This window comes from Tasmannia lanceolata, unplaced genomic scaffold (genome assembly GCF_043159265.1).
Source record: "Tasmannia lanceolata isolate RefF3 unplaced genomic scaffold, GAP_Taslan_0.1 ptg000005l, whole genome shotgun sequence".
NCBI classification, from domain to species: Eukaryota; Viridiplantae; Streptophyta; class Magnoliopsida; order Canellales; family Winteraceae; genus Tasmannia; species Tasmannia lanceolata.
Genome location: NW_027518682.1, coordinates 4,145,018 through 4,284,930, shown reverse-complemented (window position 1 = coordinate 4,284,930; position 139,913 = coordinate 4,145,018). Strand labels below are relative to the sequence as shown.

The following is a 139,913-nucleotide window of genomic DNA, read 5'->3' as shown; positions in this document are numbered from 1 at the left end:
TATTTACAAGGGGGACCAACAAATGAACGGGGTTAGATAATCTAAATGTGGCCCAAGATCTTTTCTATGGGTATCCCTTTACACAAACGGGTTGGACGATCTGAATGGGTGAGTCCTAATCTTTTCTATGGGCATCCTTTACACATACAGTTGGGGCTCTAATAATTAATGTACATAAATTTTGGGAAACAACCACCTTTTGTTACTTGGATGGTTCTAGCTTGTCTTTTATTTTTTCAATTGGCTTGTTAGAGCTTTTTTGGAACTGTAATAACCTTTGACAGCTCTATAAATACGAAAAGACGAGATAGGTTAGCGCAAATATCAAACCATGGTTGTGCTGATATCATTTCCCCAAATTTATAATCTCTTATATCTTATTGCACAGTCAGCATTGTGCCTCTACTGATAATTTATGTTATTTTTATGTGAGGAATGATATTAGCACAACCATACTTTAATAATTGCACAAACATAGTTGTCCTTTCCTTTTTAATTGATTTATAAGAGCTTTTTGGGAATTGAGCTCTTTAAATAATTAAAGACAAGATGGGTCAGTGCAATTATCAAAGCAAAACTGTGCTGATATCATTTCCCTTTGTTTCTAATACTCAATACAAAAATCTCCAATAATTCCGGTGAAATTCATTGCGGAGGCTGCTTCAACCATGGATACTGGCTTGGTAGTTGGCAACTTGGCAACGACACCAATCGAACAAGTAGACAGAAACTCTTGCTGGCAATAGGTCACCGTATTTTCTTCTTGCCAAGCAGTATAAAGCCCGGTGCACCAGAAACGTGGGCAAGGTGAAGCAAAGGAAGTGCGTGGCTATGGTTCAAGGGTGAGGGCGATAGAAAACACCTATTTGACAATTAATACAACTTACATAAAATACAGCCACCAACGATATTGATTATTAGAGCCCCAACTTTATTTGCCTACGTAATTAAAGACATGTTGACATGATAATTCGGTGTCTCCAAGTGTTGAGAGAGGAGTAGAGCAGTGGAAGAAAGAGAGCAATTTGAGAGCACAATTAACAAGAGCATGAGAAATGGCTAAAAATCAAGAAGAGTAGATTTTATTTCAGGTAGAGTTTTTTGTTTCTTGTTTTTTCAACACTTTTCATCAATTGTAGGCACTAGTTTCCTGTTTTTTAGCCACTTCACCCTCATCTCCACTTGGAGACACCGATTTATCATGAATGGTAGCCAATCATGCTGTTAGGCCATCTCTGGCAGCCAGTGGTAGGTGACGGGTAGAGCAGTGGGAGAAGGAGAGATTTGAAAAGGCACGTCTGAGAAAAAGTAGATCCAATTTTGATTAAAATCTCTTGTTTCTTAAGTTTTTAGGCACTTCTCATTACTTGCAGGCATTAGTTACCTCATCTCCACTTGTCCTTATTTTTCATCCACTTCTCAGCATCTCCTCGCTTATGCCCCTTCCACCCATTAGTCTCCCACCACCGGACAAGACGAACTTCCCATTTCTCCTGTTTGATGGTTTTTTTTTGTGGCTGCCAAATATGCCCTTAATCTTTATAATTATTCTCTTCTTCAGCTACCCACTGTATTATAATCGCTGCTTCCCTGACTCTGAGTGGGTGCATTTAAGCCATTTCAGTTTGCTCAAAAGAACCATCAAACAGGAGAAGTGATATGTAAAGGAGTGCTGCCTTGATATTTGATCCAACAGTAGCCACATACAAAGATGAAGAAGGGGGGCTATTGTTGGATAAAATATCAACGCACCATATAAAAATTTCCTAATGTACACATTTTGTTGGATTTTTTTTTTTCAATTTCCAAACTAACAAAATTAGAAAAAGGGAAATGCCTCTTTGCTATAATGGTTTGAGAACAAACAGCCTCTATAGTTTCTAAGACCGGGCCGAAGAGAACACTCGATTCTTGGTTTTTAAGACCGGCCAGAAGAGAGCACTTCCCAACTCACCTCGAATCAGGAGACTCTTGGTTGGGTGGGGGTTGAGAGATTTGGTTCTAGACATCAGGATGTGTTAACACAGAATCAACAAATGGAAGTCGAGTTTTTGACGAGTAAATTCTTTCTCTTAGCTACAACAATAGAATAATAACAAAAGTTTCTACTGTTGTTCTACACATTTTTCTTTTTTTTCCCTAATAGAGTAACATGCAAGATTAGTTGAGAACACCTGCCACCATGTCATCAGGTCGATAGAAGCCACATCATTAGTAGAAAACACATAAGGCCACGTATGTTTGGATACCCGCAAGATTTAGATTTGGATTTATTTGATATTTTGAACTGGATCAGATCCTTAGATTTCCAAATCAGCTACAACAGTGCAAAAAATTCTGATTTTCAAATCTGTACTGCAAGACATTATTTGGAAATCAATATTTGTGGTAACTTCCTTCACCGTCGCTGCTCCTCGACGTTGCTCAGGCAGCAGCGAGATATCCCTCCCTCCTTCCCTCTCTCTCTCTTTCTCTCTCTCTTAAAACATGATCATGACAACGATTGATGTATTTTGTATCCAAATCAAAATACAAATGCATGAGGTATCCAAATGGGCCCTAAATGCAAGAAATAAAAACTGTCAAGAAGAAAGTCCTTCCCCACGTTAGCAAATTTGACCCTACACTATTCCTGTGATGTTAGCTATCCAGTATAAACCATAAGGTAAACATCAATGGGATCACAGGGTTTCTTCTTCTTTTTTTGAATGGTAACTGGTTACATTAAAAGGGAGGACCGAAAAAACCCTCCTGCGCCCCACTGGGCCGAACTTACAAACTGAAGGAAAAGAAAAAGAACGAAACAGCAATAAGCAATTAGGGGGGAAGATAATCGAAAAGTTCCAGAGACTGCTTGATCACCCCCGCTTTAGCCAACCTATCAGCGATTTCATTGGCTGATCTCCTCACATGCAGGAAGTCTACCTAGCATCCGGCCGATAAGTCCTTTATTTCGTCAAAAATACGAAGAAATCTCCAAGGAGGAGAGACCGAACCCTTGAGCCACCTTATAACGTTGACAGAGTCTCCTTCCACCATGGTGTTCGCTAACCTCTCGCTTCCTAGCATCAAGAATCCTTGATACGCAGCTCTGACTTCGGCTTCGGTAGAATCAGCGACTCCTATAGGCCCAGAAAAAGCCTTCACAACATCCCCCTCTGAATTCCTTAATACGCCTCAGATCCCTGCTGGACCGGGGTTACCCAAGCTTGATCCGTCAAAATTCAGCTTAGAAAAACCTACAGGTGGTTTGACCCATTGCTGAGAGATTCTAGGAACGGAGACATGTCTGTTGCATACCACTTTCCAACCCGCCCACAAGTCGAAAGCCGAAATAAATTTGAACATCGGCAGTGCCCTTGCCCATGAAATCGAAAAGACAACTACCTTGATATATAAGAAATAGGGAGAATTTGATCGCCCATCGAAAAGCCAATTGTTCCTTTCCGACCATAAAACCCACAGCGTAGCCATTAGTGAAATTGACCACAATACCTTGCCTTTTGACTTCCATGGAGAAAAAGCCCACCCCTCAAAAAGATCACAGGGTTTCTTCTTGGATCACAAAATCCAAAGAAACAACATGCATCTCTCCCCTAAAGCAAATTCATATCAGCTAGGGCTCTTCGTTCAAAAATATATTTAGAAGGTTTACCGGTGATAGTACAAAACCAGTGAAATCTGTGTCTTTACAATCGGGTGTCCAAAAATCTCGCCCTCCATGTTTAGTCAGTTGTTTCAATCTAAAGGCTGAATCCAACTACATCCAACTTGAACACATTTACTTGGACTAAGAAGTTTCCATCCAATCGTGCACTCTTAGAGAAAAGAAGGGTGATGGTCGCAGACTCAAAATATCAACCAAATCATTGAGAACTACATCTCATTTGAAACTAATCAGATCTTTGTCATATCGGAAATTATGACCTCACCTGACTGTCTCATAAATCCTCCAAAAAAGTAATAGAACCACAGTTTAGCACTTGTCTGTATGCACCACCGTTTCCTAGTAGAGTAGTGGGTAAGTAGTCAACTGTTAGAGTAGGGGGGTAGTAGTCTCCTGGTAAGTAGTGGGGAACCCTATGGTGTGTATGGTTGTCAAAGTTGGATTAGTAGTCTCTTAGTATTCTCCTTGGAGAGAGAGAGATCCCACAACTCTATTACCAAAAATGTACCTTTTTAGTCGTAGAGTTAAAGGGTGCCACCGAAACAGACAAGGGACTGACAGGTAGAATAGTAGGAAGGTAGTCTTCTGAGGTTTTCGCTCCTCTTTGCAACCAAACGTAGCACGACACCCTACTTTACTAGTAAATTACTAGTAGTCTTCCAAAATGTACAACCAAACTGGCCGCATGGCAGGTCACAACCAAGCAACTATAGCAGTCAGTTGACAAAACCAACAATGCAGGCAATCTTTTCTCAAGCACAACAATCGAAGACCAAACCAAACAGGCCGCATGGCAGGTCACAACCAAGCAACTATAGCAGCCGGTTGACAAAACCAACAATGAAGGCAATCCTTTCTCAAGCACAACAATCAAAGACCAACCAAAGATGGATACAGAGAATCATGGTGGGCCCACAACCCATAGGCCCAGGATTAAAACCTGACTGATAAGAGAGAGAAGGCTTTCAAAAAAAAAAATACTCCATTTGACTTTTTATAGCTCAATTGGTCGAGGCTTTGTACCTCACACAGAGGTCGTGGGTTCAACCCAAAACCTAACTGCCAAAAATAGGACCAAACACAGAAGTTCGAAAAAAATTGATGACAACAGAGTTCTGGACAAGCTTAGTCATCCTCATGATGCACAATGGGACTGTAAGATTTGAAATCTATAACCCCAGTAGAAAGTTACCAAATTACGCAAGGCAGAGAGAGAGAGAGAGAGAGAGAGAGAGAGATTAACCAAGAATAAAAACGATCTTTAACACCTAAGAACATTTGCTCACACTTGAATCTCACCAAGAGTACTTTGGTCACCAAAACAATGAACTCCTAGTAAAATTCAACAAAACTCGGCAAACGCACCATAACATTTTTTTTTAATGGAAAGTTCACATTGTAACATTGATTTGTATCAATGGCATTCAGTTGGACAATTTGAATACAAATATATACTACAGGGATGTTATTCACTATAAGCAACCAAAACATAGTCACTAGCATTTTCGATTACGCAAATAACCTAGTCTCTCACCCTAAAAAAGGAAGCATAGCCAGCATGAATGCTAAATCTGAATCTAAGAATATTATTCTTGTAGCACCTAAGCTTGAAAATTGCTAGTCCATGCTCAAACAATATCTATTTTATCAAATTAGCAAAGTCCAAATAACACGACAATGAAATGCAATTATTTGGAATGAAGCACAACAACTCAAACAAAAATTAAACTAGACCAGAATCAGTGAAAACTTCCACAACAGTACATAAAATGCTCTCTCGCAATATGGCTCGCCGTTTCATCCTAATTATGTGGACTCCCTACCACTAGCATTTTCGCGTACACAAATAACCTTGTCTCCAAATCCAGCCTCACCAAGGAAGCATATCCAAATGTACAAATATCACCCAAGCTAAATCTGAGACTAAAGATCTTATTTTTTACAGCAGCTAAACCTGAGATCACTAGCGCATGCTCGAACAATATCTATTCTATCAAATTAGCCAAGTCCAACAAACATGACAATGAATGCACAGTTAATTGAACTGAAGCACATGAACTTACATAAAATGCTCTCTCGCAATATGTCTCTTTGTTTCATCCTAATTATGTCGACTCCCGACAAAATGGGCAAAAACGGCCTCGTAAATCATAGGCATAAACTAGTGTCCAAATGTAATTCTTTGTATCCAACACATGCTGTGTGAGAAGAATTTTAACTTGTATATGTACATATGTGTGTATGTACATACACACACATATATACACACATATATTCACTTTTTCTAGATAACAAATCTGGCAACAAATGCTCATTATCTACTTTCTTAACAACAATCTGGCCATAACATATGCTCATTATCGATTTATTAAGAACCAATCTGTCCAACATACGCTCATTACGTATTTTATTAACAACCAATCTAACAAGCAAATCCTCATTATCCATACGAACCTAACCCATCCAGACGTTCAAGTTTATTGGTGCAACGAACATTAAGACCCAGCACCCATTGTCCATCAGTCTAGCCTGACCAACAAAAAGCTTTGGTCAATGAGTTGCCAATAGTCCTCATCTTATAGCACCAGCCGAGAGAACATGCTCACAGAGTACACTTGGTGGTTTAAAACTCCATTGTACACCAAAAGGCATAGAGAAAAGTTTATATCCGAATAATATAGAAATCCTACTCAATATGTTAGAATATAGTCAGTAAATTATGAAGTCACCAATTCCAAGAAATAATGGTAACTCATTGAAAACCTCTTCCATTTTGAAACAGCGCTTGCGGTCGTTAAGGGTTCATTCATTGTACTTGTATTCCGTTCAAAAGATTTTCATATGGCCAAAATAATGTCTTGTCATTCGTAGGTAGAACTTAATCCAAAATGTTCCATAAAAAGTACCCAGGAGGCCTACTATAGAAGCACTCTGTAGTATTCCATGCTTTAATATATGTCAAATTTTCATATGCAAATATGGCCATAATAACGCCTTCTGGCATTCGTAGGCAGAACTTAACCCAAAATGTTCTACTTAAACCAAAATGTTCCATACAAAGTTACCCAGAAGGCCTATAAGAAGCACTCTGAAGTACTGATTTTTCATATGCAAATATGGCCATAATAGTGTCTTCTGGCATTCGTAGGTAGAACTTAACCCAAAATGTTCCAGACAAAGTACCCAGAATGCCTATAAGAAATACTCTGAAGTATTCCATGCTTTAATATATGTCAAATGCTTTGCTTGATGCTCATAAAAAACTCAGAATGCATAAAACCTTTTTGACCAGCTGATGGAGTTGTTATAAGGATAGAAATAAATTCTCAAGTCATACATAACACACCAGGTCTTTCTTGTTCTTTAGCTCCAAAACCACTTCCTTACATCAGGACTTGGCCGTAAATCCATGACTGGGGAACTACCCTGGGCCAAAGCTTACAGTCCTTGCTCCAACTCATCCCTAGAAATACTTTCCTCATACTAACATAAGGCTGTCTATGCTTGGTAATATATGCTCTTCCCAAGCCAGTAGGCATCATACCCATAAGCTTCAAAAAATCCACAGCCTACACCAGCCTCCTCCACTGTCAAATCTGTGTCATGAAGACAAATCCATATGTAACCAAAAGCTCCATGCTCGCCAATGAGACCACAATAGAAAAGAAAAGTAGTACCTCGAGCAAAATAAGTCACCAACAACAACATACCAAGTCATAACTATCACCTAATTTCACATGCAACTGAGGACATAAACAAAGGGGATTAGAGAATACGCACCTCAATAATACGATCCAGAGCCCCCACTGCCCAAGTATCCACTACCACTCAAGCTGCGACTAGAATACAGTGAGGAATAAGAGCCACTGCCAACCTGTAAATCAAGGAGAATAAATAAATAAATTGCAAATCAAGGAGAAAAAACCAAATAAACTAAGAATGGCCAGCATGGCAGATAGGAACTGCAATTCAACGTGAATTCATAAGCATACATCAGGATCACGTGACAGGTAATCACTGCCATAGCTTGAGGAGTACATCCCACCAACATCACTGCTGCTTACAGAACCTGATCAAACCAAAAAAAAGGAAAAAAAGCGGATCACATTCAGGAAACAAAAACAAACTAGACAGGTGGCTTAAGTCATACAGGCAATCAGCTTTGCAATACCTCCATAACCCATGCTATGACGACTGCCATACAACCCATGTGTTTCCTGATCAGACAGGGAGCTTCGGCTGCTACCATATCCCCCTAAATTAGATCTCCCTAGTCTGCATGTGAAAACTTAGTGTGATAAGCAATAGGACAACGTGACGCTTCATACTAATAATAGACATTACTATTTGTAGTGCATAAAGGTCAAGAAGATCAAGCTGACCTATCCGCATAGGCATCCCCATATTGAGAAGCACTGGCAGCAACTCCATAGTCCAAACGAGCCCTGGACTGGCGAACGCTGGTATCAGCATACCGTGGAGGAACGTCATCCTTTAGAAACAGTCCACAGTTTCAAAACAAATCAGATTATTGTTCATTGTGGTATAAAAGCCAACAAATAAATGGGAAAAAAATATAAATCCGAAGTTGCACATGAACAGATACAGAAGAACAGTTACCAGTGCAGAGTATGAACGCTTAGACCCGGAGACAGAGTCATAATCACGACCACGTGCTTCAGTGTAACTTGGAGGAGGCCTTTCATACCTTCGGCCATAGCCTTCATCTGCATATGCTGTCCTGGCAGCAGTACGAGAAGCACCACGAGGAGGAACATCAGAATAGCTAGCCCCACGGGAAGGGTAGTTATCCTTGTAGGACGATCGAGCAAATCTAGAACCATAATCTGCAGCAGCTCTGCTCCTGGGAGGAAGTTCTTCACGCCTACCATAATCCCTCTTTGAACTGCTCTTGGGGTATGGAGAAACTGTTCAAATGAAATATAATTCTTCAGAATGAAATAAAACAAACACCATGAAGCATTAAATTAACACCACAGTTATCACAGAATAATTGGGCTTCGAAGAGTACTTGGTGGTCTCCTGTCATAGGACCTCTGTGGAGGAGGCAGGGGCCTAGCTCTCTCTGGCGGTGCCATTACAGGGCGTCTGTCTCTATATCCCAATGGCCTCTTGAATCCACGACCAGTCAATGGAGCTCCACGCCCCCCCATGAATCTTGTACCCCGACCAGAGAACCTATGAAATGGTGTCGCACGTCCCCATGATGACCCCCTGCCACCTCGTAAAGGTCCGCCTCGTCCAACCCTAAGATCTCCTCGAACACCATGCTTCCCTCTACCTCTCTGATGCGGTCGCGACAATCTAGCCCTAACTTTTACCTGACATGAATATTATGGTTCCCATGCACATAACAAAGATGGCATGTTGAGTAAGATAACCCCATATAAAACTCATAATTTAATCCCAAAAAGGACAATGAGACAAACTTGCAGCAAAACAGGACATACCTTGCTGTCACCTTCACCCAACTCTGCATTGTTAATGCCTTCAGCACATGCCAATGCAGCATCATGGCTATCAAAAGTGACGAATCCAAAATCTTTTCTTTTAGCCGACGGCATATTACGGGCTAGCTCAATCTTTTCAATCACTCCAAATTTCTTAAGATGATCCTTGACGTGATCCTCATCCCATGAAGAAGGCAGGCCATCCACAAATACTGTTTTAACCTGATATTAAAATGCACAGCTGCAAATTAATATCTCTCCTTAGGCATACACAAACATGGCGAAATGTATATTATGTAGATGTATGCAATTAGCATGACCATGGCATAATGTCAGGCAGAATCTAAAAGTGATGAAGCATAAATAACAGTCATTACATACTTTGTAATCCACAGATATAGTACTCATCCAGATACAAGTTAAAAGGGGGCATGCATGAGCTTTAGAACCAATGCAAAGCTAACTACCAAGAAAACGACCAATTGTTGAAAATTTTGTCAAACCAAAGTAATCTAGAGGATCTCAAATCTCAAGAACCTGTGACATGATTTCGTCGTCTGGCTCAATGAAAGAATCTGCAAAAGAAACTTTTGCTGTCCTATCAACTCCAAAGACTACATCCCTCTTCTGCAAGCGCTTGTATGCATCCATGGCTTCCGAACGGGACGCGAACTCCAAGAAAGCAAATCCACGGTTCATTCCCTCATTGTTAGAATCCTCAACCAGCGTCAAATCCTCAACATTTTCTACTCCGTAATGTTTTAACTTCTCTTTCAACTGAAAACATGTTCACATCACGCAGTCAGAACAAAAAACTCCCGATGGATGCAAAATCAATGATTATTTAAATGTTCCAGCCTGCTTACAGCTTCCTTTGTCCATGTCTTGCATATGTTACCCAGAAAAAGTGTGTCACTGTCTTGACTGGGGGAAACACCGCACTGTTTCCCATTGACCTAAAATCAAGCTTGTTAAATAATCAAACATAACATGCAGGAAAATTATTGCTGCAATTTCAAATACAAATTTGAGTTCATAAAAATAAACATATACCACTGGAGTCTTAAGCTCTGTAACAGCACGTTTGGCTTGCTCAACAGATGCAAAGCGTAAGAATGCAAAGCCCTTGTTTTTCTTAGTCAGAGGATTCATCATCAGCCTAACTTCAACAACCTCACCAACTTCACTGAATACTTTCCTGAGGTCCTCTTCAGTTGCATCTTTGTCCAAGCCTCCGACAAATACTTCAAACTCCTTGCGCTTACGGTGTTCCTTAACAACTTCATGATGCTCTTCCTCCTCAACAATATCCTCATGTCCCCCCTGGTCATTTTCATCATCCTCTTCACCCTCCTCGCCGCCATCTTCCATTTCCTGATCAACCATATCACCTTCTTCCTCTTCACCTACAACGCCCTCCTCGCCCACTTCTTCACCTTCATCTACCTCATCCTGACCACCATCATGGTCGAGTTCCTTTTCATCATAGTCCACACCAGCGTCTTCTTCAGGTTCGTATTCCGCTTCATTATCCTCCAGCTCTAACCGTTCATCTTTGTCATCTTCCTCGGCAGCTTCCTTTGGGTCGTCTTCTTCTGTCATTGAAACAAGCAAACAATCATTTGCTACCCCGTCTTCTTCAACCAGTGTTTAAAAATGCGGATGCGGCGCGGAACGCGGCCGAAGAAAATCCTAGTTGACTCAGCACGATGCGGTCAAGTACTCGGTTGACACGGTCATAATTTGAGAGTGTCAAGGGAATTTTTATTGACTCTGTAGAGAAAAATGCGGAACACGGATGCGGCACAACACGGAACAAGGCAAAGGTAAAAGGGAGTCGACTCAGGGGAGATGACTCGGACGTGGGGGGAGGGGGTTTTAAAACTATGTCTTCAACTGAAGGTACATTTACCTTGGTATCCACAACACACCCAAGATTCTATCCCAGGTCAAGGACCCAAAAATAACTAGTTCCTCTAGCTACACATAATATGGAAACCGCTTAAAACCAACATCTAGCCTGCCTAGATGATACCCAACGATACATGATACTACAGCCTAAGCCCCCCCAAAAAGCAGACCAAATATCAAGGGCAGCATCTATGTCATACCCCCACTATGCACATGAACGGGCAAAAATCAAAACCATTAGATAAGTTTTCATCAAAATTCGTCGAAATAAAATTGGGTCTTCGGAAACACAAGAAATATAATTTATACATGTGAAGCTAGACTAAAATTGAGCATTTAAAAATTGTCCTAAAAATAATAAAAAAATGTTTCTATTAATTTAAATAAAAGAACTGCTTGAATAAAGAGAAGAGTAACCAAATCATACCAAAAAATAACTTTCTCAAAATTCATACCATTTCTAATATAAAACAATCAAAACCCCACATCATAGAAAGTGAATAAAATCAATAACATGCAGTTTGGATTAATGGACATTATAAACCAGGATTTCTACGAGCTAAAACCTGGATTTTGTATGCTAAAAGCTGGATTTTACAATCCTGAAAATGTACAATGAAGGTTTTGGCTTACAAAATTTAGGCTTTAGCTTATAATAATATCCAGGTTTTACCTTTTAAAATCCAAGATTTTACAATCCAGGATTATAAAATCACTGTATCCAAACGACCTCTAAAACTCTAAAAGTATAAATAGAACCCCAAAACTAGATATGAATTTACAGAAAAAGCTCAATCTTTCTCAACGAATTCGCAAATCATCAACAAAGGCATGAATTAATCAACACCGTAAACAAAAATAAAAAAGCAAACACATACAAACACAAACAAGTACCAATATTTCAGATCCAAAAGAAACCCTAAAATCAGCAGAAGAAAAAGAAAATACCTTTCAATAAAAGTGCAACGTTAATCTCAGATTTCGATTCGGGCTCGGGATCTAGATCCAAAGGCTTCGAGGCCTCTTCTTTTACGATGACCTCCTCCACCTTTATCTCTTCCTTAATTTCAACGGTTGTGGTCGTAACCTCCTCAATCTTCACCGATTCTTCTTGCAAAACAGTTTGATTTTGCGATTTCGGGGTCGTTTTCGCAGATCTCGTAGGGGTTTTCTTCGCTCCTGGGGTTCCGCCCTTCTTTGCCGATCTAGGAGGCATAGTTGCTAGGGTTTCGATAATCAAAATCTTGAGAAAAACAGAAAGATCGAGGAAACCAAAGCGTAGATTATCCAAAGGGAGAGAAAGAACAGAGGCTGTGGAGAAGAAACCCTAGAAATCGAGGGAGAAAGGGATAGATGGAAAAGAGGAAGTTTGGGGGAAAAAAAAGGAGATTGGAAACCCTAGAGAGGAGCTGGAAGAGCGAATTATTGAAACCCTAGAGAATGCAGTAAGTAGTCTTGTATTTATATCCGAAGAGGGTGTTTGTTTCGATCTAGGGGAAAAAGTTTTCCACCGCTGGAAAATTTTCTATTTAGGAAAAATAATCATGAAAAAAAGTTTAACAAACGCGGGAAAAGAAATTTCCTAAAAATTTCCATTCATCTGAACTCTGAAGTGCGAGAGTTCAGAATTTGACGGTGGGATTTCAAGAATCCTGTATTATCACGTGCGTCTTCTTAGGCCAGGTTTTGAAATTTCGGTTCCGGTTTTGATTTCAGTTGAAAATTTTGGTGAAAATCCTCTAAAATAAAGGAAACGTATGGAGATAGGGGTGCAAGTGTGCAGCTTGGGTCGGGTAGGGTTGGGTTTGGGTTCGGTTTGACTTTTTCCAACTCGGGTTGAGTTCGGGTCATGGTCCGGTTGAGGGTTTGGCAACCGAATCGAGAAAACCCGATATTTTTATGATTTTTTCTTTAAGCTTAAAACTCGGGTTGGGTCGGGTTGAACTCATGTCGGGTCATCTCGGGTTGAGGTTGGAATAATGGGTTCCTCAGGTCAGGTCGGGTTGGCCTCAACCTAACCCAACCTGACCTGAGTTGTACCCCTATATGAAAACACATACAAATGATAGAATTGAAAGATGAAACTTCTAGAGATGCTAGAATATGCATACATACACACTTAAAAATAGGGGTGTGCAAAAATCGGTTATAACCGACCGAACCGAAGTCGGTCGGTTATTTCAGTTCGGTCAGTAGGGATTGCAGCTCGGTTTCGGTTTTAGAAACATCAGAATTTCGGTTATCGGTTTCGGTTTTGGTTTTCCTATTTAAAAATTTCGATTAAACCGAAAACCGATAGTTTTATGTATAGCACACAAAAATGTGTATGGTATATATACATAAAAACTGTGTAAGAGAGAGAGAGAGGGAGACAAAACTATGTATGGTATATATATACATAATAACTGTGTAAGAGAGAGGGAGACAAATATCATAATGATGCATGGATTGTGGGCCCCGCCGCAGTGATGAGAAAGAGTCAGTGTAATGAAGTGAAAGAAACCTCTACACTAAGGGTGTCAATTTTGGCTCGGGCTCGGAGGCTTGCTCGAGCTCGGCTCGAATCCTTAACGAGCCGAGCCGAGCCTAATTTAGGCCAGGCTCGGCTCGTTAAAGCTTGTTAAAAATTTAATATATTTAAATAAATAAATATATATATATATTATATTATATTAATTTATACATTGAAAGGGTTGTCCGTGGAGTGAAAGGGGGGGGGGGGCAAAATATGTCACTTCATTTTTGGAACCCCATTTGTTACTAGGACCACCCCCCATAGTGTAAAAAAAGTAGTCAAATTACACTAGTAGGGCTGTCCAGGGAAGATGAGGGGTGTGAACATAATATAATCCGAGCTCGGTAAGGCTCGCGAGCCTGACCGGACCGAGCCGAGCCGAGCTTTTGAGCTTAACCGGCTCGGCTCGGCTCGTTTACACCCCTACTCTACACGTTTCTCTTTTGTTTTTTCTCCCTCTCCCCTAAAAGCTATCTTTTTTTTTCTCCCTCTACACATTTCTCTTTTGCTTTCTAGGGTTTTCTACTTTTCTACTTTTATTTTCGCCCTTGAGAGTCTGAAAAGAAAAACAAGGCTTCCGTCCGACGACTCCAACTCTCCTCACGGGATCTCCGATCTCCTCCTCCTTCTCAAGCAGGATCTCCTCCAGCTCCTCTTCTCCGGCGGGATCTCCTCCTCCTTCAGAAAGTGAGTTCATTCCTTTGAACGAACAGAGCCTCCATTTGAATTTTGAAATGAGTTTATTCATTGGGCGAAATGCCTAAAAAAAGTGACAAAACGCATTTCAGTTATAACAAAAGTAACCGAAAAAACGAAACTATAATTCGGTTTCGGTTCATTTCAGTTACCAATGCATCGGTCAGCAGTTTCGGTTAGCATTTTATAGGAACCGAAATATTTCGGTTACGTTATTTTTTTTCCAATTTCGGTTCAGTTTAAACCGAATGAACAACCCTACTTAAAAACTATCATATAAGCAAGACAACAATCTATAATGGTTTAAAAACATCAAACACCTAAACATATGCAAATGACATAATTTAAAGATGAAACTTTCGAAGATGCTATAATAAGCATAAATACACACTTAGAAACATCATATAAGCAAGACAACCATCGGTTTGCAAACATCAAACACCTAATGACATGCAGTGTCTCGCATGTCTGACAATTTAATCCTCACCAAATTTTACATGTAATTCATATAAATGTTTATAAATAATGCATGTACCACATTTTGTGTGCAATTCCTATAGATATAATTATATAATACATACTAATACAATATATGAATACTACACTTACGATTTTGGTTTATCCATTTCGGTCGGTTTCGGTTTCGGTGTAGATAGAAATGGAAATATTTCGGTCATTTCGTGCCGGTTTTGGTGCAAATTTAAAGCCATGTTCTCACGGAACTTTGAAATGCATCATTAATTAGTCACAAGTTACCCCAAAATGATTGTTGAGAAAATATGCCCGGGTAAAACAATCCGATCATGCACAAAATAAATAGAAAAGATAAAAGTAATAAACAAGCCACAAGATGAACACCAAGATTTTACGTGATTCTGCCAAGCCTACTCCAAGGGCGAGAAACACGATCTTCCACCATGAGAAAAAAACAATCTACGGGGATTACAATGGATTAATCACAAACTAGCAACCCTTTCCTTGCCTCTCAACCAACGACCGTACAAGCGAGTAACCCAAGAGAAAACCCAGAGAATAACCCCCGGAAGAAATCCAAGAGGATGCCAAGAAGAAACAGACTTTCTCCTTCTCTCTTTCTCTCTTTCTCTTTCTCTTTCTTCTTTTTTCTCCTTTTCTCTATCCTTCTCCAACCTCTCTTGGGCAGCCAGCACACCCAGCCTCTCATTTTTATTTATTTTTATACCCTGTAGGTTTTTAGAAAAAAAAATAAACACTTTCTATTCTGCCCGTGGGAATAAAAAAAAATAAGGCAACTTTCCAACAATGATGATTTTGTGTCAATAAAGATTTTAAGTCCCTATTCGGGTGGCAGGGAAAACATTTCTTTAGGATTTTTTTTTCCTAACTTTTTTTTTTCTTATGTCTGCAGAACGGGGAAATGATAAATATTAGAGATATCAGTATAGGGTTTTTTTTTATACGGTGCCCGACCATCAAGTCCCGTGTGGCCGTGTGGGCGTTACCAGCCCACTTTTTAAGGGGCTGCTATTGGATCGAATATCAAGGACTGTACCGTCCACATGAGACTTGACAGTTGGGCACCATGTAAGTTCTCATCATTATAAATGGAAGGTCTCCTGTAAATTAATCGTGTCGCGGTTCAAATTACCTTTTATTGTAAGCAAACAATTGAAAACGTGAATTTTAGAAACGTTATTTCTTTTCCAAACATTCCCCCAATGCAAATAGGGTCTAAAGCTTTCGAGTATACATTAAAACAAACAGCTCAAAGTTTCCCTAAAATACATGGAACTTCAAAATTCATCACCGTGTGATCCTTTATCGCATATCTCACTCATTCCTCCATGACCCGTTTTTTTTTTTTTTTTGTCGTATCCACTGAGTGTCGAATTTTTTTTTTATTTTTAAATCTATAGGATTACGAGTTTTTCATAAAGTTGACCCTCTTCTATGAAAATCCAGAATCTTCCCGTATTTGAAAAATAGTACACCACAAGACGATCAAAACCGTCAATTTGATTAAGGGAGTCACAAGATTTTACATGGTGTAAGCTCGTATTAGAAAAATTGTACTGTACGGGCTGCACCACAGGATGATCTAAACCGTCCATTTGATGGGCCAAGTTGAAAATAGGTCGTGCCCAAAAATTAATTTATGTGGGAACATAATATGATGTACACCTCTATATATTAGAGGGCCAGGATCATCCCATGTAATGAATTTTTTGGCACAGCCTATTAACGTTGTGGCCCATCAAATGGACGGTTTGGATCATACTATGGCATGGCCTGTACAATACTTTTTGAAAAATACTGGACTATACATGTGAAAACTCTCTACTAGTTAATTATGAGATTTTATATGTTGTATGAATGTAAAGTCAAGTATTTTTAAAAAAGTTAGGGCCCAATTCATAAGATGATCCAAACTGTTCATTTGTTGTGCACGATATAAGTAGGTTGCACGACTACACCCCGTAAATCATCTCCATAGGATGATCCTAACCCTCCGATCTATAATGGGATTGCCCGCCGTAGGAACCTTTATAGATTGAATGGTTAGGATCATCCTACGGAGATCTACGTGATGCAACCTATTTATGTTGTGGCCCTATAAATGAACGGTTTGGATCATCGTATGAAGTGGGTCCCATAGTACTTTTTGAAAAATGCTTGACTTTACGTGCACGCAAAATACAAAATCTCGAATATTATTTGGATTTTCAAAGTAGAAAGTGATCCTCTGGGGGGGGGGGGGGGGGGGGTGTTGGTCTTGGAATTTATTAAATCACCAATATTCTTGGGCAATGCATAGTGGGCCCTACTACTTCAAAATTTGAGGTGTAAAATGTGGGCTCCACCTTGTGCATCGTTAGGGGGAGTTGGTGGGCCCTACCTATCAAACATTGAAATGTAGAATGGTGGGCCTCAACTTGCTATAACAACCTTCTTTGCGACTTTGCCCCCCTAGAGCTAATTCCTAGCTCCGTCCCTGCTCATCAAGATGGATATTTCTGCATTTATCTCTCCGTCCCTCTTTGCTTGCTCACTGAAACTGTAATGCAGAGAAATTATACGATGAAATATCATACAAACGCGTACTCATCAATTATAGACCTGTTCTTACAATGAAATGCATTAATATGTTATTAACTACCTTAAAGTGCTTGACATTCAACATGTTCTTGTTGTTTCTCTCCTGCTTAATAGTGACGAAATTGGGTCACTGCTAGATAGAGAGGGCCCTAAAAAGTGAGCTGTTGTTGGATCAAATATCAAGGGTGGTACCACCATAATGTTTTTGTAGGCCATTTCATCATATAAATTCTCATGTAATGCATGTGCATATGTGCTTTCTTTATTTTTCTATGGAAATCTTTTTCCAGGAGAAAGAAAATTGCGCCCGATTCAGTGGAAATTTTTACCCTGCTCGACTTTGGAATTTTCTTTCCACAATTGCTTTTATCTTAAATGGATGTTTTACAAGAAAATGAGAAATACTGGGCCCACTCTCTCAAGCAAGAAATGTTCTTTTGCCCAACACTATACCATGTAGTCAAGACTCAAGACCAGTCCCAATCAGAATGCTTGATCGTTACCCTTTCAATTCAAAAAGATCTTTTTAGGTGTTCCAAGAAAAAAATTGACATGGTCCACTAGTGAACCTGCTACTGTGTTTCTATCCCAAACTCCTCACTGGTTTACCCAAATGCCTAATCCTGTATGAAGTAAATAATTGAAAATGGGTTTTATTAGAAATTCTAAGAAAAGATCACCAAGTACTGAGCATCAATCTTAAGCTTCCCACTCTGGCAATTTTCTCAAAGTTAAGGGGAATGCTAGCTCCATGACTTTTAGTTCTTATCTGTGGCGAGTTTTCTAAACAGGCTGGTGTAATAACCAACAGAGTAAATGAGAAGGCTGAGATCATGACTTCCCAATTCTTATCTGCAAGTAACAAATCTAAAAGACAAAGAGAACACTGTTGCAAATATACCTATTGCTACTATTGATTAAGTTTGAAGACTAGCAAGTAAACAAGTAGCAAATGCAAGCCCAATCTCAAACTGCATAGCCACTTATTCCTTTGGAAGGGAAAAACGGCGAATGAATACACATTCAAAGAGGCGAGCACACGATAAAAAACCCATAAGTCAAGGGAGACAAATCTTTAATTTGAAGCAGTTACTCAAACTGCTAAGCTTCCGCTGTTTGAAACGAAGATTCAACCTCGGTGATAATGCTTTGAGCTTCATCAATCTCAGGACCTTGCTGATTTGATTCCTTTATTTCTTCCTGAAATAGAATTAAGTGTCAAGGTATGTTTCAAGAAATTACATGTTTTTAATTATCTAGTAGGGTGTACAGACCAACGTTCCTTTGAGGTCAGCAAGGGAAGCCTCCAAGCGCTTGCGGCAATCGGGAATCATCATCCTCGACTCGGCCAATACATTCTCCTGTTCAAACCATTGAGATAAAAGGTAGTAAGCACATTAAATTTAATAAGCTCTGTGTGACCAACCACCCTTTTAGGAATATTTTTTCCTTTTTTTCTTGAATGACAATGATCTATTAAAGCAAAAAATAAAAACAGGAGCCTGGGGACTGAGATGGTTAGAACAAGCCAAATAAAAAAAAAGGGGGAAATACAATAAATAAAATTAAGGAGGAAGAAAGTAAAAAAAAAAAACTCCGGGTCAGTTCTGGAAATTCTAGAAGAGCCAGATGATCTGCCTCAACATTATGCCATAAAATAGGATGAGAAAACATTTAAGGACTGAAAAATGGATAAACAAGAAAAAGATGATATGGTGCCATTTCAATAAAAGAAAAAGAAAAAAGATGATATTGTTTAAGATAGCGTAAGGAAATCAAAGTACAGAAAAAGGTGACAGGTGCAACGCTAAAAAAGAAAACCAGTATGAGAAAATTATGCCTGAGGAAACTCTATCAAAAGAAATTGTGCTAAGAAAATTGAATTATGATCAACTGGCATTGGAGTGGATAAATCGATCGATATATGGTCGATCAAAGAAAGAAAAGATTGATTGATTGGACGAAATGAGTATTGAAGATTTATTTGCCATTTCGTCCAATCTTAGGCCATGTCTGGCAGCCAAGATTTTTTTTTTTTTTCATGATAAATTAGTGTCTAAGAAAATCAGATGGTTGGGAGAAGGAGATTTGATAGGGCATGAGTGAGTTGAGGGTGAGAAGTGGCCGAAAAATCAGGAAAAAGTCGATCATATTTTGAGTGGAGTTTTTTGTTTCCTGATTTTTTAGGCTTTTCTTGCCTTCTCCTCACTCAATCCCTTTGTTATCTACACCTCTCTCACTGTTCCTCACCATTGGGTAAGCTAATATTCCAGGAAAAAAAATTCATGGTAGCCAAACACGCTCTTAGAGAAATTTACATCATTCCCAATGAAAGAACCACCAGGGTTGCCGCTGAAATTTCTCGTCCCAAATATCTTATTGGAAAAGGACGGAATCCTTAGATTCACAGATCGATGCCATGATTTCGTTGACACGCAATTATCTTTGGAAAAGGACGACTGATGTAGTACAACCTCATGTTGAGGTTGAAGATGAAGTAGATCAGCATGCCGAAGGATGCAGCATCTAAAGCTTTTTAAAACCTATGCAAGGAGAGCTAAGATGAGGATTGTTCATGACCCAGAATTGAACCAGCAATATGAGCCCAAAAAGGTAAATGCTATTGGTCACGAGACAATTTTTGCATTTTTTGGAATACGAAAGGAGTTAGGGTTCTCCTGTCTATTTACTTTCGTAGAATTTTCTTAGAGAAGAAAACTCCAAGATTGCCATTAAAAAAAATCCAAGATTGCAAAGATTTTGCAATATTTTCTTGGGTTTGATCAACGGTTGTAATCGACCTAGATTAGCTAAAATTTTCATTCTTTTGGATAGGTTATCAATTGAAGGTTAGTTTTTGAAAATTTCTGCCATAATTTAACTTCTTAGTTGATTCTAGATTGGACATATCATGTTGATATCTGCAACCAAGACCTACCCATTGACTCTTGAATTGTTGTTTATGTTATAAGTTGTATCATAACTTGGTATCAGAGCGTCAATTGTAGATTTTTGCTACATCATAAAGGCTGTTATCTTCTTTCATGGAAATGCAGAAGTGAAGATAGGCTCTTTCAATCATAGTCTATAATTCTATCTATGTCGATATTTTACAAATTATAAAAATCTGCCCTCACTTCGCCTAGATATAATTTTGTATATGTAGATATTTTACAAATTATAAAAATCTGCACTCTCTTTCAGTTTTTCCCTAGATATAATTTTGTATATGGGGATTTTTACTATATATGTGGGCCCGTCATTACTATTAAGTGAAGTACTCATTTTTCTTTTTCGAGATTCGGTTTCAAAAACCCTGTGGGGATGTTGGTTAGTTGGTGCAGGGTGGGGGTGGGGGTGGTGGACCACCTATCAACCTCAATCCTACTTAGCCTAATCTCAAAATGGAAGCACAATTGGTACTGGTTGAGGAGAGACATTGGAGGTATAGGATACGGAGTAGAGAAGGCATTAGGTGTTGGATATGAAGATGAGAAGGCGTATCATGAAAGAAAGTAAAGCTAGCACAAACCATTTTCTCAAACCATTTTCTTGGATAATAGGATTGTAACATTGATAACCTTTGTGAGTATGAGAACATCCCTAAAAGATGCATTCAACAACACATGGAACTAAATTATTTAATCCCGGAAAAAGAGAATGAACAAAACAAACACAATTGAAGACTTTAGGAGGGATAGAAAATAAGGGACCGTTAGGAAATAGTATGGAATGAGAAGACTTTTCTCAAACCATATGATGGAGCTGGCATATGATTGATCAAATAATGCGGAGGCAAAATGGTGTGAGTGGTGGGATTAGGGTTTTTGACTGGGAAATGGGTACCTAGGGTGAGAATGGAAAAGGATGTGGATTTAGGGTTTCAAAGGTAGATTTTAGGGCAAAGAAGGTAAGATCCTTGGTGTAGGATGTAATGAAGGTCCCAACAACTCTGTAGGCTTTGACGCTAAGATCCTTGATGCATGACTCCGATAGCAGTGAAGCCATGTTGCATGGATTATTTGCCCCCTTATGCTGAATCCATGTCGACACGTCTCCACATCCGAATTAGACCAGAATTCACATGGGACACACCCGAATTCTTGTCGTAGCCGTGTCCCGCACGAATCCTGTTTTTTTTGGACGAATCCGATTCATCTTGTCTCTTTTGAAATGCGAATCCTGTATATTTTCCCTTTAAACATATTTTCTTCTTAACTTTTTTAAATATGAAAGCACAACCCGTACTCTTTTAATAAAAACCCTAGCACCTCAACCCCCTTCCTCCTTCAACTCTCTTAATACAAAACTCACCTCAACCCTCTACCTTCAATTTTTTCATGAATGAATATTTTTTCATGAATGAATATATATATATAAACATTTACATATTTATATATAACTTTTCTCATATATATATATATATATATGAGGAAAAGGATTGTGAGCTTGAGCGTTGGAACCTTATGGTGAGCTTGAGCTCTCAAACCAATGAGGTCCACATTGTTAGGATGATCCAAAGCATTCACTAGAAAGGGCCTTACATAGATAGGGTGTGTACAAAAAATCAGCTCCATAGGATCATCCTAACCCATCCATTTGTGGAGGTCAAAATGGACAGACCACAAATCTGCCCATTTTTGCCCTCCATTTTTGGAGGGGTTAGGATGATTCAATGGAGCTGATTTTTGGTACACACCCTATCTATGATAGGGCCTTGCAAATGAATGGTTTGGATCCTCACAGAAATTGTGGGACCCATGTGAATGGTGCACTCAAGCGCACCATTTGGTTCCAACGCTCAAGCGCACGAACATATTCCTCTATATATATATATATATATATATATATATATATATATATTTAAATTTTAAATTTTAAATTTTGAAAATTTTATTTTATTTAAAAATTACCGAATCTGAATCCTACTTTTGGGGGTTTGCCTAATCCAACAACTCAAATCCATATCGGATCCCGACACGCGAATCCGAATCCATGCAACACTGCAGTGAAGGTAAGATATAAGGAGAACAAATAAGGAAAAATACAAGAAGATTAGATATTAGTCTTCTTTATTTGAATCCATGATTGTTTGGCTCAGATATCATATTAAGATGAAGAACAATCACCATCACCATGATTTTTTAATGTAAGAGAAGTAGGATAAGAAAGAATGAAAGGAGGAACAGAAAGAGAGGAGAAGAGAAATTTTGTGTCGGTTGATTCCTATAGCCCCACGAATTAGAGCTTTTATAATATCCACTAGACTCTAACTACAAAAGATGTCACTGGGGCCATCCAATGACAGGCCTTATCGAATTTATATAAAAACTAATACATTGACATAAAACAATTTGAGAGTTGGCCTAATCTATAATAAGTTGAACATAAATAACAGACACAGACACATACTTGTTGCTTAAGATCGTAAGGATCAGCTCCTTTCTCCTTCATGTCCGCAGTTTTTGCAGCTTCTTGCTCAACCTCTTTCTCGTAAGACCGAAGCTCTTTAAGGATGCGTTTGCAAGTACCTGTTTTGATTTTCAGATTTCTAAGGGTTGCCATGTCAACCTGCACCAATTAAATGATTTCCTCAGATACTAACCAAAATCTATAAAGCACAAAAGACAATAGAACTTTTTCTTTGAAAATATCTTTCTTGTAAACCCAGTTCATCTCTTAGACATTGGTCAGCTACTTCTATGTTACTTGCGTAAATGTTATATATCCTCAAAATGTGTACTTCATGCTACATTCGTTATTCAATGAAACTTGATTGAGAGAGGGTCTGGTACAAAGTATGACAGACATAATTGTTGCATTGATATCAAATACTCTTATAACAAGTTAATGACTTCAGGGTCAATCTTAACTTACTGTATTGGCAAGAAGTTAAGAGGAGGTTCAAGATTATCACATTTTCCTTGATATAAAGCCATACTGAAGAATGCCGAAGCAAAATGTCTCTGATCTAAGTGATTCAATGTAATATTACTCTATACACACAGAAATCATGCTACTATGCTGGATGGGTTGCAGTCTTTTTGTATAGAACTCATAAATCAAAGAAAACATGGGAGCGAAAGAAGATCACACACACAGACACAAGGTGTGTGTGTGTGTGAATGAGAAATTACTTCAAATTGTCATTCTCCCATACAACATGGCACTCAATGGCAATATGTTTCAAACAAGCATTTTTCCTCCACCAGTGGAGATCCCCAGATTCTATAAATGTGTTTGGAATATGCCAGAGTACTAACTGGGTCCTGAAATTGGGATCCAAGAAGGAAGCATTGGAATGTAAACATTGTTTAGACCCATGGTAAATCAGGCAGGATCCAATGAGGCTGTGGGAACATCGCGGCCCATTGATAGACGAACCATTTCCTGGAATTTTAAATGCTGCTGTTTGGTTTTCATTGGTTAGAATTTTCATGGAAAATTATCAATTACCAAAAATCGGTAATTTGTTAAGAAATAATTTTATATGCTTTACCATTCCAAAAAAAATGCTATTCTCTCTACATTGTAGTGAGCTTGAGACACACCTAGGAAGGATAAAAAAATTCCAAAACTGGGACACTTCACATCAAGTTTCCTGCTTCATCTAATTTGCCCACTTTCCCAACATATCCATCGGACAAGTAGTGCTTAACTCGAGGTTCAACACTCAACTTCTCCATCATTGACACAAATTCAAGGATTTCATGAAATATCCGAGATAGTTGATGATGATGATGATGTGTAGCAAGTTGTCATGGGATTGGATGTTCTTCCAATCCTTGCTTTCAACAAATAACTGAGTGTGGGTTTGATGTAAGACAACCAAACAGTGAAAATGAGAAGGGTAGAGAAAGCCAAGGATACACCATGGATCATAAATAACATAGAAAAGGTACCGAAGACAAAGAAAGAAAAAGATTATGATGCATGATGCACAGATTATGTTTATAACTCTAGCCATGACTATGACATGTGTACTAATTACTGTCATTGATGCACTAAATGCAAAGGTCTACTGGCTAGTAGTGACTAAAGGTCCTCAAAATAATTAATGGAGGCGACGTTTGTTTGGTATTGGATTGAATGCTGTGTTGTTTTCTTATGAATACTTTGTTCCTTTTATACAGTTCCTAGAAGAATGATTTTAAATGTTTGGGCCAAAATATTTCAATTTTGGCTGTTACCGAAACGAAATCTACTTGGAATCGGAAAAAAACAAGATTTTGCCCGAGTTAATGTTTCGGTTGTAACATATGAAACATGCAGCTTTTCGGATAAGAAAAATCAAAGTTTCTAAACATTGAACCGTGACAAAAATCAACTTCAGTCGCAGAAAAGAGAAGAACTACGAGATTCCTTCAAGATATTTCTAAAAAAAAAAGACAAAAAGAAAAAGAAAAACCGGTGGTAAATAATCTTACCTAGATTCTGGTCATGATTTTGTACCGAAATGTTTTTGTGATTTTACAATATTTCGGCCGAAATTTCAAACCAAAATCGAAATGTTTCCGTTTCGTTGATGACCAAAAGTCCAAAACCAAAACCAAAACCAATACTGAAATTTAAAATCTTTCCTTGACGGTTTACGGAACCATCAAGAAGAGTAACATGAAAGCTGCGTACCTATCGAGATTAAAAAGTGAAAATGTACTCAAGATTCACATGACTACTAATACAGATGAAAAGTGCACCGGATATCCAGTAACTAAAGGGAGGATGGAACCATATTGGCAAATTGGAACAAAGAGTTGATCTTGCTACATCTGGTAGAAGAGGTTCAATCATTTCATGATACAGCGATAGGGCTCTTTATGGAAGTCCATCCCTATGAACCCAGAAATCATGGCATCCCCATGAAAACATCTTAATTTCTTTGAGGAGTTCTATCAAACACTTGGTGACCATCTTTTACTCGGCCTCAATTAGCTAATCTCAAACCCAAGTTAACGAATTTGGGAGTGGATTTCTCAATGCCCTTTTGAGGTGACTTTATTTTAATCCAGAATTGCAGAAAAACCCTGAATTTCTCAATGTTCATTGAGGGGAGCATTTGCTTTTTTCCAGCTAAGAGAGAGAGAGAGAGAGAGAGAGAGAGAGATTTACCTCTGTTCTTTCTTGGGGCTCCGGAAATGTGAGAGATGTACCTCTTGGATCTCTCTTCGGTCTCCAGAAATCTGTTACAGAGAAAAGAGACCTTTATGTGAGATGACAGGAAACACTACTTTTTTAGTGAATTTACGAAACTGCGCTTGAATTATTGGAAGGGATAGTTTAGAAAACACTACCTGTGGAATCTGTTATTCTTAAAAAAAACCCACCGTACTTTTGGAATTATCAAAAAACGACCCACCTAGGCACCTATTGTTTTGGCAGATGATTTTTTCACCCCCTGTAGAATTATGCGCGCCCCTTTTAAGGTGAATTGTGGGCAGACCTTAACGCTTTTTGACGTCATATCACTATAAAAGAGGGCGGGGTGAAAAAATCATATCCCATTGTTTTTTGTGGGATTTGGTAGGGACCATCCCACAGAACGCCTGTTGCATGAGAGTGCAGCCACCTCAGATGAATTAGATGAGTACGACAAAATCTGAGCCTATGTGGCTGCACTACAATGCAACAGCCGTTCCGCGAAATGGTCCCTAGCAAATCCCGTTTTATGCTCTTACAAAGGAACAGAATGGAAACCCAAAGGGTGGTCTTTAACTAAGCTCTGTTGGGTTACATGTATTTATAAGTAGTGGTGTAAGTAGTCAACATGGAGGAATATTGTTTCCCAGGACTCAGTAGTAAGAATTCTGTTTTTGTACCATCTCTTGTTGGTCTATATTCTCTTTTTGGTCTGTAAATCCAATGCAAAGCCAGGTTGTGTAAATGGTCTCTCGTTTTCAATGTTGATCGACTCCCTATGTTCTTGGCCGAGCTAAAAATTGCTGTTGGACGCTCTGTATAAATTGTGTGTTAAGAGGAGATAAATTCATGGCATGTCTATCTTTCAGAGGTGTTGATGAGGCTTGCCAGTAAAAAGTAAAATTATTCTTTTGTTACTCTTCTAGCCATTTAACACTAAGAGGCATTTGATTCTTTGGTTATGGAGGTTACGGAAGTAACTCTTCTAGCCACAAATGCTGACACTGTCCCTAATTCAAAGATACAACCTCATGTTCATTCCTTATCAAGTCCCCATCACTCGACTCTGCGAAGAATTATCAAACTTTGCTCTTACGTATGGTTACTTAAGTTTAGCAGCTCAACATGAACCATGACAAATTTATTCACATTATACACTAGCAGCCGTTAGCTAGTAATGACTATGTGGAACCCAGTGTCCTTTCTATGGTGATGCTTTGGATTGATAATTCCCCTATGGGGCTGGTATTTGCTCCCATATCATTTTGTCATATGTGATTTTTTTATCTTTTACATATTACAAACAGATATGGGAGCATTTCAAATTATAACAGTATTTCAAATCCTGTTATACCAGTCGACTAGCCATTGCTGTACCTTAAGCTGGAATTCTTTCAGAGAACCTTTAAACAGTTTGGCTCTCTGCACTGATGATGTAATATTCATAGGTGAGGAATTTAGAATTTGTATGTTACTGGATCATGCAATCGAGTAACCATTTGCCTGACTTCGAAGTTCAATAGCTTGAACTAGTGTCCAAGATTCGCTATCAAATGCACTACTTATCTTCTTCTGTTGGGAACTGCATGTTGGGCTACTTTAAAGCCTATCTTTTCAATTCAGCCACTTTGTGATATTCTTCTTTTGGTTTAACATCTGCAGACCCTGACCATCAGCTAATGCCAATGTTTCAGAGGCTAGTGAGATTGACTTGTTTCACATGCATTGCTATACAGCTTTGTTTAAGATGGTAGAAAGTTGAGCCTGTGCTGTTGTCTCTTTGCCTCATGGAGTTCTTTTTTTTTCTTTTTTTTCTGAAATGGCATGGAGCTCTTCTATATGCATCAATTCTATTTCTGCTTTTTTTCTTCCTTAACTGTGCCTGCTCTTACCAACTCTTTTCCATATTAATGGCTCTTCTCGAGCCAATTTTGTAGCGTTAATTGCTGCTCCTCTCATCAATTTGACAGGTCTCTGAGCACCTTCTGTCATTGTTTAGTTTTTCTTACAAAAATGCCTTGCTATATATTGGGAGATCTGCTCTCTCCCATTGTTACCAAAGCCCTCTTTTCTGATCTCCTCTTTCTCAACCCATGGACATATTGTCTTGGTCATGGAAATCAGAAAGCTGCTCTTATTCTTTTTAAAACCAATGGTTGAGGACATCTAAACATTGTTGTATGCCATTGGTCAATTTATCGAATCTCATTTCATTTTTTAAAGACAAATAGAGCTTTTCGTGAATTGCAAGTTGGTTAATCAGCTGTCTTCTTTATTCACGGTGGAGTGCATGGGCAGTAGCATATCTTGTTACCTAATAAGGTGAAGGTCGATGTGGAGAAGGTGGTTCTCTTGCCTTTAAAGAGTGGTTATAGTGAGATTTTAGGGTACACTCAGTCATTTGGCTAGTGAATGGGATGATAATTGTTACCTATGATGCCCATCCTATTAGCCGGTACGCTATTTGAGGCTGTTATTCGTTCTTCTTTTTCCGATTGCCATGAATGGTTCAACTAGGGGTATTTGGTTATCAGCATTATGCTAAATGCAGTTTTCCAACATCTATAACACTGATACTAAACATGCCAAGAAGTCTATAGCAAATTGCAAAACTTACATGCAAATGATTCACCAACATTCTTATTGGATAATTTCTTCCACGAATAGATACAGGTATGTATAGGTATAGAGAGGCAGAGATTAGCAACTATCCATTGTTCTTTTCGGAGAATTCCTTCCACGAATTGATACAGGCAGTGAGGTTGGACCATCGGACAGCCAATGTGGTGTTAGAGGAACCCCTGAACTTCTTCCAATCTTCAAGGTATGCCTTTAGATCGATCAACTTTGCTTTGATTGAACGACAGCAGTTAGCATGCATGGTAATCACTTCTCTAAAGTCTCTGCTTCTATCGCAGAACCCACTAATGTAGCGGGTGTCTAAGATTCTCACTCTCAGACCCATCTGTCTCAAGACACCTTTAGATGTCATGTTTGCTAACACATCTTGTTCTTTCATTCCTATAGAGTTGTTTTTAGATGCATACCACTTGTCGAATAAAGCAATGGTCCTGTTACTTGATCTAACAAAGTAAAAGCCAGTGTTTATCGGGTTCGATATGTTGTGTGGCCTACCATTAAACCAGTCACAACTGATCTGGAGGTCATCCTCTCCTTCCTGACCCAGCCTCACAAATGGGTTCCTTAGCCACATCACATCTGTATCCTGTTACAGAAAAATGCACTGCCTTAGTATGGGTGAGGGTGTTTTGGGTTATTTAGGGAAAAAAGATAGACTATTTGTTATGGGGAGTGATTTAAGGGGACGAGTCTGGTCTGGGCCAGGGTTACTTCAGACCCTGCCAACAAACAATACTCCTACTGGACCCATGTTTGGCCCAAGTTCATTTAAATACCGCGGCTAGTATAGAGACCTGTAGAATCAGGCTTTCCACCCATATCAGTTTCTCTACTATGTGAGAAAAAAAAAACATTAAATAAGACAGACTTACATGGTTGGAATTGTCTAATTTTATGTGTGGCAATACCAGCCCCTAAAATATACTAATAACAACCCAATGGGCCTTCCTTTCAAGACTCAGGCCTGGCTCACATATTGGGTGGGGTTAAAACCCAAATCTTTGCCAGAAAACCAGTCCAAACATTTGATGGGATTTTGAAAGCCAAAATACCACTGCCTAGCCCATTGACAGCCTAGTTTAATGGTCTCTTTGGATGCCAATCAGTTTCTTATTAGCAAATAAAATTATTTGAAGTTAATATTATTTGCAAATGGGACACACTAAGGTCACTTTGGATGTCATTAACTATATTATTTCTAAAATTGTAATCATCATCATTTGCAAGTAATCATTTTTACCTTTAAAACCATTTGCACATTGTGTGCAAATAACAGTTAGGCCATGTTTGGAAGCAATGAAAGTTCTTTCCATGGAATAGTAGATTATTAACTGGTGGGAGAAGGGCAAGGAGCGCGAGAGGGGAGAGAATTGAGAAGGCATGAGTGAGAAGAGGGTTGGATGAAGCAGAAAAATAAGGAAAACATGTTTGCATGTCATGTTTTCCTTATTTTTCTGCTTCTTCCAACCCTCTTCTCACTCATGCCTTCTCAATTCTCTCCCCTCTCGCACTCTCCCTAACCCTCTGTCTTAGTAAGCTAATATTACATGAAAAAAAAATCATAGTTGCCAAACATGGTCTTAGAGGCATCCAAAGATTTATGTGCAATAAATTTTGCATTCTCCAAAATCAGTCTCTTGTTTACATTTGGCACTTCTCTAATTAGCTGTCGGAGGCTACTACAATTCCTAAAAAGCTATCAACAGCCAATCAGTAAATGATTAATAAAGTAAGGACTGCCATTATCAAAATAAGAAAACTTCAAATATCATTTCCCATCTTAAGTTATACATGTATAAATGGAATTCACACTCACCGTAAAGATGAAGTTGTAGCCACGCCTAAGAACTTCAGAAAGGAAGAGAGTTCTGCTCCACATCATTTCTATAAAGTCATGAGACATGAATATTTTCTCGCCGGAAAAGTCGACTCCGCCGGTCACGAGTTTGTAGCAGTGGAGTTGGAGGAGATTGCAACGATCAAACGATATCTGGTCGATGGCAACAAGGAGTAGGTGATTGATTAGGAACAAGGTGTCTTCGCCCAGTCGGAAACTTTGGAGGAAGAGATTTAGCATTCCATCTTCTTCTGTATAGGCTTTGTTTACTACTGCAATTATCAGGGTCTTGTTCACCATGGAAGCTCCCTCTAGTGCTGTTTCTAGCTCATCTTTGGGGACAATGGTTGCCTGAAAACCCAATGGATTTAGCATGCCAATCTTTATGTAATAATTACCAAAGAAATAGAATTTACATATTCATATGAGGAATGCTAAACTGAAAGGTGACACCATTGGATCTGTGTCAACAAAGTGCTATGGGTGCAACTTTTAAATTATAAATGATTAAATTAATAACACCAACTCCCATAGCTTAAGCTTTTGGAGTAATCGGTTGTTTGATGTGGACACAGGTTGGCCTTGGAGTATGGCCTACAATTAGTCTAGGGTAATTGTGCTTTCCTTCATTCATTTGATGCGTGTTGTGTAGTACAATGGGTGTAGCATAGTGTGTAAGGTTAAGAGGGGCTTGTTTGTGGGGGTAAAGATATCTCACCACACATATGTCGTGTGATTACAATGAAATTGCCCAACATATATTAGAAAATAATTAATTTGAAGCACATTGTCGAATCTTAGCCGGGTATACAATATATCATTAACAGATCATTGCTCCGATTGGCTAAATGAGACGAGCTTTATTGATCCTCATGGAAGTATCTCCTCCTGGTTAATCTCGCACACATGGAGGGAGGCCAATCATGCAGCGGATTTTCTCTCCAAAGCTGATTGCCCATGCAAGGGCCTTACTATCACTTGTGACGAAATCCCTCATGAACTTGCTTCCATTTTGTCTGATGATTTCTCTGGTGTATTACACTCGTTTGTAATCATCTTTCTCGTTTTTATTTGAATAAATTCTGGTCGGGGTAAGCCTAACCCCAGCTTACCCATCAAAAAAAAAAAAAAAAAACCCTCATGAAAGTAGAAATCATTCTCTCAACCTCAACTGAAAAGAGTTTCTATTTCAAACACGCACCTACCACTTCCCATAGAAATAACACCTTGTCTTATTATCTATATGTTTAAAATCTCGCAAGCCATTCCATTATTAATTTTGTTTCCATGGTATTAAATATCTTATAATTATGAATTTCTCAATAGCTATTAAATAACTAACATATAAATTTACAAACAACTACGTTGATGTGATATATTATTTTCTATCTTAATTACCATGTGAATTTAAATGTATGCAATTATTCCATGCATGGAAAATTGAACTAAAATTGCTGATTTTTGTGACAATATTGGATCGTCCACGTAACGGAAGACCAGGATCATCAAGTCACCCCAAGGAGATCCATCAAACCAATGGTATTGATGACACATGTATATATGCTACTTAGGACCTAAGGTTAATCATTAACACTTTATCTTAATAATGATTTTTGGATACCTCTATTTGGATTCAGATTTGAGATTTGGAAATATGTAAATTTGAAGTTCATTATTAGTGAATTAACTCATTTATAAATAGGGATTTATTTATTTTTGATGGGTAAGCTGGGGTTAGGCAGGACCCCAACCATATATATTAATGGAAACCAAAGATAAACATGAAGCAAGGAAAAAAACCCCTTACATAAAAGGGGGGAACAAAAAGAGGCAACAAGCCCAAACAACAACATCCAAACACAGGACAGAACCTGCAAAAACAGCCCAAAAAGAAAAAACAAAGCTCAAAGCCCCAACAAGCATGAGAGCAACAACCAAAGAGGCAGGCAAGGAGCAGAAGAAGCCACAGCTACAGCTCTCTCAGGTCTTGAAATGACCAGGTATAAGACCCTTGAACGGAGGAGGAGATTTAAGCCCAGGCAGGTTGGGGACGAAAGGCAATGCCTTCCATTTCCTTCTTGAGACTAAGTTCCAAGAATCTCCAGTGGAAGTAGAAGGAATAACTGCTGAATCCGTATTTGAACTGTCAAAAGGGGGATTAAAACTGCCATGCATCACATTTGAAATTCCAATTGAGATTCCATTGGCTTTACCATCTATAGGAATTGGGGTGCTGGCTGCTTCCTTTAATTTTTCTTGATCACAGAGCACATTGAATCTATTATAGATAGGATTCTGATTAGGGGACAGGCTTCTAGTGGTAGAGGATTGAATTCCGGGAGAAGGATTCACTAGAGAAGGATCCTCCCTCTTTTGAGTAGGCTTCACTAGAGAAGGATCCTCACCCTTTTGAACAGGTTTCCAAACCTTCTTGGGGGGCAAATGAGATGAATCAGTGCAATTCACCAAAGAGTGGGTAAAATCTTTACATCTAGGGCAAGCCTTGGGCTTCCAGTCATACAGGATTTCTTGAATGATCTCACCTGAGGATGTCTTAAGCTTAATAGAATCCGGGAGGGCCTGGTCTGCTGAGATTTATAAATAGGGATTTGCTAGACAATTTTGCAGAAAGCAACTTCCTATCCATAAGATTAAGCCCTACAAAATTCAATGGTTCAGCTTCTCTTGCGGAACCCTAAGCAGGGCTTTATAGATCAGGGGACTATGATGAATGAGCCAAACGTTTGCTCACCAGACAGACCAACATACCCAATCTTGTCCATGTGGCATATGTGTTGGGCCCATGGTTAGCAAAACATCCTAACCGACCAAATTGAATTGCTTTTGAGCACTACAATTGGAAGGTATTGACAAACAGTACGTATTCATTGGGTAGATCTGGACAGAACAGCTGGTTCGATCGTTCAATATTATGATCATGATCATTTTTCAGTTTATTCAGTAAGAATTTTTCACATGTTCATCGAATGTTAAAAGAATACATAATTTTGTACTACATACGAAGAAGGAAGAAGGTTACCTTGTTAGTTGAAACCGTATAGCGTGTAAAGGGAGCGAAAGCCTTTTGCAGTGCCGGAGCCCAGGCACAGTAATAGAGTAAACCAGAGAGCAGAAATGCAATGACAACCAACCTAATGATTCGGCTCTTCAGGTAATCTACTTTATTCATTATTCCGGCAGAATTCTGACCAGAAGATTGTCAAAAAACGGTAAAGGTTTTGTTTCCGGCGAGCCGGAGGTCTCCGGTCATTTATAGAAAGCAATTTTCCTCACATGAAATGGATCTGCCATATTGCACATATTCTGTGTGCAGCCCCATGTGATCTATGAAGTTGTAGAGCAAAAGGTGCAGATACATCACGCATTTCTCAAACTTTCAAACGCTTTCATCGCAAATAAGTGAATAACCTCATCTGTCACTTATGCTCTGTTTGGTTCTCTTATTTTGAGAGAAATAGCAGCGAATGTAATTCTAGTAATTCGCCCGAGTGTGTTTGGTTGGAAATTTAAGCAAAATGGGGTGTTTGACCCCCGTGGATTTCGGTCGCTTGTCGGTGACGTGGCAGCCTCAAAACTCGCCCGAGAAATTTCACCAATTCGAAGAAATAAGGGGAGAAATTCTCGGCAAATAATTTGGGAAATGTTATCAGCACTACTGTATTTTGATGAGGGCACTCTCACTTTATTAAAAGTACGGTGTGGCCCACGTCGTAGGATGATCCAAACCGTCCATTAGATGGACCACAGCCTAAATAGATTATACGCCAAAAGTTATTTATATAGGTTGATCCTAACCCTCCGATCTATAGAGGGTTAGGATCAACCCTCTAGCATTCAGATCAGAGGGTTAGGATCAACCTATGGAAATGAATTTTGGGGCACAACCTATTTAGGCTGTAGCCCATCTAATAGACAGTTTGGATCATCCGCGGGCCATACCGTACTTTTCATAAACGAGAGTGCCCCCATCAAAATACAAATACGGTAGTGTTGATAGCATTTTCTTTTAATTTTTCTGTAATTGTCATAAGTTTATAACTTTCATGAGTAGTTTTGTTGTTAATTGTCATATTTTGTTTGTAATTTTCCTTCTTTACTACCATTTTTCGGTCATTTTTCATTTAAAACTTACCACACCTATAGCAAGTCTAATAAACGTAATGATTACTTATTTTTTTTCTATATTTTTGCTAGCCACCTTTTTCACCCATTTACTTCTTCGAATCTTTGCATAAGGACGGGCCACAGGCCGAGCAAGTGGAATCGGCGAAGGTCGCTAGCAAATTCCTGTAAAAAGAAAAAAGGGATATGTTATCAGCACTACTGTATTTTGATGAGGGCACTCTTACTTTATTAAAAGTACGGTATGGACCGCACCATAGGATGATCCAAACCGTCCATTAGATGGGCCACAACCCATGTAGGTTGTGCCCCAAAAATCATTTCCGTAAGTTGATCCTAACCCTCCGATCTGAATGTTAGAGGGTTGATCCTAACCCTCTATGGATTGGACGGTTAGGATCAACCTATGGAAATAATTTTTGGAGCACAACCTATTTAGGTTGTGGCCCATCTAATGGACGGTTTGGATCATCCAATGGTGCGGGCCATACTATACTTTTAATAAAGTGAGAGTGCTCTCATCAAAATACAATAGTGCCAATAACATTTTCCAAAAAAAATCTCCCAAACCAACCAAACACCTTACGGGAGATTTGCTCTCAATCTCCTCTTTGACTGATTCCCTCTTGATTTACTTTAAATCTCCTTTGACTTCTGCTTTTCCAAATCCTCCCTACATCTACCGGCATCCAAACAGAGCATTACTCTTTATTGTGGAAAATATTGGTAGGATCTGCTTCAGATTTTACAAGGGGTAAGCCCTTATCTTTCATAAAGTACTGTACGGACCACCTCATAGGATGATCTAAACCGTCCAAGTGATGGAACACAACGTGAATAGGTTGTGCCCCAAAAATCATTTCCATAGGATGATCCTAGCCCTCCGATCTATAGAGGTTTCCAAAATATGCAGTTCCTCCATAGATCAGAAGGCTAGGATCATCCTATGAAAGTGATTTTTTAGGCACAACCTATTTACCTCATGGCCCATCACATGGACGGTTTGGATCATTCTATAGTGTGGTCCGTACAGTACATTTTGAAAAATATGGGACCATAAGGGCTTACACCATATAAAAATCTCACATTATTCGACATGTGTGGCTCAGCTAGTCTAATTGCATGGCCAACGTATCTTTTCACCGACAGATTATCCTAACCGTCCAATTGGATTTTACATATTAAAACATGCTCCCGGTCGATGGTAAAAGACGTCAATGGTAAAAGACAACTTTTAGGTCCCACAAGAGGCACGGGAGAATGTAAATGGAATCAAGACCGTTGATCGTGCAGAACATCATGAGGCAACCTGCCGCCACGTGGTCTTGATCCCATCTTGAATGGGCATACCATGCTTAGGGCAAAGGAATGCAAAAAATCAACGGTTTAGCTTTTTTTGGCAAAACCCTAACTAGGCTTGATGGATGAATGGTGTAGGATCATCCGAACAAGGTGTTCTCAGCTGCATTTGACCGGACCTATGGTTACCATTCAGATCAATGGATCAGATCACGTACACCAGTCCACAGTGGGCCCTAGTAAGTTTCTTTTAATTTAGGGGCGGAGCATAAGAGTGATTTTCTTAAAACCATAATCTGAGTTTTCGTATGGTGGACGGCCGATCATGCAATTGTATAGCAAAAGGGAAAGGCCCACATTATTGGGCGATCTATAAACCATTCATTTGTTAGGGAACTCTTATCTTGCGGACTTTTGCGGACTTCAACTGGATTTCAAGTCTCTCGAGGTACTGAACAGTTCTTTTTCCCCTCTAATGTCCGATTTTTAATTTCTTCTTTTAGCTCTTAGGGTTTTGATTTTACTCCATGTTTTTTGAATATTCAATGCCACTATCATGATGAGACGCCTCTTTGTGCCCTACCACATCAGCAAAAGCTTCCAATTGATTAATTCCGCTGCTTCGATTGTCGATAAGACTGGTGTAAGATTGATATTTCCTTTGCATTATAACAACTTGCCTGCAAAATTACTCATAATTTCTTCAAATACGAGTATACACTCTCCTCTTGATTATGTATGGAATGGATGTTGTAACCTAAAATGGAACCCATCTGTCCAGCATTTTTCTGGGCTCTCTTGGGCGGGTTCCACCCGTGAAACCCTGTTAAACAAGCTTGAAGTTGCTTTGAACGAACATCGAGTTGATGAAGCATGGGTAGTATTCAATGACTTTAAAAGTTTATATGGTTTTCCTAAGCAGTGCTTGGTGAGTAGATTGATCATCAAATTATGTTACTCGGCCGACTCTCATTGGCTTCGTAGAGCATATGATCTAGTACTTTTGATTCTAAGGGAAAAGTCTGATTTGCTTCACCATGATTTCCTTGCCACTCTAGCTCTCACACTAGCGAGAGCTCAGTTGAATGTTCCTGCAGCCACAGTCTTGAGATTAATGCTGGAAAAAGATAAGTTATTGCCGATAGATATATTGAGTACTGTCTTTCTTCACATGTTGAAGACACCGATTGGGACTTATCTTGCCTCTGATATCTTGGTTGAGATTTGTGAGCGGTTCTTGCATTGTAGAGCAGATCGTGATATGAAAATCCGAAAACATTCGAAGTTGGTGACTGTTAACACCACAATTTTCAACCTTGTTTTGAATGCGTGTTTGCGTTTCGGAGCTACCTTAAAGGCCCAACAAATTATAGAAGACTTGATGCCAAGGATGGGAGTTGTAGCTGACGCGAGCTCCATCGTTCTTATGGCTCTAATCCACGAGAGGAATGGACAAAGGGATGAGTTGAAGAAATTGAAAGAACATGTTGATGGAGTTTCAGTCTTATTAGATCCTCATTATCGGCTGTTCTATGACTGTTTGTTGAGTTTGCACTTCAAATTTAATGATATTCGCGCTGCTGCAGGGCTTGTGTTGGATCTGTATAGGCGTCAACGGTTGTTTAGTTGCACGGATCGGGTTGTTACAAAAGATAGGGAGTTAGAAAAGCCTTGCCTTGTTCAGATTGGATCTTGCAATTTAAAAACAGGATTGAGAATGCAAATTGAGCCTCAGCTGTTGCAAAATGATTTTGTGGTTGGAGTGGAAAGTCGACCAGAACTTGTTATTGTTGTGGATGGTAAGCTTGTCGCCGGCAATAAGGCTCTTGCAAAGCTTATCAATGGCTTTGTGAGAGATGGAAAGGTGGGTGAGTTGTCGAATCTTTTAGTTAGCATACAAAAGGAGATGGGCTTTTCAGCGGAGGTCAGTTTGAGTTCTGATGTTATTGATGCTTGCATGCAATCGGGTTGGCTGGAGACTGCCCATGATATTCTCGATGACATGGAATCAGCTACAGTTTCTGTCAGGACTTGTACATATATGTCGCTTATGAGAGCATATTGCAAAGGGAATCAGTTGAAGGAAGCCAGGGTACTCTTAAAACAAATGAGGAAGGCTGGATTGCTCATAAATGTTTCAGATGAGAATGTTATCTCCACGTTCGTTGTGGAAGATGACACGATTGATCATTTTCATACGAAAGATGGAACTACAATTAAAACATCAGGTGTGGCCAACTTTTTGATCCGAGAAATTAGAGAGGAAGAATCAATACCTTCCCTGGTTTATGAGGTCAATTCTTCAATTTACTTCTTCTGCAAGGCCAAAATGATGGAGGATGCTATAAAGGCGTTCCGAAGAATGCAAGAAATGAAGCTCCGACCCACTGTGCAGACTTTCAGCCATCTGGTAAATGGATATTCTTATTTGCAGATGTATCGTGAGATCACGATATTGTGGGGAGAAATCAGGAGAAGAATGGATGATGGAGTTTTAGCTGCAGACAGGGACTTGCTTGAGGGCTTGTTGTATAATTTTATTAGAGGTGGGTACTTTGAGAGAGTAATGGAGATTGTCAGTTATATGACAAAACACACTATGTATACTGATAAATGGAAGTACAAACGAGAGTTTCTGAAGCTCCATAAGGATCTCTACAGGAACTTAAAAGCATCAATTGCCAGAACAGAGGCTCAGAGTAAGAGGCTCGAGCATGTTCGAGCTTTTAGGAGATGGGTTGGCATATAGACTGAATGATCATAAGAAGGGTTTAAGTAACTAATCTGTGTGAATAGATACCCTCTTTCTTTCTTACATTTTGGTTGTTGCTTGGATTCCTGCAATTGTGAGATGTCAACTTGGCCATGCAGGATTATTATAGAGATTGACATAATGCGGGGTCTATTTCTTGATGAAATCACTAAACCTATGTTGAATTGGTTGCAGGTTATCTGAAGAAATTTTAAATAGTCTTTCAGTGTATGGTGTGGTTGCTTGGATTCCTGCAAATGCGGTTGGAATTATCATACATCTAATGAGATGTCAACTTGGCCATGAGGGAATGCGGGGTCTCTGTGTTGATGAAATCACTAAAACTATGTTTAATTGCTTGCCAGTTGTCTGAAGAAATTTTAAATAATCTTTCAGTGCATGGTGTGTGGGTGCTTTGAGAAAGAGTACAATACATTGAGAATCCTCAAAGTGAAGGTTACCCCCCACCCCCTCCCGCACGCCCCACCTCTCTCCTGATAGAATATTCAGCTCAGTTTGCTCTTCATTTTTTTTACTCGTGAGTAGAAGGTTCCAAGAAAGCAGATTCTTTTACAGTGATGAACAAAACCTACTTGATCAACCACAAGGAAGATCTTATCAAGGACACGAACCCACAATAGAAACCAAAGAGGTCAAGAAGGTAGAAGCAGAGTGTATATTAGAATCAGAAACCAGCATTTGATTTCACCAGTCCACTGGCCCCAGACCCTGATGAATAGCCACTTAAATATAATTTTCGGCCATCTAGAAGAACTTCAAGCAATCCAATGTCTGGAACCTGCAATAGAAAGGAGAGTATTTGAGGTATTGAATATTTTAAGGTACATTCCAGTTATTCTTCATCTGATGTAGTTTCTTGGTTGATAATATTTCAATATATGTGTTCTCTTTATAAATCCAATTCATTGTAGTTACCATCTTGCTGCTACTGTTTATTTAAATATGAATTGAACATTATTTGGTGTGGTATTGTGCATTTAAATATGAATTGAACAGTATTTACTGATAGAGCCATATAATTCTATATCACTAGCTTTGCATTTTTTGGTGCACAGCTGCTGTGTGTTAGTAGTTTCATGGTGATCCAGCAACCATGGACATGGGATTGATATGCTTCATTTCTGGCACACGTACGATAGGCACATTATTTTTCTGTTGACTTCCTTTCATTTTGTTTTATGATACATTAGTTGTTTAGACCTTTTACATTCCAGTGTCAAGTTGTTTAGAAGCCCTAGAATCTGCTACTATTGATTGACGAAATGGGATGTGCTCTGGTTTTCAGTTTAACATGCTTTGCATTTTTGATTGATGTGGTCTGTTTAGTTTTAATTCATTATTTGAGTTAATGGAATTGTGATCTGCACTGATTTTGAATGGGACTTGCTTTTGATGACTGATTTTGAATGGGACTCACTGATTTTGAAATGCTGCATTATGAAAGATCTGAATTTGTTGCTGTCATGGTGGGGATACTTCTTTTGTAGCTATCATTTAGTATCAAAGAAAGTCTTTTGTGTCATTTCAAAAAAGTAAAAAAGAAAAGGCAAAAAAGAAAGAGAGCGTTGTGTTGGTAGTCCTGCATCAGCCCAATTCTAGAATCATCTCATGAGTTTGCCGTTCAGTTACAATCTTTTTGTCCTTATGGTTTTGAATATAGTGTCTTTTAGATTCTCATGTCCTGTATGTACCTCATAACAGTATCCCACTGCTTTGCTTTATCTTTTGCTGTTGTTGTCTCTTGGGCCAACCCATCAAATATAAATCTCACTAAAAATAATAAGTTTAATAAAAAATAACACGACTTCAAACTGAGGGTCTATGACTATTTCGAAAGCGCGTGATTACCAGCTGCATTCAACTTTTGTTCTGGAATGAGTTTTTTCATTTCTTTTACCCTGTTGATGATTATTTTGGAGTGAAGTACAATATTTTTGAAATACTCAATTTCGGTTGGAATACTTGGGGTTGGAGCCAAATGAATCTGAACTTTTGTGTGTGTGTGTGTGTGTGTATTTTGGATTTTGAGAGCTTCTCTTATGCCCAAATTGGGCTGCTTCCCCCCCTGTGTGTGTGTGTGTTGTAAACGAAGATGTTTTTTATGTTGAACATATACATTTTAGTTTTTGAGAGCTGATTGTGACTTCATATTGGGTTTTTTTGTGTTGTAAACGAAGATGTTTTCTACGTTTGCCCACCATTGGATTTTTATTTCCAATTTTTGGGTTCTTTGGTTTTTCAACACTTTCCAAAATCCTAGCTTCTATGGCTACGGATTTAACCACAACAAAAATTCCCCAAAACCATTGCATTTCCGTTTAATTGATTCTATCTGGAATGTGTTCAGATGATGATGTTGAATTGACAAACGCTAATAGGCCCGAGAGAAGAGTTTTTGACTGGTTCTTCACTTCTTTGAGCTCACGTCTATCATGGAAGAGCAGCTTAAAACTGCAAATTTGCAAGATACAGAAGAGGCATATTTTTTACAAATTGACACCTTATTGTGGTGAAGCAGAGAGAATCAAGACTTGGAAAAATGGTGGGGTTCGACCAGATGACGAGATCAGAATGGCCCAGCTGCAGGGTATAAGTAGAAGGTACTGTAAATTGTTTGTCTTTTATCAACTTGAAATATGCATTCTCAAATACATGTTTCCATCTCAATTTACCATATTTTCCAGCGACTTTTTGTGATCAGCGAGAACTACCCATTTCGGTGAGTAGAAGGTTCTGGTCACCTTTCGTTTTTTTTGCTGACTTCCACAAGATCTTGCCTTCTAGAAATCTCTGTTCATGTGTATATTCAACTACCTTTTTGTGGACTTTTTGGCCACCCCTACTCTCAATTTGTGAGGCCAGAAAGCCTGTTCAGTAAAAATTGAATTCTTGAGTTATAACTCTCTCTCTCTCTCGCCTATTCAGTAAAAATTGAATTCTTGAGTTATGAGTCTCTCTCTCTCTCTCAAACCTAGCATAATCTATTTCCTAAAATATAATATTGGAAAAGTCTTTGAAAATTAGAATTTGCTTTCATGAGTAAGACATCTACGAGAAATAACAAAAAATATTCCTATTTCAGGGGTTAATTTTCAAACAGCATCACTCTCTCTGTAGTCGTCTATGATGATTGGAGTTTGACCCTCAAAGGATTGTCATCAACGGTCAAAAACTTAATCTAAAATCCAAACTCAGATTTTAGATTGATTTTCCAACTACAATCGATCATCCTTTCGCAGGTGAATTTTTTCTCTTCCATTGCATTAGTCAGGCAATGAGGCTCTAGTTGGTGTTGGAGTTAACCGGCTACAAAAATGACTATTCAACTATTTTGAAAATAAACATGTGAAGCAAGAGCATAGTCATCACAACATTATTGAAAAGATTGTGTATTCAGAAAGTTGAATTTAATATAGAATATCCATTGTATGGAGTTATTATCCAAACAACGCTCATTCATTTTTCAAGGATTTGAAATGATGCCCTTCAAACAATATAATTAGAGTTTCCTAAAAAGAGGATGTCGTCTGAGCAATGTATAACTATTTAGGCCATGTTTGGCAATCATGATTTTTTTTCCATGAAATATAAGCTTAGCCTTTGGTAACATAGGGTAGAAGAGGAAGGGACCTGCTAGGGTTGAGTGAGGAAAGGCTGAGAAAAGGCAGAAAGGGTGGCCCAGTGCACGAGGCTCCCACCATTACGGGGTCTAGAGAGGGCGAGATGTACGCAGCCTTTCCCCTGCTTTGCAGAGAGGCTGTTTCCATGACTCGAACCGTGACCACCGTGTCACAATGGAGCAGCCTTACCGTTGCGTCAAGGCTCGCCCTCTTGAGAAAAGGCAGAAAGCAAGGGGAAAAAATTCTACTCAAAATAAAATTTATTTTCCCCTGTTTTTAGCCACTTCTCACCCTCTCCTTACTCTCAAGTTTCGCCCTTCCCATCATTCATTCCCTTCTCTCAACACCTAAACTAATATTTCATGGGAAAATAAATCATCGTTGCCAAACATGGCCTTAACTGCAAATATATTTCTCTAAAATTTATTTCTGGTAAAGTGGTAAAATTGATTCACTCCTACAATTCAATTATGCGCATCCAAACCACTCCTGACAGTAAGGATTTAAGCAGAGTGCGTGTAAACATTTAACCTAGTCAATCTATGGTCTTTGATACTCTATTTGCAAGTAATTGATGAAACAATTAGGATCATCTGACTAATTAATCTTTTGCACAATTGGCCCATCAAATATTAGACTAACAGAGTGAACAAATATGATAAGGTAAGTGAAATATTCACTCCCTTTTCTTCCTTGGGTCACCCCGTTTGGTGTATTTGTGACAACTCATTTTAAACTAGAAGGGGGTAGCCCAATGAAGAAATGGGGGCGAATATATCAACTCCCTTATGATAACCAATGAAATTCAGTGGCAACATGCCTCTCTCATGCCTGTATGTAGAGTTGCAACTTGGGTCGGGGTTTCCGTAACCCTACCCTACCCGAGAAATTATCCCCCGTCAGGTCGGGTCTATATGTGAAAACCTAAGATTAAGGGTTTTTAATGTTTAGCTTCCCATAGATTATAGGTAGTGAAACCCGACCCATGACCTTACCTATATGCGTGTTTTGTATGAAGTGTATGCAATTATTTAGATTATAGGTAGTAGGGCTGCACAAAAAACCAGCCAAACCTCATAAACCAAACCAAACCCGGCCTTTTCGGTTTGGTTCGGTTCGTTTTTTCTGGGCATTGGTTCAGTCACGGTTAAGACTTTTACCGAACCGATCCCATCGGTTCGCGGTTGACGTTTTTTGAGTTTTAATCTGAAAAGGAAAAATTGCCAATAGGGGACATCAAGATACGAGAATTGCCAACGGGGACACTTTTAAAAAATTGTTAAAGAGGGTTGATAACCAACTTTTGAGAGTTTGATAACCCCATTTAGAGGGTTGATAACCCCCTTTTAGAGACTTGATAACCCCCATTTCGTCCCTCTCTAACAATTTTTCAAATGTGTGTCCCCCGTTGGCAGTTCTCGTATTTTGATGTCCCCATTGGCATTTTTTTCCATACAAAAAGGAACCGAACCGATGGAAAACTATAGACACCCCATTTCGGGGTGAAAAGATGCAAGTTGATGACTGAATTGAGTTACTTTATTTGTATTAAACTTATTTATGACTGTGTATTTGTGTTGATGACTAGATTTAGATATGTTCTAAAGTCGATGGCTGATTTGGATAGATATACTATTTTTTGGATAGATAAACTCATTTAACTACTTGATTTGGATCTTTAAAGCTAAACCAAAAACCGGATAAACCGTGAACCGAACCGAACCGGTCAAAATCGGTTCACTTCGATTCGATTATACCCCCATCAGTTCGTTCGGTTATGGTTTGGATTTTCTCCGAACCGACGGGATCGGTTTGGTTAAAAAAATCTCCCTAAACCTAACCAGACCAAACTGTGTGCAACTCTGTTTGGTTGCCGGGTTTTTTTTGTTCCTGGGAGTTATGTGGGAGAAAAAAATACCCTAGGAGATAGGTGTGAAAAAAAAAAGTTATAGAAGTATCCTGGTAAAATAAAAATCCCATGTTTGGTTGACTGGATTATGGTGGGAAAAAAAAAAACCTTTGTTTGGTTGCTTGAACTGTTGGGTAGAAAAAAAATTCTTCTCAAGCTTATTTTTGGTTCCTGAGTTTATTTTTGTTCCTGAGGTTATCTTGGGATGGGATGAAAAGGCAATCATTACAAAAGTGGGATTAAAGAATTCACCCCACAAGTAATCATTACAAGAGTGGGATTAAAATAACCTAGCGCTAAAAGACAACCAAACATGGGATGGGACCAAAATTTAACTAACTCTCCCACATAACTCCCAGGAACAAAAAAAAAAACCGGCAACCAAACAGAGCTGAATTAAAGAGATAAGCATGCTAGTAATAAATAGTTGCAAAGTGAATTAAAGAGATAAGTACGGCCACACAAATATGGGAGCTGGTTTTTTCGCCCCCTGTAGGATATTACACCCCTCCTTTTAACGTTAAAGTCTGCCCACTATTCGCGTTAAAAGGGGGGTGTATTATCCTATAGTGGGGCGAAAAAATCATCTCCCCCCAAAAATTCCATTTTAAGAAAGATTTTTCTTAAGAAAAGCTTCCGCCGGTATACGGATATAGGAAATCTCGCTGGAGCTGAGGGAAAGAGTAAGTGTAACTTTTTAAACCTTATAACTTCTCTCTCTCTCTCCTCCGTTCTCTTCGAAGCGATCGATATCGAAAACCAAAGGGAGGGGAGTTTTTCTCCCTTTATTATCTCCTCTTCCACTTATCTCCACCAAAACATTAATCTCCTTCCTTAAAACCCTAGCGTTTCATCGTTTTCTCTGAAAATCTAGGGTTTCTTACTCATTTTCTTCTCCTTTTCTCTCCAAACCCTAGTTTTCTGTCCTTTTTTTCAATTTTCCTTTCTTTGTTGCTCTTCTTCGACTGAAAGCTAGGGTTTTTTTTTTTCCCGCTATTAGCATGTTGGGGACAGGGGATTGAATTCTCTCCGGCAAATAAAGGATAAGATCGAGGAGAGAAAAAGGGGGATATGTACAGAGATCGAGGAGGAGGTGGTTCGAAACCGGAGATCGGTCCTATCGATCGAAAGCGGATCAATGATGCCCTAGACAAACACCTTGAGAAATCATCTCCTTCAACTTCCAAGGGATTAAACGGAAAAGACAAGGACAGATTTTCCGTGCCGTCAAGCTCTGCCGGCAAGCTTCCAGATCACAGGGACTCGCGCTCGAAGAATAAGTTCTCCGATGGTCAGTTTTGAAATTTCATTTGCCCTTTTTTATGCCTTTCTTGTTGTTTCTTTTTGTTGTGTGTGTGTGTGTGTTTTTTTTTTTTTTCGAGTAATTGATGAGCCTATTCGGGGTTTTTGATCTATTTGTGATAATTATTTCGACTTTATTGATTAATTGTTGCTTGAGATTTGTGATTGTGGATTTATTTGGTAGTTTTTTGCTTCAGATGTTAGGTATTTTAGATTTCAGTTTAGGGTTTCGTATTGTTTGTTCTTTTGGCTGAAAAAGGATGGACTTTGATACCTTAGAACATTGACAATGAATGGGGAATTGGTATAAATGATTGGTATTATTGTGTTTTCTTTGTCTGGAATTAATGACACATGCTTTCATAGGAATCTGGAGGGAAGGGGCATTGAATATTGTCAAACCCTAACTTTTTGCTGCTTATTTTCGTTATGCCAACAATCTTGTATTAAATTGCTTGCTAATCCTTCATACACGAGATATCATATGGAGTACAGAAATTCTATTTTAATTGCAATTTGAGTGCTTGCAGGTAGAAAATGCCATGATTGTCATTTTCATCCAGATGGGTAGCTCAAACAATCACAATCCTTATGATCAAATGTCAGTTTCCGTGTGATACCCCAAAAAATGCCTCGATAGAATTGTTACTTTTGCTCCCAGCTTGATAGATTTTAATAGATGTGGGAAATAATCAGTTTCGTGTACTATCAGGATCAGGGTTCTCTTGGTCTGAACAAAAAGTAAAAATGAAAAATAAAAATAGAAAGGTGTCAATAGGGTGCACTGAACCGGAGCGTACAATGTAGGCTTCTCAAGGATATCTTTTTTTCGAATGGTAATTCCTCAAGGATATTGTATGCTTTATATTCTACTCAAGGTTACTCTCCTAATCTGTAATCTTGTGACCCTTGATGCTTCAGATCTTAAAATGACTTTTTTTTGCTACCTTCCTTGCTTTGGCTTCATGCTGCTTCTGACAATTAAGTGGTGCATTGATCTGACATGTGAATTACCGTGGATGATCCTCCTAAAATCCTAGTGTCCCTATCATGAAATGCTAAATACTGCCCAGCCGGCATTACATCCATGAACAACCCTCTCATGGTATGCCAAATACGCCCACCAGACATTACATGCAATGATATTATTTAATTATTTGTTTTGCATGTCTTTTCTGATCAATCAATTCCCACTTGAACATAGTAATATTTTTTCTTATTCCAGTTTCATGTTTCATTGAGTTTAATAAGGGTGCTTAAATTACATTGTTTTTCCAAAGCACCTGAATAAGCATTGCTTCTTTGCTGTGGCGCTAATACAAGGGTTTCCAATTATCTTGCTTGGTTCAGTAGCATGTCCTACTATTGCTGTGATGTGGTCCTCCTTTTCCTTGAAAGAATTTGACCTTATTGTTTCTCTGCCCACATTTTCAATATATGAGTTGAGAAACTAGAAAGTTTTTTAAAGTAGGCAACGAAGATTTATTTATATTGTCATTTCTTCTTCTAGATATTTATATTTCATTTATTAATTATTTGTTTTCATGAAGTTGTGATAATTTCACTGCTGTATCCAATTCCGAAAGAGGCCATACTTTCTTTTTGTGAGATTATTCTTCTGAACTTAATATTGGTTTATAAACGTGTGCCGCAAGACTGACAAGTTAATTGTCACCACATATATGAAACTTGTTAAGTACCACTGTTTTGTGTGTTTTATGTGCATTCTTACCTCCAAAGAATGCATCACGCTCACTGATTTGCTGCTAAATTTCAATGTGCTTTAATGGCAGAAGAATCTGAAACAGACACGGAAGAATCAGATGTTAGTGGTTCCGATGGGGATGACACATCTTGGATCTCATGGTTCTGTAATCTACGAGGAAATGAGTTCTTCTGTGAAGTTGATGATGACTACATCCAAGATGATTTTAATCTTTGTGGATTAAGTAGTCAAGTTCCTTATTATGATTATGCCCTTGATTTGATTTTGGATGTTGAATCCTCCCATGGTAAGCTTTACTTCTCCTACACTTTATGGCTTTTGTTATGGATGGTTTTATGTCATTGAATCCATTATATTAGTCCAAAATGATATTTTGAAATCATGTATGATAGTTGTAATTATTTCATTGTTGTTGCATCCTATGTTACTTTTTGTCTCTTTGAAAACAAGTTCGAAATTTCTAAGAAAATATTTTCATTTTGAGAGATTGCCATAATTTGTTATGCTAGTATTGCTAGAGAATAGACCTACCTCACAAACATTTAAATAGATCTTCACAAACAATGTTTGAGAGATATAAAGCGATAGTAAATTTGATGAGAACATGATCATTGTAGTGGAAAATCCAAAGGTAAATTGGGAGAAGTCGTAACTTTTCGCTAGTCTCTCAAAAAATACAACAAAACTTTAATTATCTAGACCTGAAATGCCTTAAACCCTAATTTAATCCAAATTATTAATATAAGATCAATTTCATCAGTCGATCACCTAGAAACTAATTTCTATTTTAGGGAAACTCAAAGTAAAAGCAGGGCGGCGAAGTCGACCGGACACTCATTTTCACTTTTTCTCTAGTTTCTGTGCCGATACCCTTGATGGGTATTTTGCCATTTAAGAAAATGTTACTTTTAATTATAAAAAATAATAAAAATGACAAGGGGTGGACTGACTACGAAAAGGAGTGGAAATATCATCTATGTATAGTTATCTCTCTCTCTCTCTCTCTCTACACACACACACACACACACACACACACACACACTATACATACATACATACATATATGTACATGAAAATTACATTGAACCTAATTTTTGTTTCTATTTTAGTTGCTGGGCAACTGCCCAGCTGGCTCAGTGGAGTCTTTTCCTCGCCTACTTAATTCTAGGCATTACGGATACCTAGTTTCATAGATCCTTTGACTCGCCCTTGGAAGTACACCTTTATCCTATGTAAAGTCTATATATGCTATGTTTATAGATGTTTTACATACATTTTTTTTTCTGTAATCAAAGCATCTGACATAGAAGGACTTATTATACTGTATTCCTATTTATCTCCCGCTTGGATATGGCTTATGAGCAAGAGTACTATGACAATGTACAGGCGACATGTTTACTGAGGAACAGAATGAATTGGTTGAATCAGCAGCAGAGATGCTTTATGGTCTGATCCATGTTCGATATATATTAACCAGTAAAGGGATGTCAGCGATGGTATAATCTTTCATCAAGCTATTTCTGTTGTTGCTCTTTGTCTTGATGCATGCACAGTCATGGTTTTAAATTTCGCCCGAAATTGTCCGAAATTTCAGACTTTGGTCGGGACCGAAATCTGAAAATTTCGGATTTCAGTTTGAATTTTGGCCGGAATTTGGTCATTTGACCGGAATTGTAAAAAATTTGGTTGGAATGACTGAAATTTGAAAAAATATTTGGTTTCGGTAGAGACCGAAACCAAAATTTAAATCCATGTGCACAGTTTTGGGTTTTGGCTGAGGTGGTTAAATGGGAACTTTTGCAGCTTGACAAGTACAAGAACTATGATTTTGGTAGATGTCCGAGAGTTTACTGCTGTGGTCAACCCTGTCTTCCAGTCGGTCAATCAGATATTCCCCGATCCAGTACTGTTAAAATTTACTGCCCCAAATGTGAAGATATTTATTATCCAAGATCCAAGTACCAAGGCAGTATCCTTCCATCTTACAATTTTTTGCTAAAGTTCTTTACCGCATGCGTATTTGCAAAGGATTGTAACAATAGTTTTAGTGATGATATAGTTAATGGCTTCCAAGGAGGCCCTAAATCAGATATTCCTCTTTACTGCTTGCCTATTTTTCTAGTTCATGAGAAATGTTGTGGTTATAGCTTATCATTATAAATTGAAGATCCCTCTAAATAAAAGTTGAACTGCCGTGGTTAGAGTTACTTTTTTTTCCATGTGAAATCAAACAACGGAAAACAGGAAATTCGGGAGAAGTTTCTCTTTTCCAAACTTTTCTGAAATTTCCTGCAATCCAAACAGGGCCTTAATGTCCCATTTGCAAACAAGGAAAAACTAAAATATTATTATTTTCAAATAAGGGCAGATTTTGCTGGCATCCAAAGAGCCCCTAAATATTTGTTATGTCCTTCCTTTCTGTGCATTAATTATTCATATTTGCCCATGAATTTGTTCTGATGCACTTATCCTTTTATGCGCCTTGCATGTAATGTGGCAATTACAATTGCATGCCTATCATGCATTCCGATTTTCCACAAATTCTTGTTAGAGTCAGTAAGAGATCTGTTACTAGCTGCAACTTGGGTGTGAAATCTCTTGACCAGGAGGAAATATTAAGGTTCCAGTACCTTTACCCTATAGATGGATATAGATAGATTGGAATATATATAGATATAATATATTACCCATGTTTAACAGTTTCATAGTCAGCAGAAATCTATGAATAAATGCATACAAAATCCTTTGCGGCCAATTGTTCATCTTTATGTCTTTATTTTCACTAGTGATACCCTTCTGCTCATGCTCCCTGTCACGGAAATTTTCTTAACTATGCCCCTAGATCTTGATGGAGCTTATTTCGGCACCACATTTCCTCACCTGTTTCTGATGACTTATGCGCACCTCAAACCACAGAAGGCATCACAGAGCTTTGTTCCGAGAATATTTGGCTTCAAAATTCACAAGCCATGAAGTTGTCACTTGTCCAGCCACACGCTCTGGGGTAAGAATTCCAAGTTCAGTTATTATAATATTTGCTTATATTCAAGGAATAGCTTCCTTTTCACGTGAAATTTGCCCCGGCAAGAGTTTCAGTGCCTGGAAAATATAACTGTACCTCCTTTAATATATACTGAGGAAATCCTTGAAAAGTGAATTGATCTATCTGTCAAGCTATTATTCCTTTTTAATTTAGCTGTATTCAGAGAGCCTGTGTAAGGTTTTCATATTGAGAATTTAAGTGCATTGCGCTGTTGGGTTAATGCTCGGCTTTTGTTTGGATTAATAATTTCACATTTTGTGTCCTGAACATCCGCGATTCCTTTATACATGTTCTGAGGGGCTTTAGCCACTGGCTGTTATGTTAGTTTGCTATTTTCCTGATCTCCTTGTAAAGTTCCCATGCATAGCTTCATATGCAAATACGAAACTGCTGTATGGTTGATAGCCCTTAAAAGTGAGTTCTTTTTCTTTCTTTCCTGTTTCCTTTATCTCCCATCTTTTCATTTTCCACTGTTCTTCATGATGGTAAAGATTTCATCTTTGATGTGGCAATTAGATTTGCTGATGCTCTGGCTTGGTATAGAAATTACTATCTACTTTTTTTCCCTGTTCACTTTTCCCATTCATTATGTGGAACTAGGGTTACTGCTTTCATGTCTTGAGAGCTCTTGCTTTAGCCCTTGTTCTTCCTATTTTGCTAGTCATATGCACTATTGTTTTAAAAACTTATGATGCAATGAGAGTATGAAACCATGCAGTTACCACAACCCATAATGGTTGCGCCTTTTACGAGCCAAATTTTGCAGCAAGACACTAGGGTTCGAGATGTAGTATTTAAATGGTTTTCCCAGTAGCAACTTTTCCATGTTTCATTTTGTGTTTCCGAACTTATACAGTTATACGATGGATGCACATATTTTTTCCAAGGGAGCGGGCAAAAGTACGAGTGGGGGTCACTTGTTCACTGATTTAAACCTTCACCCTTTTGGACTATTCTAACCCTCTGATTTGTTGTCACTGGGGTCCATTCCAATCACCGTAAAATAATTGTAAAACTATGTTTACGTACAGTCGTAAATTATTTAAAAAGTCCTAGGTTTTACGGAGAAACTTAGTAAAGAAATTACTAAAAACAAAAGTCAGTAAATATATTATGATGCAAAACTCAAAACACTCTTCGATCGCCCTGACAACGATGAAGAAGACAGATGATGATGCCGCCCTAGAAGCCATGGAAATCGACTCGCTGAATATCCCCTTCCAACACAATAGTAGCAGTGCCGCTATTGAAAACCCAATGCCAGAAAACCACCTTCCAGGTTCCCAAAAGCCACATGAAAATCATCTTACAGACCCGTAGAACTCTAAGAATAGCAAAAACCACCTCCCTGACTCTCGAAACCTACTGGAAATCCACCATCCAAACAGTCAAAACTCAAAACCCACGTGGAAGCAGAATCCACCTGTAAACAGAACCTCACAGACCCTCAATTTCTGTTGAAAAAATACCTCCTGGACTCCCATTTATTCCTGACACTAAAAACCATCTTCCACACTCAAAACCCAACTGTAAACAGAACCCACATCCAGACCCTCAAAACCCAACTGACAGTCGCATGCCTTTCATCTTTTGCTCTGATGGATTTTCTTGTTTCTGCTCACCATCGCATGTTTTCTGTCCTCGCTATGATGGGTTCTTATTAGTTGTTAGAGAAACTCCTATTACAACAATCCATTGCATCTTTCAATCTATGGATTACGACTGTTCCATTTGGGAGAGCACTGGGTTGAATCTTTTGTTACAATAGCTGTTCTTATATGTACTTTGTTTGTTGGTATAGTGCTGATGTTATTATAATTGTTGAGAAACTGCTATTACAATTTTTTTTTTCAATTTGGAAGAAGATTTCTGGATATTGTTCCCGGCTTGCTGGTTACTGATAGGCTAGAGATGAAAAAGGAAAGAGATAGGTCTAATAATTGCTTATTTGCTGTGGATTTGAAGGAAAGATGATTTCTATTTTCTAGTCTAGACCGTTCATGGTCCCCACCCATAAGATCAAGATCTGGACCGTTCATTAAGTGGGCCCTCATTGTGGATAGGACACGGCCCAAAACTCTTATAGAGAAAATGATCTTCGCCCACCAATATGATTGTCATGGCTCATATAAGTTCAATAGTAAAACTAGGGGTCGTTGGATCATGGTATTCGGTTGGAACAGAAAAAGGAAAACTTTATTGTGCAAAAGATTTTGGGAAATGTTAAATGCGCCCCTTTTCATCACTTGGGACACCCAGCTGCATTGTACGTTGCAATCAGGTCACTTCATTCCTTCAAATGTGAAGTACATCAGCACCTTATCGGTCATAGATACACTCTAGCTGGGTGTCCCAAGTAATGAAAACGGGTGCATTTATCATTTCCCAAGTTTTATTCAGGAAATTCTTAACGGCAGGCAAAGCAATTTTACTGTGATTGGAATGGACCCTAAATAGATGGTAAGAAAGCCTAACCGTAATGTATTCATTTAGAACGCCTTGAAGAATCGAAAAAAATATATGGAAGACTTGTGATTGTCCAACGCTTTGCATAAAAGAATCTTTTATGCAAGGGGTGTCAATGGACGATGGACGGTCCGATGGATCATCTGAATCTGAATCTGAACCTTAATAGACGGGATCTAGACATATCAAGAGGAACCATGGACATATTTCGGATCTCCACCATAGGATCCGAAGCGGATCAAGACAGGCATGAGAAATCCGTTAGATTCACGATACGAAATGATCTTGTGCAGATTCTCATCAGAGGTGTATTTTCGTTAACAGGAATCGTTTTATCGCGAGATTCACTCCACATTCCTATTTTCAAATGACACCTCCTCAATTCTTCCCTTTTCCTAGAAAACCCTATCTGACTTCCTTCACAGTTTCATGGATATAGAATCTGCACAAGATACTTAGGGCGCATTTGGATACCATGAATTTTTCTTCTGGAATATTAGCTCACCCAAAGGTTAGAGATGGTGGGAGAGGGATAGATAGAAGAGGGGATGAGTGAGGAGTGGGCAACTCACCCTCAAATCATTCGTGCCCTCTCAAGCCTCTTTCTCACACCTGCCCTACCACTCGGCACTCTCTCACCACTTTAGACCCTAATTTATCATGAAAAGAAATTCCTGGCTTTGAGATATGGCCTTAATTAACTGCTAAAAAGGGAATTAGAAACTCCCTAATGCCCTATTTCATGGATTGCGGGAATTATTATTTTTTTTTTTTTAATGTGTAAGCTGGGGTTAGGCAGACCCCTACCAGATATATTAAAATAGATAGAAAAGTACATCATGAAGAGCAAAGAGAACAACCCCTAACACATGAAGGGGGATACAAGAAGGATTCAAAAATGAGCCGAACTAAAAGGAACATAAACCAATGAAAAACAAAACAACCAAAGAAAAACAATGCTCCAAGCAACAACAGCAAGAGAGGCCAAGCCCAAACGAAACCAAAGACAGAGACAGAGGGGCCTAAGAAAGCTTCGGTGAGAAGGCGAGACTGCGCGAAAAATATGCTAAAAGGAGCAGGGAGGGGCTCTTGGTCTTCCTTCTTTGGATCCTATGCCAAGGTCCAGGATCAGACGCCATGCCAAGAATTTCAAATTTCTCGGGCTGAGGAAGGTCATTGATGGAGGTGTGATCCAAATCTTGCAAAGCTGAAAATTTGTTGATATGCACACGGATATGGGAGTTGGCTTCACAACCTTTTCCTCTAGTAATTTCTCTACTGACAATAAGGTTTTTTCTTCTGGGTATTAGCGACCTTCTTTGAGATTTGAGAGTTGGTTTTGGGCTGAATTGCAACTGAGGCAGCCCCCTCATTTGGAACATTATTAGAAATTCCAAATTCTTCTAACTGAATTCTAGGGGCATCCATGGCTATTGGCTTCGGTTTCCAAACTTGTCTTGGTGGGAAATTTGAGATGTCCTGAGAATCTGAGATGAAGTTGCATTTGTCAGTCCCATGGCTAAAATCTCTGCAGGTTTTGCAAGCCGAAGGCTTCCAATCGTATTCCACCAATTGGATGTGAGTCCCTGTTGGTGTCTCTATTTTGATGGAATTCGGGAGTTTTTTATCCACATCCACCGTGACACAAACTCAGGCGAACATTAGTCGAGTTGAATTTCCTGTATGGGAGTCCAGATACATGGGTCTTCCAAATCTACTAGCAATTTTACTAAGGCCTCTGTGAGTCCAGAATTTTAGATGGAGACCGGGAAACCTTATCCAAATAGGAATTTCAGTCATCTTTACTCTCTCCATTTTTTATTTCGGCGTCCATTTCTGGAGGACAAGAACTCTACCTCCAAAAGTGGTGGGAGGAGATTCTAGAACCTTTGTGTAGTCCTCCTTGTATAGAAACTTGAAGAGGAAGAAGCCATTATTTAGGCAAAAAACAGAGAAATCTCCTTTTAAGCTCCATTGCGTGTGGAGAAAATCTTTGAGAGCGACGAAGGACGGCCTTCTACTAGGGAAGAAACCGATAAAGCAATTATTCCATTTTTCTTCGACCTCTTCGAAGTCATCAAATTTGAGCACCACTTTTTCATCATCTTCACTGTCATCTTCAAGAACAAAGTAATCTAAGATGGTATCTTGCTCATTAACTACAGCTTGAGCAAAGAAAGAAGTCGACTTAGCAGTAGGGATGGAAGGATTAGCATTTGGACTTGCAAGGGATGAAGATCCTGCAATGCAATGATCTTTGGCTGATCCAATATTTTCATGGGAAGAGAGAGCAGCAGGAGTATTGGATTTCCCAGAGATTGAGGGACAAGCAGATGGCTGGAGAGATTCTGTTTAGAAAGTTTCTACCTTTTCATTTGCTTTCCCAAGGTTAGATTCGAACGAGTCAAAAACACCTTTAATTAGGGCACTCTCGTTAAGGAGCATTTAAAGCACCTATGTTCATGCACCCGCACGCATATATCCTCAAACACATTTATTACTGGAGCAGCGATTGTAGTCGAGATTTTATTTCCATAATTACAATTTCAACAAAAGAGGCTTGGGTTTGGTTTTTACAAAAATACCCCCACGATGGCAAAATAACAAGAATACCCTTATCTAAAAAAAGATAACGAAAATATCCCTACTTAAATCTCATGAAAAATGACAAAAATACTTATATCTCATAGAAAGTGTTAAATACACCTATCTCTTCGGAAAAAAAAAAAAAAAACTCATATATCATGGAAAATAAAAGGACCCTATTTCATAGAAAATGATCAAAGTACCACTCACTCATAAAAAATGACCAATACACTTATATCTCATAGAAAATAAAAAAAAAGACCTATCTAATGCAAGACAATTTACATGGTGGACGGCTCTGCACTTACGTGCAACCCGAAAAAAATACTGGTAGCCGCATTTTTTTGGTGATCCAACCATTCATTTTGTTGGGCCCTGATTTTATTCTCTAATTCAGATCTAATTTTATTCTCTAATAAAATCTTCTCCGTAGAATGATCTTAACCCTTCGATTTGAGAAGGTTTAAAATGGACACCGTAATATAAAAAACTACATAGATCGGGGTTAGGGAAAAATATTTTTTGGGCACACCCCCAACAAATGAAAAAAATACGTGTGCCTACATTGTTTGGGTGGGTGATCCAACCATTCATTTGTTGGGCCCTAATGTAGATAGTGTGGGCCCGTAAAATCTTCTCCATAGAATGATCTTAACCCTTTGATTTGAGGAAGTTTAAAATGGACACCACAATAAAAAAAAATGCATAGATTGGAAGGTTAGGATCATCGATCCTATGAATAAAATACACTATCTCATAAAAATGACAAAATACACTATCTCATGAAAATGACAAAAATAAACTTATCTCATATAAAATAATAAAATATTTCAATCTCATGGAAAATGGGTTAAGGTACTTTGGCTATTATCTTTTATGACACAGGGTATTCTTGTTATTTTCTCGTAATAGAAATGAAATTGTGGGAAACGGTTCTCTAATAATAAATGTGTTTTGAGGATAAAAGTGTGGGTACATGAAAATAGGTGCTTTAAATGCTCCTTAACGAATGCCCTAAGGGCACTAGTTAGCAAAACCCTTAATTAATTTGAAAAACTGGGCGGGAAACAGGGCAAGGATTAAAGGGCTTCTTGGATGAAACATCATGAGTAGATATTTTGGGTAAGAGCACAATATTTCTGTCATTTTGCTGCAAGTAAGTTTAGGGAGGTTAAAGCTGGATTTTGGACTCTACAATGGACATTGCCCTCACCAGAAATGGTGGATTTTTCAAGAGAGGGCCCAGGACTCCAGCAAGGGCTTTTCCAGGTCAGTGGGTGACATGGACAAGTGAGCTTCCTTTACATTTAATGAATCTGCTATATTTCCATGGCTCAAGTACGCTGAACCAAGTGCTTTGGGAGAAGGCAAGTCAGCAAGTCAGCTAGCTGAATAGATAGAGGAGTGTGTAGCAAGCCAGCTTGCTGAACAGGTACAACAGAGACCCTATCTGAACTTTCTGGCAAGGCCACAGAAACTAGGGTGTTTTGAAACTGGCGGTTTTCAAGTTCAAGGTATTGGGTCAACAACAGCAGTTTGTGCAACTGGTATGGCAGATTCTGCCTCAGAAAAATGGTTTTCTTCAGTGGAAGAGCTTGAGCAGCGAGAATTCAATTTTGCAAGGAAGGGGATGATGTCCTCTTCATCTTCAATGAGATTCTTCAGATGAGACTTGGCCTTTTTCCTTGAGTTCGTTCCTCCTATTTTTTGGATGAAGAACTTCTCCCCGAAGCTGATGATGATTTGAGCTCTTTGTTCAAAAGTTTCAAGTATTTCATTTTATCCTCCACTGACACCTGTAAATGGTCAAGATCTCCCTTGACTATTGAATCTTGAATTTTCCTTAGTGTCTCAGATGGAGATGGTGAAGCATCAATTTTGGATTTGACCAACTCTGCAAAAGTTGCTGGATGAACATCGCTATCGGAAGCAGCAGGGCCAGTGATAGGATCGTCATTTTGGATCTGCTCAACTTCTTCTGGTGAGATAGTTGCTGGAGCTCCGTGGTTCGTCACAGCTGGAGACCATTCTTTCCTCAAGTTGGGGAATGAAAAGCCGAAATCAGAATCAGAATCACCATTAGAATGAGCTTCTGAATGAACATTTGCTGTGAGAGATTGAGGATCCATGGCAGAAAAGAACAGAGCAGAGCAGAATAGTGCAGAAAAGAAGTAAGAACTGAACTGAAACTAAGATAAGAAGCTTGGAAAACAGGGGTGCGATAAACCTAAAACCAGGGGACAAAATCTAAGAAGAACTACGGAAGATGGAGAAGAAGCTAACCCATCTCTCTATTGATACTTTTTTGGATTGTGGGAATTGTTTAGAAAAGAAAAAAACTTTTCCAGAAAGAGTAATGATATGGGGACGGGGAGTACCACCGACTACGGGACCGGTAATAGAAGCTCGCCACGTCGAAGGAGAAAAACCGGCTCACCGGTTGCTTTTTCATAATAAAAAATAATAAAAAAGAACAAATCGCCGAGGAAATCTCTCAGTTTCCCTTTTTTACTGCGATTCTTTATTCTTTGCTGCTATTTTTTCTTTGCACCATTTTCTGTCGTATCCTTCTCCCGAGTCTCTATCTCTGCTTCCAATCACCGCAACTATTGATCTCCACTCAGCATCGGTGCCTTGGAGGGAGATCACCATTTCCTCTAGTTCCTCTATAAATTCCTCCATGGTTTTGGGTTTAGGCCTGTGGGAGATCGGGAACGTGGCCGCTATTCGGCAAACGTGAGCGGCTGAAAAGAATCAGAGAACGGGAGTATAGGATCGACATTGAAGAGAATTCTCGTCCTTCGGATAAAGGCCGAGATGAAGAGTAAGAAGAACCAGAACCTAGGGTTTTTGGGTCGGGTGAAGAACCTGTTCCCGCTCTTGGAAGATTTTTTGGCGAGACGAGGAGATTTTGAAGAGAGGAAGAGGAGAGTTTATCGATTATTTGGGAAGAGACTAAGATGTATGAAAACTTGTTCTTTTGCTTCGATATTAGAGGGATTGGGAAGCCCTTTTTTGTTTTTGTTTTTGCTGAGAGAGAGAGAGAGAGAGAGAGAGAGAAAAAAGGGGTGTTTATAGTTTATACGGGAAATGGTGGGAAAAGCCGGCATTGAGAAAATAGTATCAAATTAAGGGTGCAACTTGGTTCGGGTCAGGTCGAGCCCGTACCCGACCCGATTTGCAACCCTATGGTGATCCGATTAGACCAATTGGTTTGTCTTCCCACAATACCCCATTGGTTGCCTAGACAGGAAACCAGTTTTGCATCTTGGAGAAGTAGTGGCTCTTCCATGTCCGGCTTTCTTATAGTTTACCTAGTTAATTGGTGCCTTTTGGTCTGGACTTTATAAAGCTCTGAAAGTGATGCAAATCCCAACAATTCTGCTGTGAATTTATTCATGGAGGGCGAAGGAGGGAAGGAATTTTGGGAAAGGTTTATCTTTTTCTTTTATATATTTAGTTAAATATGAAAACCTAAAACTAAGTTTAGCCGGTTTTCAGAGTCACACGTGGCCTTTTATCATTGTAGGTGTCCTGTATAGGTCCTACTATAGGTCTCCCTAGCAGCACTCTTCCAGAAATTATTTGATTACAAAACGACAAACAGAAACTTGAAGCATTGCAGTTCAAGAATTACTTGGTGTGACTTTCAATTTACGACGATATCCCTCTAAATAAGCCATAATTTTCTTAGTTATAGAAGGGATCCCATAGTTACATTAGTTGCGGGGCAGCAAAATCTCTGCCATTGGTGTAATCCTGTGTTTTACATCCTCAGTTTTTAATAACTTCTAACTACTTCTTCAAAGAAAGTTGTCTTGGTTGAAAATGAGTAAATACATGATATTTAGATTAGTTTAATGTTTACACGTATTGTTTGCTTAATTAAAAGTTTAGATGGGTTACAATTAAATGATTAATTTATTTGAATAAAATGCATAGAGACACACTAACGGTGGATTGAACATTCTAACTTTTTTTAAAAATTTAATTGTGTACACTGCTTAGTGGGACATATTAGGACACTCCGATTTGAAATGTATTGTGACTTTGACGCTGGAAGTAGGATCCGAAGAACAATCCGAGGAATTTGAGTGGATCGTGACTAGGACATAGATGGATCCGATCCGAACTGGATCTGTTGACACCGATTTGGATCATTGAACAAGTTGGTCAAATCTCCCTTCTTCGATTTTGAAATCCATAACCGGAAAGGCGATGTTGGAGTCATCCTCTAGTTCTGTGACTATTCCAAACGCAACCTATTTAAACAAGGGAATTGCCTGCACAGACCAGCCACCTCTTGCATGGAGATGCGGCTGGTCTGGTGCATGTCAGACCAGCCACCTCGTGGATGGAGACAACCTCAACATGTCAGACCAGCCCCACCTCCAACAGGTTGTCTCCATCCACGAGGTGGCTGGTCTGACATGCACCAGACCAGCTGCAAAAGCCTTTTGCGATTGACCCTAGCAAATCCCTCTAAACAATGGTGGGCCGTGTTTCAGCTATCACAACCATTGGATATGCTTAACCATCCATCCAGAAATGTAGAACTTGTACCATTTTTCTTTAGCTACTGATATTGGCACTATCCAGTTTTATAATGGCCCGAACTCACCCTGGCTTTTATTATTTAACCAGCTATCAAGTCTCAATATCTATTTACAATTCACAAAAGCTCTTTGCGGCAAATTAAAAAGGAAACGACAAGGTGAGTTTGGCCGATTATCAAAACATGGTAGTGCCAATATCAGTAGCTAACCTTCCTATGGGCTATGAGATGGTTGTTAGCAAAACCCATCAATTTATTCTTATTCCTCGGAGTCCGCACTAATTGCATCTTTTTCATGGTGTTGTCGGTCTTATGTAACTATTCATGATACTACACTCCCGTGCCTCAGTAGTTAGTATTGCTCCTTTTCTCGGGCAGTGATAAATCGACTCTCTATGTGTCTTTCTCTCTCCTCTTTCTAACCTAGAGGAGAGAGAAAGACACATAGAAAGACACATGGGGAGTCGATTTATCAATTTGGGGAGTAGATTTATCACTTTTCTCTTTATATTACACTTTTCAAATGGGTTGTCAAAGAGTCCACTAGAATGCGGATATCATTCACTGTTCTCTTTTCCTATTTGGTTTTGCAATTGGGCCTACTCAACCACTCCATTTCTTCTCTAACAAATTCAAATCATGATCTGAGAACTATTCACAACATTGCATAAATTTATTACTAAGATTCATGATTAAGGGCACAATTTGGGTCCAGTCGGGTTGAGCTTTAGCTAAGAAATCAATTCAAATCAACGTGAACCCTACCGAAACCTGAAAAATTGAACTTTTTGTAATTGATGATGTTGGGTTTGGGTCAATCATTTGATAAGGGTGAAGTGGACTACTACCGGGTCGGGTCGGGTCAAAACCAAGTCACTTTCTTAACAAAGCTGATCCGCAATGGTCCCGCTGGTGCCCTTATCGGAAGCCCTAGAGGCCAAAACAAGTGACATAACCCAAGTCATTAATTTCTTTCTATTCGTTGTTATCTTTATTATCAAAGAAAAAAAACCGGTTCTGAATCATCTTTGCTGACTAACATGCGTGAGTTTGTCCAAGCATTGTATGATTCCGTAGTTAACTAAAATTTACAATATAAAAATTGAATTTTTAATACTGATTTAATTAAAAAATAACTTAAAAACAACCCCAATCCCTCCGCATACATGTTGCTGTCAGCATCTCTTCTCCTCTTTCACTCTTATCAGTGGTGGGGATCATAGTTACGAAATCTTAAATTTTCTTAATTAAATTCAAATTCGATGAATAATTGATCAATTTTGTTAGAGTATAAAAGATTAAATACAACCATCTCCAACGGCTTAAGCTTTGGAGTAATTGGTTGTTTCATAAGGTATCAGAGAAAAGGTCTTGGGTTCAAACATCGTTGATATTAAAAATTCACATGGAGGCCACATGTGCCACATGTAGGCCAACCCTAAAAAGAGGGGCCACACGTGAGGGGGAGTGTTGAAGTACAAAAGATTAAATAAAGCCATTTCCAGCTGAGGCATCCTAACAGACCGAGAGATTTGAATCTTGTTCTTACATGACCCGATCAATTCGATCAGGCACTCGCCATCTATTTTCATTGTTCAACTGTCATCCTATGGTATTTAACATCCAGAAAACTGCCAAATAAAATGCATCTCAAGCCGAAATATCACAAGTACCCCCACTTCCCGGACCGTCGCAAGGAAAACTATAACCGAAATTCTTTTTATCTGGAACGGCTTAAGCTTTTGGATTAATTGGTTGTTTTACAAATTTCTTTGATATTATTTGTAAATATGCTGATTCGTACACGGCATCATAGGGGCTAGGCCGGCGTGGTTGAGTCCTAGTTAACTAGCATTTGCAGTTTTAGAAACTGAGATTAGTTTCATTTACATAAAGAAAACAACAAAAAGGATTGGGCATGTGGTTGTTTCTAGTGTTTTGAGTGAAGTGTTGTAGTTTGTTTAGAAACTTTGGTAGCTAGTTTTTGGGTGAGTATTGTTACCAAGAAAAGAGAATATGTAGCTGTGTTGTGGTTGGTTTATAATATGATTTTAGTTTGTTTTAGAATAGAACTTTATTTGGTTTTGTTTATAAAATGAGAGGAGAGCAAAACATGATGAATGGTGGAGCTTTGAAATAAAATTCGAAGAGTAAAATTTCTATCTCTTTTGTGTGTGGTTTTTCTTCTTAGGATTATTTTATTCCTGCATTGATTTATTCATCAACATAGACAACCAAACTCATCCTTTTTTATTTTCTTTTTTGGTAGGTAAGAAGGGATTGAACTTACAACCAAAGTACAACTCCTCGACCAATTGAGCAACCCCTCCCAAGTCACATCCTAATCAAACAAACACATCCACTTAACCATATATCCTTCCTTGTTTTTCGTTATGTTTAGTTAGGAACTAGTAAATTTACCTGCTATGACTAGAAAAAACAGCATTTGCCTCGCCAAATTATTACCAGACATCTTTGTAATTATGGGTGTCTGTCATTCACATTTTGTTTGAAAGCTTCTATCTGATGCTTCTAAAATACATGGGAGAGACATACATTCAATGAATGAAGGTATTATTATTAATTGCTTCAAGTTTACATGTGATAAGGACAAAGGTGTGGGCTATGAATGGTCTTGAAAAGGAGAGGCATTGGAGAATAAGAGCAACATATGGAGCCCTCATCCAATTATTCAATTTGGTCCTTTCCTATAAATCCCCCATCTTCAAAATATTCCCCAAATTAGTCATTGAAAATTACGAAAAAAAGTCAAAAAGTTCAAAATCCTTGAAAAGTGTTTCCAAAAGGTCTCTAGATATTACAGTGAACTTTTCTTTTGACTAAAATGCCCTCAAATCGTTTCTAAAATCACGATCTTCTTTTTTCTTTCGGGTTAAAACCCATCTGTAATATTAAATGATTGCACTTTCAAGGGATACATAAACAAAAATTATAGGCAAAATGACATGATTTTGGGGTAACTGGAAGGGCAATTTCACCAAAAATTGAAGGCGGTCAATGGAGTGCAGATATTATCTCTCATGAAATGGTCACTAGAGTTTAAAAGAAAATTTACGGCTAATTTACAATCGATTGGCAAAAGTCTATACATTAGATGGTTAGGATTATGAGGGATCCAGTGCATTTGTAATGGTATGATCGCATCCTATTATTCTATGGTTAGGGCAATTCGATTAGCACGGTTTTGGTTTTCCTATTTCAACCGATCATCTATGGTGAGACTCACTTGATGAATGGTCCAGATCTAGTAAAGATTAGATCAGGGTCCCAACCCTATGGTAATCAGGATCCTTGAATTATGGGCTCATCTTACCTATCCACAGAGGTGGGCCCACTTTTTACATGAGAGAGAGAGAGAGAGAGAGAGAGAGAGAGAGAGAGAGAGAGAGAGAGAGAGAGAGGGTACGTTGTTATCACAAACCTTTAATAAAAGAGAAGAGATAGGGTATCACAAATCTTTAATGAAAGAGAAGAGATAGGGTAAGAAGAAGAAGATAAGAAAAGAGGATAAGAAGATGAGGAGATGCAAGACAAGTAGGTTGTTGTCACAAACCTTTATCAGAGGGGATTTCCTAGGGACCATTGCTGAAAGGCATTTCGATGCCTGCTGTTGAATTGAGAGCAGCCACCTCAAATGAATAAAATAAATGAGACAAAATTTTCTGGAAAGTGAGCCTATGTGGCTGATATCTCATGCAACAGCCAGCCACGAAATGCCTTTCTGCGATGGTTCCTGGCAAATCCCTCATCAGAGGGATAATATATATATTCTTGCTTACGCAATGAAGTTTCTTTTCTATTTTCAGCCTTTTCTTCTTTGGCTTCTCTTGATGGAATCCTCGAAAACACATTATTGATCAAAAAGCTAAGATCATCCGAACATAGTGGGACCAGGTAAAATTGGCTAGACCTGCTGTTGGGACCGGGGTAAAACTCACCCTCAAAAGCTAGCCGTGTCGAGCCCTTATAAGCCCATCTACATCTCTTTCACTTTTCCTATATGCGTGGAACCCGTAGATCAATAGATCAAATCATGCCCATGGGACATATGGCCCCCAAAGTTAGTGTTAAGGAAAAAAAATCGTAAAAGTGATAATTATGTTAGCACTTTTCCTTAAGATTATGCGACAGATTTGAGAATAGGTCAATGAATGATCTGAATAAATTTGGGTCTCATGATATTATTGCCTCAGTTTTAATATTAAAGTATGGATGCGTAAGATATCGAAACTCTACAAGTTCAAAGTGACGATATTAACCCCCAATCATCATGCCAAACTGGTGCATTAGACTTTGCTACTGAAGGGTGTTGTGGTCATTCAAATCAGAATAATTAAGAAAATAAAGCACGGGTCTTTATCTTGATGTTGATACAATGTTTGAATGAAAATTGTGAAATCGTATACCGGTGCACTTATTTTAGAAATGCCTATGTACTTCAATTGAATAACAAAACTACCCTTGTTTAGGCCTCGTTACGGTGCACTCCTGATTATTTATTTGAAGGAACATGTTTAGGGTCATCAATCTGGAGCGTTCATCTTATGGTTGTGGCCCCACTTTGGAAGGATGGGCCCTGTATTGCATTGTTTTGATGTTGCCACAAATTCTCTCACTGGTTGTTGAAATTCCAAAGTTGCCACTGAGCCGCCAAAATGGAAAGTTAAAAATAACCGAGTGGCATTGACCATTGCTTGTCCGAGACTTAGTAGGGGTGCAACTCGGGTCAACCCTAGCCCAGCCCAACCCGAGCCTTGGGTTTATGACGGTCAACCCTAGCCCAGCCCGCCTCCAAATTGGACCGGGTTGAGTTGGGTGGGGTTCGGATTAATCTAGGGCCAAACAAAAACATATAAGAAAAAAAACATAATCTTAAGTAAATCATGATAAAATTAGAGATCGGGTTGCCAAGGCCTAAACCCTAATCCAACCCGAAATTAAATCAGGTTGACTTTCCCCAACCCTAACCCAACCCAACCCGAGAAAATGGCAACCCAACCTGAGCCAAAATTTTGAAACCGTCGGGTTCAGGTTGAGCCCGACCCAAGTTGCACTCCCAAGACTTAGTAATGCTACTATAAATTGTAAAGGGCAATTTCGGAATAGGCGATCAAGTATTTCTCATTTGGAAAAATGAACACGAAGCATGTTAATTGAAACAAGAAAAATCGATTCCAAAACGTATTCCGAACTTATAATGTGAAATCCGGACCTACCCCCTCAACACATACATTCATCAAGAAGAGAGCGGGGGTGGCACTCTCGTAATTTCAGTACAGAACTAGCCCTTTCTGTTCTATTTTAGGAAAAGAATAAAAAGTCTCGTCGTCTCTAGAGGCAAAAGAGAAGGTACGCTTGGGCGTTCTGCCACGCGGCGTATGTAGGTGTTTCCACGTGGAGGAGTTACATGGCTCAGCCTGAGTTCCTGAGTTCCACATTTGAACGAGTCATCTCTCTTCCCGCAAGTGAAGTGATATGGGGCGAAGCGAAGCCATGGACACAATTTTTTGTCTTTACCCTCATTTACACGTAAAACTACAAAAGTATCCCCTCAATGAAAATCGAATACCCATAAATTTTAGCCACCTCCACCCAACTCAAATTGTCCTACATGTCTTTGCCCACCCAATTTTGGGAGTTAATAGAAAATGGAAGATAATAAAGAGAAAGTCACTTTTAGAATGGAACTGGCCAACTGTCGTTAAGAAAACGTTGATCAGATGATCCTCAGCCCTTGATCCATCAAGATTTACTTAGGGTTCCATCGAGAAAAGCTAAACCATTTATGTTTGCTGTCATTTTTCTTACACATGGGTAGTCCGTTTCGGGTCGGACCAATACAACATAGGTGGCCTCACGATGTTCTACGAGATCAACGGTCTTGATTTTGCGTACGTGTGCCCTACGCCTAGTGAGGACGGCCTACACGCCATACACACATGTACAATCTAGCCCACATTTTGGCAAGGAGGAATGCTTCAATAGGGTCCCATTTTTAAATGATCAGCTGCAGCCCATTCGATAGGCCTTGCTTTGGATCTCCTATATTCTAAGTCATGCAATTATGGCTTTCAATAACTTGTATTTTCTGTTGTTGAATGTGAATTGGAGACTAGAGCATTGTTTGACCAAAGCAGATTCAAAGCAAGACATGTAAAATGAACAGTTCGGATCATTCAAAGTTGGACACACCACGCCATGGTGAGCGTGCTTCATTGAATTACAATGAGGTTGTGCCTAAAACACGTTTTCAAGGTATTACAATCGTGTTTTTTTTTTTTGACCAACTTTCCAATTTATCCCTCCTATACTTTGTAAATGACAAAATTTTAAATGCATTTTTTCTTACTTAATTTCATTTATTTGACCATTTTTACTATGCTTTATAGCCATTACCATATTACAACGGGTGGAACTATCATTTGCCTTCCTATATTTCTCATTCCTGTCCCCTTTTTATGCTGTGCGCGCGTGAATTCTGGTATTTTCCAAAAAATACATTGGAGTTCACTTCATAGGATGATCCAAACCGTTCATTTGTCGTGCCACAACATAAATAGGTTGTACCCCATAAACCATCTCAATAGGATGATCCTGCAAATGTTTCCTGAAAAAAATCGTCGAATCTTCCTTCGATTTCTTACGAGAGATATCCAGTCGATCAGAATGGAAGTTAAATAGGGTCTTTATTCCCGTTGTGTCCTCCTAAGAAGGAGTGGCCACATAAGCGGTTGTTACACCCCCATTTAAGGGATAACTAAAAGCACCAGCAGAGCTATTCTTGTTCTTCCCACAGCACTAGGAAATATGAAACCTCTCTATAGACAGAGGGTTAAGTTCATACTATATAAATCCGTGAAATTGGCCTTGACAAATCCCATAAAACAAACAAATAATGCCAGTTGTGACATGTTATGTTTAAATTATAATAATATAAGAATAGGTACTCTTGTCAAATTTCAATAAAAAATTAAATAATCAAGGGTACTCTTGTCAATTAAAATAAAAACTTAAATCATCAATGACATAATTATCTATTTAAAAAAGGAATGGCAATTTCGTATTTTATAAAAATTCTAGAGCCTATTCCAAACTGCCATTTCTAATGAGTCTCTTCTATCCCATATTCCCATCCCCTTGCTCAAAATTAAAATCAGACGAAAAACACCAGAAAAGGTCCAAAAGAGAAAGGAAGAGATAGGGCCCTGATAAAGTGATAAAGAAGGTGAAAAAGAAAAGGCAAGAGATATTATAAGGAGAAGAAGAAAAAAGAGAGAAGAAAACTGTATAGAGATCGAAATCTCAAGAGGGAGAATTGTAGAGGGAAAAAAAAAAAAAACCTTGTCTTCTGTTCATATGTAAATGCATCATAAGAAATCTGAACTGCAAATCGGAAAAGGAAGTAGCGGTATCTCTTCCGATTTCAATCCTACACCGCCCCTCCTTCCTCTCTATCAAAAACAACCCCAAAACCTTCTTCAAACCCTAATCCATCAACCCCAAAAAAACCCATCTCTTCAAATCCAAATCCCCCAACACAATCAAACCCAAACCAAACAACAACAACAACCTCCCAATGATGGTAATCCCACCCCCTTTGTCTCAACCCCTCACAAAAGACCCATAATGAATAACCCAACCTCCACCCTTCCTCACTCCCCAACCCTCTCCTCCCTCCACCACCACCACCACCACCACCCCAAAAATGATAATGCCACCCCCTTCAAAATCCTCCGCGGCCTTCGCCTCCATCTCAACCTCCTCCTCTTCCTCTCATTCCCATCCTTCTACTTCTTCATCTCAAATCCCAACCGTTCATTCCTCCTAGACTTCATCTCAGCCGTTGCTTTCTCCGCCGCCCTCTTAATCTCCCTCAATCTCGCCCTCCCTCGCTTCCCCTCAATTCGTCTTTTCCTCCGCCGTTCTTTCCCTCTTAAACTCTCAGCTTCTTCTCCCCCTCAAAACCCTGTTCTCTGGTCAATTGGATCCAAGCCCAAATCCGAAAAACGGGTCAATTCCGGATCATGGGTTCAGGTCTATAACAATGGAGATGTCTATGAAGGTGAATTCCACCGCGGAAAGTGCTCTGGAAGTGGAGTGTATTACTATTATATGAGTGGGAGGTATGAGGGAGATTGGGTAGATGAGAAATATGATGGGTTTGGGGTCGAGACGTGGGCGAGGGGGAGTCGATATAGGGGGCAGTATAGGCAGGGTTTGAGGCATGGTTTTGGGGTTTATCGGTTTTATACGGGGGATGTTTATTCAGGAGAGTGGTCTAATGGGCAGAGTCATGGATGTGGAGTTCATACCTGCGAGGATGGGAGTCGCTATGTTGGGGAATTCAAGTGGGGGGTCAAGCATGGGCTTGGGCATTATCATTTTAGGTAATTGAGATGTTGTGTTCTTTGATTTATTTATTGGGTTTTTATTTTTGCTTGACTGGATTTGGATTTTTGAATGAATCTGAAATTAGTAGGGGTGATTGAATCTGTGTTGTTAGTATTTGAATCGCGGTTATTTGGTTTTTTCGGAGTTTTCTTAATTAGAATTGTTGGTTGTTCTGATTGGGATTTATGGTTCTTTGAATTTGGATTCATGGACTTTTTTTTTTTTGGCATGTGGGTTCTTGGTTATTTAATTTGTGTTTTGAATTTTGGATTTGTAGGTGTTTAGGTTATTGAATTCAGGCTCTGTATTTCTTGGATGCTTGAATTTGCATTATTTAGTTTGAGTAATTTGCTTTTAAATTTTGGGGTTTCCAGTTTTAAGGATTTTTGTAAAGTTGGCTGATGGGTTTTTAATCTGCAACGGTCTCCAAGCTTGTTTAGATTGTTTTTTTTTAGGTTTCTGGTTTGTTGAATATGAGTTGTTTGTTTTTTTTACCATTATTTGCAGTGTCTATTTCATTTTTTTTCCATTTCCCATTTATAATTGGAAGGTGGCAACTGTCTGGTGACGCGTTGAAAGTTTCATCTGTATTTGCACTTGGTTGCTTCTAGGATGGAATTTACATCAACTAGTTGCAGGTCAAAGACAAGTATTTGATTGTTTACTTGTTACATCAGCGTGGCAAGGTTCTGTGCTGCCATAGGTTTGGAGCATGATGACTTGTATGATTCTAATATCAGCTTGTTTTTGTGTTGTGCAAGATACTCTATATGTGTCTTCTAAATATTACTTTTGATTGCATCATGGCAGAACGACTGACATTTGAAATTGTTTTCTATTTCCCTTTGATTAATGGTCATAGGATGTTAATGGGGCATACAGCTCAGTTGAAGAAGAAATATTTCATTAGGAGGTAGAGACAAAAATTGGTTACGCTATTTGTACTTTTGCACACAGAAAACTTTTTAAAGCTAATCTAATGGAAGTTCTTTTTGATGCACCTTTAGGATTCTAAGTTGTTTTACACAGCATGTACTATTCTGTACCAACATACAAGTACATCACTACCTTTTCTGCTGTCTCTGAGATTAGTATCTATTTAATTCAAAAGTACATTATATGACCTCCGCTAACAACCTTTTGGAAGCACTAACACCTCCATGAACTTAGGCATCTTTTGATGCCCCTAAAAATTATTTGCATATAATTTAATATGCATATAATCTTGTTTGGATACAATCTTGAATGCTAATGTTACTTATTATACTTATGAATCGATCTTTGTTAATGGCTTGCTAGGCATTAATGTCCAATTGGTAAATAAGATTAGCTTAAAATAGTCATATTTGCAGATAAGGACCAATCATAATGCCTGTGTGCTTTTATCTTTTTCAAGCTCTCAGTGGCCCTTTTAACTCTCTCCCTGCTACATCATTGCAAATCTCTCTGCTTGTTTTTCCTTGGTAAGCACATGAAGCACGAGTTGATCATAAAACTTTTCGCAATCCAAAACCTCTTTCAAAAGTGAGTTCTATTTTCAATTGTTACTTTAATGGCTCTGCCTAGGCATGTCAAATCTTGAATAACATCTAATGTGGAAAGAGGCAAAATAACTCCATTAATCTCATACTAGGGTAGATTGCCTAATATGCGAAATATGATGAATCACAGCCCCAAATAGCAAAAATGATCATAGACAAATACGAATAGGCTCAACTGCTCAAGTACTAATACTAATTTTCTTTACAACTAAAATATAACACAGTCATGTGCATATGCTAACTTCCTCCCCTTTCTAATTCTATCGGATGTCAATAAGGGAGAATTTCTTGATAGGAAACCAGTTGTCTATGGAAGCCATAACCATTGTGAACAAGTGTGTTGTCAGTAAGCCTGTGAATGAATATCTAGGGAAGATGATGGTCCCCTCATTGAGTTTCTCACATTTAAATGACAATCAAACCAATATTGCTCATTCATGGAAAACTGGACTCAGCCAATTTTAATAGTACTAAGGAGTCAAAATATATTGCTGTAGGCGAGGACAAATATAAAGCTTAAAGAGAACCTCTGAATGCCTTCTTTTAGACAAACACATTGATTCATTAATAGTATTCGTCTACAGCGTAGTTTGCATCTAAACCACATTGGGGTAGTGTTGTAGAAGAAGGTTATGTTCTTATCTGGGACTTTATTGAAGATTATCGTTTTGTGAAGATCATAAATAAGCTGCTCGAGTAACTTTTCATCAAAAGTCACACCAGTTTCCTCCTTTGACAAAAAAACATGGGTAATGTATCCCTCTCCATTTGTCTCCTTTGTAAATCTTGGCTCTTCTTATGCGAGAGACCAGATGTTGGTGACACATCCTAGGATTTAGCACTCCACCTAATCTTTACCTTCTTCAAATGGGAATGCACAAGTCTTCAGAATAAAATGGCTTCCGAATGACTATAAGACAACTGTGTAGTGATCATACATGGATTTATGAAGTACCATCATAAGAACAGGGAAGCAGTGATCCCACTTTGTAGACACCAAAAAAAAGCAGTCTGATCTATAAAGGATAGGTGGTAATGGATTTAAAGATTTTCCTATACTATTAAATATCAATCAAAGGGTAGGAACAAGAAATTGTATGTGTTGTTCGATACATTAACTATCCATTCAACATCCATATTGTATGGTGCAATACAGTGTTTGCATTGGATAATATGTTACGGTATGTGTCAGGTTTTAGAGCCTTTTGATCAACTATTTTCCCCAGTTTAGGGCCGTTTCTTCTTTCTCATTGCCATATGAAGATTTGAAACAATCGAATGACGATATCATTGACAACCATATGGAGCTATTGGATGATGAGATTGAGAGGGATACCCTGCTTATGGATGTTACTCAGCAGATAGTGATTTCAGTGGAGGATAGAGAGGCAGAGACCCTCATACCCTTTACGAAGGCAAAAAAGAGAGAAGCTCTAGATAATCAGAAATTGAGAGGCTTAGGGCATGTTCTGCAAGGCTTCTCATTCTCTCCCAAAAAGTCGTGCGGAAACGAATTAATGAGAATCTCAGAAGAGACTGTCGCTCCAAAGAATTTGATCTTTTAGCTGCAAAATAAATCGAAAAGAGGGAAACTGGCTTTGTGGGTTGGCATTGCCAGACGGGATTTTTGAGATTTTTGCTTTTTCTCATTCTGCCAAATGCACCCTTGGCTAGAGTGAATTGTAATAAAAATGACTTGCAAAGCTCTTCAATTTTTGGCTCAATCAGAGTGAACAAATTGGAAATCATGGGAGGTTCTAAAACAGGTTGCAAATGAAGATGAAAATCATGTCTTGGAACTTAAGGAGGCTGAATTCTAGCTCGAATGTCTGGGCTATTGTAGACACCCCATTTTGACCGTGCCCTAAACCCTTCCAGTTTTGCAAAAATCCCCATCAAATCAATGAGTTAGGGTCCCAAACTTAACCCTAGGCTAGCTTTGGGTCCCAGCTAGGTCCCCGCAAAATTTCGTCGAAATCCGATCGCGTTTGCCTAGCCAACGAGCTAAGACGGTGCTGTAGTGTAAATGCGCAGAAGGGGGGTGATTTATCCTGGGTGGGGCCGAACCTGGGCCGAATGGGACAAAGGTTACGGGCGCGCCTTATCATTTGTTTGTGCGCCCATCAATGGTGGTGCCAATATCACTCCCCTCTATTCTTGTAAAAAAAAAAGTAAAAAGCTCATTTAAAGAGGAGATGGGATTTTCAAAAAAAACAGCAGAGAGAGAGAGAGAGAGTAGAAGTCGTCGGTTACATATATAAATATATATATATATATATAATATAAAAAAAAAAGCGAAGTGGCGAGTTGGATTATATGAGATTTGGGTCTCACATTTGGTGGGTCCCTTTGCTGATAAAACACAAGACACATTTTTTGAGGACCGGAAAGAAAAGTCAAAAAAAAATGCCTCATGCTTTCGGCTTGTGGGCCAGAAATCATGCGAAGTGCGAAACACGTTACACCCACCAACAAAGACTACCTCCTAATTCTTGATTCCAGCGGAATTCACGGGGGTTCTTGTATTGTTTAAAGGCTGTAGTCTCGGGGGCTGCAGGGGGGGGATTGGAGGTTGAATTCCTCTCTTCTAAAAAAAAGAAAAAGAAAAGAGAGCTGAAGAGCTCTCTCCTCCGCCAGAGTGCAAAATTTCTCTTGGGTTGATATTTTTTTTCCTTTGGTTTTGGGGGAGGGCTTTGAGCCTTTGATAGCAAAGAGGTTTTCAAGATACACCAAACACCGTCTTCTCCGGCAAGCCTCCCCACAACCCATCCAACGGCAGCGGGCCCCACACAAGCACACCGACTCCGTCAACATCTTCCTGGATCTTTTGTTCCTCCTATTATAGCCGGTGTAAGTTCAGTTTTTTATTTTATAATTAGTCATTCTTGGCACTACACGATACACCACAGTAGCGGGTCCCACAGTGGGTCCCACAGCGGGTCCCACATCAGCAAGGTCCCACAGCGGGTCCCACAGTGGCGAGTCCCTCAGTGGCGGGTCCCACATCAGCGGGTCCCACAGTGGGTCCCACATCAGCGGGTCCCACATCAGTGGGTCCCACAGCGGGTCCCACATCAGCAGGGTCCCACAACAGCGGGTCCCACAGTGGGTCCCACAGCGGGTCACACAACAGCGGGTCCCACATCAGCGGGTCCCACAGCGGGTCCCACAACAGCAGTCCCAGCGGGCCCCACAACAGCGGGCCCCACAGCGGGTCCCACATCAGCGGGTCCCACAGCGGGTCCCACATCAGCGGGTCCCACAGTGGGTCCCACATCAGCATGTCCCACAGCGGGTCCCACATCAGCAGGGTCCCACAGTGGGTCCCACATCAACGGACCCTAGTAGCGGGACCCAATGCCAGCGGGCCCCACACAAGCATACTCTGTATTGGCAGCCACCTCATTTTTCTTTTTATATATATGTCAGCCCCCTCATCTTGATATTGTCAGCCCTCTTCACTTTAATAATTGCAACCCATTTCATTTTGGTTTGGTACAGCCATCTTCACTTTAATAATGGCAACCCATTTCATTTTGGTATGTGCAACCCTCTTGCAAATGGTGTTAACACCCTTATTTGTCCTCCATCTCTTTAAGAGACATGCCTTGTCTCATTAGCATATCTTTTTTAGAATTTCCAGTTCGAGAGTCAGTCCTACAGTCAGTCCAGGAATTTTTCCTGTCATCATAGGGGTTAGGATTCTGTCCATCCTCCCATCAAGTCGTGATCTTTACCCGCTCCTGCAAGGTATAGGATGCTGTCCAACCCTTGCCGAGTTATTTTCCTGTTCGTCCCCCTGCAAGGTATAGGATGATGTCCAACCTTTGCGGGATTCCAGAAGTCTCCCTACCCTTATGATGAAAGGATTTTATTCTCTGGTGTCAAAAAAAAAAAACAACAAAAACATTTCAAAAATACTTGAAAACAACAAAAACATTCCAAAAACACTTGAAAACAACAAAAACATTCCAAAAACATTCCAAGGAAGTGGGCCCTGGATCCCATGCTGTGCTATGTTGCAACGGATAACCAGAGATATAAAATAGGGTTCGTGCCTGATGACGGATGGGGAAGGGATTAGGCGCCCCCAATTCGCCCAAGTGCTAGCACCTGGTCTCTTATGCCATTTATTATTAATTTTGAAGAGTTTTGGGCGAAAATCATGCGAAATGGGAACGAATATCTCCGAGATAACGTCTAGCTAATCATGTGTGCTTCTTATTCATCTCCGAGACATGCATGATTAGCTAGACGTTATCTCGGAGATATTCGTTCCCATTTCGCATGATTTTCGCCCAAAACTCTTCAAAATTAATAATAAATGGCATAAGAGACCAGGTGCTAGCACTTGGGCGAATTGGGGGCGCCTAATCCCTTCCCCATCCGTCATCAGGCACGAACCCTATTTTATATCTCTGGTTATCCGTTGCAACATAGCACAGCATGGGATCCAGGGCCCACTTCCTTGGATGGCGACTCTTCTTTGTTTAAGGTACGCCTCGAATCTGGGCTAGTCCCCAGCCTGTGGAACCAGATCCGGGACGGGCGTGGAGGACGGGCCCCCGCGCGAGTCTCTCTAGATCGTCCACGTGAAGGAGAGCCCCACCAAGGAACTCTCGAAAGAGTGCCCCTCACAGCATGAGCGGCGATGTAAAGTGAGATACCTCTCGATTCGGGGACTAGCCCAGATTCCTAACTCTAAAACACCCTAAATATCTTGGACAGACTCCTAACTCTAGGGGAAGATCTTTTTGAAAAGGTTTTGAAGTTTTTTGTATTTTTGGAAATATTTGAAATGTTTATTTTTTAAAGGTTTGGAGATTTTTGTATTTTTCTGGATTTTTGAAAATGTTTATTTTTAAAGGTTTGAAAGCTTATGGAAGTTTTGAAGTTTTTTGTATTTTTGGGAATATTTGAAATGTTTATTTTTAAAGGTTTGAAAGCTTATGGAAGTTTTGAAGTTTTTTGTATTTTTGGGAATATTTGAAATGTTTATTTTTAAAGGTTTGGCTGGACCTGGGATGTGGACCCCAAGCTGCACTACGTACCCTGTTGAAAGGGATCAAGCCAACGTAGTTCGGACGGAATTCCTAACTACTCTGCACATGACTCAAGATTTTTTGAGATTTTTGATTTTTCAGATGTTTTTTGAATTTTTAAGTGTTTTTGGAATGTTTTTGTTGTTTTCAAGTGTTTTTGGAATGTTTTTGTTGTTTTCAAGTATTTTTGAAATGTTTTTGTTGTTTTTTTTTTTTGACACCAGAGAATAAAATCCTTTCATCATAAGGGTAGGGAGACTTCTGGAATCCCGCAAAGGTTGGACATCATCCTATACCTTGCAGGGGGACGAACAGGAAAATAACTCGGCAAGGGTTGGACAGCATCCTATACCTTGCAGGAGCGGGTAAAGATCACGACTTGATGGGAGGATGGACAGAATCCTAACCCCTATGATGACAGGAAAAATTCCTGGACTGACTGTAGGACTGACTCTCGAACTGGAAATTCTAAAAAAGATATGCTAATGAGACAAGGCATGTCTCTTAAAGAGATGGAGGACAAATAAGGGTGTTAACACCATTTGCAAGAGGGTTGCACATACCAAAATGAAATGGGTTGCCATTATTAAAGTGAAGATGGCTGTACCAAACCAAAATGAAATGGGTTGCAATTATTAAAGTGAAGAGGGCTGACAATATCAAGATGAGGGGGCTGACATATATATAAAAAGAAAAATGAGGTGGCTGCCAATACAGAGTATGCTTGTGTGGGGCCCGCTGGCATTGGGTCCCGCTACTAGGGTCCGTTGATGTGGGACCCACTGTGGGACCCTGCTGATGTGGGACCCGCTGTGGGACATGCTGATGTGGGACCCACTGTGGGACCCGCTGATGTGGGACCCGCTGTGGGGCCCGCTGTTGTGGGGCCCGCTGGGACTGCTGTTGTGGGACCCGCTGTGGGACCCGCTGTTGTGGGACCCGCTGACGTGGGACCCACTGATGCGGGACCCGCTGATGCGGGACCCGCCACTATGAGACCCGCTGATGTGGGACCCACTGATGTGGGACCCACTGTGGGACCCGCTGTTGTGGGACCCTGCTGATGTGGGACCCGCTGTGGGACCCGCTGATGTGGGACCCGCCACTGAGGGACCCGCCACTGTAGGACCCGCTGTGGGACCCTGCTGATGTGGGACCCGCTGATGTGGGACCCGCTGTGGGACCCGCTACTGTGGTGTATCGTGTAGTGCCAAGAATGACTAATTATAAAATAAAAAACTGAACTTACACCGGCTATAATAGGAGGAACAAAAGATCCAGGAAGATGTTGACGGAGTCGGTGTGCTTGTGTGGGGCCCGCTGCCGTTGGATGGGTTGTGGGGAGGCTTGCCGGAGAAGACGGTGTTTGGTGTATCTTGAAAACCTCTTTGCTATCAAAGGCTCAAAGCCCTCCCCCAAAACCAAAGGAAAAAAAATATCAACCCAAGAGAAATTTTGCACTCTGGCGGAGGAGAGAGCTCTTCAGCTCTCTTTTCTTTTCTTTTTTTTTAGAAGAGAGGAATTCAACCTCCAATCCCCCCCCTGCAGCCCCCGAGACTACAGCCTTTAAACAATACAAGAACCCCCGTGAATTCCGCTGGAATCAAGAATTAGGAGGTAGTCTTTGTTGGTGGGTGTAACGTGTTTCGCACTTCGCATGATTTCTGGCCCACAAGCCGAAAGCATGAGGCATTTTTTTTTGACTTTTCTTTCCGGTCCTCAAAAAATGTGTCTTGTGTTTTATCAGCAAAGGGACCCACCAAATGTGAGACCCAAATCTCATATAATCCAACTCGCCACTTCGCTTTTTTTTTTATATTATATATATATATATATATATATATTTATATATGTAACCGACGACTTCTACTCTCTCTCTCTCTCTCTGCTGTTTTTTTGAAAATCCCATCTCCTCTGTAAATGAACTTTTTACTTTTTTTTTTACAAGAATAGAGGGGAGTGATATTGGCACCACCATTGATGGGCGCACAAACAAATGATAAGGCGCGCCCGTAACCTTTGTCCCATTCGGCCCAGGTTCGGCCCCACCCAGGATAAATCACCCCCCTTCTGCGCATTTACACTACAGCACCGTCTTAGCTCGTTGGCTAGGCAAACGCGATCGGATTTCGACGAAATTTTGCGGGGACCTAGCTGGGACCCAAAGCTAGCCTAGGGTTAAGTTTGGGACCCTAACTCATTGATTTGATGGGGATTTTTGCAAAACTGGAAGGGTTTAGGGCACGGTCAAAATGGGGTGTCTACAGATGCCCCTCTTTGGCAGAGCGCGCTTGTCGCGCGAATGTCAAAGCTGAACAGACAACACATTTTGACTGGCCCAAGATTTCGAACAGAAGGGATGCAAAAGGGTGACGAGATGGATCGACGAGACACATTCTCATCGAGAAGGAATGATAAGATGAATTGACGAGACAGAATCTCGAAAAGAAAACTGAGATGGACTCTCAAGTGGTAATGAGACAGACTCTCACACAATGCAGAATGGAATGATTAGACAGCATCTAATTAAGCCATTCAGGGATTTGGAGATTGTAAAGCGGAATGATTAGACAATATCATGATCAAACCTAAATTGGGATCTGAGAAGACAGCATCTTGACAGATGAACGAAGCGGAATGATTAGATAGTTATCATGATCAAACCTGGATTGAGATCTGAGAAGACAGCATCTTGACAGACGAACGTTGCGGAATGATTAGACAGTTATCATGATCAAACCTGGGATCTGAGAAGACAGCATCTCGACAGATGAACGAAGCGGAATGATTAGACAGTTATCATGATCAAACCTGGATTGAGATCTGAGAAGACAGCATCTTGACAGACGAACGTTGCGGAATGATTAGACAGTTATCATGATCAAACCTGAATTGGGATCTGAGAAGACAGCATCTTGACAGATGAACGAAGCGGAATGATTAGACAGTTATCATGATCAAACCTGGGATCTGAGAAGACAGCATCTTGACAGATGAACGAAGCGGAATGATTAGACAGTTATCATGATCAAACCTGGATTGAGATCTGAGAAGACAGCATCTTGACAGACGAACGTTGCGGAATGATTAGACAGTTATCATGATCAAACCTGAATTGGGATCTGAGAAGACAGCATCTTGACAGATGAACACAGCAGAATGATTAGACAGCATCATGATCACACCTGAATTGGGATCTGAGAAGACAGCATCTTGACAGATGAACAGAGCGGAATGATTAGACAGTTATCATGATCAAACCTGGATTGGGATCTGAGAAGACAGCATCTTGACAGATGAACGAAGCGGAATGATTAGACAGTTATCATGATCAAACCTAAATTGAAAATTTGATTTGAAAAATGCGTTCAAGTTTTCTCAACTCCTGATTCGTTAAAACCGATATCTCAAATATCAATGCATGCTAGGTATCTTTTATGGTCTGACTTTCGTCAGGACATAAAAGATGCCCCTAGTAAAATTTCGCTTCCAGTTCAGGAGTCCTAACAAAACTCAAACGGATTCAAGCATTCTTTCACGAAATTCGGGTTACAAAGATTTTGAAGGTACAAGAGACTGACTCTTATTGAAGGGTCTACCACATTTATACCAATTGCAGGGGCTCCCGACCTCAAAGGCTTTCAAAATGCACAAGAGACTGATTCGGCTTGAAACACTTTCAATTTTCCACCAGCTGTCAGAATTTCAGGTTACAATGGTTTTCAACCCCTAAGCAGACTGATTCTGCTTGACATATCTTCAACCCTCCGCCTGTCGCAGGAATTTCAAATGGGCCTGAGAGCTTGCCACGCTTCTAGACCATGTATAGGTCATTTCGCCTTCTAAAGATGCGACTGCATTTTCTGGTACCTGTTACCCCAGCTTTTTGAAAGGATACTGGACCAAACAGGTCAATTTGGGACACACCTGACTCGACTGAGTACATGACTTTGACTTGACAAAGAATGACCCTGACGACTGCTTGACAAAGGACTTTTGGTGAATACACGACCGAGTTACAAGACTGACTTTCAAGAAAGACAGAATCTGCTTCTCAATTTGATAATTGTTTTAAGATGGTACAGCTTACCACTCTTGGAACTCTTTGAATACCGTGTTTTAAGGTGATTTCGCCTCTTTCTGGTATTTAGTCATGGTTATTATACCCTTTGGATTGCTCGGTTTTAACCCCTAGCTTAGCGGAATATCAAAGGAAGCCTTGCCGGCACTTTTCAGACCTTGAAGTGATGCCGATACAGGTACGACGTCTTGCTAGCTTCTGAAACTTAGTCCTTTACGAGAAGTCACTGCCATGACCGGACTGCCCTTTTGGGTTTTCAATCTGGCGGACCGCTTGCCTTAATTTTTGCCTGGACTGCCTGCCCTTGCAGGTTTTCCATCCAGCAGGCTCTGCACCCTGATTTTTGCCTAAGCCGCCCTTTCGGGTTTTCAACTTAGCGGGCGAATGACCCTAACTTTTGCCTAGACCGCCCTTTCGGGTTTTCAGTCTAGCGGGTCTAAGACTCCATTATTCTTTTCTTTTCTTTTCCTGTTTTGCCACAAACCTTTGCCTTATCACACCAGGAGGACTTCTAGGTGGGTTAGGGTTTGAAAGAAGTGGATTAGGATATTTGCATTGACTGGACCGAATCTGGACCCTTCCAGATAGCCTACGTACCTCCAAAGAGTGAGGATCAGGTCCGCCTAGTTCGCCCTTTGGGGTCTTTTGGTTGAGATTGTTTTGATTTGACTTTTTCTCTCATCCACAGATTTGAAGGATTTGCTTTTCTTTTCTTCCTTTTTTTTTTTTTGAAAGATTTGACCGAACCCGACTTTGTCAGGTTGCCTACGTACCCTGTGGAAAGGGATCAGGTCATGGCGTAGTTCAGGCTTTGCATCTTTTATGACGCAAGTCATAAAAGATGCCCCTGGTTTTGAATGTGACAAAGAAATTTTGATTATTGGCTCAAAGGGTTTGCAAACGGTCTTTGACTTTCCCTTCTTTCTTTTTTTTTGAATGGGATTTTTGGCTTTGAAGCTCAGATCGACCAAGGACGGCCTCCCGGTGTCTCAAGCATAATACTTTTTAAGTTGATCAAGGTTTGTGGGTTCTGTTAGTTTTTCACCATTTTGATCAAGGAGTCTGACGGCTTTTCCAGGCAGGACTTCATCGACAATATAAGGACCTGACCAGTTTGGCCTGAACTTTCCTCGGGGATCATAGACCGGTGCCCTGTAGGACTTCAAAACGAGGTCACCCTTCTGGAGATCTCTGATCTTCACCTTCTTGTTAAAGGCTTTCTCAATTCGACGCTGGTATCCCTGGACGTGATACAGGGCTCTGAGCCTCTTCTCATCAATCATCTGCAACTCCTGATACCGGGCCCTTGCCCACTCTGATTCTGGCAAATCAGCTTCCATCATTACCCTTAACGAAGGAATTCTCAGCTCAACTGGTAGGACCGCTTCCATCCCATACACTAATGAATATGGCGTAGCTCCCGTAGAGGCCCTGATCGACGTTCTATAAGCCCACAAAGCATATGGTAACTTATTTGACCAGTCCTTATACGTCTCTGTCATCTTGCTGATGATGGCTTTGATGTTCTTGTTTGCGGCTTCGACGGCTCCATTTGTCTGAGGCCTGTATGGTGAGGACTTGTGATGCTTGATCTTGAACTCCTCACAGAGGTGTACCACTTCTTTCTTGAAGTGCGATCCATTGTCTGAGATCAGCTCATGCGGTACCCCATATCTGCAGATGATGTTTGTTCGAATGAATTTGGCAACTGAGGCTGAAGTCAGCGATGCGAAGGATGCGGCTTCGATCCACTTAGTGAAGTAATCGATGGCTACCAGGATGTACTCATGCCCACTTGAAGATTTTGGAAACACCTTTCCAATAATATCGATTCCCCAGACTGAAAACGGCCACGGCGAAGTCAGAGAATGTAACTCAGAAGGCGGCACATGAATGAGATTCGCATAAACCTGACATTTATGACACTTTTTCACAAAAGCAAAGCAGTCAGCTTCCATGGTTGGCCAGTAGTACCCAAGTCTCAGGATCTTTCTCGACAGCATCTTCCCGTTCATGTGAGGCCCACAGACTCCTTCATGCGTCTGCTCTATGAGATTAGCTGCTCGATCTTCATCTACACAAAGAAGTTGGATTCCATCAAACGACCTCCTGAAGAGCTCATTGCCACAGATAATGAAGTTAGCCGCCAACTTCTGGAGAGATCTCCGCTCTTTTCCTGACGCTTCAGGGGGGTGCCCTTGGCCTAAAATGAGATTCTTTATATCAATGTACCAGGGCTTTCCATCTGGACATCGTGCTGCTATCTCTATAGCGTTCACATGCGCTGGAGCCCATTGTAACCGCACTGCTAGAGGCTGAACTTCCATTGATGCAGAGATATCTAACATTGAGGCTAGCGTAGCCAAAGCGTCCGCGAAATGATTTCTTGTCCTCGACAGATGAGTGAATGTAACATTCTTGAACCTCCTGACCAGGGAATCCAGGTGCGTGTGATACGGGATCAATCTATCCTCCTTTGTTTTCCATTGACCATTGATCTGACAAATGATCAAGATCGAGTCCCCAAAAACATCTATCCCTTGAATATGCAGAGCCAAGGCTGCTTCGAGACCAGCAATGCAAGCCTCATACTCGGCCTCATTGTTGGTACACTTGAACTGCAATTTGATGGACACAGGGATGTACTCTTTCTTCGGAGATATCAACACTGCTCCAACTCCTTGACCTCGGTTGTTCACAGCACCATCAAAATACATCAACCATCTGGTGCTTTGGACCTCCTCTTCTACAGCCATGATCTCTTCATCAGGAAAATCTGCCGTTAGAACGGCATTCTCATCTATAGGCGCATCAGCCAACTGCTCAGCTATCACACGCCCTTTAACTGATTTCTGGGTCACATAGGCAATATCGAATTCAGACAATAGCAGCAACCATCTGGATGTTCGCCCGGTGAGAGCGGGCTTCTCGAACAAGTACTTCAACGGATCCATCCGTGAGAGTAAGAGAACCTTGTTCGATAACAGGTAATGCCTAAGCCTCTGAGTTGCCCAAACCAGTGCCAGACAAGTCTTTTCCAAGATAGAATATTTGATTTCATACTCCAGCATTTTCTTGCTGATGTAGTAGATAGGCTTTTCTTTCTTCGACTCAGGGTCTTGCTGGGCTAACATGCAACCCATAGCTGTGTCAGTGACAGACAGGTACAGCAACAGTGGCTGGTCCGGGATAACTGGTGACAAGATAGGAGGCAAAGTTAGACATTGCTTGACTTTCTCAAATGCTTCCTGACACTCATCATTCCACTTCTTTGGAGAATTTTTCTTCAACAGCTTGAAGATGGGTTCACACGTCATTGTCAACTGGTTTATGAACCTTCTTAGGTACTGAACATTTCCCAGGAAACTACGGATCTGCCTCTCGGTCCTCGGCGGCTCCATCTCTTGGATTGCTTTGATCTTTTGAGGATCTACCTCGATCCCTCTTTCGCTGACCATGAATCCCAACAACTTCCCTGAAGTGACCCCGAATACACACTTGCTCGGGTTCAAGCGAAGCTTATACTTCCGGATCCTTTCAAAAAACTTCCCCAGGACTATGGCGTGCTCTGGTCGAGTCTTGGATTTAACGATCATGTCATCGACGTAAACCTCAACCTCCTTGTGAATCATGTCATGCAATAAGGTGGTAGCCGCCCTCTGATAGGTTGCCCCTGCGTTCTTCAGCCCAAACGGCATCACTTTGTAGCAATATGTTCCCCATGGAGTGGTGAACGCAGTTTTTATCATGTCCTCAGGGGCCATCTTGATCTAATTATATCCGGAAAACCCATCCATAAAGGATAACAAAGCGTGACCAGATGTATTATCCACCAGGAGATCGATGCTCGGCAAAGGAAAGTCATCCTTGGGACTTGCCTTGTTTAAATCTCTGAAATCCACGCACATTCTGACTTTTCCGTCCTTCTTGGGCACCGGTACTATGTTAGCCAGCCATTCCGGATATTCAACTACTCGAATGAAGCCCGCATCTAACAGCTTCTTGACTTCATCATGGACTTTCAATTCCCATTCTGGTTTTAATTTTCGAAGTTTTTGCTTTTTCGGCTTGGCGCCTGGGATTAGGGGAAGACGATGCTGGACGATGTCTTCGCTTAATCCCGGCATGTCATCATAGGACCAAGCAAAAACTTCTTCGTATTCTTTAAGCAAAGTGATTAATTCTTCACGCTCCTCCGGGGATAACGTTTTGCCAATCCGTATTTCCCGGATTAAGGTTTCGTCACCTATGTTGACGATTTCAATTTCTTCTTCGAGTGGTTTAGCTCGACGCTCCTCCTCCTGAGTAATCATGTGTTTGATCTCAGAGGGAGTTTCGTCGTCGGCATCCCTATAAGAGGGGGAGTCTTGATCATTGTTATTAGTTTTATCAATTTGAGAAGCAGAAACAGAGACAGGAAGATACTGAAACGAGTCCTTTATTTCATTCATAGAATCAAAATTCTCATCATTGATCAACTGGCCCACAGCAGGCTTTACAATATGCTCAAAAGGAAAGTTTGCATTGTCAACTGAAATGCTGACACTTGACTCAACTAGACTATGTATGGACTTTGCAGTATATTCCATAACAGACTCATCTTCATAGACCACATCTATACTGGAGGACTCGCCACCCACACCAGGAGTGTCTAAGCTTCCTAAGGTACCTGCATCCAAAGAATTGTTAGAAATAGCAGACTTTATATTTGACTCGGAAACAGACACATACTCAGAAACTTGAGACTCTTTTGGAGGAACATGACCACACTGAAGAACTAATTGAGGAATGACCTGAGAAGTCCAGTTATCAAGGGGTACCTCAGATGGGGTAATTCGGCCATTCGGATTCAGGAAGCGTGCATCTTTTCCGATCATAGCAATGACCGGTGCCTCAACCTCGAAGAGGGAGTCCAGAAGCTGCGACTCTAAGTTCTTAGCCCAATCAGATTCCTGCTTTTCGACGGCTACAATCTGTCCATGGAAGTACTCATCTGGCAATTCATCAGTGGAGAAGATTTCAAAACCTGGTAACTCTTTTCCAGACTCATCAAACCACGGCTCGGGAAAACCATAGAACGGGCGATCGGCTCCTTCTTTCCTGTACTTACCATTCATCAACAGACTGAACGGCCCCATAGGCAGCTCTAGGCCCCGACGACGCAGCTCTGCCTACTTCAGCATGTACTGCTTTCTCTCCTTGATCTCTTTCTGGGTGGGTTCATATCCTAACCCGAACAAATTGTTTGCGACCTTCAGCTCCGGCCACTCAGTTAAACCTTGCAGGCTTCTCCCCAGACCAGTTCCAGGAATATACCCATACTTGCGCATTATTCGGGCTACCTGCGCATTTGTACTGGACATAAACAAAATTTCCTCATTCATGGCTTCTTCCATAGTAATGGTTGAAACTTCAAGTGAAAACCCAGTCAGACTGACATCTATGGTGCTTGAACCGATCTGCTCTTGGGAAATCTGCCCAACCTCTGGTTCTGGATCCCCTCTAACAGTGATAATTCTATTATTCTTGATGAACTTGAGCTTCTGATGGACAGTGGAAGGAACTACTCCGACTTTGTGAAGCCAAGGTCGGCCGAGAAGGAGAAAGAAAGAGGTCTTGATATCTAGAACTTGGAATTCTACGTCAAACACTTCACCTCCGATCTCAATTTCGGTGACCAAGGTGCCGATGACGTCTCTCCTAGTCCCATCATAAGCTAGTATCCCCTGCTCCGACGGAATATAGTCATTCGGCCCAAACCCCAAGGCAGTAGCGGTGCTCAAATGACACACATTCAGAGCTGACCCGTTGTCGACCAAAACCTCTGGCACTTTCTTCTTATTGCACACGATGGTAATTTTGAGAGATTTTGTGTGATATTTACCCTCCGGAGTCAGATCTTCATCCGAAAAGGACACGGTCATAGCTGATCTGGTCATGGATACGAGCCCAACCAGCTCATCAGGGGTTATATTCACAGACACCTGTGCTGTATTCAGTTCGCGAAGTATAACCTGACGATGTTTAGGTGATGACATCAACAGACCCCAGATAGAAACATTGGCTTGGGTCTTCCTAAGCTGCTTCAACAGAATGTCCTCATCTTCCTCATGACTCAGCCTCTGATTCTGGTTTTCAACTGCTCTGGCGATCTCAGCAGGATTCTCTGCTCTCAACTCAGGAGGCTTAAAGAAACGTCCACCGCGGGTAACATGGCGAACCTCATCACACTGATCGTTCAACAGCAGCAAGTCCTCATCTTCAAGCTTAAGGACATATGGGACTTCGCTTTTCTCCTCCTTCCCCTCGAATCTGAGGACATAAGGACATCCAGAGGATTCCCCAACTTCTTGCGCAGAGGACAAGACATAAGGCTCTTCGCGCTTTACTTCTTCATCATCGGATTCCCATCTCAATATATACGGCTCATCAGAGATAACGGCGCATATACGAGAATGGTCCAGGACAACCTCTTCAGTGAGAATAGCGTAGACATTTGGAGGAGGCATAGTATGCGTCGGCAATGGATTCCTGGTGACATTGGGAAGAGCTTCCACCACAATTTCTTTTGCCTCGATCTTATCCTGGATCCTATGCCTTAGTGCCAAACATCTGTCAGTCAAATGCCCAACACTCTGGTGATATTCACAGTACTGATCTTTTCTCCAGTATTTCGGGAGAGGATTGGGAACTTCCCGGGGTTCTAGTAGAGTGATCTTCTTGTCTCTCAACAGCTTTTTGAGAGCTACAGATAGGGAATAAGGTAAAGGAGTGAACTGTCTGAGCTCATTTCTTTCCGGACGAACTCCTCCGGGACCTTCTCTCCTAACTGGACGAGCAGTATTCACGTTGTTAACTTCCTTCGGAGGTGCCATAGGCCTTTTTCCCTCTCTGACATCTGAAGTGGAGGCCCTAGTTCTCAGGCCGCCCTTAGCCAATATGTCTTCGATCCTAGTCCCGGTCTTAATCAGGTGATCGAAGTCATTGAAGTACTGGATTGACATATGGGGAAAGTAAAAGGGGGAAAGGTTCTTGACGGCAATCTTGATAAGATCGTCATCCGGTAACTTGTGGGTCATTTGTGCTGCCTTTCTCCTCCATCGCCGAATGAAGGAAGTAAAGGTCTCATTGGGTCCCTGCTTCAGCGATTTCAGGTCCCTTTTTGTCACATCAATCCCCTCTTCCATGGAGAATTGCTGGACGAATTTGTTGGCTACACCTTCAAGGGTCCTGCTTTCTTCTGGTTTCAGATGCAAAAACCACTTCTTCGCTGTCCCAGTCAAAGTTCTAGGGAACACTAAAGCAATCTGTTCTGGGGATAAACCGTGCTGCTGCAACAAAGGAATGACTGACTTGAGATGGCTACGAGGGCACCCCATTCCGTCGTATTTGTCAAAGTCTGGCATTTTGAACTTGGGCGGAAGTACGACCCCTGGAGCTATCATGAATTCAGACATATCCAAATTTTTGAGACCTTGGCACTTCATGGTTTCCATATCCCGAGTCAGCTTCTCAATTTGGTCCGCCAGATCCTGTGCTTTATCAGGATTTCCCAAGTCAGGGAGACAGTTCTCTGCTGCATATTTTCCCTCATCAAAGTCTTCGATTCCAGGCAATACAGCTGGCCTGGGAGAAACGAGAGGAACGGAAGGTATAACTGAAGGCTGCTGATTGGCCGGGTCTTTAGAGGTAGAAAGACGATCATTTTTCAGGAGGGCTATATCATCCTTCATGGCACTCAGCTGAAGAAGAATAGCCTTCATCATCTCATTCGTATCAGGACTGTTGTTACCGGTCCCTTCCATTGATTCAGATGCACGTGAAATGGGTGAAAGAATTTCTGGACGACCAAGGAGAAGCGGCGCAGGAGAAGTAAAGGATTCTGGGGAAAAAGAAAGTCTATTCAGCCTGGAATCTGAAGACTGACGGGACCAGGCCGGTTTTGAATTGACTTTCTTGGGAGCAATGATGTCCTGCTAAGACTCCTGAATGGAAGTTAATAAGTTAGATTGCACATTTGATAATTGAAATCAGGTAGCTTCCACAAATAGAGAGAAAAGAAAAGGAACACACTTTGCATTGATTAGATCGAGACAGGTTACAACGACAACGATTGGCAACATAAAAATTGATGAAACTTTGAATCGCCAACTGCTTATAACATGTATCAAGTAAAACTCTTTTCTCTATATTTTCATCCATAATGAGACCGGGATTACAATCTTTGACTTTGATTATGTTCCAGTAAAACAAGTGAAGACAGTAGAGAAATGATAATTTCATGCCGAAAATACTCATGGTTCACCAATCCGAGCTTTTCGGCTTGCAGGCCCTCCAGACATTCCTTCCTTCCGAAGTTTAGACACGAAAGCAGATCTCCTCTCCACGATTTTGTCTCTCCAAGCAGCTACTATGGATGTAATGAGATCAGGAGTAAGGTCTTCACAGTTAGGTGGTGTGATAACCTTCGGATCACAAGAGCTTGCATTAATCTGGCAAGGGAAACACAAAGGTGCATAGAAAGATGATTTTTCTAAACCCATAAGATAGACGAATGAGTATGGGTAGGTGCTGGTGATTATTTTTGGACAAGATTGACTCACCCAATGAAATTGGTCCTCCCCTACATTCTGCAGCCAATGGCGCCACTCATTAAGCTGGGGTTGCTTAACCTTCACCTTCCAAGAATGAAAACCCTTGAGGGTGTACTCAATGCTGTTTTGTGGCTGAAGGATAGTGAGTTTCTCACATAGCCACACATATAACAGCTTAGCACATCCGAGAAAATTGTCCTGCACCTTTTTACCAGCAATAAGGTCTAAGCCATAAAAGGTTTCGGCTAGCATTGTAGGGACAGGATTCCTCCCCTCATTTATCTGATCTACTATTGTCAACAAAGTGAAAGGGGCGGTGCTAGAGTCTCTGCGAAGGACATGGCGTGCAAAGACAGCAAAGACTAGAGCATTACGTCGACATTCCTGAAAGCGGGAGTCAGTTGGATCGACGTTTTTGGAAAACAACTCAATGAGGGTCTGAAATTGCACATTTTTCTCCGCTAAACAATGCAGGGTTTTCACAACCTTATTTTCGAATAATCTGCAAAAAAGGTCATGCGGGGAGCCTATGCTTGAAGGTCGGATCCAAAGTTCCCCAGGAGGAAGCTCTAACAAGGCACACCAATCTTCGAATATAGGACAAAGTTCAAAAGACCCAAATCGAAAGACATGGAAGACAGGGTCCCAACATCCAGCAGCTGCTTGAAGAAACTTCCAATCTATACCGCGACTGTTCAGATGAGTAAATGAACCGATGAAATGCTCAGCCGCACTCCTTTCTTCACACCTTAACGGAAAAGATTTAACAGTCTCCGCTATCCATCTAACAAATTATTCGCCATGATCTGACCTATCATTCAAATAGGACAAAGATCAGGAAGGAATATGAATAACTGTGCGCAGACAAATGACAAGGCTAACTCAGTAATCAGTTTTATGAAAAGGATACCGTCTGAGACAATGAATTTTTCATCCAAGATGAGAGGTAAACAATAGATCAGAAAAATAGACCACGGCCATAAGATGACAGAAGTAGGTCATAAACCGGATCTAAGTCTGGCGTTGAATACCAATAACTTTACGATCAAGAGGATCAGAATGGTAGACCATGGCCATAGGGACAGCGATAAGCTATCGGCTAGATCTCGAGGTGAAACAAGTATACAGACGAACATATATCACCAAAAATGGGTTCTAAGCTAAATCAAGGCTATACCTGGGAATTAGGAGAAGGAAAACTGACTCTAAAGAATAGCCGTCATGCTCAAAATGTGCTGCGAAAAATTCAACAGCATAACGGCTAGACAAGAAAGATAAGGTGAACTCATGGTTTAACTAACTCTGAAGAGTAGCGGTCATGCTCGAAACATTCTGGGTAAAATCCGACAGCATGACGACGCTAGAAAGGATTCCCACAACTCAACCCAAGGTATATGAATAGCGGTGGTAAAAACAACTCCTAATCGGAAAACGAAATAGGGCTGTCGCAGAAAGGTGAGCAAATGAAGGACTGACCATAGGTGAGAACTCATGACAACGAGTCAAATCCCCCTAATCAACAGATCAAGGACAAAGCAGGGCCAAGGTAATGGCAAGCAAAAGGCCACTGATCAGATCCAGATCTGAATAATGAATGGGTATAACTGATTGAAAAGAATGAGGGACTCTAACTAAGAGGAGAACCCTATATAATCAGTATACAAATATACACATACACATATCCTAACCAGGGGCACCAGCCCTAATCCTAATCTAGCGGAGTCAAGGAAGTCTCGACTCAAGACAGAGTGATGAGTGTACTAGGACCGTGCTGTAGCCATGTAAAATGAACTACCCTAGTCTACAAAGGGGACGGAGCTCCTAAACTCTAGGCTTGACATGTGTAAGCAACACATGTCCGACCCTTATATGAATGCAATATACTTATATAAACATAGGTACTTCCTAGTTGGGTTTCACTAAGTCAGTAAGTATATACATAATATATAAAACAAAGTAGGGCTCCGGACTCAATCTATCGGGTACTATGCGTATGAAACATACTTAATATGTATAACAAAAGTACGCCCAATGTTATACATAGTATGCTTCATTGCCCATCGGCTGCTGTAGACAAAAGTACGCCCAATGTCTACGGCTGCAGCACCGGCGCATAGCTTGGAAATAGATTCAACAGTACCATCAGGGTGTAACAACATCCCAGTCGGGCACGCACTGAATCTATCCCGTGGAGCCAATAATGATGAAAAACAAAGAAAGAAATAAACAATAAACAATATGATAATGCATGATGTGCAGTGTGTGAATCCCTTGTTTTAATTACGCACCTACTTGGTGCCCCTGGATTTCTAACGATAAAGTTCCCATTTAGCTTGATTTTGACCCAAATTTCTTCAAAATTAATTAAAATGGCATTTTTACAGAGTTAGGCAATGTTTCAACGTTTCCCCAGCAGAGTCGCCAGCCTGTGGACCCCGATCCGGGACGGGCGTGGAGGACGGGCCCCCGCGCGAGTCTCTCTAGATCGTCCACGTTCCCCGAATCGAGAGGTATCTCACTTTACATCGCCGCTCATGCTGTGAGGGGCACTCTTTCGAGAGTTCCTTGGTGGGGCTCTCCTTCACGTGGACGATCTAGAGAGACTCGCGCGGGGGCCCGTCCTCCACGCCCGTCCCGGATCGGGGTCCACAGCTATCTGAAATTTGATAACCTCTTAAAATTTGGAGGCCTTGTGTTTGCAGGCAACGAATGAGATTTTCTATAATTAGTTGGTGCGAATTTGGTGGGTACTTGTGAACTTTTACTAGATCTTCCACTTGTCTATTGGAAAACCATAGGGTATGATGATTGTCTGTTATTTGGAGCTTTTGTATGAGGAAAATCACAGTGAACTACCATTCAAAAAAAATAAAATCACAGTGGACAAATTCTTACTTTCGATTTGTCTTCACTCGCTGCACGATGTTTTCACTCACTGCAAAACATTTTCAGGTGGAAATTCTCATCTATTTAGGGTCCGAACGATTCGAAGCTTTGTGCCTATCTTTGGTTTGAGATTAATAGCATGACATCTTGGGTCTGCTTCCCTAGGTATATGGTAGGGGATTTTAATACTATCCATTTCAGGGATGAGAAGACATGTCAGGCTAAGGTAACCTCCAACATGACCAATTTCAATCTTCATTTTGTGGACCGTCCTTTGGAAGGACTAAAATTCACTTGGACCAATAATCAGCCTGCGTTAGTTTTGGACCAGTTCGATTGTTTTCTCTTCTCTTTGAATTGGGAGGATCATTTTCAAAATGTTTTTCCAGGAGGCCTATCCCAGACCAGTGTCTCATCTTTCACCTATCGGTCTTGGACAAAGTGTTCTCAGGGGATTTCCCCCTCCCTTCAGATTTGATAACATTTGGCTCAAGGTTCCAGGATTCAAAGACTCTTAAGGATTGGTGGGTTGGTAGTGAGAGTCATGGATGAGAGGTCTTTAAAGTGGTAGACTTAAATTCGCCTGGAAAAATTGAGGAATGGAAAAGAGGTACTTTTGGTCCTCTTAAGAAGGAAGATATTATTGCCAAACTCAGGGTCATTGAGGAGGTATTGAAGAAAGAATCTTGGATGCAACTTCTATTACTCGAAGAGTCGTTTTAGGTGGGGTGCTTGACAAAGAGACCACTCAAAATTCTGTGGCTGAAAGAAGGGGATGGGGATACCTCTTTTTTCACATAATGGCTTCTTCTACATCTTGTATTGAAATACCATATGGGGAATTTGGGTAGATGGCCTCTTTATTGGGAATGAACCGGCTATGGCAGAAGCTAACATCAACTTCTTTTTCATGTTGTTTGTGGGGGGGGTAGCGGTTGGTGTCCTAAGATTAACAGGTTATCTTCTAGGAGTATTTCTGACCCGGAAAGGATCTGCCTTGACAAGGATTTTGAGGAAGAAGTTGAGTGTTTTTTTTTTTTTTTCCCCCTATGGATCATCATGACAAAGTTCCCTGGTCCTGATGGTTTTACTATGACCTACCAAGAGGTGTGAGGATAGATTAAAGATGATAGTTTTGAGGTCGGGAAGTGATATCTACTCTATCTTCCTTTGATATTCACACTCCTCTCTTTAATTTAAACTTCTCATATTGGCTGTTATCGTTTCCAAAAGCTATTTGGATATCTTTAAAAATGATGTTGACATACAGCACAGCACCTGTGATCAATTGTGTTATGAACATACAGGCCTCATCTCCTTTACATCTCTTTACAGATATCCAACAATATGTAGTGAATCTACCCTGAATCCCCACTTTACAAAATATGGAATAGTGTATAATCCTAACTAGTTTGGGACAAAGGCTTAGTTGAGTTGAGTTGAGTGTATGATTGATACATTTTGTACGGGCAGGTTCATATCCAAATATACTTACTGATGCCCTGCTGATGTATGCAGAAATGGGGACACATACTCCGGAGAGTACTTTGCAGACAAGATGCATGGATTTGGTGTCTATAGATTTGCAAATGGGCATCTGTACGAGGGAGCCTGGCATGAGGGAAGGAGACAAGGCCTTGGGATGTACACATTTAGAAATGGAGAGACTCAGGCGGGTCATTGGCAAAATGGTGTCCTTGATATTTTGAGCACTCAGAACACTCACGTGAGATCTCCAGTCGCTGTTGACCATTCTAAAGTACTTAATGCAGTCCAGGTAACAGAGTTTTCTATTCCTTTTAGTAAATAATTTGGGAAATAAACTAAAAAGGAACAAATGCAAATACGAAACAAAATGTGTGGAGTTTGCTAATGGGTTGTTTCTGATGGGTTCTTTAATCAGGAAGCCCGAAGAGCTGCAGAGAAAGCATTCGATGTAGCGAGGGTCGATGAAAGGGTAAACAAAGCAGTAGCTGCAGCCAACAAAGCAGCGAATGCAGCAAGAGTTGCAGCGGTAAAAGCCGTCCAAAAGCGAATGCATAACAATAATGAGGACATACCAATTCCAATCGTCTGAGTCTTCCCAACGATCGAGAAGAGCGTTAGCTTTCCGATGAGAACAAGCTTGAGATCGTGGCCTTATGAGACCACCGAGTGGAGTTTTCCGGGGCACGGTACAGTGCCAAACTTTTTTCCTAATCCATTTTTCTTTTTACTTTTACAAGATGAAGATGCAATGAAGAGCAGCTGCTTGGAACCACATTCAGTTGTTTTTGAAGATGGCTGATCGAGGAGCAGGTTGGTAACTCTTCTGCGTCGTCATGTGTATGTACATAAGAGTGGGCGATGTAGAAATGGAGGTACCAAGTAGCTGCTGTCTTTGTTGGTTTCTTTGTTTTGCTTTTTTTCGTTTCCTGTAAAGGGTTTGTTGCAAGTGCTGGTAGCCAGGTCAAACCTCAGGCCAGCCCTGTGTTGCTGTATGTGAACTAAGGCTTTATAATGAGATCTAGGTAGTCACGAGGCATTCATGTTTCTTATTTTCCTTTTCTTCTTTTTATTCTCTAGTCTGATAGGACAGGGGGCAAGAGGGTTTACAGAGATTATCTTAATAGTGTTGGCTGTGCTAAAGAGACAGGGTCTCGCAGAGAGGGAGTAAGAGGGTTTAGACAGATTACTGAGAAGAGTTTTTGAGATTACTGAGAAGAGTTCTTCCATTGGTTCAAATCCAATTGTCACATTCTCATGCGTTTCTTCCTGCAGCAAGAACACTGCAGCACAAACAGCCATTATAGTCCTGCAACATTCACTAACCCGCCCAACCATCTTGATGCCAGGAACCCCACCTTCAGATTTCTCGTTGAAAATTGCAACCGATGATGCCAATTTATACGTGCAGGCAAATTGGAAATGTGGTGTATCCTAGAAGATAGTTATAACAAAAACATAAAATGAAAAGAACATGGCTGACATAATAGCCTGATGGGGCTCCATTGTGACCACCGGAGCAGCCCAGCCTCTCTGGAGAGCAGGTATAAGGCTGTGCACATCTAGCCCTCCCCAGACCCCGCAATGGTGGGATCAGGGATAAGGCTGTCATAATAATTATAAAAAAAACATAAAATGAAAAGAACATGGCTGACATAATAGCCTGATGGGGCTCCATTCTGACCTGGTGGTCACGGGAGCAGCCTCTCTGGAGAGCAGGGATAAGGCTGTGCACATCTAGCCCTCCCCAGACCCCGCAATGGTGGGAGCCTCGTGCAGTGGGCCCCCTTTTTAAAGAACTATTATCAAAGAAAGATACCCGAGAAGCAACCCAGAGATTGAGATGATCAAGAGCACAGAGCCGACGGGGCTCTATTAAACCAGGGTGTAATAGACCGTTGAGGCCACTTTATTCGTAATCTACTAAGCTTAGGTGGATCACCGCAAACTCCATTAGGAACCAATAAACTCAGATCCAACCGATCATTGAAAACCAAATGCCTTTTCCTTCGGTTTGTAGCTTGTGAAGTTTGTAAAGCAACACCAGATTAATGTGCATCATATTGCAAACTTAGTTAGAGGCATATTATGTAAGCTACCCTCATGCGGATGGCTAAAACTCAATTTTTATGGAAGTGCAAAGGATAAATCGGGCCTGGCCGGCAGGAATTGGAGGAATCATCCATGACACAAAATGGCACTACTATATTTTCATATTCTGGTCCAGTTGGGATATTTGAATCAAATGATGCAGAAGCAAGAGCTTTATCGTATGATCTTAAATGGTTCATGATCCACTGCTCGGGCCCCTTATTAGTGGAGGGAGGGTAGTGGCCAAGCCCTGAGCCCTTGGAAACCGAATAACATCATTTCAGAAATTCGAGACTGCTGTAATGTCATTTGTCAAAGTTTCTCACATATCTATAGGTCCACAAACGATAAAGCCGATGAGCTCGCGAAGGCTGGTGTGGAAAGCAATGGCCTGGTCAAGAGTGCTCTCATTGCATCGCAGGACTGAAAGGATTTGGATAGAGGGTTTCTGTATTCCCTAACGCTATTAGATTGTACCTTAAGTAAGGGGGGACAACTGTCCCCTCTATTCACATGTAAGGCTCTTTCAAATCAATAAAGTCACCTTTGTCAAAAAAAAAACCTACAGAGAAAAACCTACAGAGAAATTAATCAGTAGCAAGTTCTTGAAGGCATGCTTAGATTGCCTAAGCTTGAAATCAAACATTCCACACAAATATTATTGATACCAATTTTCTGATTGTGGAGCATAAATCATATATGGCGAGAACGAAAGACTACAGAATCCCAGTTCCAATTTCAAGAAAACGTAGAATTTTAAGTCTCCAGAGCTACTTAAATAACATATATGAAAATGGTCACAAAATGACTAGTAATTATCCTCATAAGTCATAACTTGAAACAAAATCAGATCTCTAATGGTGCTTTTCAACTGATAATTCTAGGAAAGGAGCGAGGTTGATCAATTTTCAGTCTGCTCCCTCAGCCTTCGGATGGTGCTCCGAACAGTCACGGCACTTGCAGTACTGGAAAAGACATGAACGAACACTTCAGCAACTAAAACAGTGTACTTTGTTCTTTTGGCTGATGAACATCGTATGTAACTTTATTTGCATGCCAAATGTGTGGGGGTGTAAAAATATTGCAAAGAGAGAAGAAATAGAAGATAATCTTACTTAAGCGTGTAAGCGCCGCCGGCTTTAACTTTGCCGCAGTCCTTGCAGCCCCAGATGCCAACAGCCTTCCGCTTAACTGCGTACTTCCCACAGAACTCACAGAAGTATTTAGCATGTTGACTCACCTCCATCTTCTTAATCTGCTTCCTCAAACTAGCACCATATCGTGTGCCTGATTTGAAGAGTCAATTTAGTATTTTAGTGCTCACATGATTCTGTCCAAACAATAGTAATAGCAATGAAAATGCCCGTAATTAGTTAGCACTTACCATACTTCCCGACAATCCCAGCCTTCTTCGTTCGCTTAGTCTGCATTTACAAACAATTGTTGAGAAATACTCAAGGAACAGTTAGTCCTACTTTTTTAAGGGATTCTATTTAAGATTGTCATGTCGGAAACTCATTGACACAGCTACTAGAACAGTAATTTGATTTGTACTTTTCTTTTTCGTTTTTTTTTTCTGATGATCTAGTTACTATTTATACCATACCATCCATTAATTAAATCATATATTGTGCTTTTATGAACTAATATCAGGGCTTCTACTATTGCTAAATTCTGACACCAAAAAACATGTTTGTTGATAAATTACACAAGATAGAAGCTAAGTCCACTAATTAAAGGGAGCAAGCCAAAGGTAGTGCTATGGAGTCGTCAGAAAACTTATTAGATAACTACTGGAAAGCAAGTCAATTAAACAATAAGAAAAAGTAGTTTTAATTCAGACAAGCAACTGAACAATTCAATCAACGCAGGAATTTACTAGATGTGAGTGCCTGAATGCATGAATAAGTTAAGAAACCGTGGCCCTAAATTGCTAATAAAAAGATGTGGCAGTGCTTGCTTTAATACCATAGAAGATGTTGCAGTAGATAATATCCAGTTGCATAAACTTCACATTAGGGTGCTGGTCTGGCTTCAGAAACATGATTCCTTGACAAATTGGACTCTATAATAGCTTTTCTGTTTTCACATACTATGTGAGATTCCAGTTCCCACCCCCCACTCCATTCAGGCTTGTGGCAGCAAAGGGATAACACTCACCTAGGTTGATGTGGCATGAAAGTAGCCGATGCACAGTCAGAATAATCAAACTGAATCTTCTCAAATCCTACACAACCCTCTTGCCCTATTCTTGGCCTACACACGACCAATACATAAGGGCACATTTGGCTACCATGAATTTTTTTTTTTTTCATGACAGATTTGAGAGGGCATGACTGAGATGAGGGTGAGAAGCGGCTAAAAATCAGGAAACAAAAACCACTACTCAAAATAAGATTGACTTTTTCCTTATTTTTAGCCGCTTCTCGCCCTCATCTCAGTCGTGCACTTTCAAATCTCACATTCTCCCACCTGCCCTACCCCTCTCTCACCACTCAGAGACACTAATTTATCAGGCATTCTTGGCTGCTAGACATGGCCTAAAAATCACAATTAGCAATAGCTTTTATAACGAAAGGTCAAAGGTAATGATATTAGAAGCTAGTAGTTCCCTCGCAATACAAAGTAATTGGTGGTAAATAAGTTTCGAAGGAGTCTGTCATTCAGGCTCTGTTCCTTTCGACGTAAAAATGGACGTAATAAAAAAATGGAGCCTCAGTAAACCCAATCCATGCTATGGTTCTGTGACCAGAGTTTGGACATGACAGTTAAGAAGAAGAGATGGAAGAGAGAGACAAACCAAATCCCTACTCGACTCATACCTAGAAATCATATATAAACAGTGAGTAGAACACACATAGAGCAGAAGTGCTCTATCAGGGATCACGAAACCCATTCAGGCCCTTATATTACTCGATTCTGTGACCAAAACAAAACATTTCAGGGTTTCTAGGACCAAAGGAAAAAAATTATAGCATATTTGCATTCAATTCAGCTCCTAGCTACTACACATCCGGGAGCAAGATAATACACATAAAAAGCATGACAGAGCAGAACTTGACAGAAATCTAACAACAATTTAAAATAAACTTGCTATTATGAGTTTTGAAGAGAGCGGAGCTCGTATGTTATAAGACCATGTCATATTATAGTATCACCCATGTAAAATTCAGCATCAAAACAACCATTCAACACCCACAAAAGGCTAAGTAGCATCTCTGGCACTGATTTCAATTAAAAGAAGGCATTTCTCCAAATCACCGCAAGAAAACAACGCACTAAACAGGATGGCAAGAAAATAAACCATGGTTGTCAAAAATCAGCAAACTTGGAACTTCAATTTACTGGGTCTTAATAAAATATTTCTCCAAAACTCAAAACACCTTCTATAGCAAGCCCTAACATCATGACAGTAAGCGGAGTCAACATTTTCCTAACAAGACCGAGTCAGGACCGAGTTCAAGACCGTTCAAAATAACAGCAGGTACGCCTAATACTAAGACCTGAATCAATTGAAATGCAAATGATCGGATATAATAAACATTATTAGAGGAGAGGGTATTTCGATCCGGTCTATCTGTCTATCTATACACGTAGTATAAGGCCGTAAAACATATATGAGTATGCTAGGATTCAAAGCATGGAAGAGCAGATGAAGAGATAGAGATGTCAATTTTAGGATTCAAACCATACAAAAGCAAAAAGTAGAGAGAGAGAGAGAGAGAGAGAGAGAGAGAGAGAGAGATGCATATGTTAAGATTCAAACCAGAGAAAAAGCATGGAGAGAGAAGTACCATTTTCGATCTGCTTGACTGCTTGAAGGCGGACTGGACGATGCGAAAGAAAGGAAGCAAGAGAAGGAAACCTTAGGTTGCGGATTTATTTATAGTAGCGGCCAAAACGCTAACCCTAAGTTGAGCTCCGAAACGCCCACCCTAAGTCCTCACGTAAAAAAATAAAAAATAAAAAATAAATCATGTAGTGGGCCCACTGAACAAAGGGCCCCGCTAAACAGTGGATGTGAAACGTTGATACTTTCCGATCTCAAACATCCATTTGTAAAGTTATACCGGGACCGTTATTATAATTAGACCGGGCAAAAGGGTGGGCCGCGGTCCGGGTAACAAATGACCGGTCACTATTTTGTGAACCCAAACCCCACCCATATGGGCCGTGTAATCCCACGGGTAACCCAGTTTTCTTTTTTTTCTTTATTTTTTTTGCTATTTTTATTCACACACTGTAGGATGATCCAAACCGTCCATGTCATGGGCCATAACCTAAATGGTTGTGCCCAAAAAGTCATTTCCATAGGATGATCCCAGCCCTCTAATCTATGGAGGAATTGCATATTATTATTTATGAAAACCTCTATAGATCGAAGGGCTAGGATCATCCTATGGAAATGATTTTTGGGGCACAATCTATTTTCGTTGTGTTCCATCACATGGACGGTATAGATCATCCTATGATGTGGTCTGTACAATACTTTCTAAAAAATACGGGACTATAAGAGCTTACGCAGTATAAAATCTCGATCATTTGGGTTTTTACGGGCACTTGTGGACACCCGGAGGTTTACCCAGCCCGGCCCAGTTTTGACGGGTTGGTCCGGGCCAGGTCAAATTTCAACGGATCACTAATTTAGTGACCCAGACTCGTAAATTACGGGCAGGCTGGGTGGACCTGCGGGTCTAGGTCACTTTTTGTCATGTCTAATTATAATGCAGTTGGCAATTTGCTAGGCAATTTCGGATAAAGCCATTTTGCGGACACACAAGCTCACTTTTTAGCAGATTTTGTCTTTCATATTTAATTCATATGAGGTGGCCGTTCCCTTTGCAAAAGTGAGCCTTTGGCTTTTCACAAAACTGCCTATCAAATCCCAAAGGCTTTGATCACTTGCATTCCCAGGAAAGCAAATCCCTGGAAAACAGCTTATTTTTTCCCCTGACAAGACCTTGATAAGACAGAATTCTGGTGTTCACTTGCTTTCCAGGGAAAATAGAATTACACATGTGGAATATTTGTAAGAAAACAAAAAACGACATGGAAAAGGCCATTTTCCCACCCTTCAGGGATTTCATTTCCTAATAAAAACACACGGATTTCGTTTCCCTGGAAAACTAATGCAAAAAGAAGGGCAAGCAGTTTCCCTGAAAACCTTTTCCAACGCCAGTCTAGAGAAACTTTTTCCTGCAGAGATTCCTTGGATTTCTTTTCCTAATGCCACGTCAGATTCCCGGGAAATATTTTCTTTTCCTTTCCCGGGAAAACAAGTGAACAGAGCCAAAGTTCATTGATCAAATTTGGAGGATACATTAGAGATAAAAATACAAAATTAAAGGAAAGATAAGCGCATTGTGGTGACATGGATCCAATGGAGCACCCTTGCAGCTGGGCTTTTGCAATGGCACCCTTCACTTTAGCATTCCTCTTTTTTATTATTATTAGAAAAGTTTATCCCCCAAAAGATGCTAAATCTTAGAAGAGGAGTGCTAAATTGAAGGGTTCCCTTGCAAAAGCACATCCTCAATGGCCACTCATTCGATCCATATCACCCAACTACATTTATAATTCTGGAAGTGATATATGCGCCCCTTTTGATTACTTGGGACACTGATGCAGGATCATCCCCTAGACAATTCACATTAGCCCTAGATTGCTCATTACTCTAGGATTAGCCTATTTCCTTCATTTCTAACACGTAGGGGTAGTTTGGTTATTTTGCACTTTTCTTGTCATCTTTAGTCATTTTGGCATAAGTAGCGGTGTTTTTGGGACTTTACCATGTATTGGCCTCCTATATACAACCATTTCTTCTCATTTGTAAGGGGAGTTTTAGCTTGAGTTTGTTATTTGGAATGAAATTAGAGAGATATTTTCTCTCCTCTTTTATCCCTTGTTCTTCCTTAGGATTTGGGAAATTATCGATTAGTGTGCTAATCTTATTTCTCCAAATCTTCCATTTTCTTGTTGAATACAAGAACCCTATCCCGATGATTCTTCCTTGGCTTTAATCCCTGCGTTCCCTCACTCATGGTGAAAAATCAAGAATCGAACATTTTCTTCCAAGATCCGATTACCTTCCCACGAATTCAAAGACGCTTCTACAGTGGCCAGCAGCAGTGTATCAATGACTGCAAAGGGGCTGATGTACTTCACATTAGAAGGATTCAATGGGGTTGATTGCCATGGACAATGGCAATCAAAAGGGGCGGATATATCACTTCCCTTATAATTCCCTTGAAAACTCTAAAATTAAAGAAGTAATAAATACAATTGGATGATGTGCATCCAATGGGACATCCTCGCAGCTATGTTTTTGAAATGCCGCCTTTATACTAAGCAAGTCTCAAGCTCAGAAATCTATTTTTAAAGGGTGTTAAGAAAGTCCACCCAAAAAATAAAATCTGATCGTGTACAAATAAATGAAAAAATACAAATAAAACGAACCCATAAGGTGAACAACGACATTTTACATAGTTCGGCCAACATGCCTATATCCATGGGTGAGACCATGATCTTTCACTATGAAACAACAAAATTTCACATATTAACCTGAAACTTTTCTAGAAAGGCATTTTCCTTAAAATAATTTTAACTAGGGATTTGCTAGGGACCTCCGCAAAAGGGCATTTTGTGACTAGCTGATGCATGAGAGAGCAGCCACACCTCACATTTCAGCAGATTTTGTCTTAATTCACTTAATTCGGCTCACATTTCAGCAGATTTTGTCTTAGTTCATTTAATTCGGTGGTTGCTCTCTCATGTAGCAGCCAGCCGTGAAATGCCTGTCTGCAAAAGTCCCTAGCTCTTTTAACATTAACAAATCACAGAAAGTTCTTTTCCAAGGAAAATATATAAAAGAATTCCATTGTTGCCCAACATGCCCTTAGCTTCAGTTATTTTTAATTTTATTTTTATTTAGTTTTCCAAAAATATCTACTTTGTGATCCTTCCCTTTTTATTTTCCAAAACTAGAGTTAAAAGACAGGGATTGAACTGTTAGGATCATTAGTGGTGGGAGATTTTTAAGCTGTAGAATGGCTTTGATTACTGGACAAGTGGGAGTAATATCTCTTTCCCAAAACTAAAATAAAGTTTTTTAGCGCTTAGCTAACTAATTTTCTATAGAAAATATTTTCTAAAAAAAAAAATTTCCCTATTTTGTAATAAAATTATAACCCTCAGAAGTCAGAACCTTGAATTATTTTTCTCGCCTGGAAAAATTTCCATCCAAAAGGTACCAAGGTGCCGTTGTCATTTTTAATGATCCTTATTCTTAGGAAAAAGTTCTTTACTAGTTATTATTATCATAAAAAATGGTTGTTAATGAATGGTCTAACAGAAGGAATTTACTTATTATGAACAATCTGCTCCAGATCATCGAATGCGGAGGTGGGTTTGCGAAGGAGAAGGCATGTGTGGTGGCAGTTCAATATCTGAGATTTTCGAAGGAGAATGCTAGGGCAATGTGTTTTAGAGGGAATTTCCTCTCCTCCTGTGATTAGCCACGCAAGAGACATCGGTTCTCTCACTATCTATAATGAAGAGGCAAGAGACATTGGTTCTCGTGACTTCACGAGTAGAGAGGGTTTGGGCTGTTCAGTTTGAACAAGAATAAGATAGATATTAAAGAGCACTGGAGCACTACAAAGAAAATGAATTGATTCTGATATGAAAAACAAAACTTGGCTCAGGTCGGGATATGAGGAACTTTCCTCAGACCCTTATAATAGCAAAAGAGTGTTGGGGTGTGGGAATATCAATTCCATCCTTAATTTTTATTTTGAGAAGCAATTGATATTTCCATACCCATTGCTATTAGACTATTAGCAAGGGGTGTGAGGAAAGCTCATCGGACCCGAGCATGAGTCAATATTCTAGAAAGAGAAAGCGAGAGTAGCCGTAAAAAGATGCTTTTCTCGTGGGAACATAAAAAATTCGAAGCCACCTACTAAGGAAAGACTCGTCACCCGTCCAAGTTCGAGAATGCGCATTCCTTATTATAATACGAGTGAAACGCGTGAATGTGACGTGCAGTTTTTTAAAGTCTTTCTTAAGTGGGCCCAGGTTAACTTAAAATACTAAAGTAACCCTCAGTAATATCTACATTAGGGGTCCAAATAATCATTGAAGTTGATAACCTTTCTAAATTTATTAGACCAGTGGCGTTTTAAGTGTTTTTTTCAATCGTATAAGGGCATTATAGTACTTTGTCAATCTCCACTTTTCAAAAAGCCTAGAACGATACGGAAAGTCCAGGAGAAAAAGACACACACACACACCCTCTCCATAATCACAAAACTCATTCGTTCAATCTCAACGACTCCTCTCTAAATCTCCCCTGCAAAACTAAAGGACAGAGAAAAACAACGCACCCCCCTCGTTCGTTATTTCTACCCCCTTTTCCCCTTCTCTGTTCAGCGCCATGTTGATGCTGGTGAACTGCTCCAACTGCCGGACTCCCCTTCAGCTCCCTCCCAACGCCAAATCCATCCGATGTGCCCTCTGTCAAGCCATAACCCTAATCGCCGATAACCGGAACATTGCCCCTTCTCCGTCCAATAATTACCAGAATGCCCCTCCTCCTCCTCAGGCTCCATCTCCCTACAACCATGCTCCTCCTGGCCCACCTCCCTCCCCCCACGGCCGGAAAAAGGCCGTTATATGTGGCATCTCATATCGTTATTCCCGTCACGAGCTCAAAGGTTGCCTCAACGATGCCAAGTGTATGCGTTATCTCCTCATAAATCGCTTTAAATTCCCTGAATCCTCAATCATCATGCTTACCGGTACGACCACATTACCCAAAACCCTTTTCTTTCTTAATCTTCTTTATTTTTAGGGAAAAATACACTTAGACCCATGTGGTTTCAATTTGTATAAGGTAGGCCCCCTCAGTTGACTCTTCGTCCACAGATTGAAAGGTTAGGATGATCCGATGGAGCTGATTTTTTGGGCACACCCTATCTATGTTATGGCCCATCAAATGAACGCTTTGGATCATCCAAACAATGTGGGCGCCCATACCCGAATCCAAACACTATAAAAAACACAGTGGGCCCTCATTGTTTGGATGATCCGAAGCGTTAATTTGATGGGCCCTGACATAGATAGGGTGTGCCTAAAAAATCAGCTCCATCGGATCATCCTAACCCTTCAATCTGTTGACGAACACAAATTGAAACCATAGGTGTCTACTTGTAACTTTTTAAACATTAGCGGTTAAGTTCAATGTGTCAGAAACCACAGGGGGTCTAAGTGTATTTTTCCCTTATTTTTATTGAACAATACTTGGATGCAATCACATGCTGACACCTTATTAATTGTTTAGAATTAAAAAAATAAGCCTCCCACTCTCTCTTTTCACTTTGATGACGTGTCAGCATGTGATTGCGTGAGGTTAGGCAGCCAAGTATTGTTCATTTTTATTTTATGGTACCCAATACCTATTTCTTCCATAATCTTTTTTTATTTTGATTTTATCTTCATGGGTTCGTTATTGTGTTGCAATTCGACGCCTAGAATATGTTTACTTGTTATTCTTAGTGTGATTTGTTTAGTTCTGTGAAACAACCAATTAGTCCAAAAGCTTAAGCTGTTAGAGTTGGTGCTATTTAATTATTTATACTTCAATACCCCCGCCCTCTTATTTCTGATTGGCATTTGTTTAGTTTTGTGAAACAACCAGTTAGTCCAAAAGCTTACGCTGTTAGAGTTGGTGTTATTTAATTATTTATACTTCAATACCCCCGCCCTCTTATTTTGGGTTGGCATTTTTAATATCAAGGAGTTGTTGGGTTTTAACTTTTTGATGAGAACGATGCATTTTCGATTAGTATTTTAGATGGTTTTTCTGTTCAATTGCAACAGCAAAGAATAATTCGGGTTTGTGTATTTTAATGCTGTAATTGTGAGAAATTTGAATTTTAAGATTTTAGGCTGTAAGGATTGACTTTACAATATGAAGGATGAAATCAGTTGTTCTGCTTATTAGCTGAGGAAGAAAAGATTTGGTGGAGTGGCGATAAATGAAAGTATTTGAGATTTGCTCTAGGTAGTTTCGTTGTAATTTTTGTTAGGATATATAGTATATACTTTAAGTTCTATTTGAACAGAAAACTTGTTGTTGATGGATTTTAAAGACGTCTGATCTATTTTCTTTTTCTTTCTTCTTTTTTTGTTTTTTGAAGAGTAACGATTTTATTTAAAAGAAAATTAAACTGCAGATTCAAAACAGGAGCAAGGCGTCCCTCAAGGTATTTACAGCACAAATCACTAGAAACAGTCCCCCAAATAACTTTTAAAGCTCCACCCTTGCTACCTTAAATCTGTATTAACAATCTCCGCTCCTTTGCCAGCTTATCGGTTTGATCATTTGCTGATCTCTTCATATGTTGGAATTGTGGTTCAATTTCCAGATCTAAATCACTGATTTCTGAACTAATATTTACTTAACTTCCAAGTTCCCTTGCTTTGTTGCTAGCCCATGCTAAGACGTTTGCTGAATCACCTTCAATAATTAAGAATCCGATAGCATTTGCATACCATCTTAGACTATAGGAGAACTCTTGCTTCAGCCTCATTATAATGTCACACACACTCTTTCTGGGCTTGAAAAGGAGGACATCGATTTGCCATAGGAATCCTGAAATATTCCAACAATGCCCACACATCCTAGGTTACCTTTTGAGCTTCCATCGAAGTATAGTTTCATCCATCCAAGAGGTAAGGGATGCCATCTTAGTACTCCAAATCTTGAGCTTCCATAAGACTTCCCCCTCATGTCCCAGGTTTCATCTAGACCAAAATTTGGAGTCCATCGGATTTCTATGTTACCTTTTGAGCTTCCATCAGACTTTTAGTATTCCCAGCAACATAGAAATCTAAAGGACTGGACTTCAGTTTGCCTTGTGGGCTCTCTTTTTGAGAAGCTAGTTTAAATGTTTGCTCAAATTTTGAGTGATTTCTCAACAGGTCATTAGTGGTTAAGTTTTGGTATTTCTGGGCTATGCTTCCTTATGTCTTTTCTTGATGTGTTTTTCTAAGACAAGGCACAAACAAAAAATGCTATTTTGTTACTCAGGAATGATATTTATTTTTGAGTTATTTGTGGTCTTCTTCCTTAGTCATTTTTTCAGCACTGATACCGATTACTGCAAGCTTAAACCTGTGTTCCAAATTCTGCCAATCTCTGATGAGGTTTTCCTGATTGTGAGAAAATGGTTTAGCTGATGAGCTAGAACTTGGGTTCTCATTTTCTGTTGTCCATCTCCAGCCATTATAATCATATCTTTTTTTGAAAGTTGATTTGCAGAAGAAGAAACTGACCCGTACAAGATTCCAACTAAGCACAACCTGCGGATGGCATTATTTTGGCTTGTACAAGGTTGTCAACCAGGAGACTCATTAGTATTTCACTACTCGGGCCATGGTTCCCAGCAGCGAAACTACAACGGGGATGAGGTTGACGGGTATGATGAAACCCTTTGCCCTCTGGACTTTGAAACACAGGGAATGATCGTCGATGATGAAATCAATGCAACAATTGTCAAACCTCTTCCTCGTGGTGTCAAGCTTCATGCAATTGTTGATTCTTGCCATAGTGGCACTGTGCTAGATTTACCCTTCCTCTGCAGAATGAACAGGTTAGTGACCAATTATCAAATTACATTTAGTTTATTATTTAATTTTTTCTTGTTTGAATGGATTTTTTTATTTCTTACTGTGCTTTGTTATTTCCAATGATATTTTTTGCTCCAAAACGTAAGCTTCTACTAGCTTTGGCTTTCTCATCTTACTATATCATACCAGTGTTTAAAAACACGGATGCGGGTCAAAATGCAGCCAAGAAAATTCCTTGTCAACTCAGCGCGGGTTCGGCTAAGAATGCGGTTGACGCGGCTGAGTACTCTGTTGGCGTGGTCATAACTCGGGAGAGCCGAAGGAGTTTTTATTGACTCTGTAGAGTAAAGTGAGGAAAGTGGCCGAGGGAAAAGAGTGTCGACTCGGGGGATTCCATGATGACGCGGGGGAGTTTTAAAACTATGTCATACATTGGCTGCTTGGAATTATTGCTCAATCCACTATAGATCTCATCAGTCTAGATGCTTCTCAATTGCACCAAGAATTTGATTTAAATATTTTGCACACATGGGTTTGCGTGTGAGTGTTGTTATGTGGAATGGACACCAAATTGACTAGCATGCCATGAACCACCAAAAATGAATAATCACTGAACATTTGATTTTTATAGTCATTATCTGCTTATATGAAACACTTTAACATGCGGAGAAACATGGATTCAGAACTTCAGTTATCTGAGAAGGCATTAGTGCTGGGAGGACTGAACATTACTGTTGGATTGTCCTCAGGGTCTTGAAGCAAGAGTTTTTTTTAGCCGTGATGGAATTCTGGAACAGTAAGGTTGCTCCATTATGGCCTGGTGGTCAAGGGTTCGAGTCACGGAAACAGCCTCTCCGCAATGCAGGGGTAAGGCTGCGTACATCTAGCCCTCCTCAGACCCCGTAATGGCAGGAGCCTAGTGCACTGGGCCGCTGTATCGTATTGTATGGAATTCTGGAACAGAGTTCTCAGTGTTTTATTCTAGTTTGTCATCATACTGATATGGGCTATGTCAACCTTCGATACTTTTTGCATTTATTTAGAAGAAGTTTCTGATTCAGGGTTCTTAACGTTCACCAAAATGAGAGTTTCCCATAAATCCTCTATCATATCCTGCTTTTGCATCACTACCACCACCAACCCTTAAGCTGTTGTGAAATGGATTTTTCAATGACCACTTATTGATTGTAAGAATCTAACTCACTATGTCTTCTGCTTTCACTACTAGTACCATTGTATACCCATATATGTTTGTGCGTTTGTATGCACACCCTTGCCATTCAGGGCTTCCAATCAGTAAGGGTGCAATTACTGTCACGTCTGTGAGACTGGTGACTTAGAAGATGTAAAGAACTTTAGAGAATAAGTATAACAACAAACCAAGTCGTAGCATTGGTTGTGATTTAATGGTTTATACAGAAAAATGAGGATATCCTCCATGAATCTGCATGACAGGGTGAAAGTGATTGGTTTCTCTGGTTCGTCACGTCAAATTCAATTTATCTCTCACCAGATGCTCAAACCAACTCAACCCAAGTTTCAGTGGTGTTATTTGATCCTATGTTTCTCATGGAACTCTTGCTAATGGTTTTGTGGTTCAAATCTTCTGAACCACTTGCACATAGTGAAAATGTTTTGGTCTTAAATATGTGCTTTCTCCTGGATGTAGAGAGTGGGAGTGTGTAACAAATGACCATTACTTGGAATTTACATTCAGAATTTCCTGAAGCTTACTTTAGTAATTAATAGTAAGTAATTAATAGCCAAACTTTCTGAATCAGTTGCAATTGCTTAGTCGTTGAAAAATATTTTGGCATTGCTAATATATTTCTTTATGGGTGTAGGAGTGGACAGTACGTATGGGAGGACCATCGCCCCCGATCAGGTGTATGGAAAGGAACTAGTGGTGGGGAGGCGATTTCATTCAGTGGTTGTGATGATGATCAAACCTCTGCTGACACTTCGGTAAAGCATCGCTGTCCTTTATATCTAGTCTCAATGGCATTTAAGACTAGGGTTATTAAATAAGTTGCAAATTAAGATTAAGCACAATGCTGTCAGACTGCAAATAAAAAACCCTGCAGAAAGGGCCAATTTTGTAGTTTGTCAAGTAAATTCTCTAGCTACTCATGATTTAATATATATTAACCCAATAACTCACTAATTTGAACAGGCTCTATCAAGGATCACTTCAACAGGTGCCATGACTTACTGTTTCATCCAAGCAATCGAGCGTGGACATGGAGCTACATACGGAAGCATGTTGACTTCCATGCGATCCACTATCCGCAGTACTGGCAGCGGGGATGGTGGTCCGGTAACATCACTCATAAGCATGCTTTTAACAGGAGGCAGTGGTGGTGGTACTTTGAGACAGGTATTTACTTTCTTAATTACATACATATATAAATTAAGGCTTAAGCATGAGCATAATGCAAGTTAGATTAAAGCTCTTGCTAATCAAAGACCTTTACTACCAAGAGCACTTGGAAATAAGAGCAAGAACCGATATCTCATCAATTGAAAAAAAAAAAATGAGAGCAAGAACTGTAACATCATAAGTAATCTGACTATGTTATAACAAGATTGATGCAGCTATGTTCAAGAGACTGATAACTGGTTTCATCTGTCACTGCAGGAGCCGCAGTTAACTGCTTGCGAACCATTTGATGTGTACGCAAAACCCTTCTCCATATAATTTGTGGTTCTCTCTCTCTCTCTCTCTCTCTCTCTCTCTCTCTCTCTCTCTCTCTCTCTCTCATGGCTTTGTTACTGCTTGTTTGCCCTCGTCATGTGTGCTCATGTACAGTTGCAGATATGGCCTCTTTACTTGGAGGATGCCATTTTGTTTCATCCATAGTTTTTCATTAGAATGATGCTTTACATATGTTGAGAAGCCTTTTTTCTATTCAGTGATTTTTTTTCATTAGAATGATACATTTGATGTGTACAGTTTGGTTTCTTATACATTAACCCAGGATACAGAACATAATAAGCCTTTATTTCCCTGTTTTTATTGAAGCACTGATGGAGAGAATCCATGTTGCTGAATGCTGCTCGTAAACTCTCTTTAGACCATCACATTGAGTCAAGCCAGCTCTACTAAGTTGCTGGGTCTTTGCTCGTTAAACAAACAATGGGTTTTGCTAACGAGTGCCCTTAGGTGTGCACTCGAAAGGATTTTTTTTTTTTTTTTAATTGACAAATATATATACACACACATGAAGAAGGGACCAGGAGTCCCCCATGATTACATCGTATGACGGCCAAGGAGAGAATTCTGGCACTCGAAAGGTTTTGCTAATGAGTGTCATGGAAGTCGGTATGCTTCCATATGTGGGTTAAGAAAGAAGTCAATCAAAAAAGAAAAGAAAAAGAATGATGGCCAAGGAGAGAATTCCGGCACTCGAAGGGTTTTGCTAATGAGTGCCATGGAAGCACTGGAAACTATATTTTACACTCATTTTACACATGTTTCAAAACATGTGTAAAATGAAGTTTCCAATGCTCCTTAGGGCACTCGTTAGCAAAACCCTTAAACAAAGGAAATGATATCAGCACAACCATGTTCTGATATTTGCACCAACTTATCTTGCCTTTTATTATTTAAAGAGCTGTCAAAGGTTATTACAGTTCGCAAAAACTCTCACGAGCCAATTAAAAAAGAAAAGACAAGATGGTAGTGCAATTATTAAAACATGGTTGGGCTGATATCATTTCCCATGAACAATTAGGGATGAATTGGTCGAGCATTCATCCATAACATTTATAACCATTTGCTATGATAGCATAACTTGGGGTATTCTCAAATTCCATTTTAAATTTGGTTTTGTTTTTTCAGAAACATATTTTTTTCTTCAAGATTGAGATACAAAGCCTCAACCATCTAGCTACAGGCAAAACCCCTTTCATAAATGTATTATGTGATAAACCTCCATAAAACCTTTAGGGGCCGTTTGGATATGCAGATTTTATAATTCGGGATTTCTTCAAAATTGTAGCTAAGATACAATAGAAGAAGCAGACCGGCCGTCGTTTTTGACTTCTCACCCTTCTTTCCGTCAGCAAGAGGGTGCAGATCCTCCAATATTTCTAGGTTTTAGAAATCTAAAGATGCGGGAGAGATTTCTAAAACTTGGATTTCTTACTTAAAATCCAAGAAACGCTTTAAGGACGGCATACAACAGCTTGATCATGAAGCCTCTTTTACACTGTTTTCAATCTAAAACCTGGATTCTAAAATCTGCGTATCCAAACGGCCCCTAACACTCCATGTGAAACAACCAACCACACTCCAAAAACTTCGTTGGAGAAGGTGTTATTTAATCTTTTATACTTTAACAGGGACAGCCATTTTACATCATGTTTTGATTAGGATGGGTACTCCAAGAAAACCCATGCATAAGGTGGGACACACCATGTTACCTCATATTTTGATGGGTTGGGTCCTACGATTTCCACACAAGCCCGTGCATAGGGTGGGTCCATCATCTAACTCAAACCATGGTCTTGTTTTTGCAAAAAAGAAAAATACACGCAGAAACGAGTTGAGCAAAGGTAATCGAGATTTTACTATGCGTCAAGTACGATAGTTCCAAGAGTAAACGACTTCAAACAAGAAATCTGGACCGTTAGAATTGCAGCTCTAAACGCGGTTAAGATTAAGCCAAACAATATATTTTCATGGGATTTGCTAGGCATTCTCGGACCGGCTGTTGCATGAGAGAGCGATCATTGTAAAAACCCTATGCCCTGAAAATCATCTCCACAGCATCTTGATCCATTGATCTGTTCGTGCTTTCTATATGTTAACGTCCCTCTACAGGGTTTGGATCATCCAATCGAGAAGATTTTCAAGGCATAGCTTATTTACATACCAGCCTAACAAATGAACGGTTTGGATCTTCAACAAGGGTGGGGCCCTGCATATTGTTTTAAAAAATACATGCACCTAAGGCCCTGTTTCGATTGCAAGAAAAACCTTTCCGATGGAAATTAGAAATTTTTTTCATTCAATGTAAGGGTTGCGGGTTTGTGTGTGTGTTGGGTCTTCTTGAGTTTTCTTTTTGGGTTTTTCCCTTGGCTAACTCTCTTGTACAATCTTAGTTGAGTAGACAAGAAAAGGGATTTGGGTTTGTACGTGGGTTTTGGGTTAATCCATTGTAATCCTTGTATATTATTTTTCTCATAGGGGAAGATCGTGTTCTCGCCCCGTAGATGTATGCATTGGCCAAACCGCGTAAAATCTCAGTGCTTATCTTGTGGCTTGGTATCTTATTTTACTTATCGTTCATTTGTGAATGATCAGATCGGATTTGCCTAGCGGATTTTCTCAACAATTTGTTAACATGAACAGGTTTAACAAATTAAACCACATAATCATACTAAAAAAAGTAAAAATTCTCCCATATAACAAGTTTATTTGCAACTAATTGATCCCAACTCTACCTAAAACAGATGGCTGCCCAAATGAGACCAAGGAATTAAACTTAAACTGTCTCCACTGTGGCCCATGTGATACTTCATATCCGTACTTGTACTCTCACTACGCTACATAGTACTGTTCAATGGGAAGCTAAAGGTTTACAAAGACCTTTCTAAATTACCCCGGAATTTATCTAGGAACCCGGGGCGGCACCTTAAATTTTCTTAATATGAAAAAGAAGTTACAAGAGGAGGACATGGAACCTTGACTCTAATCCAAAAAAAAGATAGGAGAAGAGGAAAAAACTAAAAGAACCCCTTAACTCCTTTACAACGAAACAAAATAAAGAACTTTCACACTGTCAAACTATGGAAAAGATAAAAATCCCAGCACTAGTAACAAATAAAAGAATAAAAATAATGTATGAATAAAAGTATCGATCTTCATAAGTGGAGAACGACTCCACTGTCGTTCAGAGGGACTTCGCGCACAGAGAATAAGAAGCAGCCATCATCAGGATCCCAGCACAACCCGATTACATCTCCTTTGTTGAGTCCTCTACGTTTAACAAACTCTTGCTTCCAATTGGATTGGATCACGAACATGTTATTTCCATGCCATTTTCTGAATATCAAGCGGTGGGTCGATCCTGTATCAACATCTTTTATGTGAACAGGAACAAGCATACCTCCGGTAACGACCCTCGTAACTGTGAGATCGTCCCAAAATGGAAATATGTGATTTCTGACCATTTTCTTGGACAAAACCAACCTATAAAGGCTTTCTACATCGCTGGCAGTCAATTTCTTCAGAATTGGCCAAGATGAACGTAGATCAGTATACTTTATAAATATCATATCACCCCGAATCTCCACCCATCTCCCGTCCACCTCCTCGTTTCTCTTTCTCTTTCTCCCATCCTCTCTCTCTTCCTCCTCCTCCTCCTCCTCATCTCTCTTTCTCTTTTTCTCATCCTCTCTCGCTTTCGTAGGCAGGAACTCGTAAAACCAGACGGGTACCATTGCAACTTGACTTGAATGGAAACAACTGATCAGATAACACCAAGAAAGGGAGAGTGAGTTATATGAATCCGCAACTTTGATCTTAGAATTTGAACGAACTATTATTAGACTGAAAATTAAGTTCAATAATTTTAAATCGATGATAAAAGATGGCCTTATTAATATGGTATTAAGGCATACCGCATACCTGGAAAAAAGAGGAGTATTCTTTGGCCTGTCTTCGTACCAAGTGTTAGAAGTAATTTTTGTGGTAATATGGCTTACTTTATATAGCCAATAGGAATGCCCTTTCTACGTAGTTTCGTTTCTTGAGTTTATCTCTTTACAAAATAGAAATGAAAAATGAATATCCAAAGATCAGCGTTAATTACTTTCCTTTTAAGCTAATATAGCTTGCTTGTAGAAGTCGATCAGGTTTATTAGGCAATAGGAAATTAGGGAAATGCCCTGATATTTTTACGGTTCTTTCCTTCTTCAATTACAACTGCAACTGCAGAATCACCGGCCAATACTTTCTATTTTTCGTATCCTAGGATTTCTTGAATCTTGATTGTGAGTGGATGAGTATGATCGAACCTGTTAGGCAATAGGAAATCAGGGAAATGCCCAACAAGTGTCTGCTTAGGCCCTGTTAGGAATGCAAGAATTTTCTAGGAAAAATATTTCTAAATCTCCTACTTTTTTTACACAAGAAAATGATAACTTAACCCAACCCTATACAATTTTTACTTGAAGTATCTTGTTATCCTTCTAAATTAACCAAAATATAACATTTCGCTCTAAAACGTAGAAAGAACAATTTTTCTCAAGAAAAAATTTTCTGCCAGAAATGTGTTTTCTTGCAATCCAAACAGGGCCTTAGGAAGAGCATAAAACTGGCTTTCTTCTTTTGCTAATGAAGATGCTGATGTTTAGTAAAAACTCCTTTGACTCTCGAATTATGACCATGTCAGCCAAATACTTAGTTGCGTCTGCCGAGTCCGCATTGTGCTAAGTCGACTTGGATTTTCTTTGGCTGCGTTACATGCCGCATCCGCATTTTAAAACACTGGTAATAAATGGACGTGAATACAAGAATTAATTACAATTTTTTTCTTTTGAAATCAAAGAAATGCTTGCTCTTTTTTCTTAGAGAAAGTGTTTGTTTACTTGTTCTTCATGGATTTGTAGAACACCTTTTGTAGGCTCATCCATTGGGTGTTGACGTCGATCAATCCCAACTCGTTCTTTGTGCTTCTGACTATGCCAGGTGGTATCAGAATCCTGCTGCACTCCACGACTTCCCATGCAGAAAGAGAAAATCAATCAATCGTGACAATAGAGATATTCAATGCTCTACAACTACCATTAATCAAATAGCAGAGCAATCAGAACGGTTGAATCCTATCGAGCGCAAGAAACCCTATATCGACGACGGTGATTGGCAACGGCACACTCAAGCTCTACGTCGAGTTCCACGCCCGGCCCTAGAGTTACATATTTTTCCAACAATGATTCCTCTAGTGATGAGGCATTCGAAGACATCATCCATCCGAGGTATGCCCGTGGTCGCCCTCCACAAGCCGCAACTCATGACCACGATTATCATATTAAGGTGGATTTGCCAAAGTTTAATGCCCAACTCCACATCGAAGATTTTCTTGATTGGCTTATAGCGGTTGAGAGAATTTCCTAGTATATGGAAGTACTCAAGGAGAAGAAAACAAAACTCATGCTATCAACTCCCACTCCAACTCTCTCGTACAATGATGGGAAAACGACCGATCCGAACATGGGCACATATGCGTCAGATCCTTCGTGACGGATTTCTACCCATCAATGATGAGCATATACTTTTCCAATAGTATCAGAATTGTCACCAAGGTAGCATATCAGAGCGGGATTACACTAAAGAGTTCTACCAGCTATCATCCAAGAACGATATTGCTCTCTGCATCGGTGATCTTCATCAGGAAATCTATGATCAAGTAACTCTTCACCCAGTTTGGACACTATCTGAGGCAATGAAGATGGAAGAACAAGTTGAGACCGTGCTCAATCGTGTGGCCTAGAGGACCTTTTATATGAGTCAGGCCATGATAGAGACACCACATATCCAATGGTGAAAGAGAAGGCAGTTTTTTATCCTCTTATTTGGGTAGGCAAGTCTGTCCAAGCGTTACCGATGCGAGAAAGAGGATGTGGAGATATCACATCTACTTCGACAACAACTCTAGTTTTGCTTTGTATCTTGTTTTAGCTTTCATTTATTTGTGCACGATCGGATCGCATTTGCACGATGGATTTTCTCAACAATTTTCTTACACGAACATGTTTAACAAATTAAACCACATAAACACAAAAATGGTTAAAAAAATATTCCAAATACCAAGTTTATATGCAAGTGAATGATCCCAATTTTCCCATTGGCCTACCTAAAACCATGGTTTCAAATTTCGGTTTTGGAATGCGTTTCGTTCCTCATCAAGACCGAAATTTCGGACGAAATCTAAAAATCAAATAAAATAATATATTATCTTGTACAAAATTTCGAACAAAATTACTGAAATTTGGGTAATTTCAGCTGAAATTTTGGGAAAATATTAAATAAAGAATAAAATCCAGATTTTTTGGTGATTTTCCTTAATCTTCGGTCGAAATTTTGTAACGTTTCGAGTTTACTCAATTCCGGTTCCGCGGTTGACCGAAACTTGAAATTTCGGTCCGAAATTTAAAACCTTGCCGAAAACAGATGGCAGCTGCCCAAATGAGACCAAGGAAACTTGAGTATAATCTTTCTTTCTTTCTTTTTTAACTCTCTCCACTTTGGCCCATATGATACTTTGTACTCATACTTGTACTCTCACTAAGCTACATAGTACTGTTGGATGGGAAGCTAAAAGTTTACAAAGACCAATAATATTTTTTAAAGTTTTTCTTAACCTGGAATTTATCTAGGAACCCGGGCCGGCACCTTAAATTTTATTAATATGAAAAAAGAGTTACAAGAGAAGGACATAGAACCTTACCTCTAACCCAACAAGATAAGAGAAGAGGAAAAAAGAACCCCTCGACTCCTTTAAAATGAAACAAAACAAAGAACCGTCACACTGTCAAACAATGAAAAGATAAAAATCCTAGCACTATTAACAAACAAAAGAATAAAAATAATGTATGAATAAAAGTATTGATATTCATAAGTGGAGAACGATCGCACTGTCGTTCAGAGGAACTTCGCGCACAGAGAATAAGAAGCTGTGATCATCAGGATCCCAGCACAGCCCGATTAAGTCATCTTCGATTAAGATAACTTAACCCAACCCTATGCAATTTTTTTTTAGAGGGACCTTCAATTTATCATGCTATCCCTCTAAAGTAAGCATACTTATTATCATTTCCCTCTAAATGTAGAAATACAAAGGAAAAATTGCAAACGGGGGATGCCAAAATACGGGGACACTCTTTTGAAAATTTATAAAGGGGGTCGAAAACAGGGTTATCGAGTCTAAAAAACAGTGAAAACCTAACCAAAATGTCCATAGGGGTTATCAAGTACGTAAACTAGGATTATCAAGTTCATAAAGATTTGATAACCCCTTGTGAGACTTAGTAACCCTGTTGAGAACTTTATATCCCCAGGCGAGATTTGATAACCTTGTTTAGGTTAGAGTTGTTAAATTATATTTAGACTGATAACTCCTTTTAGACTTGATAACCCCTTTTTAGATTTGATAAGCCCCAGGGCATTTTTGTTAGGTTTTCCTGTAAATTCGTTTTTGACCCTCATTTATATTTTTTACAGAAAAGTGTTCCCCTGTTGGCAATTCTCGAATTTTGGTGTCCCCCATTTGCAATTTTTCCAATAACAAATTTTCCCAAACCCGTACAGGTGAGGCTCTTTGGCTTAAAGTCATGGGTATGCCCCACAAGATGGACACCCCAATTCTTTCCACGCGTGTGACAACGAGTACCATATAAAATATGTATGGCACAAAGGGTCGCTTTCTATCAGCTGGGCTGAGTAGAGCCCCAAAATGAAGGCCAAATCGGATCGTGAAAGGCCTTGGGAGAGCCCAATTGTCAAGCCCACCAACAGCTGAACCCAAACCAAATCTTTGTAAACTTCTCAAACAATTTGGCCGTACATAAATATGGGCATTAGGTCATCGTTAGAAAATATTATACTCTACCATGTTTGGCAACCATGAATTGTTTTTCCCCATGTAATACTAGATTTACCCAATTGTGATGGTAGGGGTGGTAAAGGAAGAGGCATGAGAGGTACTGAGTGGGTAGAGGGCATGAAAAAGGCAGGAAAAAAAAATATGAACAAAATATTTCATATTTTTTGCCCACTTTTCACCCTCTCATCCCATGCCTTCTGAATTCTCTCCTCCCACCCTTGTTGCCTGCCCCTCTCTTGCCACTTGATAAACTAACATTCCATGGAAAAAAGTTTCATGATTGCCATACATGGCCTAAATGTCATTTTACTGAAATAAAATGAGGATGATATCATTTGCTGTAACAACTGCGAATATGGGGTGGGGATTGGCCTCAACAAATTGTCGATTTTCTTCCACACACAACTCGGAAGATTTTTTATTTTTTTTGAATGATAAGAGTTCAGAAGATATACTGTGAGCATAACCACATTGATTGATTCTGCCCAATCAAGATGCTGATGTTTTTTTATCTGCATTACATTCATCATACTTGTTAATGGTACAATAAGGTCACTTTGGAAGCCATTAACTATCTCATATCTGAAAACTATTAAAACCATTATTAGTAAAAAAAAAACAAATCATAGTTTCAAAACCATTTGCATATAAGATTAAACCCAAAAAAATAATGTCTAGAGGTTTCCAAAATGGCAACCTAAATCATTCCGTTAATCGGAATACGATGTCCAGAAATCCAAACGCAAGGGGAGTTTGGGAGTCAAATACCTCTCACAATGAGCCATTGATAGGGCTGCTCCTCAGTTGCTGAATTGATCTTCCAGAAATTTGCATGAAACTTTTGCAAGATTGAGAAGGAATGGAAAAAGACACCCAATACATTAGAGCCCTGAAAAAAAGTTACCCTGAAAGGCCTACACATGAATTTCTTACTCAATATAGAGCATTGTTTACATAATAAATGCATCCAACTTTCTTGATCTGACTGGATCCGGGGGTAGAAAATCCTCCAACTGTAGATTGGAGTTCACCCGGATCTCATTTAAAACAGAGTCCCCTTTCTCTTTTCTTATGATCTCAAGAATGCTAACAAGAACATCTGATGCAATCCCACTTTGAAGAAGGCTTCCCGGCTCTTCCCCTCCTTCATGTATTAAGCATCCAATCTCTCTGAATGGAACGACATTTTCTAAGATAACTGTAGCAAATATGCGACCAAGATACTCAGCTGCCTTAGGAGAATCTGTAACAGTATCTTCCAAGAAAGCGAGCACGGATTCAAACCTGGCAAAGAAACAAGTAGCGAGCAGGAAACAATAACAAATAAACTATGTCAGATCGAAAATACGGTGGGAAAACTTCTGTCAGTTTTGTAGGGAGATTTGTTATATACCCTTTGACAAGTTGTAGTTGACTTAGCAAGCTATTTTGAGACTTGCAGAGATTAACAAGAAGCTTGGCTAAGAGATCCCGGTCAATATCGTTCTTCCTATCAAAAGAGTCTGTGACCCAGAGAGTAACCATGTTGGGGTTGAAATTTGGGGAGTTCAATTCTTTGATGAAAAAACGAACCTCATCCTCGTCCCTAAGGCTGAAAATTAAAACCAGTTTTAAGCGTGCAAACTAAAACATAAAAACAAAAGTGTATACAAATATAACAGTGAACTTCTTCCAATTTCACAGGTGATACTGTCAGCAATTAGAAAGCATGCAAAAGGTACACTATTCACAGTTTCCCTTTTTTCCTTCACAGATACCCTACAGTTTGCCAGTATTACATGACACAAGAAAGTGAAAAATGAAACAGTGCCAATCAAATAGTGATAGTAAGTTCAACTCTTAACCCACATGCTTAAAACAGAGAGTTGCAAAGCGGAATAGAAAATAAAAGTCTCACAAATAGCAACAAAGGCTATTCTGAGGGAACCTTATTTTAATTTTTATTACTTTTTCAAACAAAAAAAAGAAGTAGAAACTAGCAATAAAAGCTAGTTGATAAAAATTCATGAAATCTCACAATACAAAATCAAATCTCACAGGTTGCAAGCAAAGCTAGTTGATGAAAATTCACATAGATAAAAATGAATTAAATCTCTCTCCCTCTGCATAACACACCAAAGGAAAATTCAATCCTTTCAACACCCTCCTCCATAAGGGAATCCACGACATAGAGGGCCTTACAATTGGTTTACAAAGGTAGATTCTTGAATTTCCTGCCAAGGAGCATTTGCTTAGTTCAAAACTTTCCAAGGCCCACCTCATTGCATCCAAGTTGAGAGAGATAAACTGAAGTCTGGTTGTCCCCTGATGGGATGTACCATTCAACCAAGAGGGCCTTACAATTGGCTTACAGAGGTAGATCCTGAATTTTCTGCCAAGGAGCATTTGCTTAGTTCAAAACTTTCCACGGCCCACCTCATTGCATCCAAGTTGAGAGAGATAAACTGAAGTCTGGTTGTCCCCTGATGGGATGTACCATTAAACCAAAATTAGGGTTATCCACAAACCTATAGATATAAAGGTTGATACTATTCACGGTGATTCCGTGAATATCCCATTACAAAAATTGAAGTTCGAAAACAATTGGGACTTTTTCGGAGATTGGATGCAGTTACTAATTCATGTTGTCTCTTATCTCTCCATGGTCAAGGCAAAAAGCATTAACCCTGCAAAGATCAATGCACCAATTGCTCTGTTGGAAAATGCAGTCAGATGTTTGGGGGAGTACAAGTGATCAGGAGGTGGTAACTCAAATGTGCATAACCAAACCCTGATAACCTCATCACAGTTAAAATGTTCATTTTTTTTTTCTTAATTGGGCTCTCTGGAATCTAAGGGTAGTTGGAATCTTCAGGCCCCAACTGTTTTCACATAGGAAAAATGAAAATAAAAAAAGATCATAACCCTAGTGCTAATCTGGTATCATTTCTCCATTCTAAGAGACTTCCACCAAAGAGAAATAAATCCTAGACGAGACCCTTATAGGTAATAAATGTCTACATTCAAATAGCAAAACGATAGGTCGGGCATTCATTGAAGGTGGATTTCAAGAAGGCTTATGATCATAAAGAGGGCCTGGATTTGGGGAGAAAATGAGTGGATGCATTTCTACGGCTGATTAAAAAAGGATTATACACTGAAAGTACCAACCGGTGTCACATCTCCAAAGGTATTTTTTGCCCACTTTTCACCCTCATCCATGCCTCTGAATTCTCTCCTCCCACACCCTTGTTGCCCCTCTCTTGCTACTTGATAAATTAGCATTCCATGGAAAAAAGTTTCATGATTGCCATACATGGCCTAAATGTCATTTTACTGAAATAAAATGAGGATGATATCATTTGCTGTAACAACTGCGATTATGGGGTGGGGCTTGGCCTACAAATTGTCAGACTTTCTTCCACACACAACTCGGAAGATTTTTTTGTTTGAATGATAGAATTCAGAAGATATACTATGAGCATAACGACATTGATTGATTCTGCCTAATCAAGATGCTGATGTTTTTTTATCTGCAATCCCTAAAAAAAGAGTGAAATTTTTGGATGACACCAAAATTGTTACATTTATCATACTTGTAAATGGTACAATAAGGTCACTTTGGAAGCCATTAACTATCTCATATCTAAAAAACTATTAAAACCATTATAAGTAAAAAAAAACAAATCATAGTTTCAAAACCATTTGTATATAAGATTAAACCCAAAAAATGTCTAGAGGTCTTTTGTCCTTTTCTCGTCTCTTAATGTTATCGAGTTAATTCTGGACCCGAAAGAAGCAACATCATCTATCTCCAATCGAAGAAGTTTCTACATAATCTTATATCCCATTCTACGGATCCGTTGATTCTACATTTCTGCTCTAATAATCAACCAAACTACTCTCTTTATGGGAAGCCACACTAAAGAGTAGGGAAAAGTCATCCTTAAATGTTCTATTACTGCACCATTCTCTAACAAAAATCTGATCCTATCCCCATCTCCCAATCTGAAACAAAATCAAGGACTTGAATTTCACGATATCCTAATAGACTATAGTCACTTTGTTCTTGTATTTGTCCAAAGAATCACATCCTCCATTGCCGGAACCATATTTTACATCCATCATAATTCTCCAGAGGTGCCCTCTATCTTCTCCAAATTTCCACAACCATTTCCCCAACAATGCTTTGTCCATCCATCACAATTTTGACGTTTCTTTTTCTCCTCTTTTCTGATTGTCCAATGCTTTAGCTGGTTTATTAGCAAAGTTTGAGGTCCATTAGGTTGTTTTGTACAAGGAGCAATCTCTACCCCCCTTTATAATCTTGTCTTTTCTTTAATTCCAGTTGACTTCAGAAATCAAGAATCTACAATTGTCCTCCTCTTCCTCTTTTCCTTCCTTTAAAATGCTTTCTCCACTCTAAGTTGACCCATGATAATTTCTCCTTTGGAATGATGAGATTCTCCTAGTTATTCGTGCCCAATGACTTATTCAACGTCTCGAAGGGACATCTCTTGCCCTGCGCGAGCTGGTTTGGAAAGAAAGAGTCAAGGCTTGAGTTTTGGTAATCCGAGGCCGGTTGGAATTGGAGGCCTACTAAGGGATGAGAGGGGAGGCACAAAATGGGCTTCCTTTGGTCCTACTGGGATAGCTGACTCTAATGAAGCGGAGCTAAGGGCAATCCTTCAGGGCCTTAGGCTGCCAGATGGCAGTATCATGTCAGCTCTTGTGGTGGAGAGAGACTCCCTCAATGTTATTAGATGGTTGCTTGGAAGACACCCCCCTTGAAGTTTGCGCTCCTGATGGATGAGATTTAAGATAGAGTGGAGGCCTATCCAGTTTCCTTTCGGCATGTCAGAAGGGCGGCCAATTCTGAGGCTGATGGTCTAGCTCAAGCGGGAGTCACTAGGCTTCGCCTGGAAGTTTTTGATTCCCTCTTTCCTTGAGCCAAAGTGGCTGAATTTCTAGTATCTGTCCTGTTTCCTTTTTTAATCTGACCATCTCGGTCGCCGTTGTAGTTGTGGTTTCTTATTAATAAAATCCCTTTTCCTTCAAAAAAGAAAAAGAAAAAAAGAGTGAAGGGAAAATGCGCAAGTATATGGTAAATCTATTGAAACTACCATAACTTGATGGAAGCATAATCCTAAATAGGGCTCTCGCTATCTTATCGTCATGTGGATCAATTCAACTCTTTCACCCAAAGTTCCCTCTCGGGTTCTAGATGTTATGTCAGCTAAAGGCTTGTGGAAAACATTACATATGTTCTATTCCAAGCAATCTGAATCTCGGATCATGCAGCTACAGGTAGAACTTCAAAACAATAAGAACAGCAAATCCATCATACAGTAATACCTGGCTAAAATGAAGAATCTTTGATGCAGCACCGTGAAGAAAAAGTTGAGAAAAGGGAAGAGAAATAGACGAAAGGGGAGAGAAATAGAAGAATAGGGGAAGAAGAGACGAAAATAACCTGAAGAGGAGACGACTTTAGGGAGAGAAGAGAATTGACGAAGAGAGAACAGAAGAGACGAAATTAGGGAGAAATAGAAGACGAATAGGAGAAGAGAAGTAGAAGAAGAGTTGTCACAAACAACTTTACTGTTGTCTACAAGATCAAATTTTGAGAGCGGAAATGGCTCGGGTGAGGAGAGAGAAAATGAGATGGGTAGAAATAGAAAGTATAGAGAGAGGGAATTTTCTCTTTTCGTTTCTTCTTTTTTTTCTGATTTTTCTTGGGGGGTGCCTTCTCTTTTGAATAACACGTACACAAGGAAAGGAACACTTTCCTATGGTAAATTTACTTTTGTTGGTTCCGTAAAAGAAGAAACTGCAGAGTTTCCTTCTTCCTCACAAGTCCAACCGGAGAAGAGGAAAATGGCCGGAGAACAATGGTGGCCTAACTACGTAGCAGTGGATGCGGCCCAGGGAGTGTGGCTCCTTCTCTTTGGCAACAGTAGGGTTAATGGCTAAATCAGGAAGTGGTGATCCAAGATAGTGAAACCACGATCCTTGCTGCTAATTTATTGCATCAAAATCCACAAGATAAGGTCTGAAATTGGTTGGGGTTACGGCTGAAACAAGGAATTACGGGGTATGGAAATAGGGTTTTATCGAAGGGTTTGAGTTGCAGGTTAGGGCAGGACAGGAGTGTTATGGGTGTCAAATCTGGGTAGAAATCTGTTCACAAATTGGCTGAAGTGACTGGTTTAGGGTATGATTAGTAGAGCTTGCGACTATCGTGGGCAGCAAAGGGTGTGAAAGATGATGTTTGACTGTAAATAACGGGGGTTTTAGAGGTGGTAGTGGGCGGTTTCAGAGGTAATCTGATAGTGGGTTCAAGGGGAAAAGATGGGATCTCGGTTGAGTGAAAAAATTTAGGCTGTGATTTCTGCGGAGAACAATTCGCCGTTGACTTGGATCTTTGGACCTTTTGCTCTTGGATCTTTCGCTTTGATATCAAATTGATGCAGCACCGTGAAGGGAAATAGAAGAAAGGGGAGAGAAATAGACGAAAGGGGATAGAAGAAGAAAAATAGGGGAAGAAGAGACGAAAACAACCTGAAGAAGAGACGAAATTAGGGAGAAATAGAAGAGGAATAGGAGAAGAGAAGTAGAAGAAGAGAGGGAAGAATAGAAATCTAGGGGAGAAGCTCTCAATCAATTGTATTAATCATCAAAGTTACAAAATAAGCTGTAAAGAGGCCTATATATAGGCAAATAAACAAGTTAAAAGATAGAAACCTACTAAAATAAGAATTCCTAAAAATAACATGGAAAATAAAATTCTAGAAACTAAAACATGGAAATAAAATTTTAGAAACTAATAACATGAAAATAAAAATACTAGAAACTAAATAATGTGGAAATAAATCCTAATATCTGCATCAATCTTGTTGACCAATTTTCTAAAATTCAGCAGCCCAACAAGGATGATAACAAGGTTGAATACACATTATGCTCCTCATACATTGTTTAAAATCAAAGAACTTTTTAGATGTATCCCTTGAATTAATTGCAAAACTGCTTCACAGTTCAAGCATCGTTTTAGTAATGACAATAGATTATGACAAGATCAGCTGCTTTCTAGGAGCATTATTTAAGAAAGTAGAATAGAAGCAAGAATAGAAGCAAAATGGGGTGATAATCTATCTTAGGGGCGGTCGAACTTGGAAAAAATGGAAAGGCGGGTGGGGGATTGGCTCTGCTTATCTTGTGCTTACTACAACTTTAAATGGCGGAGTTGTTGTCGATGGTGTAAACAGAGCAAGAGAGATCACATATCTGGAGTTACCCCATCTCTAAAGAATAAGTTATGGAAAACAAGAAACAAGGGGAAATCACTCTGAAGGCCGGCAGACTGGGATTCTTTATCTTGCGATTATCATAATTTCATATTGCGGGCAGATGTCGGAGGTGCCATTTGAACAGAAAGAAGGGTACTCCAATCCCTGACGCAAACCACACCAGTAAGGATGACGCCGGACTCTGGGACGATCCTCTCATCTCGAGGGCGGTTTTCCGCTTTTATCTATATTAGGCAAGGAGGTGGAATCAAGGTTTGACACCTTAAAAGCCTGCTTGATTGGAAGGAGGAAGATGACTTATGGGTCCCTGAATGATCTTTGGATGTGGGCTAAAGGAGCATGAGATACCCTCAGGGGCGATGGCACTTGAAAGGGAAGAGGGACAATTGCCCCCCTTAATTTTTTGGGAGAAAAAAATATACCTTTATTTTTTAATATTTTTTTATACTTACCCCCTTTTTTAAAAAATATGCCCCCCTTTCCAATCATCCCTAAGATAGAAAATAAGTTTAAAATTTTAATTTTACCATTTTTATGGGTCATGTTATTAGGTTTTGCACTCTAAAATTGTAAGATGTCATTTTTGTTTATCTTAATGTATGTTGGTGATGGAATATATATGAGGGTTTTTTTTGGAAACTATAATATTGCTTTCATTTGTTTGGAGAAAAAAATTACTATAATTTTTGCCCCCTTGTGCAAAATTTCTGGCATCGCCCCTGGATACCCCATCCCTCCCTTGCCCGAGTATCTTATCACAGGACGAAGTTTTATTCATGTTTGATTCAGTGGAGGAGGGTGCTGAGACCCTGGCTAAAGGTATCGAGGTATGGAATAGTCAACTGCACTCTTTATCCACTTGGAGCTGTGATTATATATGAGCTTTGTGTCTGCCAAAATCCTTTCTTCATGGTGGAAATTACCTGCTTCCCTTGCCCAAATTTGGATCTTGGGCCAGTACTTCACAGTTCCATCTCTGCTCCTTCGGAGCCAGACCATTGTTCGGAGCTACCATCTTCGGGGAAGGATACTCCGATTTTGGATAGGTAGCCGTCGACAATGGTGATGGGACCTCCTTTACAGTCTCTGGATCTTCAGGGAAGGAGAGCAGCTGATCCCTTGGGGCCCGCTCGTCTGAATTCAAATTTCAAATTTCACTGCTCAGCTGCAATGTCAGGAAATACGAAGAAAGATCTTTTCCCCCGTTCTGATCCTCCTGTGAATGATGGAGGTGCCTTGGGATCATCAAACTTTCAACCTGTACAAGATAGCCTTCTTCCCACTGTTCTGGACCCTAGTGAGGAAGGTTTCAAGTTGAAGGGTCCTTGTCACTCGTCCAGGCGTGCTAGGAGTGCTAGCTTGGCTCGCCTGTTGACCCAGATGGAGAGTCTTGCGAAATTAAGGAAAGTTTTGGGAGGCTCTAAATATGGGATTTCTGGGTTCCCTTCTTCCGGGATATCCTTTAGGTCAAAACCCAGACCTCGCAAGTGGAAATCTAGCTTTGCATGGTGGCAAAATTTTAAAGTGGATGGGTCTGGCCGCCATAAGGGGTATCCCCGAGGAAAATCTCCTATGAAATTCATGGATGCTCTCATTAAAATTCCTTCCGAAGGGCTGAAGAATAAAAAGAAATATGATGCTGCGACCCTTGTGAATTCAATCTAGATTGGTTGCTCAAATCCCAAAGGTAAGTGTTGCTTGTGGATGAAGTCTATTTCGGTCCCTCCAAAATCTGGATGATGGTGCTTGGATGTGGGGGGCCTCGGAGAAGGTGCATCTGCTATTTATTGACCCCAGCCATTGCCAGTATCGATAAGTTTTTAAGGCAGATTTCGCTAAGGAATAAACACTTCTAATTAAATGAAGGACAGGGATCAATTTTTGGGATAAGCATTTAAGGAATTTTAATACTCATTATTTTAAGTATTCTTCTCTTGAAAGTTTTCCTCATCATGGGAAGTCGAAAAGGTTTCCTCGAGTTGGGATGGATGTCAATGAGTAATACGGCGTCATTAATGCACATTTATGGCAGGAGGAGTTTTTTGTACGCAGATAGGAGTATGTGTATGGACACCTGTCCCTTGGTCGGAGGTCCCTTCGTGGCGGTGATATACATAATAAGGAATTCTCGTCTTTTCGATTTCATTAAGAGTAGAGAAAACACTCGAGAAAACCAGATAGAAAACTTGAACGATACCGCCTTACCCCGGTCCTCCTCCTCCATGGCGGACCGGAAAAGGAAGCGTATTGTGGAGTTATCTGAGATAGAGAAAACATTAAGCAGGGTAAAGGCAATGGTTTACACTGAAGAATTGGCTTCTAAATTAGCGCCAACACCGAGAGAACTCATCAGAGACTTCTTGAAAAGACAGTGGAAGCTCTTTAAGGAGGCGGCTAATAGGAGGCCGGAAACATTCTTCACTGTATCTGGGTCACATAATGTTAAGGAAACCCACTCACCGATGCATAAGCATCCCTTCTTCATCAAGGTCTTGGAGGAGGAAAAGACCTCGAGGCAGTTAAGATGGGAAGACGACAAGGAATCAGGAATTAAGAAACTGCAGGCTATGATTAAACAGAAAAGTGCACCTGAGGTAACGGACCCGAATGTCAAGGACCCCGGCTACTAACCTTGACGAGGAGGTCTTTACATATGAGATGGAAAGGCTTCTGTCGGACTTAAAGAAATGCTCACCTTAGGGAGAGCCTTTTGAAGTTCGATAGTAGGTTGTCCATGTATAGGAAAGTACATATTAGGATGCTGGAAGATTTGTCCTTAGGAACCTTGTATGGGAGGTATTTTGTTAAAGGCACTAGGCAAGTGTATAGTTGAGAGGATCTTTTTGAGGATAGGATAAAATGAAGTTCCCTAAAAGAATAATGGCCCCAGTAGATTTCAAGACCTTCGGTGGAAGATCGCAATGGCTTTAGTAAAAAAATTTGAAATTTCAGGGGTATTCCTAATGCTTGGAAATGGGAAGAATATTTTGGAAAATGGTTGGACCGTGATGAATTCAGAACTGCTTTTTGGTGGACCTGGAAGACATTTGGGAGGGCCAATGATTGGTTTTATAGTTGTCCTTTTTGTGTTCTTCGACTTGGATTGTCCTAGGTCTTCATACGTTGTAATATTTGGGGGACTACTAGTCCCCCATGCATGTATTCTTCGTATGATCTTAATATATTTTCGTCATCTTTCAAAAAAAAAAAAAGCAAGATCCTCACCAGACCAACCATTCCAATAGTCATTGATCTCAGAGTTTTGTGTCTTCACCATGAGAGCATAATGTCTGCAGACATAGCTGTCTCAAACTTATCTAAGCCTCATGCATCCAACATTCATTCTTTGGATAACTTTGAGGAGTTTTATTTCTCCAATAATCAAACTGGATGAGGATGCTTTCGAGGCCAATGTCGTAGTTAGGGTCGTGGCTGCAGGTATCTCAATACTAGCAGCAACAGTCATAGACACAGTACACAGTCATAGCAACAGTATCTCAATACTAGCTTGGAGAACTCTGATCCTGCTTGCATTACGGGGGTACCTCTGTAGTGAGGAGAGAGGTCAAGCGGGCGTTCTCTAGTCCAGTTGGCAATAAATATTCTAGCAATCCAAGTCCAAGCCACGTTGACCAAGATGTTGCTTGTGGATCAGTTTCTTCTAGACTGACTTAATATGGAGAATGATTCGTTCAACATCATTAATTGGGGTAGAGACAATGTCAACTATTCTTGGCACTCTGTGAATGCCATCGAAGAGGTGTTGGACTTGGTAGAGAGACGTTCCACATCTTTTCAGCATGTGCAATGCTCAGCTAATAGTGAGGCATGCCATCTTAGCCTGGTTTGGGTGGCTATATTGGAGTTAGAAGCCTTTTATCATCTTGCTCCTTGAGGTTTTATCAGTAGTTTTTTTTTTCACTTTTTTTAGGTGTTGTTTCTGACCATCTCGGTCATTGTGCTTTCCTCTCTTTCCTAATAAATCTTCACCATTAAAAACACACAAAAAATACCGTACAAGTTTTAGCAATAGTTGAGGACTGAGTGAGACTCAGGGCTCTCATGCTAGCTCGCAATCTATCATCATCTATGATTTTGTACCATGTTTTGTTCCTTTTGCTCGTATCTCACACAACACAAGGTCATCTGGTTGTGGTGGCCAAGATATGGCATTGATAAGGTACAATTCTGGCAGGAAACTACTTTGCCATATGAAGTTCAATGGTTCTACAAAGGAGCAGAACCTCCTAGGTAGTGGGCCCTGTGTCCTCAATAGTATAGCAATCCCTCATATACAACAACTCTCAGGACTTGCTCAATTCAATTTGATCACTATGGCAAATCAACTAGGATGAGAGAGGCACAGATGACTTAATAATAATCATGGTTAGAAAATTTGACTAAACCAATTGCAGTTCATCGTCATCCATCCAAAAAATCATGGGTGGAAATATTTGACTAAACCAATTACATTTCATCCATCCAAAGTGCAATCCATTCCAAAGCTATTTCTTGAGGTTGAAAGATCTAAGCTTTCAAAACAAGCCAAATTTGAAGAGAAATTGCCAACAAAGACAAATTGTGTGTCTCTAACAATTGCTCAGACATAATTTTATGTTAGTGAACCAATTGAGCTTTACTCTGACAGTAATTATATTACAATGTAAGCCTTCTCCTCTATGTTAGGTAACTAAACCTTCTTTTGTCAGAATGCTCCTGTGTGAATTGTTGAGAAAATTATATGCACTATTTAGTGCTCTTCACTGAAGCTTTCCAAAAGCCTCTCCACCCTCGAGACATCATTCAGACCTAGTCTAATCACAGTATATATTTCATCATTTTCTTCCAAACAAACTCTATCTTGGGTTTACACTATCCAATTAATTATACTACACCACCAGATTATATCCGTGAGATTACTCGGTCCAATTAAATATACGACATTACTTTGCTTCTACACCACTTCTATGTTGTTGCGTTTTCTGTTCCCCCAAGGTTTTAAATTTCAGTTTCGGATTCGATCGACACGGAAACGTTCTGATTTTGGTTGAAAATTTCAGTGGAAACCGGTAAAATCATGGAAACATATGGAAACACATACAAATAATAGAATTTTCGGACAAAAATTCAGGAAATACTAGAATAAGCACAAATGCACATTTAGAAACCATCACATAAGCAAGAAAACTATATAATGGTTTAATAAGATCAAGCACCTAGTGACATTGGCTGTCAAACATGTCTAATAATTCAGTATATACCACATTTCACATGAAATTCTTATAATTTTTATATATAATACAAATACCACATTGCACATATAATGCATTTACGATTTTGGTTTTGGTATGCGTTTCGGTTTCGGTATCGATTCGGCGAGGATAGAAACAGAAACATTTTGATTGTTTTGTGTCAGTTTCAGTGGAAATATAAAACCATAGTTTTCCCTACAGAATATGGCGGGCTAGTATCTTAACTATATTTGCAAGTATTTGCTACCTTATAGTGAACCAATCCGGGCATTTCCAACATGATATTATAACAATAGAATAGATCAAAGATCATTCTTCGACTGGTTCTAGAAAAACAGCCTTCACCCGATCCTGTCAAATAGTTTTAAGAAGCCAAGGGACACGGAGTCCCTGAGGAAGAACAAAAGGTGATTTGAACAAATTCGCAGAGAATCAATATGAATTTACAGGAATAAAAAAAAAGATGGTGAGGACAGATTTACACACAGAAAAAAAAAAAGTATGAACAACAATTAAAAAAAAGAACAATAGCCTAGTAAGTAAGCTAAGAAGGACTCTACAACCTCTACCTCGCATGTTAGCTATGTTTAAAATTCTTTTCAAAGATTAGTATAGATTAAGCAATAAGGAAAGGGAAGTGATATATCCGCCCCATTTTATTACTTGGGACAACCAGCAGCAGTGTATCAATTACTAGAGAGGGGCTGATGTACTTAACGTCAGAAGGATTCAATGGGGCTGATTGCCACGTACACTGCTGCTGGGTGTCCCAAGTAATCAAAAGGGGCGGATATATCACTTCCCATAAGGAAAACAGATAATATATTTCTAACTGTAAATGAGATGAAAGATGTTACCTATAGAATTCTCGTATCGTTGCTATGGACAACGCTCGCAACTGATCTTCAGAAACTACAGATTCAGAAGGTACATTTTGGGGCCTTGTAGAAGATCCCTGTACACGGCCCATGGGAGGGGAGGTCACCGTCGATCTATCAAAAGAACGATCTGCATTTCTTAAATCCCTATTCCCAAAAGATGTATTACGTTCTTGGGAATTAGACAGATCATAAGTGGGCGTTGCTATAAACCTATCTGGTATGTATCTCGGCATGAGTTCCTCCCTTGAGTTAAAATGTGACCAGTCCGATACAGAATTGTTACCATTTGGACCTAATGCCATCATCCTTCTTGAGTCGTCGGTGCTAGAAACATCAGGCAAGGGAAGGCTTGGCATCAGTGGCTGTCCTCTGATTGACATCCCCCTAGCAAGACCACCTTGAGGGCCAAGGGTAATGGCATCATCATCAATAGGCCTTTGAGGCAAGGGAACTGATGGTGTCCTGCTGTCAAAAGAATTTCTATCCTCCATCCTAAAATCTTGAGTGCCAAATCCACGAACTTGAGGTGGCATACCACGGAAACCACCCATCTGCTGGGTGCTTGGAGAAGATAACATAGTGGACCCTCGGGGTCCGTAGTCTACAGGTTGCCCCCTTCTTGCTGAAGAAGTAGGGCCAGGGCCACGAGACAATCTACTTGTTTGTACTTGCCGCTCTTGTGCTGCATCCCTGTGAACTTCCTCAATCTTTTTGGGCCCTTCAATTTTCCTCCTTTGCTGCCATTTATTCTTTCTCAAATCAATTGCATCCTTCAACATGAACCTCACCCGGGAAGATAGCTTCTGATTGTTTGACAACTTAAACATCATATCAAAATAGAAATCCATATGTTCCTTGGCTTTGGGATGATCTATCATCTCCCCAATTGTACTCATTAACTTACACAGTGCTTCAACATCTTCCTCATCAGGACTCTCATACTGGCCCAGCAATTTTTTAATGCATTCATGCATGATTCTCTCAGTCAACATCCTTTTTTTATACAACTCACCAATTAATCGAATGTTCCCCAGCATCCGCCTGCGCGCCTGGACCTTTTTCTCCTCTCTTTCCTCCTTGGACCGCTTAGTCTCACCCTCCTCCTCAACTCTGTTGGCTTCGGCTTGCTCCCTTTCTCCTCTTTCAAACTCCTCCTGGCACTTGTTCAACAGCAATCTTTTGAAAGTAATCTTCTCATTGTCCTTGCTGAAATCAGGTAACTCACCAGCAAGATGGTAGCAGAAGTTCGCATACATTTCACAGAAAGTTGGTTCCATCAGAGCTTTATCGAAAATCTGTGAGATAATGCCCGTAAGAGTGTCTGCATTGTCAATGTTAACCGCTTTCACTTGCTCAAAAAGTTTTTCAAAGTTTTGAGGTGTTAGCTTGTTGAGAATTCCTTTCAATTGTCTTTGCTTGGCCTGTTCCTCATCAGACACTTTACCCACTTCATACTTTTTCTCAGCTTTGTGCATGGCCTGCAATGGAGTCTGAGGAGAAGGAATCAAACCTCTCTGAACCCCCGTTGCACGCTGCCACTTGTCAGCATCCAAGATATTCCGTGGCATCCCTCCCGGAGGTGCCAGCGATTGCATTGGCCCTGAGAGAATCCCACCACCATACTGACCATATGACTGGCCATGTGGATTCTTTAAAACCCCATGATTGCCTCCTTGACCAGGCCAAAAATTCACACCCGCACCTCCATGACCAACATCTAGTCGAGGGTCACGTCCAGATGTAAGATTACGTGCTTTGCTCCATTTGTCATCGTCCCAAGTACCACTCCCACGGCGCTCAAGTCGAGGTCCCCCAGTTGGCCTATCTATAACCCTTCCAGTACTTGGATATGGCTCACGGTCAACAAGGTAGGAAGTACCAACTTGAACATTCAAGAGGCTAGCTATATCAGATCCAATCTCAAAACCTACAGGCAGATCAGTACATTGCCCTGAAAAGGTCATGAGGAAGTCTCTAGAATATGTCTTTTTACACAGATCCCCACTTCCATTTTGATCAAGATTATTCCTATGTTCCCCATTTTCTGATGTTTTTAGTTGTGGAGTAGAGATATCTGCTGCATCTTCCCAATCTTCCAGTTCAGCTTTACTTTGTGCATCCTCCTCGCTTGCTATTGCAGCCTTCTCAGTATCATTTACAGATGGCTGTTTCACATCAACGGTTGAAGAACTCTCTATACTTTCTGAAGTGATAGCAGTCTCCTGCTTTTCCTCTGGGCCCTTGTAAGCCATATAGAGATCAGAAGTTGTCCCAGCAGCATCTGCTTTCGAAAGAATTTCCCTTTTTTTCTTCTTTTTTCCAGTACTCTTTACCCTAGTCTGTTCGAAAGAGATCTTATCCTTAGATCCAGATCCTGCTGCAGAAATAGAAATTTGACTACCACAGGTGAACTCCGGAAATTTCTCATCGAGTTTCCGGGCCATTTCAGATGAAACAGAGGGTGGGGGGGCATCAGGAGTCTCTGGACGAGATAAACCAGATTCTGTCACTGCAACTTCTTGATCGGGTGTTCTTTCTTCGCTTTTAATTTTAGAGGCATCTAAAGTTGAAGTTTTATCTTCATAAGCATTTGTAAATGAAATACCACTAGTAGCAGACATATCTTTGTTATCTGCTGTTCTGTCAACTTTTGAGGTACAGCCCACAGCCTCCTCATCCATATCCGTCTGTACAGTTTCTCTAAAATTCAGATCATTGATAGCATTTGTTTCTTCCAAATCCTCTATTACGACTTCTTTCTGTGATACTATCTCTGTTTGCTTTTCACCTTCAGAAGAGTCTGGAAGGGCAGATCCTGTATGCTTTTTAAAGTTAATGCAATCTTGGGTTAAACCCTCTGGTGCTTCAGTTTTTGGGATCTCTGTTGTTCCCATAGTATCTTGTTTTAGTCCAACCTCCTCTGGAACACAATCGCCTTGCTTAACATGATGGACAGAATCCAAATCTTCAGATATAGCCACATCTAATTCGAGACCGAAAGGGTTTGATGGCTCACAGGGACCCCCCTCCCCATCTTGAACACCATCGGTCATTGCTTTTGCTGATGTTTCCAAGCCAACTACAGAGCATTTTGATGTAGCAGGAACAGATTCACCTTCTTCAGTTTCAGATCCTGTGACTAAAGAAGAAACACTATGCTCTAAACTTGGATAAGGCAAGCTCTCCATGGCGGGTACTCCAACTGCCTCAATAGGAGCCATCAAATTCTCAGAATTTTTGGCTGCTTGCCTAGTATTTAAGCCAGACGAACCACTGTCCTCGGAAATCTTTAACGAAGACAACTTCCAAGTACCTGCAGAGGCAGAAGCATCTACCTGCACCAAAGCAGAATCACATCCAAAAGGTAGTAAAAGAAAAAGTCAGCCATATTACGAAGAAATCTAAACTTGACCTGAAAGCTATTAAGTGACATTGGAGAAAGATTTGCATGTTATTCTTAGCATGCAGTACCTGGTGTTGTTGCTGGGATTGTCGCAGTTCTTTTTTGCCCTGCTTTTGTTGTTGATCTTTTATGGATTCTGACCTGCTAATGGGTTCTCTTCTCCTGCCTTCTGAGTTGCTCACAACATCAGATGAAGTTGTATCCGATGATTCGGAAACAGATTTTGGCCGCTGAACACCACTATCAGAAATAATCTCATTGCCCCTTTGCAGAGGTGAAAAACTGGCTTCCCCAGACTGCTTTGATAATTTATGTGGTTCACCCTTGATAGCAGGTGAGCTAACTATCACGGAAGAAGTCCCAGTCTTTTCTGCAGGTGGACCAAAAGCTGGCTTCACTGTCACTTGAACTGAAGATGATGGGGGAGGAGCTGATATTGCACGACCATCATGAGCATGCTCCAAATTGACAGGTTCGGAAATGCCAAGCATCTGAGACCCGGACTTACTAACAGGCAGGGGATTGAGAGAAGAAGGGTTCATGAAAGATATGGTGGACCCACCCTGGCCAACTGTGTAGTTATATCTCGAAGTAGAGGAAGCGGGAGTCATCTGGGTGCTTGTCATAGGAAGAGAAGTTGAAGCTGAAAAGTAGATAGATGGCGGGTTATAAGAATTAGGTTGTATAGTCGAATAGTAATTCATCGGAAGAGCAGGTGAGAATGATGGGATGGGCTGGGATTGAGGTGCCACATTAGGATGAGACCTCGGTCCTGAGGAATGCGCACCACCCAAATACGACTCTGTCCTTTTATCCAGCCTCAACTCTTCATGAGTGTCTGGATGAGTTATTTTGACTTTGCAAGGACCAGCAAATTTTCCAGCCTGCTGGTGAGCGAATTGCGGGGCCATTCCGATTCCCAGGTTGCCAAGCTGAGGGGGCAATTGATGATGGCCCATTTGAGGTGCAAAGCCCGGATGCATCATCCCTTGTTGTAAAGAATGAGATTGAAGGCCTGGAACAAAGACTTGCTGCTGAACTTGGGCAGCATTCCCCACTGATAATGGCATTTGCATTTGCAGAGAACTGGCTGTGACCCCCTGTGACTGAATCTGAGGGTTAGGGCCCCCAAATTGTACAGGAACTTGTGGCTGCTGAAATGGCATGGGCATAGACATTGCAGTCATAGGAATAATAGAAGACTTTTGTGGCGTGGCAGGAACACGGGCAGCCGGAACTTGGACACGTACGTCCCTCTTTGCCTGTGTTTGTGGGTGAGACTCCACGGTGTTAGATTGGTTGGTGACACCTGAATCCTTCCTCGGTTGCTGTTGTGGCTTAGGAGCATAAGGGATTGGCAACGGTGGCACAGATCTAATGGAATCATGGCGTGCCTGCGTGAGAGAATTATGTGGCATTGAACAACGGATTCAAATTCAATGATATTGATAATCATAATGGTGATTGCAATGATGACTGTTACTTGGACACACACACACACACACACACACACATATATATATATATATATAGAGAGAGAGAGAGAGACACACACACACAGACAAAAGGACACACAGAGACACAGACAAAGGTTAGCAATGCCAATGCTCAGCCAAACATCTGAAATTTATCATGTGCTACAAGGCATGTCTGCTTATGAGCTCCTCATATGATAGCAGTCACGGAGATAGTGCTCATGATTGAAGATGCAATATGACAGTAAACAGAAAGAAATAATTAAAAAGAAAATAACTCAACCCAGTATCATAATGGCAAGGGGAGAGGTGGTCATGTAACCTGATTTGGGAACACAAACCTGGTCACATTTCTGCTCATCCAGATTTGGTGGGGCTGAGCTAGTCCGGGCAGGTATCTACAATTACACACGGCACCCCGAATGGTTCCACTTAGACAAATTAAAATAAGACAGAACTAAAACAAGAGACAATCCCAAAAGAACTGTAAAATCAATGAACAAAATGGGAAATAAATAAACAAATACCTGCATTCCATTCATGAACCCCGGACTTAGGGTCCCAAACTGAAGAGGAAAGGCCTTGGACGCATCGCCTGGGGGAACACCATGGTAAAACACTTCAGTATAACATTGCTAATTGTCTAGATTTCCAAAAAGGCAGGAACACAACCTCAATGAAAGAATTAAAATGGTGTTAAGAAATAACAATGATGGATAAATAACAATAAGAGGCCACTCCTTACGACCTATATAGACATCAAACCTATCATGTGGAACAGTTATTTGCTCGCACATAATCCACTTTCAGTAGCAACCCAACAAGTTCACAAAGCACAAATTTAATAGTATAAAAAGCTACCTTTTGATGGTGTTACGGGTGCTCCAGAATCCGAAGGTCCAGCAGCAGACTGAGACGATGGAGCCTTTGGAAGGACTCGAGAGCCTCTCGGAGCAGATGAATCAATTGGTTTGGTACCACCCGGTACCGGTGCATCTGATACTCCTATAAAACCCAAATATAAACAATAAAAAAAAAAAACAAGAAAATCCCCACAAAATTCTATTTCTCCAGCTCAATCAATACTATGTGCTCCTCCCTTAATTCTAAACAATCCAAATCAACCAAATAGCACCCACAAAAAAAATGAAAGGAAAGGATAATGAAAGAAAGATAACATTTTATCCCAAAAAAGGAAAAACAGGAATTTCATACCTTGGATTGAGGAATGGATATGAGAACCATTCTGTACGGTGCGAGAATTAGCAACAGGGACACCAGATTCAGAATTAGCACTAGCAAGCCTAGCCCTAGACTGCGCTCCTTGTCCATTACTAGATTTCTCAAAATTCGAAACCATCAACAAAACAAGAAAAAAGAAGACACCGCCAAAAAAACAGAACATTTCAAAAACCCTAATTTTAGAATCATGAAACCTAACAACCAAAAATCCAAAAAAAAAAATACCTTCTATTCGAGGAAGAAGAAGAGAGCGGAGGGGCGGTCCCCCCACCGCCCTTCCCCCTGCCTCCCGAGAAGCTCCTTTGCTGAGCGGAGATCCCGGATCGACCAGGTTTTCTCGACTGTGACTCGCTCCTCTCAGCCCTAGATTGATTGAGGGACATAAATACAAAATCTTGTTCCTCCTTTTGTTTGATTTTCTCTGCCGACCATAAGAAAACACAAAATAGATCCATCAATAAAACGATCCGAATTGAAAAGAAACCAATCGGGACAATAAAAATACGAAGAAACAAAAGGAACCCTAAAAATCGGTGCTTGAGGTCAGAAACGATGAATTCGAGAGTTACAGAGACGAAGAGAGAGGATAAATAGAATGGCGATCAGATTTCGTGTTTTTTCGAGGGTTTCGATGATTTTACCTGGAGAGATTTAAGTGAAGATGATAATTAGGGTTTAGAGGTTGGGAGTTGGATGGAAGAGAGTGGCGGGAATCATGACGAGACTACGAGAGAGAGAGAGAGAGAGAGAGAGAGAGAGGTCGAATGTTTCAGGAGAGTAGCGAGGGAGAGAGGGAGAGAGATTTTGTTTTTAACAAACCAACCTGCAAGATGTCAAAATTAGGTTTTTTATGATAGAGGGGTTCGTTTGTTGCTCCCATTCACTTCATTACGTTTTGTATGTGTATTGTTGCTCTTCCTTTCACTTCACTCCACTTCGCTTCGTACTTTTTGTATGGGTTTCCTTCTTTCTTATACTCTTATTATTTCTACCTTTGTGTAATATAACTACAAGCGAAATACTTTTTATCTTTGTTTGGTTGCACATTTTCCAGTGTTTACTAGGGTCATATGCTCATGTCTGGCATCCAGGATTTTTATTTTTTTTTTTTTGGTATAGTGATAAATTGGTGTCTCCAAGTAGGCGTGCAACTCGGGTCGGGTCGAGGCCACCCCAACCCTGCTCGAGGAACCCTTTTTTTCCAACCCAAACGTGATCAGACCCGATTTCCAACCCGATGAGGTTAAACGCAACCCGACCTGAATTCAACCGGATCTAACCCGAGTTTTTAAGCTTGCAAAAAAAAAAGGTATAAAATGTAGGGTTTCACTTGGGGCGAGTTGGCCAAACCCTCAACCCAAAACCCACCCCAAACTCAGCTCGGGCTAGGAAAACTCAACCCGACCTGACCCTACTTTTTTCCGGGTTGTGTTCAACCCGAGTTGCACGCTATCTCCAAGTGATGAGAGAGAGGGATAGGGCAATGAGAAAAGAAGAAAGATTTGAGAGGGCAAGATTGAGATTAGGGTCATAAGTAGATAAAATTCAGGAAAAGGTCATCTTATTTTGAGTAGAGTTTTTTGTTTCTGATCTTTAGTTGCATCAGCCCCGTCTCCACTTGAAGACACTGGTTTATTATGGAAAAAAAAAAAAAAAAAAAAAAAACATGGTAGCCACCCTAGGTATTTTGGTTGGTTTTGGTTGTGTTTATGACATGTCATCTATTGTGGTGTTTTGTTGCATATTTTAATTCAAACTGCTAGAAAACTACTTGTCATGTCTTTCTTTGTCTGTCCATGTGACGTGAATATGTGACCCTCACCAAACAACTTAAAAGAAAGTAGGTATTTTTTTTTGCTATGGGATTTAGCACTCTTCTCTCTGTCTATATATTGGTAATGACATCCCTATTGCCCCTTACTTTGGTAATGACACTTTGCACACAAATTACATTAGCTGATAGCCAAAAACTACTTACCACTACTCTAAAAGGAGACTTCACTGTTATTACACTTGTTAACTAAAGTTCTAATTCACCAATATACTACATTTACACCTTTGGCTGTTTATATGTATGTGAAGAGCTAGTAGGACGCAGAGGTTTTAGCCCTGCCCTCATTATAGCGTCCTCAAATCATTTTTTATACATATTTCTAGTAAAATAAAATGCGAGGGACACCCTTATATGGAAATGGTGGTAAAAGAGGAATTATAATGTTTTTTTTTTGCTAGTTGGTGCCTTGGTGGTACTTATTTGAGGAATTATAGTGTTTTTTTTTTGTGCTAGTTGTAGGATATTTCACGTTGTTCCTTGTTAAGGTTTATGAACCTCTTCTGTTTGGTGTGAGATGGATTAATTAGTTTTTATATGCTGGACTTCCATGCACTCCATATGAAACTAAAAGAGGTGCAATTAACAATGGGTCATATGAAGTGACAAGCTAAACCATTCAGCTTTTGGCCCCTGATACGATGGGTCGTGCCCCAAAATGAGGGCCATTTGATGATAATAAACTCTTCAATTTGAAGAGTTTTCATTAACTTTTTTTGGACAGCACTATAGTGAAAACTCCACAGATTGAGGGTTTATGACCACCTTATGGCCCCCATTTTTTTATATACACAACCTAAACACAAAAACTCCCAAAAACTGAATGATTTAGATCATCCATACATGTGAGCTCCACGGTATTTTTTTTTACCACACTTGCCGAAGTAGGATCGCACGGTCGTCCATCATGGATAATAGCCAGAGACCTAGATTTCTCTCTCTATATATATTTGTAGGGGCAAATACGCACAGGGCTCAACTCCATTAGTTTGAAGTGTTATCCCTGAATTAGGGGTTTTTTTGGGTGAAACATGATTTTAGCGTTCTTTCCCATGTGGGTGGCCCAGAGAAGAAAACGGGGTGAATATATCACTTCCCTAGTGATTTGTTAATCGGATTGGAGCCCACAAGTCCAGCACATTGGTATTGAATGATACAAGCAGATTGATAATGTGTAGAGTTTTAGAGCTTTTTTCATAAAAGAAGAGAGGTAGAAGATGAAGAGAAGAGAGAGACAGAGGAAAAGAGGAAGGAAGAACATAATAGAATATTTTTCATTATGCTCTTTCTAACGAACCTCACTCATATAGGCTCTGTTCACTTGTTTTCCCGGGAAAGGAAAAGAAAATGTTTCCCGGGAATCTGACGTGGCATTAGGAAAAGAAATCCGGGGAATCTGTGCAGGAAAAGGTTTCCCTGGACTGTTTCTGGACTGTTCACTTGCGCAGGAAAAGGTTTCCAGGAAAACTGCTTGCCTTTCTTTTTGCACTAGTTTTCCCGAGAAACGAAATCCGAGTGTTTTTGGTCGGAAATGAAATCCCTAAAGGGGGGGGAAATAGGTTTTTCCATGTCATTTTTTGACTTATTGTAGAAATTCCACATGTGTAATTCTATTTTCCCCGGAAAGCAATTGAACACCAGAATTCTGCCTTGTCAAGGAAAAAAGAGGCTGTTTTCCAGGGATTTGCTTTCCCGGGAACGCAAGTGAACAAAGCCTATAAGGATTTCCTCTAACGGTTTGATACATTTGTCAGACCTGGTTATCCTTCTAATTACTAAACTACCCTCTTACTACTTGACAATTACAGTTTTCTTAATATTCAAACTTACAATTACTAGTTAATTACAACTAAACACTACTACAATCTGTCATCCAAACTGGTTTACAGGTCTCCCTCCTTGCTCTGTTTTGAACAATGTGATCTGGTTGATCCTCTTCCTGATTGCTCTTCTCCGACTCCACATTCATCGATTCTGGTTCTAGTTCCATGGTTGCCTGCCCATCTGCAATGCTATCATTGAACCACCTCAATCAGATGATCCTAGCCTCTTAATTCATTAAGCATGGCTTAGGGTTCCACCAGGAAAAGCTAAATAATTGGTTTCTATAGTCAAATGGACTGTCTGGCTGGCAGGAAAAGCATGCAACACACTAAATTTTGGTTTTCCCCCTTTTTCTTTCCCCTTTTAACCTATGGAACTTATTTCACTTCATTCTTATGATATACTTAGCTTATTTGGGACTCTTTTAAGTTTCCCTGAGTGCCTCTCATTGCTCCTTTACTTTATTCTCTAGTATAATCTTCAACTTAAACATCAAACACAATCAGCACAAATAAATCACTAGTATTTGGAATCATCGAAACAAGATTTGAAGAATGCCAAGGGTTTAACCATTGGGCTTATAATCTCGACCCTTTTGATGATAACAATACATAAGGTATTTGTCAATGTGCTCCCCCTAAATCCATGTTTTAAAGCAAATGACAATTCCTTTCTAAGATCACTTTAACTTTAACACATCACATCCAATTTTCTATGAAGGCAATCTTCTTTCTTTCTTTCATCACGTTGTAAACGGTGGAGGGTGTCCGGAAGTCCCTTGTAGTGTACGGTGGAGGGCACCCGGAAGTCCCTTGAAGGCTTGGCAAGTGTATGAGGCGCGAAGCTACTTCGGGAAGGAGATTGACGAGCGTAAGAACGTGGAGCCGCCTTGGGAGGGAATTGTAAACGGCTTGGACTACACCCGTAAGGAGTCTGCTTAGTGAGGGTTTTGGTGGAATGAATGTAGGTCTGTGAT

At 40.1% G+C, this 139,913-nt stretch overlaps 9 protein-coding genes across 16 annotated transcripts; 4 read left to right on the top strand and 5 right to left on the bottom strand.

Annotated features, from left to right (window-relative positions):
• Positions 1 to 6,917: 6,917 nt before the first annotated feature.
• Positions 6,918 to 12,495, bottom strand: LOC143877150 (uncharacterized). Its single transcript, XM_077379020.1, has 12 exons — positions 11,998 to 12,495; positions 10,192 to 10,733; positions 10,005 to 10,094; positions 9,676 to 9,915; positions 9,139 to 9,360; positions 8,700 to 9,009; positions 8,288 to 8,595; positions 8,050 to 8,159; positions 7,839 to 7,942; positions 7,660 to 7,736; positions 7,448 to 7,541; positions 6,918 to 7,263 (listed from the first exon to the last, which is right to left on the bottom strand). Exons 1-11 carry the CDS (start codon positions 12,263 to 12,265, stop codon positions 7,449 to 7,451), a joined length of 2,364 nt encoding a protein of 787 aa, XP_077235135.1. The 5' UTR covers positions 12,266 to 12,495; the 3' UTR covers positions 6,918 to 7,263; position 7,448.
• Positions 12,496 to 18,222: 5,727 nt separating this feature from the next.
• On the bottom strand, positions 18,223 to 25,775 carry LOC143876498 (tubulin-folding cofactor A-like). The gene is made up of 5 exons (XM_077378200.1): positions 25,627 to 25,775; positions 25,445 to 25,515; positions 22,748 to 22,906; positions 18,610 to 18,696; positions 18,223 to 18,535 (listed from the first exon to the last, which is right to left on the bottom strand). The coding sequence occupies exons 3-5, from the start codon at positions 22,898 to 22,900 to the stop codon at positions 18,437 to 18,439; spliced, it is 339 nt and encodes a 112-aa protein (XP_077234315.1). The 5' UTR covers positions 22,901 to 22,906; positions 25,445 to 25,515; positions 25,627 to 25,775; the 3' UTR covers positions 18,223 to 18,436.
• A 2,291-nt stretch (positions 25,776 to 28,066) lies between these two features.
• Positions 28,067 to 33,422, bottom strand: LOC143877149 (uncharacterized protein At1g28695-like). The gene is made up of 3 exons (XM_077379019.1): positions 32,989 to 33,422; positions 29,928 to 30,299; positions 28,067 to 28,697 (listed from the first exon to the last, which is right to left on the bottom strand). The coding sequence occupies exons 1-3, from the start codon at positions 33,136 to 33,138 to the stop codon at positions 28,179 to 28,181; spliced, it is 1,041 nt and encodes a 346-aa protein (XP_077235134.1). The 5' UTR covers positions 33,139 to 33,422; the 3' UTR covers positions 28,067 to 28,178.
• A 2,264-nt stretch (positions 33,423 to 35,686) lies between these two features.
• On the top strand, positions 35,687 to 41,111 carry LOC143877148 (Pentatricopeptide repeat (PPR) superfamily protein). 5 transcript variants are annotated; one of them, XM_077379017.1, is made up of 3 exons: positions 35,687 to 36,033; positions 36,172 to 38,984; positions 40,511 to 41,111. In XM_077379017.1, exons 1-2 carry the CDS (start codon positions 35,947 to 35,949, stop codon positions 38,137 to 38,139), a joined length of 2,055 nt encoding a protein of 684 aa, XP_077235132.1. In that variant the 5' UTR covers positions 35,687 to 35,946; the 3' UTR covers positions 38,140 to 38,984; positions 40,511 to 41,111. The 5 variants fall into 5 exon arrangements, 3 of the variants coding, with proteins under 3 accessions (XP_077235132.1, XP_077235131.1, XP_077235130.1); XR_013250564.1 differs by having other exon boundaries at positions 35,688 to 35,838; positions 38,338 to 38,984; XR_013250565.1 differs by having other exon boundaries at positions 35,924 to 36,033; positions 38,338 to 38,984.
• A 3,230-nt stretch (positions 41,112 to 44,341) lies between these two features.
• LOC143877146 (casein kinase II subunit beta-1-like) lies at positions 44,342 to 50,072 on the top strand. Of its 2 annotated transcripts, none has more exons than XM_077379014.1 (5): positions 44,342 to 44,983; positions 46,791 to 47,006; positions 48,107 to 48,216; positions 48,524 to 48,689; positions 49,563 to 50,072. In XM_077379014.1, exons 1-5 carry the CDS (start codon positions 44,764 to 44,766, stop codon positions 49,691 to 49,693), a joined length of 843 nt encoding a protein of 280 aa, XP_077235129.1. In that variant the 5' UTR covers positions 44,342 to 44,763; the 3' UTR covers positions 49,694 to 50,072. The 2 variants fall into 2 exon arrangements, with proteins under 2 accessions (XP_077235129.1, XP_077235128.1); XM_077379013.1 differs by having other exon boundaries at positions 44,344 to 44,983; positions 46,788 to 47,006.
• A 16,455-nt stretch (positions 50,073 to 66,527) lies between these two features.
• Positions 66,528 to 92,450, top strand: LOC143877145 (uncharacterized). Its single transcript, XM_077379012.1, has 3 exons — positions 66,528 to 67,778; positions 91,445 to 91,703; positions 91,830 to 92,450. The coding sequence occupies exons 1-3, from the start codon at positions 66,754 to 66,756 to the stop codon at positions 92,001 to 92,003; spliced, it is 1,458 nt and encodes a 485-aa protein (XP_077235127.1). The 5' UTR covers positions 66,528 to 66,753; the 3' UTR covers positions 92,004 to 92,450.
• Positions 92,451 to 94,216: 1,766 nt separating this feature from the next.
• On the bottom strand, positions 94,217 to 97,415 carry LOC143877144 (large ribosomal subunit protein eL43z). Of its 2 annotated transcripts, XM_077379011.1 has the most exons (4): positions 97,297 to 97,415; positions 94,887 to 94,926; positions 94,618 to 94,789; positions 94,217 to 94,467 (listed from the first exon to the last, which is right to left on the bottom strand). In XM_077379011.1, exons 1-4 carry the CDS (start codon positions 97,297 to 97,299, stop codon positions 94,404 to 94,406), a joined length of 279 nt encoding a protein of 92 aa, XP_077235126.1. In that variant the 5' UTR covers positions 97,300 to 97,415; the 3' UTR covers positions 94,217 to 94,403. The 2 variants fall into 2 exon arrangements, with proteins under 2 accessions (XP_077235126.1, XP_077235125.1); XM_077379010.1 differs by lacking the exon at positions 97,297 to 97,415 and having other exon boundaries at positions 94,887 to 94,932.
• A 4,352-nt stretch (positions 97,416 to 101,767) lies between these two features.
• LOC143877143 (metacaspase-1-like) lies at positions 101,768 to 108,141 on the top strand. Its single transcript, XM_077379009.1, has 5 exons — positions 101,768 to 102,300; positions 104,826 to 105,156; positions 106,978 to 107,098; positions 107,307 to 107,510; positions 107,772 to 108,141. Exons 1-5 carry the CDS (start codon positions 101,937 to 101,939, stop codon positions 107,829 to 107,831), a joined length of 1,080 nt encoding a protein of 359 aa, XP_077235124.1. The 5' UTR covers positions 101,768 to 101,936; the 3' UTR covers positions 107,832 to 108,141.
• An 8,462-nt stretch (positions 108,142 to 116,603) lies between these two features.
• Positions 116,604 to 136,241, bottom strand: LOC143877142 (eukaryotic translation initiation factor 4G-like). Of its 2 annotated transcripts, none has more exons than XM_077379008.1 (10): positions 136,106 to 136,241; positions 135,508 to 135,703; positions 135,256 to 135,374; positions 134,902 to 135,045; positions 134,568 to 134,635; positions 134,382 to 134,438; positions 132,634 to 133,959; positions 129,139 to 132,497; positions 117,137 to 117,334; positions 116,604 to 117,027 (listed from the first exon to the last, which is right to left on the bottom strand). In XM_077379008.1, the coding sequence occupies exons 2-10, from the start codon at positions 135,663 to 135,665 to the stop codon at positions 116,694 to 116,696; spliced, it is 5,763 nt and encodes a 1,920-aa protein (XP_077235123.1). In that variant the 5' UTR covers positions 135,666 to 135,703; positions 136,106 to 136,241; the 3' UTR covers positions 116,604 to 116,693. The 2 variants fall into 2 exon arrangements, with proteins under 2 accessions (XP_077235123.1, XP_077235122.1); XM_077379007.1 differs by having other exon boundaries at positions 135,924 to 136,157.
• Positions 136,242 to 139,913: the final 3,672 nt, after the last annotated feature.

Bases quoted from the DNA above. Each gene is read 5' to 3' on its own strand.
- LOC143877150 (XM_077379020.1), bottom strand. From the start codon at position 12,265: ATGCCTCCTAGATCGGCAAAGAAGGGCGGAACCCCAGGAGCGAAGAAA. The intron at 10,095-10,191 runs GTATATGTTTAT...GCTTGATTTTAG, and splicing joins CAGAGCTTAAGACTCCAGTG to GTCAATGGGAAACAGTGCGG. The intron at 9,916-10,004 runs GTAAGCAGGCTG...ACATGTTTTCAG, and splicing joins AGACATGGACAAAGGAAGCT to TTGAAAGAGAAGTTAAAACA.
- LOC143876498 (XM_077378200.1), bottom strand. From the start codon at position 22,900: ATGGCAACCCTTAGAAATCTGAAAATCAAAACAGGTACTTGCAAACGC. The intron at 18,697-22,747 runs GTATGTGTCTGT...TGGTTTGAACAG, and splicing joins CTTACGATCTTAAGCAACAA to GAGAATGTATTGGCCGAGTC. The intron at 18,536-18,609 runs GTCTGTACACCC...ATTCTATTTCAG, and splicing joins CTGACCTCAAAGGAACGTTG to GAAGAAATAAAGGAATCAAA.
- LOC143877149 (XM_077379019.1), bottom strand. From the start codon at position 33,138: ATGAATAAAGTAGATTACCTGAAGAGCCGAATCATTAGGTTGGTTGTC. The intron at 30,300-32,988 runs GTAACCTTCTTC...TTGGGTTTTCAG, and splicing joins ATACGGTTTCAACTAACAAG to GCAACCATTGTCCCCAAAGA. The intron at 28,698-29,927 runs GTGAGTGTGAAT...TTTCTGTAACAG, and splicing joins GCTACAACTTCATCTTTACG to GATACAGATGTGATGTGGCT.
- LOC143877148 (XM_077379016.1), top strand. From the start codon at position 35,947: ATGATGAGACGCCTCTTTGTGCCCTACCACATCAGCAAAAGCTTCCAA.
- LOC143877146 (XM_077379013.1), top strand. From the start codon at position 44,764: ATGTACAGAGATCGAGGAGGAGGTGGTTCGAAACCGGAGATCGGTCCT. The intron at 44,984-46,787 runs GTCAGTTTTGAA...CTTTAATGGCAG, and splicing joins GAAGAATAAGTTCTCCGATG to AAGAATCTGAAACAGACACG. The intron at 48,217-48,523 runs GTATAATCTTTC...GAACTTTTGCAG, and splicing joins GTAAAGGGATGTCAGCGATG to CTTGACAAGTACAAGAACTA.
- LOC143877145 (XM_077379012.1), top strand. From the start codon at position 66,754: ATGCATCATAAGAAATCTGAACTGCAAATCGGAAAAGGAAGTAGCGGT. The intron at 67,779-91,444 runs GTAATTGAGATG...TGATGTATGCAG, and splicing joins CTTGGGCATTATCATTTTAG to AAATGGGGACACATACTCCG. The intron at 91,704-91,829 runs GTAACAGAGTTT...TTCTTTAATCAG, and splicing joins AAGTACTTAATGCAGTCCAG to GAAGCCCGAAGAGCTGCAGA.
- LOC143877144 (XM_077379010.1), bottom strand. From the start codon at position 94,932: ATGCAGACTAAGCGAACGAAGAAGGCTGGGATTGTCGGGAAGTATG. The intron at 94,790-94,886 runs GTAAGTGCTAAC...TCTTCAAATCAG, and splicing joins TGGGATTGTCGGGAAGTATG to GCACACGATATGGTGCTAGT. The intron at 94,468-94,617 runs GTAAGATTATCT...TGTCTTTTCCAG, and splicing joins GGCGGCGCTTACACGCTTAA to TACTGCAAGTGCCGTGACTG.
- LOC143877143 (XM_077379009.1), top strand. From the start codon at position 101,937: ATGTTGATGCTGGTGAACTGCTCCAACTGCCGGACTCCCCTTCAGCTC. The intron at 105,157-106,977 runs GTTAGTGACCAA...TTATGGGTGTAG, and splicing joins TTCCTCTGCAGAATGAACAG to GAGTGGACAGTACGTATGGG. The intron at 107,511-107,771 runs GTATTTACTTTC...CTGTCACTGCAG, and splicing joins GTGGTGGTACTTTGAGACAG to GAGCCGCAGTTAACTGCTTG.
- LOC143877142 (XM_077379008.1), bottom strand. From the start codon at position 135,665: ATGTCCCTCAATCAATCTAGGGCTGAGAGGAGCGAGTCACAGTCGAGA. The intron at 133,960-134,381 runs GTTTGTGTTCCC...TCTCTCACGCAG, and splicing joins ATGAGCAGAAATGTGACCAG to GCACGCCATGATTCCATTAG. The intron at 117,335-129,138 runs GTAACATCTTTC...TTTAATTTTCAG, and splicing joins ACGATACGAGAATTCTATAG to CCTTAGGGACGAGGATGAGG.